We start from the raw sequence: 144179 nt of genomic DNA, 5'->3' as shown, positions 1-144179 counted from the left end.
AACTTGTTTTTGATCCTCTATCATCAAATGGCATGTACTTTAAGTTGCTTTTTTACAAAAAATTTTGGGAGTAGGATGTTCATCTTTCTTTTATAGACTTTTACCTAATTTCTAAAAGTATTCAATAGTGAATTGCATGCAAAGATAAATGGTCATTCAGGTTTCAATGCATTGCTTTGAACTAATGAGATATACATCCTAATATTTGAATTATTCATGACCATATAGCTATATAAATTATATATATATATGTATATCCATTAGTATAGTGGCAGATTCTTTGTGTATGCTTGCTTTGTCATACTTGAATTTTAATGTAAATTATATTTATTAAGCACCTAAAAGTCACACTCATCCCCTGACAAATTTTCAGTCTTATAAATCCATGAGAAAATATTCATGTCCCATGATATCTACTGGTTTTAAAGCACTCAAAGCCTTGCTCAATCATTTTCACTCACCATGGTTAAGATATCTGCCCTTTCTGTTTTCTTCCGTTTACTGCTTTTGCATTTAACAGTTTTTATCTTTAGACCTCAGGTTCTTAAAAAAGACCATGACTTGGTAACTAAACCAAATTTATCCTATTCTAGTTTAATATTCTGTTATAATAAAATTTTTAGTACAGAGGAATTTTCCATACAGTATCTTCTTTTCCTTATTACTAATATAATTATAGAGCCAACATATACAGTCATGCAAGCTGAACGAACATTGCACAATGCTAGGGGGTCATTCTTGACCTACGTGTGGGGTCCTGTATACAGTTGGATTAATTTTGCAATTCTCAGTGAAACGATGCCATGCTTTTACTCATCTGATGGACAAAAATTTCTACTTCGATAATGCTGAATCATGTTTGGTTTTTATTCTCTAAAAATCCTGGAATGTAACATTTTAGAGTTAAGAGGAAATTTAAAGATCTAGTTCTCCTCTTTCATGCTACACAGAAGGAAGATAATTCCAGAGAAATGATGTATCCTGACCACAATTTTATCACCATATCCACCATCAGAGTCAGCGTTAGAGCCAACTCTCTGATTCCTAGCTTCAGGAATATCATTTTGAATACATTCATGGTGATACAGAAAATATTTCTACCACACAAATCCCATAGGTTCAACTTTTTAGATTTTTAGCCTAATTTTACTCCTAGACAATTTTACATTGCAAACTGCTGGAGGACTGAAATAATTTCTGAGTAGTCCTCCTTATGCAGCTTGCTATGTAATCCAGCAACATACTAAAAGGCTTTTTGAGCTGGGATGGTCACCATCTCCATTGACTAACACAGTGAAGAATATTTAGAAAAGAAATTGTTCAATGCTACTGTTACATCTATATTACTACAGTATAATTTTGGAATATTAACATTAAGTAATTGAAATAGAGTTTCTTAGGAATTAAAATGTTTCCCAATAATGTACTGAGAAACTACCAGTTTAATTTTAATCTTCTCTATAGAGATTTTCTCAATTAATATCAGCCCATATTTTTCCTTCTCTTCTTTTTTATTATTCAAAAACAATGTGTGGTTTTTGCTATAGTATTTTAATTTGTTTCTGTTCTCTTGTTGCATCTAAAAAGCTTATCAATTCCATGTATACAAAGTTTGTCTTTTGTTTTCTCTCCTCCATGCTCCTCAGTGTGCATACAGTTGATGTTAAATGTGTGCTACTGAAGTGGACAAGAATTGAACCTGACACTTCATCACCGAAGTTCTGATTAAATGGAAACAAATATCTAAATTTAGTCTACATTGCCAAAAACATTGTCAAAAGTGTACGTAATGAATTTAAATGCCAACGGAACTAATCATTAATGTAACAACTTTAAAATGAAAATTACTATAAAGCAATATATAATAGTGATGCTTAAAATCGTTTCTCCTTCAAGTAGGTTAATGCAAATTGATGGAGAAAACAAGCAGAGAGGAAAAACTGGTGCATACCATCACAAAATCATAATGTTTTTAAAAAATTATTTCATCTTTCCCCCTTTTTTTTAGAACTGAAAGAGGTAAATGATGGGTTTGGTCGGCTCTTCATTTGAGAGAGCAGCAAAAGAAGAGAAAAAGAACATATTAGTGCTCCAAGAAGCCATAGCTTCTGGCAGATGTTGCAAGAATGAATTAGCTCATTGGCCTCTTTTTATTTATTTATTTTTTTGGAGACTTGTGTCAACTTTGAGTGGAGTTTCCAACTGCACAATGAGCATCTGGACAGTTTTGACATCTTTATTACACTCTCTGAGTTCTTAAAATGCTACCATTTTGTTTAAAGATGATTTCTTTCAAGCTTAAAACAATTATTCAACTGCCAAGAATAAATAATTCCATGACTCAATACCAATACAATTATCTTCCCAGATCTGGTTTCCTAACTAATATTCATAATCAAAATACCTGTTGTTTAAGCAAAATTAAGATTTGATTGATTGCTTGACGATATTCTCATTCAAATCCATTTCTTTCCAGGCCTAATTTTGTTTCTTGTATTTGCTTTGCACTGAATTTTTGTGGTTTAAATAGCCCATTTAACATGACCACTTTCAAACAAGATCATAAATTCTCATAAAAGCAGACTATGGAATTCATAATCATAGCTCTTGGCCGCCACCTAAAGGTTTCTTTTTTGTTTTATTTTACATAAGACCTACTGTGCATTCCATTTATAACAAAACCGTTGCCTGCAACATCACATGTTTTCACATAGGTATAGGGTAAAGAGACTTATTTCACAATGTCTTTTCACTTTTGTATACTTGCATCAGCAGCCAATATAATTATATCCACTTCTCAATCTATTTGGTACTCAAAGGCAATTTAAACTAGGTCCTCTGAGTGGTTTGAAATTTTCCATTCATTCAAGAAATAGTTTGTCCTTATTATGTATCACTCCCACTCCTAGGTCCATCTTAGAAATACAAATATTTAAATCATGGTTTCTGGCTTCAAAGAAAAATGCACCAGCTACCGATGTTTTAAGAAACTGGCTTCTCTTTTGTCATAATCTGTATTAGAATTATCGTTAATTGGATGCCATAGAGTAAATCGAGGAGAAGCCTGAACAAAGAGAAATGTTCCTCATTTCCAACTTTCCAAGGTAAATGCAATTAAACTCATGTTTACTGAACAATTGCTGAATGTAATGTATATGCTAAAGTCTTTGAATTCCACAGAAAACATAAATAACAGGTGTAGCCTCTTGATTATATTTAAGGGTAAATAAGATATCAGAATTAATAATTGACCTGTTCCATATCTTATTCTCACTCCCTTTATTCGCCTCCTAAGAAACACCTGATTGAATCAGGCAAAATATCTCCAACTCCCTACTTGGATTCTGACAAAGTCATGTTTGGAGACTGAAATAAATGTCAGACGATATCATAGTGAAAAGTTAGGTGTGAGCTCTACAAACTTCTCATTTCAAAATTCATATGAATAAAGCATCTATGAACTACCCAAGTTGTTCCCAAACTTGTAGACATGTTTTATTAGCATGTATACTTACCACTATGGATTTTATGTATTTATGCCTTGACCTATTTATAGACCACTAATCACTAATTCAACAATTCAAAAAATATTTAGTAGGTGTGTCAGGCACTCACCATTGTCAGTGTTCAATAAAATAGACTGCTCTTTGCCCTCATGGGGTTTGTGAAGGAGAAGATGAAAGAAAGGAAGGAAGGAAGGGAGAAAGAAAGGGAGAGAGGGAGGGAGGGAGGGAGGGAGGAAGGAAGGAAGGAAGGAAGGAAGGAACTATGAAGGAACTTAACACACTGTACTGTGATAGAGAATAATGTTGAGGGGAGACAGACTCTCATCAGGGTAATCAAGAAAAGTTTCTAAGGGGAGGCAATATTTAAAATGAGACCTGAAGAATAACGAGCCAGCTCTGCCAAGAACACAGAGAAAGAGGCAGAGGGAATTGTCTATGAAGAGGCCAAAATACAAAGAGAGGGCCACGGGATACAGAGCTGAATGAGCAAAGGGGAGTTTTGTGAGATGAGAATGGAGAAGTAACAAGGAACCCAATCATGCAGGGCCTTGAGAGCCAGGGTAAGGACGTTGGGTTTTACTTGAAATAGAATGGAAATCTACAGATTAGAGAAGGAAGTAATTTGATCTGATGGCTGCATGAAGAAGGGGTTGGAATGGGCCAAGGGAAGAGAGAGACAGTTAATAGTCTATTACAGAAGTACAAATGGGAGAGATGATGGTGACATGGAGAAGGGTGGTGGCAGTGGAGGCAAGAGAAATGAACACACTGGAGATGAATTTTGGAGCTAAACTCAATAAGATTTGGTGGTATGTTAAATGACCCCTTGCTTCTGCTGTTCCCGCCCAGCTTGTTAACATTTGCTGATATGAATATAACTGAAATGCTGATATAGTTCTCCATGTTAGACTTAGACTTCTAATTTAGATTTTATGTCACGTGTAAGCTTTAAATTTAGTAAAAAAAATTTTAAGAAAATATTTTAATAGAATGACCTATTTGTACATCAATAAACTCTTATTATCTAGCATTTTCTGCATATGAGGCAATCTACAAAAAATAATTTTATGAATAATGGAAGTTTATTTACTAAAAGCACCAAAGCTTATTTAATTTTAACCACTTAGAAGAATTTTTTCTAAAATTGTTAAATATTTCCCTGATCTCTTAAATAGAATATATTTAAAATAAGTTAAGCTTTTCAAAAACTCTGGGTCACCATGATGAAAAATAGCTGCTGTACCTAGTGGTACCCCTAAAAAAAGTGAGATATAAAAGCGGGTCTCCCCTACTCTGAAAAACTGAAAACTATTCTGCTTTGAAATAATTAAATATTGTGTTACTGTTGTCTCAGTTGTCCTAGTCCTCATTGTGCCAAACTGTAGACATCCACTTCTGACCCATTCTAACATGATGTTTTTCTTTGGCTGTAAGCTCGGAAACCTGCTACTAGACTTTCATGCAAGTTAATAGTATGTAGGCTCCAGTAAAGTATGAACATTTGTATTCTATTTTGACTGTACAGAGGCTTTTTTAACATGCTGTTTTCTCAAGTATATTTTAGGTCACTGAAGTTGCTTGATCAGCAAAATTTAGAACAGGAAAATGTCCCTATACTAGCATTTTTTTTCCCACATTTTTCATGATGCTCCTTGAAAATGGTATTCACATTATCACATACATTATCACTTTAAGTATCTACAAAGGATCCTTCCTTATGACACAACTTCAACTACATCATTATAAACATTGGTTTTTTGTTTGATGCCAAAAGTATAGTTTTAAATGTAACATAAAAGCACATAAAATTTGACCGTAACACTAGACTAAAAAAAAATCCCAAATCTCTTGACTTGGACTATAATGTTATCTCTTTCCTTTTTTCATTTTGACATGCATGGAAACTAAAACTAAAACAAATCAAACGTTCACAAAATCCCAATTAGCAACACTAATTTCAAAGTGTCTTTTGACAAATAATATGTGCAGATTACAAACCCAAAGATATGTTTGAAGCAGCTCTTCTAAATAGCTACATTCCTCTCTCTATATCACCACCTTGTTTCATGGAAGAAAATGTGTAAATGTGTATTGGAAATGTGTAAATGACTAAAGGATCTGTATAAACAAAGAACATTCTTAACACGCATGAGAATTATTTTGAGGACTTATTGAAAAACCAGATACCAGATGCCTAAAGCTGACCTGAGAAATGAGAGTCCTTGAGAGAGAGGTCTAGAAATTAGTATTTGAAACAAGAATTCCCCAGCTTATTGATATAGGTGTTCCATAGAACAATCTTTAGTTAGCATTGTCATAGACACCAGGTAAGCAATCCTAAACAATCTGCCTTTGTATTTTCCAAAGATGACTGTACCAATGCATACCATCCTATATGCTCTTCCTCTAAGGTGACATTGGCATCTCTTCACCAAAAGATGGGGTTTATGTTCCTTCTTCTTGAATCTGGGCAGACTTTTGGCTACAGTGGAAATGATGTTATGTGACTTCCAAGACCAATTCATAAAATGCAATACAGCCTCCACCTAATTCTCCTGGGACGCTTGTCCTTGGAATCCAGCCATCATGCTGTGAGAAAGCCAAGCAGCCACATGGAAAGGCCACATGAAGGTTTTTCAGCCATAGCTCTCACTGAAGCCCCCATTGACAGCTAGGCATCGACCACCATACATGTGAGTGAACCTTTAGATGATTCTGGTTCCCTGCTTTTTGGCCACCAGAGTAGAGCAAAATCAAGGTCCCTCACCCAGCCATGGCCAAATTTCAGCTTTGTGAATAAAATTAATGTTGTCACTGTTCTAAGCCACTAAGTTGTACAGCAGTTTTTATACAGCAATAAATAACCAGAACAAATTCAAAATATTATGTGGCTTCCTCAGATGAAACATAAAGCCTCAGATAAATCTTCACACATTCCAGTTTCCATTTAAGGATTTCAAATTCTGTTCAGCCAGGTCTCCCCAGGTCCCAGACCCGCTTGCTAGGTCTTGCTTTAGTTTATTGCCTATACCTCTGGTTCTCAACCGGGAGTGATTTTTGCCCCTCAGGGGACCTTTGGCAGTGTCTGGACACAGTTAATTGTTGTCACGACTGGGGAGGAAATGCAATTGGCATCTAGTGGGTAAAAGCTAAGGATGTCGGTAAACACTGTGCAGTGCACAGCACAGCGCCTCCTCCCCAAAACAAAGAATTATCAAGCCTAAATAGGAGACTGAGAAACTTGCACCTAGACCTGGCCCAGCAGTGAGGTACTCCATACTTACCTGTGATTCTCTTCATTATATAGGTATGGAGTTCTCAACCAGGAGTTGAGGAAAAGGGGTGGGTGGGGGCACTAGAGTTGGAACATCAGGATTATCTGTAAAGATTTTCAACTTACACAAGTGAGCCTATGGTGCTTAAAACTGGCTACAAATTAGAATAATTTATCAGTTTTTTTTGTTTTGAAATACCAGCTGTATTTACATACCAACTCAATCCCCAACTCTAGAGATTCTGATTCAAAAAATGCTGGAAAGGCAGTAGTCTTTAAAAACTACTTAGGTGATTCTAGTGTGTAGAATATTAGCCCCTTCACCTGGAGATTGTGATTCCTAACTTGAGGAGAAGTATTTGCAGAGTCTAAAGAGTAAAACTGTAAAATACTTACAGGTGATCCTGTTGGCACCCCTCTTCCTCTTCCCCTACTGAGAACCTTTGGCCTAAGTGCTCTCCTAAACTTACCTGCCATGTTATGGCAAGAAAAGGACCTGTGCCAGACTCTCACTTCACTCTCCTGCACTTCTTTGGGACTGAAGCAAATCCTAAGGCTCAGTAAATGTTTCTTAGGCCAGTAAGAAGCACCATTTAGTAAATGCTGAACAGCCAATTCAAGTATAATAGGATCACTCTGCTTCACACCTCTCCACCAATAAAATCAGCTCTATTTACTAGATTTTCCATTAGAAGCCTGAGGTAGATATAAAAACATCAGTCAATATTCTTAGAATTTTACCACTTGGATGTCAAGCTACACCAAATAGTTTATACGATTTACAAAGTTCAAGATGAGACTGAAGTTGCTGATAGGATGTTATCATGCTGAGATTCATCTCCTTCTATATGGAACTTGTCTTGCCCCACTCCCCCAAAAAGCCATTAGCTAGGCAAATGCATTGTCATCTGCCTCAGATGCTAAGCAGATGAAAGTCTGCTCATTAAAAAAAATGAGTTGGGTGGAGAAGGGAAAAATGTGAAATAGGCTATTATTATAGTAATTACTTTGGCAAAAATGTGTTATTTCATCATGACAATAATCTTTTCTGAACATGTTATTATTACATTTGTGGTAAAAAGAAAAAAATCAAAACTATGTTTTTCTTTTAAAAATGTATTTGTTGAAGGAAAACACCAATTTAATAAATTAAATTTCTCAATAATGATCAAGTTCTAACTTTTCTGTTTTTAATTCTTTCTCATTAAACCCAAAGCCAGAAAAAATCTTTATGTGTTTTATTACTTAGTAAAATTATTTTTCACCCTCCTCAAAACATAAATGTATGTGTATTTTAATATGTCCTTAAATCTTCTGTCCTTGGGCCTAAAATAGATAAGAGAAAATCAAAACAGAGCAAGGTTTTTGGAATGAGTTTTCAAGCTCTGGAATCCTTCTAAAAGAAGTTTGTATGGCAATTATGCTTTGAGTTGTTACATCTCTCCCTTCTCTAGAGACATATTGTTAGCTATGTGGGTAAAATGAACCTTTAAGTTCTTCAAACTCTTATCTTTTTAGCTTTCTAGTACTCAAAAGAATACTTATAAATAGTTTCTTAAAGGTGCTGGGCCTAATGTCTTACTGAACACTTTATGTAAATAACAAAACCTGTTGTTGCCCAGTTGTATGTACATCTTTGCTTGAGCATGTCCCTAATACTGTCTTCAGTGTCCATGATGGAGGCAATATTGTTATTTAGTTTCAGGACCTAAAACCAACTAGGCAGGATCTAGTTTCATAAAAGTATATCTGTTTTAACAGGAGAGAAGCTGTTATAATTCTAAACCACTTCCTACAGGCTGAGTAAAACACAGAGAGAAGAGGCACAGTGGAAAGTGGTGAGGGCCAGGACACAGAACAGGTAACAGGTAATCACTATTTGGTAAAAGGAACTGTGAAAAGATTGTCAGTAATTTTACTTATGCCAAATTCCATTGGCCATAATGTACTTCCTGCTGCATTGATATTAAATGTTCGGTTGATGCTAAGGAAATAAAGAATTGGAGGTTGGGCACTGCCCCTTTGTCCATAAGCCACTAGTGCAGGGATCACAAAGTTAAATGTCCACAGGACTCAGGCATGTAACAGGTATGAGCAAACCCTGTCTAGGTATGTGAAAAGCAGTAACATGATTGCAGTGAAAAATGGTAATTGACTCTCAGAAAGACAACAGGGAATGGTGAAGACTGTGGCAAACTGGAGAGCCTGGGCTCCTTAGGGGGCAGCTAATATGCAGTTCCAGCTCATTTCCTTGCAGAAATGTAAGCCTAGTCATGCCTAATATTCTCATTGTTCAAGAGAAGCTGAAAGTAGGATTTTATGAAATCTCTTGATTTTAAAACATTTGGCAAAAAATCAATAATTTTTTAAACCACTCTATGGGCAGATAGTATGAGGGCCAAACAAAATGTGTTCATATTTGATTTTGAAACTTATGTTTCACAGTCGAGAAGATCCAGGAAATCCAAGCAAATAATTAGGGGTATATTTGAGAGGAAAGGGACCTCAGCTAGCAGCAATACAAAAGCTCAACGATTAGCAAAGATGTGAAATTCAGACTAAGAAGCAATTCTCATGTTTCTTTTGCTAATCTTGCCAAGATAGATTATGGCTATCTTAATAAAGCCAATCTCCTTTCCCTTGGCCATTTGACCTCCTTTAAAGTTAAATGTGTTAGATATTTTCCATTCACCCATCCAGTTCCCTTCTCTACCCTCTTTGTGTCCCAGGAAGCTGGCCAGTGTAGATTACATTAAAGGGTTGCTTCCTCTCTGGCTTACACTGTGTTTGTTTGGCCCATCTGGGGCACTGGCAGGAGTTTGGAGAGTAGGAAGAGATGGACATCAGGGCATTTATTTGCCCTGCTTTTTCCCTGCTGGTTCACTGATTAGCTCCTTTCTTCCCATCTGGAGGCCCTCTATATACAGATCCTCCATGCCCTTTGTGTGTGTGTGTTTCTTGAAATACTCCCTCTTCTTGACCCTCAAGACAAGGGTCTTAAGGGTTCCCCACTGTTATAAGGCTCAGGGAAATACACCATCACTTGTTCCCTTCCATAAAACCTGCCCTGCAGGCTTCAACTACCCAGCTTAACTCTGCTTTCTATTTCCTTCTGGGAGCCTGCCTTAAGATGCCATTTCCAAGGGCACAATCATTCCCCAGGGCTGGGATCTTAACTGGGCAAAGCTTCTCATCAAGTCCTTTAATTCTTATTTTTCTGGGTCCTTTGAAAAAGCAAAGCTGTTTGGCAAGAAGTATCAGGAGCATTGAGAATGTATCTAACCTTTGACCAAGTAACTTCACCTTGGAAATTAGTTAAGGAAAGAATCTTAAATATTTAAGAATTTGAGTAAAAATTTATGCAAATATGTTTATTTTTATAATGGTCAAAAACAATAAACAGCTCACATCCCATCTTAGGACTATGCCAAGTATCTTTTGCTTGCCCCACCAGCTACACACTCCACTTTGCTCTGCCCTGAAGTGCCAGCCTTTCTGGACTCCACTACCACCTGGCTTAGGGATGAGCTTTGCCAATTGTGTGTCTTGATCAGAAAGCAGAGAAGGGGAAAAGGATGAAGTAGGGGTAGTTATTCTTCCTGTCCCTCCCTGAAGATGACCTCAGGCTGGCTGTGACTCTTCAACAAAGGTGACAGAACTTGTCAGGTGATATCCACACACTAAGTACTTCTGGGGTCCAGCAATGCACCCTTCGTTTGCCCTTTGAAGCCTAAGGAAAGCGATGTATCTCCCCATGGTTTCTAACTCAAGGATACAGCACTATTACAAAACCCTATCCCTATGTTTGCAAATAGTCCCTCTATTGTCAAATTCTCTTCAAATTACCCAGTTTGAGCATACCGTCTATTTCATTGCCAAGAATCTAGTGGAATCAAGGAGCATATTTATGTAAACTGAACTACAAACTCATTTGGGAATAATATATAACTTAGAAAGATATTCCTGAAAAATCTATATTAATAAAACTGGTAAGTCCAGTATGAACAAAGCTGCATAAAAATAAAGCAAATGAAATTCACCATGAAAATGTAATACATCCTTCACAGTTTCTGTTATAAAAACACATTACATTTTTAATAAAAAATTTCCTTTAAAAATTAGTTAAAAGTGAAAGACACTTTAGATTATGCCTACAGGAATCCAGAAAGACATAGAAGTGGCATTAGAAATAATTCTTGAGAATAAAGTAGGACAAAAGAGAAGGAAAAGGAGAAAGAAAAGCCCAGCTGAGGAAAAAGCCTATGGAAAAAACAAGTAAAAGTGCTTGTACGAAAGTCAGGATTCTGTTCTGTACAGCATGTAGGTGAAGTTGGGAAGAGGGGAGAAACATGCCATTGAAAGTGGTACCCAGAATGCGATTTGGGGCCAGAATATTCAGGGTTTCATAGTTGAAGCTAATGGTCTCTTTCATGGCCTGCAGAGAGGTTGGGAATGGCATAAGATGAATCATAGATGGGTTTAAGAAAAGGATAACAAGTTTATTTTTATTTGTTTTAATTTAAAAAATTTTCCCTCTTTGCACAGAGTTTTATTTATTTTTTCATTGAAGTATAGTTGATTTACAATGTTGTGTTAGTTTTGGGTTGTACACCAAAGTGATTCAGATATATATATGTATATTATAAATATATAATACATATACATATTCTTTTTCAGATTCCTTTCCCTTATAGGTTATTACAAAGTACTGAATATAGTTTCCTGTACAGTAGGTCCTTGTTGGTTATCTATTTTACATATAGTAGTGTGCATATGTTGATCCCAAACTCCTAATTTATCCCTCCCCCCACTTTCCCCTTTGGTAACCATAAGTTTGTTTTCTATGTCTATGGGTCTATTTCTGTTTTGTACATAAGTTCATTTGTATCACTTTTTTAGATTCCAAATATTAACAATACCATATAATATTTGTCTTTGTCTGGCTTACTTCACTTAGTATGATAATCTCTAAGGCCATCCATGTTGCTACAAATGCCATTATTTCATTCTTTTTTATGGCTGAGCAATATTCCATTGTATAATATATACCATATCTTCTTTATCCATTCATCTGTTGATGGACATTTAGGTGGTTCCATGTCTTTGCTACTGTAAATAGTGCTGCTATGAACATTAGGGTAAACGTATCCTTTCGAATTATGGTTTTCTCCAGATATATGCCCAGGAGTGGGATCGCAGGATCATATGTTAGCTCTACTTTTAGTTTTTTAAGGAACCTCTATACTGTTCTCCATAGTGGCTGCACTAATTTACATTCCACCAACAGTGTAGGAAAGTTCCTTTTTCTCCACACGCTCTCCACCATTTATTATTTGTAGACTTTTTGATGCTGGCCATTCTCATTGGTGTGAGGTGATACCTCACTGTAGCTTTGAATTGCATTTCTCTAGTAAATGGCTACATTGAGCGTCTTTTCATGTGCCTTTTGGTCATCTGTATGTCTTCTTTGGAGAAATGTCTTTTCAGATCTTCTGCTCGTTTTGATTGGGCTGTTTTTTTTTTGCTTTTGAGCTGCCTGAATTGTTTATATATTTTGGAGATTAATCCTTTGTCAGTTGCATCATTTGCAAATATTTTCTCCCATTCTGTAGGTAGTCTTTTCATTTTATTTATGGTTTCCTCTGTTGTGCAAAAGCTTTTAAGTTTAATTAGGTCCCATTTGTTTACTTTTGTTTTTATTTCCATTACCCTAGGAGGTGGATCCAAAAAGACATTGCTGCGATTTATGTCAAAGAGTGTTCTGCTATGTTTTCCTCTGGGAATTTTATAGTACCCAGTCTTACATTTAGGCCTTTAATCCATTTTGCATCTATTTTTGTATATGGTGTTAGGGAATGTTCTACTTTCATTCTTTTACATGTAGCTGTCCAGTTTTTCCAGCACCACTTATTGAAGATACTGTCTGTTTTCCCTTGTATATTCTTGCCTCCTTTGTCATAGATTAATTGACCACAGGTGTGTGAGTTTATTTCTGGGCTTTCTGTCCTGTTCTATTGATCTATATGTCTGTTTTTGTGCCAGGACTATACTGTTTTGATGACTGTAGTTTTGTAGTATAGTATAAAGTCAGGGAGCCTGATTCCTCCAGCTCCATTTTCCATGCAAATGGAAATCAAAAAAAAGCTGGAGTAGCAATACTTATATCAGACAAGATAGACTTTAAAATAAAGGCTGTTACAAGAGACAAAGAAGGACACTACATCATGATCAAGGGATCAATCCAAGAGGAAGACATAACAATTGTAAATATATATGCATCCAACATAGGAGCAACTCAGTATATAAGGCAAATGTTAACAGGCATAAAAGGAGAAATTGACAGTAGCACAATAAGAGTGGGGGACTTTAATACACCACTTACACCAATGGACAGATCATCTAGACAGAAAATCAATAAGGGAACACAGGCCTTAAATGACACATTAGACCAGATGAACTTAATTGATATTTATAGAGCATTCCACCTGAAAGCAGCAGAATACACATTCTTTTCAAGTGCACACAGAACATTCTCCAGGATAGATCACATGCTGAGCCACAAAGAAAGCCTTAGTAAATTTAAGAAAATTGAAATCATATCAAGCATCTTTTCCGACCACAACGCCTATGAGATTAGAAATCAACTACAAGAAAAAAACTCCAAAATCACAAACATGAGGAGGCTAAACAATATGCTACTAAACAACCAATGGATCACTGATGAAATCAAAGAGTAAATCAAGAAATACCTAGAGACAAATGAAAATGAAAACTTGACCATCCAAAACCTATGGGATGCAGCAAAAGCAGTTCTAAGAGGGAAGTTTATAGTGATACAAGCTTACCTCAGGAATCAAGAAAAATCTCAAATAAACAACCCTACCTTACATCTAAAGAAACCAGAGAAAGAAGAACAACAACAAAAAAACAAAGTTAGTAGAAAGAAAGAAATAAGAAAGCTCAGAGCAGAAATAAATAAAATAGAGACCAAACAAATAAATAAATAAAATAAAAAAGATCAATGAAACTAAAAGCTGGTTCTTCAAAAGATAAATAAAAGTGATAAATCTTTAGCGAGACTCATCAAGGAAAAAAAGGGGAGGGCCCAAATCAATAAAATCAGAAATGAAAAAGAGACATTACAACTGATACCGCAGAAATCCAAAGACCATAAGAGTGTAGTATAAGCAACTATATGCCAATAAGATGAACAAGCTAGAAGTAATGGACAAATTCTTAGAAAGGTACAATCCCCCAAGACTGAACCATGAACCAGGAAGAAAGAGAAAATATGAACAGACCAATTACAAGTACTGAAATTGAACCCGTGATTTTAAAATTCCCAACAAACAAAAGTCCAGGACCAGATGGCTTCACAGGCAAATTATACCAAACATTTAGAGAAGAATTAACACCCATCCTTCCAAAACTATTCCAAAAAATTGCAGAGGAAGAAACACCTCTGAACTCATTCTATGAGGCCACCATCACCCTGATACCAAAACCAGACAAAGATATCACAGAAAAAGAAAATTACAGGCTGATACCACTGATGAACATAGATGCAAAAATCCTCCCCAAAATACTAGCAAACTGAGTCTAAACAATGCATTACAGGGTCATACACCATGATCAAGTGGGATTTATCGCAGGGATGTAAGGATTTTTCAATATCCACAAATCAATCCGTGTGATACACTACATTAACAAGTTGAAGAATAAAAAACATATGATCATCTCAATAGATGCAGAAAAAGCTTTTCATAAAATTCAACATCCATTTATGATAAAAACTCTCCAGAAAGTGGGCACAGAGAAAGCATACCTCAACATAATAAAGGCCATGTATGACAAACCCACAGCTAACATCATTCTCAATGGTGAAAAGCTGAAAGCATTTCCTCTAAGATCAGGAATAAGACAAGGATGCCCACTCTAGCCACTTTTATTCAACATAGTTTTGGAAGTCCTAGCCACAGTAATCAGATAAGAAAAAGAAATAAAAGGAATCCAAATTGGAAAAGAAGAAGTAGAACTGTTACTGTTTGCAGATGACATGATACTAAACATAGAAAACCCTAAAGATGCTTCCAGAAAACTGCTAGAGCTCACCAATGAATTCAGTAAATTTGCAGGATACAAAAGTAACATACAGAAAAAGACTGCATTTCCACACACTAACAACAGAAGATGAGAAAGAGGAATTAAGGAAACAATCCCATTTACCATCACATCGAAAAGAATAAACTACCTAGGAATAAACCTACCTAAGGAGGCAAAAGACCTGTACTCAGAAAACTACAAGATACTGATGAAAGAAACTGAAGATGACACAATCAGCTGGAAAGATATACCGTGTTCTTGGAATGGAAGAATCAATATTGTGAAACTGAGTATACTACCCAAGGCAATCTACAGATTCAACGCAATCCCTATCAAATTACCAATGGCATTTTTACAGAACTAGAACAAAATTTTTTTAATTTGTATGGAAACACAAAGGACCCCAAATAGTCAAAGTAATCTTCAGAAAGGATAACAAGTTTAGATTTGTATTTTGGAAGGAAAACTCTCATAGCACTGTGGCAATGAGGTGGCTGGGAGTTCAAGATAAGGATGAGAAAAGCCTGAACTAAGGCAGCAGTAGAGAAATAAAATGGGAAGGAAAAGACTGCAGACACTTCACTAAGGTGGGATTAATAAAATTTGTTAACTAATGAAAGACAGGGGTTATGCAGTACATATCTTTAAGACAGAACAGTAATACCTAGGGCACACCTAAAATCATGATAATATTCTTTGCTACTTTAGCTTTAAAAAGCATTCTTCTAGTGACCAAAATATCGTTTGCATTTTTGTTGTTGTTGTTGTGATTTCTATCATACTGAAATGTGCATCTTTATAAATAACTTTATTATATTTCTGAATCTTTAGGGGGCTAATTTTCCAGATATAAAATTAGTGTTTCAGATATTTTAAAGATTTATTACATGCTGTCAACGGATTGTAAGAAAGTTTGAGCCAATTTACCATTCTAAGATTAATGAGTTCCTATTTCAGCCTTCTATTGTTAGATTAAGTATTGTCATTTAAAAATTCTTTGAGCATTTAATGGGTAAAAATGGCATCTCAGTTTTTTTTTTTACAAGTCATAAATTTTATTAGAAGTTGAGTATCTGTTAATTAGCAGGCAGCTATATAACTTAACTATAAAGCCACTACAATTCAAACATTGTAGCATTACTACATGAATGAACACATATACAAATTAAACAGAAAAGAATATCCACAAATAGTTCTAAGTATGTCTGGGAAGTTTGTGATAAAGTCAAGTTATAATCTTTAAAACTGATGCTTAGAAAACTACACACCCATTGAAAACTAAAGTCTGTACCTCACACTACATACCAAAAGAAATTACACCAGTTGCACACGTAAGAAGCTTGCAAGTTGCCACTTTACCCTAACAAGATGCATCTCAGTTTTTTAATTAGTATTTTTTGGATAGCTGATGGCACTGAACTGCCATGTTTTTAAGCAATTGTATTTCCTATCCTTGAATCATATGCTGATGCTTTCTGCATATATATATCTATTGTAGACTAAATGTTTTCTTATCCATTTGTATGGGCATATTCTGTGTTAAGTATTTTTACCCTTTTTTGAAATATTTATGAACACCTAAGTTTTAAAGAAATCATATCAAATTTGTTGATTTGTTCTTTTGAAATTGGATACATTATTTTTACATTTAGAAAGAACTTTTATTACCAACACCAGAAAACAATTATATGTATATAGTTTTGAAGTTTTACACTAAGCTCTTTAATTCATCATGAATGCATTTTGGTATAAAGTAAGTTTCTAGTATAAAATAGGTAAGCAACAGGATATATTCTACAGCCCATGGACATATAGCCACTATTTTGTAATAACTTTAAATGGAGTATAATATATAAAAATATTGAATCACTATGGTGTACACATGAAACTAATATAATACTGTAAATCAACTATACTTAAAGAAAAAAAGGCTTAGTTACAGATGGAAAAATAAAAATAAAAAAATAAAATAAATTTCTAAATTCATGTTGGTTGTTTTCCAAATAACTCACATTGTCACATCACTATTTGTTAAATTTTTTATTCTCTCTACATTGATATTCAAAGCATATCTTGTGTTATATTAAATCATCATTGATAGTAGAGCCTACATCTGAGCTATTCTATTTACCAACTCAGTCATCTTTTTTTTTTATTATTATATATTACTTCCAAATCAGATTATAATATCTTTGAGAAAAGGGACTGGGTTTTACTAATGCTTGTATTTTCCATAGGACCTATCACTTTACACATAGTAAACGTTCAATAAATATTGACATATCTATTAAATGAATGTTTAAATTGAATATCCTGTGCCTAATTTACAAAGAATTTCCTCACCATGTTAAAAGGTCACATTCTTCAAGGTGAAACATGAAGTAATTTTGAAATTGGAGAACAGGGCTGAGAATGGAAGCATTCCAAGTATAAAAATGCCATGTGAATTTGATTAGAATAATTTAAATTTTGTAGTGACTTCATTCTCCAGAGGCGATGTGATCATGAGAAAATACTGAGAGAGAGAATTTTAGTTGTGGGCTTACTCTGAATTACTGAAGTTCAGAAAGGCCTTTAGCTGTATAGTGATGTGCAAATCAGTCCACATACCACCATGGCTCAACAGATGAACTATGTCAATGGTGAAATGTTGTCTTTACAATGTCTGCTGATACTTTTATTTGGGAGAACCAGCTGTGGATCCTTAACATTGTTATACATTTAGAGCACTGAGCAATAAAGCAATGATATTTAAAACATATTACATATTCATTTCCCCTCCTGACTACGTATAAGTTTAAACATGTTAAATTTTAAATAAACGGCAGTATTAAGTATGTTGTCCCTGTCATGTACAAATATGTGAAGCTTTCATATAGTTAGTTATCTGTCAAACTATACAGGATGACTTCAGGCTGAAAAGATTGCGGAACAATCTTTTTGATTAAGGAGACATAAAACTAGGCTGTCATAAAGAATGCTAGGATTACAGGCTTCTATATAAAGACATGCTCACTACATCTATTAATGTGGGTAAAGAATTGTATAGTTACCAGAAAAGGAAAGTTATGTATTCAGCAAAACCAAAGATATTTGATGTTATTTTTATGACAATATGCAAGTCTTGAAATAAGTATTTATGCATTTTCAATGTTGTTTACATTGTGAAATTAAAGTAACCTAAATTACCATCCCAAAAACCCTTGGCATGATGTATGGTGAATTCTAACATGTTTCATTCTCCTTTGATTCTCATAATAATCTTACTTAGTAGTGTGTATGTGTGTGTGTGTGTGTGTGTGTGTGTGTGTGTGTGTTTTAATAGACTTTACTTTTTAGAGTAGTTTTACGTTCCTTACGTTCCCAGCAAAATTGAATGGAAAAGTACAGAGTTCCCTTTTGCTCCCTACCCTCCCATATTTTGCTTCCCCCACTATCAAAATCCCATATCACAGCAGTACGCTTATAACAATGGATGAACCTACACTGACATACCATGATCACCCAAAGTCCGTAGTTTACATTAGAGTTCACTCTTGATGTTGTACATTCTATGGGTTTTAACAATTGTACAATGACATATATCTACCACTGCAGTATTATACAGAGTAGTTTCACTGCTCTAAAATTCTCCTGTGCTCCATCGATTTACCCTTCCCTCCCCTCTTAACCTGGCAACCATCTTTTTCCTGTCTCCATACTTTCGCCTTTTCTAGAATATCATATAGTTGGAATCATAGAGTATGTAGCCTTTTCACATTGCCTTCTTTTACTTAGCAACATACGTTTAAGGTTTCCCTGTGTCTTTTCATGGCTTGATAGCTCAGTTCTTTTTAGTGCTGAATAATATTCCATTGTCTGGATGTACCCCCTTGTATTTATCCATTCACCTCCTGAAGGACATCCTGGTTGCTTCCAACTTTTAGCAATTATAAATAAAGCTGCTGTAAATGTCCCAAGTGCAGATTTTTGTGTGGAGATAAGTTTTCAACTCCTTTTGGTAAATACCAAAGAGTGCAAGTGATGGATTATGTGGTAAGAGTGTGTTTAGTTTTGTAAGAAATCACCAAACTCTTCTAAAATGGCTGTACCATTTTGCATTCCCCCCAGTACTGAGTGAGGGTTTCTGTTGCTCCACATCCTCACCAGCATTTGGTAGTGTCAGTGTTTGGGACTTTGGCCATTCTAATAGAAGTGTAGTAGTATCTTGTTTTAATTTGCAATTTTGGTAGCTATTTTAATTTTATCACTGTATAAATGAATAAACTCAATCTCAGGGAGGTTAAATAACTTGCCCATGATTCTACAGCTACTAAGTAGCAAATTAAAAATTAGTGTGTACAGATTCCAAAGCCCTTGTGCTTTTTATTCTGCAGGTTGCCTTATAGCTAGACAAGAATAAAATTCAAATTCACACACGGAGAACACCATAGAGTAGTTTCCAGGCTCATTATTACTCGTTTTAGTTTAGGTTCCTCCAGAAGAGGACCCTGAGACAAGAAAGTATCAGGGAACAGTGGAGAAAGGAAGGAGGGGAAGGCAGTGAATGAAGGATGTTTGAATACAGTTATCCCTGTGGGCAACTGCAGCTTACTCCTACAGGGAACCTAGGGAAATAGTGCTCAGTATTACTCAAAATATTGTGTGTGACAGAACCAGTCCTTGAACTGTTTAAGACGCACCCAGGAAAAAGAATATATAAAAAGTAAAAGTAAGTACTTAGAAACTTCGGTAACAACTTGACATTTTTGTAACATCCATTTTTCTTTTTTTTCTTTTTTAAATTTATTTTATTTTATCATTCATTTTTGGCCGTATTGGGTCTTTGTTGCTACGTGCGGGCTTTCTCTAGTTGCGGCGAGCGGGGGCTGCTCTTCGTTGTGGTGCACAGGCTTCTCATTGTGGTGGCTTCTCTTGTTGCGGAGCATGGGCTCTAGGCACGTGGGCTTCAGTAGGTGTGGGACACAGGCTCAGTAGTTGTGGCGTGCGGGCTTAGTTGCTCCACGGCATGTGGGATCTTCCTGGACCAGGGCTTGAACCTGTGTCCCCTGAATTGGCAGGCAGATTCTTAACCACTGCGCCACCAGGGAAGCCCCAACATCCATTTTTCTAATAATTCGTTTTATTTTTTTCCAGTCCATGATGGATTGAAAAAGAAAAACTGGTCCAAAAATAGTTTGAGAAGCACTAGTATGGAACACAAGGCCCAAAGTGATTCCTTTCAAGGAGCAAGGGAGCTGGGGTATTTATACCTCACTTCCCATCAGGTCAGTCCTTGTTTGAGACAGTGTCCAGAAGTGTTCATTTCCCAGCACTTCTGCCTGGGTGGAATGAAGTGGTATGCCCAGAGGGACACATGAATGTCAACAGTAGTGTCTACTAGAGAGTTTGTCAATGAAAAATTTCACTAAGCTAATTAATCTAAACATCATCACATCTCTATAATCATACTGATAATGAGTTAAAGGCTAAATAAGCATTAATTTCCTACATGCTATATATAGAAGGATAACAGAAAGCTAGAATTTGACTATGCACAGATAAAATGTTTCATTCAAAAGCACCCATGAAAATAACTAATACTGCCAACCAAAGCATTGGTTAGTGGGTAGGGTAGCTAAATTAAAGCTGCATCATTACCTAAAATTCAACTCTAATGCAAAGCAGTAGTCCATGGAATTCAGGATATGTGAGTAATGAGCATCTGTCACTTTACAGGGCTTCCTTCATCAACCTAAGATAATTTTGTGCCATCTTGTTGGAAAATAGTATTTTATTTTCCACTAAGGAAGCCAAAGGCAAGAGCTCCTCCTTCCTTCTCTCCACTCCCAGAAAGCCAGGGGACTGGCATGTGACAAAAGTTCTGAAAATTAGATATTCTCAACCAGGATTCTGAATCTTAAGCAAGTGGTCCAAAGATGAAAGTATGATTAGAGAGCATTCCTATTTTTTGGAGACTTACTGCTACTGCTTATGCCTTCTTTGGTTTCTGGCCTTGTTTAATCCTGGTCTCTCAGCCTCCTGCTAATTCTGTGAGCTCCCAATTTCCTTCCAATAGTTTCCTTTTTTTACTTAAGACAGTTACAGTCTAACTCTTACTTGAAACCAAAAGTCATCACTGATATGAGGTTGTGGTGAAGAACCAGAGCTTTGATTCATGCTTGCTCAGTAATTCTCTTGAAGAAGTGAGGTCAGTCTCTTCATCAACCTGGTTTTTAGTTTCCACATTTCTACCGTAGTGTTAGTTCAGCAGTGTGCTTTATGTAAAATTAGTCTGTGAGATGGTCTCTGAATAAAGGATTCTTCCTTTGGAGAATCCAATTGCATGTTAGCCTATTTAAGTTCCTAAAAAATTCTCCAGCAAAGGATTTAACTTAACTTTAACCCAGCATTTCCTAAACTTAATCATGGAAGTCTTATTTCTGAAAATATTAACATCTCACACAGTTATTCATCCATAGAATACCTTGGAAAGAGGCATTGGCTCCAGCAGTTCATTTTTCTTTGACTTTGCACCTGACACTGGAGTTTATCACTAAGCACACATGACACCTTTGAGGAGTCTCTGCATTAATCCATTATGGCAGGGGTTCTTAAACCGCAGTACATAAAGAAGTATTTCAGAAGTTTGTAATAATGCATATTGCTGGGCATCACACCAGATCTATGAATTCAGAATCTCCTGGAATAGAGTAAGGAATCACTCTACAGGTGACAATGTTGTAGGCAGGCCTCAGTTCACAGTATAAGGAACACTACTTTCTGTAAAGTACCTCCTGAACCTCCTGATGGCTTACATTCTTTATCATTGGAAGAATCTAGAAGTCATAGTCATAATACTATATCCCACTGGCTTGATCATTCAGATCATTCATCTCCTAAAAGCTGTAGATGAAGCAAGGTCATAGACAACTTGTGAACATCAGCTTAAAACCTCTGAATAAAACTTTGAAAATCTCTGATCCAACTTCAGAAAGATACAATATTAAAGTGTGAATATGGTTTCAGCTGTAACTATGGGGTCAATAATTTGGACAAAACCTAGTTAAAGGTTGAACACACACTAAAAGGAGCAGTCAGTCTCTCAGATGTCTCTCTCACTCCTGTTAACTGTCTATAGCTTATTCATTTCTCACCATAAACTATTAGTGAGAAATCAAGGTTAAAGGAGTAGTAGGTCAGAAACTTAATTCATCCAATTTTATGACTTATTAGCAACTAAAAGATTCTGATGATAGGAAGCCTGAAATGAATAGCTAAAATGTTATTTTTAGACTATCTGTGAATTTCATTTGCTCTCATTAACACAAATGATGAAAAATCAGCTGTCAGAAATTTCAAAGCAAGACAGCAGAACACGAAAGAAACAAAAATTACTCAAGTCACCATCTTCTGGAACATTTTTTCTCTGTTAGAATTCTTCAGGTAATATATGAAGAGAATAATAGTACATTTCTTCACAATATCCTGTACATTTTCTTACAGGAAAAAGGACGAGTTGTGGTGACATTTTTGTTATTGTTGTTGGAAACAAGCAAACTTTTTGCTCCTGGGCCACTAGTTATATTTACTGTAAGAAACCCTTACAGATGATTTGCAAGATTCAGGAGAATTCCCTTTTGTCTTTACAGCCCCAAATGTACAGATAATTTGTTAGTAAATAATTTGCAAGGATCATAGTCTCACAGCTGCAATATTCTCTTATTTTATTTTGATAATCAGAATTATAGCCTCTTTGCAACTGGGGAGTGACGATATATGGAGGTGTGCTTATTCCTCAACATCTCCATAAAACTGGTATACTGGGCTTCCCTGGTGGCGCAGTGGTTGGGAATCTGCCTGCCAATGCAGGGGACGCAGGTTCGAGCCCTGGTCTGGGAAGATCTCACATGCCGCGGAGCAACTAGGCCCGTGAGCCACAACTACTGAGCCTGCGCGTCTGGAGCCTGTGCTCCGCAACAAGAGAGGCCGCGATTGTGAGAGGCCCGCGCACCGCGATGAAGAGTGGCCCCCGCTTGCCGCAGCTGGAGAGGGCCCTCGCGCGGAAACGAAGACCCAACACAGCCATAAATAAATAAATAAATAATAAAAATAAAGGCATTCCTTTAAAAAAAAAAAAAACAAAAAAAAAACTGGTATACTGACATATATTTGCCTGGGCTTCATATAACACAACACAGAATTCTTTCTTTCCAAAGGGCTTCAAAATTTACAAGCTTACCGATTTACAAGCTTTGTTTTATTCCTCTTGCTGCACAGTTGTTTTGGCTTAGTATATAGAATATATCAACATCTAACAATATAGAGTTTAAAAAATTTGTACATACCTTATCATATTTCACAGTTACTTTCATTATTTGCATAAATTTATTTTATTTAATATTGTAACTTCCATTTACATTTCCAACACTAAGAATTAGAGTTAAAAATGTCATGGCATGGGGAGATCAGCTCGGTACTTTGTGACCACCTGGAGGGGTGGGATGGGGAGGGTGGGAGGGAGGGAAATGCAAGAGGGAAGAGAAATGGGAACATATTGTATATGTATAGCTGATTCGCTTTGTTGTAGAGCAGAAGCTAACACACCATCATTGTAAGGCAATTATACTTCAATAAAGATTAAAAAAAAAAAATGTCATGAAACCCTGATGTGATAGTCACTCAACAATGCAGAGTGTACTTACACATACATCCTTATAGGGATTATAGATTGACCTTTTTTCTTTATTGTAGCACTGCACTGTCTCAAGGGTGGCTGCATTCCTTAGGGTTGTGAACTAATCTCTGGAGAATACACATGTTGCCTCACTGAAGAGTCACTAATCAGAGCTTGAATATGTTCCTTTTGTGTTCAAATTTCAAATCCTCATCCCCACTCCAGCCATTTTTCAGGATCCTTCCTTTAAGACCACCGAAAGCAAAACTATAGCTGTTCAAACTTGGAACTAAGGAAAGAAAATAAAAAATGAAGCTGGGCTGGATTTAATTCTATGTAGAGCACACTGCCAAGAGTGGAATTACGTTTACAAGCATCAGTTTTTTCAGGTTTGGGTCATTCATTTGGTCTCTCAAAAGGACCTGCTTTGTAGATCCAGGGCACTTGTAATTTTCCAGCTGCGTTCCTGGTTTGCTTAGCTAATCCTGTGGGCCCCAATGTGCAGTCCACACCTGAAAAGGGGGAGTTTTTAATGTCGTGGTTTATTAACCAGGTACTTTCCATTCACGCAGTTAACAATTAGAAAACAGAAAGAAAGAAAAAAAAAAGAGCGAGAAAGCCTCCTACTTGTTTTTTTACTCCAAATATGGAGATGGAAACTATTAAACAAATAAGATGGAGGGAAACTCCCGCATATTTCACCTTGACCTGGCTGGAATGCTCTGATGCCTGTAAGAGGCGGTGCTCTATGAAAGAGATCGGGCAGGCTGCTAGTGGAAAAATGAGAGGTCAGACTTTACCACGGGGAACCTCTCCTGCCCCTAGAGGAAAAAGAGAACCATCAGCCTGTGTCTCAGATTGGAAACAGCGCCTTGTTTTCAATCCGGGGGACTGGGTTCCCTCCCTCGGCCTAACGTCGTAGGAAAGGGACCCAAGAAGGCGCGCGGCTTCCCCGACAGTTGCCGGGCATAACACCCGCTCCAGGCTTTAACCGAAATTTCTGAACTGCCAACAGGCAGAACGGCCCTCCCACCTCCTCTCCTTAGTCTCACTCTTCTGCTCCGCCGCCCTTTGTAACTTCTTTGTTCCGTTTATTTGGAAGGTGACGCTTAAGGTCAAAAGATCCACCGTGACTGGCAAAAGCCCAGAGCCACCACCAGACCCTGGGAAGAGCAGGGCTGTCCAACTCAGGGCTGAGGCTCCGAGTGGAGAAGGAGCCGTGAGAAATTTCAGCTGCAACTCCGGGTACAGCCCCTGCGGACCGGCCCAACTCTCCAAGGGTTGGGGAGACGCCGAACAGTCTTGGGGTGGGGCAAAGGGTGAGCTCCGAACTCTGCCAGCAAAGTGGGCAGTGCGCACCAGCGGAACAGAGGGTGTTGGGGGCGGGGAGAGGTGCCTGGACTCCACGTAGTCTGTGGCAGCTGCCGAGCAGTGAGTATCTCCCAACAAAGGACCGCGCAGCTTCGGGGTCAGAGGCTGGGGTTTGCGCACAGCTGCCACTCTTGCTGAGCTAGTCTCCGCGCCACCTAGGCGAGCGTTGGGATGCAGGGATTCGGAGAGTAGGGGGAAAGAGAACACGGTGTGAGATTCCTGCTGCGCGGCTACGCATCAGGAGTTCTTGTGAACGATGGGAATGGCAACTCTCAGAGCCAAGGGGAAGAAAAAGAGCTGGAGTGAGCAAAACAAAGAGCGAGTGTGGGCCGCGGTGACTTCATGCCTCACCAATGTCCCGCCCACGCTGCTCCGAGCTGTTGCTGCAGCCGGAGCCTCCGCCGCGCCTGCGGGCGGCCGCGGCAAGGAACTCTGTAGCGTGGGGCGGTTTCCTAGCAACTCGCAGCCCGAACGCGCCTAGCTACCCGCACTTTGGGAGCCCCAACCCTCCCTCCCCACCCCAGCTGGGGGCCGGAGCAGGACCATTCCTCCCCCGCCCCTCGCCAGCCTCGCCTCCTTCTCATCCTCTCCGGGGTGCATCCCAGAGCGCGACAGCTGTCCCGGCTCTGGACGTAGGGACGCCTGAGCAGCACACTGGGGCCAAAAGGACGAGGGCACGAAGCACCCGCCCCCGTGAAGCCAGGCTCCTGCACCCCTGGGGAACCTCTCCTCCTGTGCTCGCGGCCGTGCGCTCCACTCCCGGTCAAGCAGGGAGCTGCGATGCCTCACTCGGTGTCCGCGGGCGCCGGCGGGGGCTTCTAGGGCGCTCCGGGGCCGCCTCCCCCGGCTGCTGGCACATCAAGCTTCCTCCCTCGCCAACCAGGACGCTGCCTCTTCGACTTTGCCCGCTGCTCAGCTGACGAGGCTGCAAAGTTGCAATTAAGTGAAGTTGGCTTCCCTGCCCACCTGTGGAAGAAGCTCGACCTCATTGATGCGCCATCGACTTTTTTCCCCTTCGGCCTCGCCAGCGTCCCCTCCCACAGATGCAGCATCACCCACTGAATGTACATTAGGCTGGTTTTTCCCCCCCAGCTTCGGGCTTTGTTTGGGTTTGATTGTGTTTGGCTCTTCGCTAAGCTGATTTATGCAGCAGAAGCCCCATCGGCTGGAGAGAGACAAAAGCTCTTTTCTTTGTCCCAGAGCGGGCTGCGGAGCCTTTGCTCGCGTCGCCGCCCCGGGCCATTGGCCGTCAGAGGAGGTGCTTCTCGCGGAGATCGCGGGACCAGCCGTGCGGAGCTGGGAGGGCCGCGGGGGCCCTGAAATGCCGAGCTGTGCCCAGGCCGCCGTACCTGCATCGTTTGCTCCGAGCCGCGGGGTCCGCCTGCCGGGCCTGCTGGAAACGTCCTAGCAACACTTGGCACTTCGCGCCCGGGAGCGCGAGCGCGCATCCGGTTAGCAGCCAGGCGGCGGGCGCGGTGCAGTGCGGGCTGCTTTGCATTATGTGCCGCTCGGCCCTGGCTTTTTTTACTGCCACATTAGTCTGCCTGCAAAACTGCAGGCCAGGTCCTGCCCCATTCCTCCGGGCGGCCTGGGTGCTTTCAGTTGTTCTTGGACTGGGCCAAAGTGGTAAGTTGTTTTGTTTTCTTTTGTTTTCTTCCCTTCCTCAAAGGTCTTGGGCTGTCACGAAGAGCATCCCGGCCAGGTAAGCGGCCCGGTGACAGCCTCCATCTGCGGAGAACTTCAGAAGGGTGGGTGTGTGGCGCCGTTCTCCATTGCAGGTGGCCCGAGGGAGGCCAGGTGTCAAGCGTTTCCTCCCTAGAGGGACAGCAATAACTGATTACCTGAGGAGACCCTGTGTGTTGCTGAGGGAGGCAGTTAATAGAATGGAAGTTTGGGAGGGTGGTGGGCCGTATTTACAGAAGCCCGTTTAGGGGTTCTGCCCCGTCCTTGAAGGCATCCTCCTTGAAGGCATCCTTGAAGATGCTCCCCATCTTTCTAGTATGTGGGTCCACTAACCCCTAACTTGCATTTGATTCAAGCCTGAGGATAAATTGGTATAATGAGAGTGAGGGTTCTGTTTTTGAGTCCATGAAAGAAAGGATAGCTGCACACAAGTTTCCTCTACCATAGTGCTCAGCCTGAATGACTTAAACATATATGAAGAATATTCTTGCTTTAAGTCACTGTTTTTTCAGCTCAAGAAACAATTCCTAGCTAACTGATCCCTCAGTGAGATCAATCCTTGAGACCGAGACCCTGAGACAGAACCCAAGAGCAGGATTGACAACTATCAGTCCAGGCAAGCCACTTTTGTCAGAACTACCTGATTTGGAGAGGATACTTCTTTATAAAGGATATTGTCCCCTCATTTTACAAATCACAAAGAGAAGCTCAAGTCAAATAGTGTATGATAAGGTGCTTTGGCACTTCTGAACTAGATGCAAATTTAAGGTGGGAGTACTGGATTGTTAGCAAACAGTAAGACATAAAGTAAGTGATAATAATAATCATGAATTTAGGATGAGTTCTTATTGGTATTAAATGTAGGCCAAACATTTATTTTTGCCAATGCAATGATTATTGCCATACTTTTTGGAACATGTTTACTTTATCTGTGTTTGGTCATTGAGACTTAAATTCTATTAGAGCCTTTCTCTGGCCTCTCCTGTTGAAGGAGAATTGTAATTGTTCTCTAGATTAAAATGTTCTCCTATGCTTTGAATTGACGAGCCAAATTTCTGCCTGAAGCTAATTAAAACCATCAAGTCATAGCCTTATAAATAAGGGTTTATAATGGAAACATGCTAGCTTCACTTATTGGTTGCATACACAGCTGTCTAATATTTGTTTCAAAAGAAGATTTATCCAACTGTGTGAAATGAGAGCAGTTAGAGCTAATTTTTATCTTGTGGCTCTTTTTTGGCTTAGAAGTTGATTTTAAAATAAGTGAAACTTAAGGCAAAGGAAAAAGTAACTATCAATTATCGGTTAAGTGAAACCACTGAGCATAACTCCATCCTGTGTTAATAAGTGACAAAGTATTTTTCTGGATTTAGTAAATACATACACACGCACATACACTAGTAAGATGACCAAAACTTGTGTCAACAGGGTATATTTTGTTCCCAATACTTAGGCAAAAGAAAAAGTGCTACTTGCCCCCAGATTTTGCTAGTAATTGTGAGTTTTTAAAAAATATTCATTGCGTTTGTAAAGATTAGTCAAGTTGTCGTGTAATAGCATTGTATTTCCATCCAGTGACTGTAGCTGATTTGAAGCAAATACTATGAATGAGCTCTCTTGCACCTGCAGTTGTGAAAAGGGAATGCTTATCTGAAATCAGAACAAGGCATCCTTTTCCCAGTCTCTGTCAATATACAAAGATTTCTGATGTATACTGGTTTGCACTGCAGTTAAAAACATGCAAAAAATTTAAATTATAGCCAGTACAACTCAGAAAATTAGAGATCAGCACAAACTGTTGTACTTTTGTGATATAGCTACAAGTCTCAAATTATATGTCTTCACAGTACAAATTAGATGCTTAAAGCAGAATAGAAATTTAGGTATCAGTTACAAAGGAAATCTTGTTCCCTTGCTCAGTAGTTTACACCAAGGATATGTTGAGGGCAATAAAGCCATACAAAAGAAACCATAAACGGCACAACTTTGGGTTTAATTTTTGAAGTAGAATTTACAGGTCCCAAATACATAGTGGACTTTTAATAACGAATATATAGTGAGAAAGGGGGATGTTATTAATAAAATCTGAACATTATTCTGATCTAGAAAAAAAATTATTGGAGTTTGTTTTTCAACTTTCCTTGGTGGAAATTACCGACAATCAGAGAAACAATAACACTATAAATTGGTTAGTGAGTAACTGGAAAACACTAGAGAATACCTAATGGTTAATATTTGAAGAGTTAATGTAGTAACACTGCTGTTTCTACATTTGCTAGCTTTGAAAGGCTAAAAATCTTTTTAACCTAAATTTTTATATAGCAATATAAGAGTGACAAATTTCAGAAACTACCATTTCTTTTTGGAAAGTGGTAACTATTGCGCTGAAATATCACCTTCTGTGCATAATCAACTATTTATTCTTTTACATAACAATCAACTGGATTAGCATTGTTTTGTAAGTGTAGTATATTACCTCAGAACATGTTTTATAGAATAAGTTTCAGAATTCTTTATGCTTACCTAAAGTGAGAGGATATTTAAGAGAACCAATGCTTCATTTTTAAAAATCCAGTTTTCTAAATTATTTGCACAATAAGCATCCAAATTAATTCTATCTTAAAGCAACTGAGATACTTTCCGATAAAAAAGCTTGTACTGTATATGAGAAGGCTATGTTTGTGCTGTATATTTTCAAATCATACCAGCAAAGTAGGTGATATGATTTGAAAAATGCCATAAAAATTCCTGTGCCCCCAAACAGTTCTTTCACCTGTTACCAAATTATCAAAATTTTCACCATTTAATGGATTTCTTTGGATTAAGCATGGTATTGACACTATGTTTCTTCTAATTTTTAACTTTATATTACGGACATTTTCAAACACACACAGAAGAAGAAAGAATCGTGTAAGGAATCACCACAGACCCATCACCCAGCTTCATCAACTATCAACTGAAGCCCAGCTTCTTTCATGTCTTCCCCCACGCATTTCATTTCCTTCCCCCAACAAGACTACTTTGAAGCAAATGTCTCATATCATTTTGTCCTAAAATATACCAGTAAATCAAAATACTACTAGAGGAGAAGCATGCTTCATTAATCCCCACAACACAAATTTTTTTAGCTAAAATTTAGGGCCACAAGAACGTCCACTATCTTTAAAGGGAGGAATGCGGAAGTGAGGGAGGCAAGCAAAGGCAAAGACAGTTTCAAGTATTTGCTTCTCAGTGGTTCTATTATATAGCTCCATTAAAAATATTTTTTAAAAAGTATGCATGCATATGAAAAAGAAAAAATACAGACAAATGTAATTACTTTATTTCAGTGGAATCACAGCAGGTATATCTTGTTTGAGTTTCAGTTTTAAGGACTGTTCCCCGTCTCTTGAATCATCATTTTTCTCCTCTCTACTAGATCATTTACAGCATATGCATATCCATACATGCTGTAATAGCTCTCATCTTCTATTTCTGTCTCCTTTGTAGCAAAAATTCTTGAAAGAATTGTCCATACTTGCTGTCTCCAATTCTCCTCACCTTCTCTTTTAATCCATTGCTCAGGCTTCCTTTATCATCCCTGAAGTTACACCGCTCTGTTAAGATCACAGTGACCTTCCTATTGTCAAATCCGATGGTCAGTTCATAGTCTTCATCCTTCTTGACCTACCATCTGTCAGCGAGTTGACACTGTTGATCACTCCCACCTTTGAAACACTTCTTTCCTTGGCTTCCTGGACCCCCATTCTCTTGGTTTAAGCTCCTTCTCCATCCCTGATGTTGGTTCTTTCTCATGTCCCAACCTCCAAATATAGGAGTAGCCCAGGATTCAGCCCTCAGATGTTCTCTTCTAGATATATACTGGGTCTCAGGTGGACTGATCAGGTCTTGGGTATTAAATACCATTTCTATGCTGACAGCTCCAGTCCTGCCCTCTTATCTCATTTCCAGAGGGTCTAGCAAACTGCCTATTCAACATCTCCACTGTATGTCTAAAGGCAAAGTTAACCCTAACATAGTCAAAACCAAACTTCCAATTTTCTCCCTCAGGTTTGCTCCTTTCACACTCTTCTTCATCTCAGTAAGCGATGTCAGTCTTCTAGTAGTTTGGGATAACACTTTGGCAGCACCCTTGATTTCTCTGTTTCTCCCACATTCCATGGTCAGTTCACCACCTCAGTTGCCTAAAAAGCTGATTTTGCTGTGATTTTCTTTTGTCCACTCAGATTTGATAAAAGTTGAATTAATACCATAACTTTTTTTTTTTTTAAGTATAGGATATCTTCAAGTGGTAGAACCATATATAGCACTCTGAAGAATAAGAGGACTGACCAGGTAGAAAAAGTTCTTAGAATAATATTAACCAGCTGATAATTTTTTAAAATGTATGTTTAAGTCTTAAAGATATATTATTTATTCATGAATATATATACCTATTAAGCTAATTAAGCCTTGATTGGACTGAAAACAAAATTAGTTAATAACTTTAATAAAACAAGGGAAGCCAGAGGATATAGTTTAGAAGAGAAAGGTACACTGTTGAATAGGATTTAATATAGACAGTTAACAAGATAATCAGTTTTCATTCCAATTTGATATTTTTATGAGACATAAGAAATAACATGATATAGCAACAATATATTGCCTTTTCAATTTTCCTGTACTCCATTTTGAATGAACCTTCCTTGAAGCAAATAAAGTATTTGAGATAATCTGGTCTGTGTTGTTTAACAGCCTTTTCTGCCCCACCTGTTAAATTAGATTTATCCAGGTATAGTTTATGTTAAATTTTCACTTTGTTCACCACTCCCCTCCCCCAGGGCCATTCTATTGATCACTAGATGGATCTCAGAGGGTACAGTTTTTATCTAAAGTTCTTTAAACTTTAATAAATGGGGCCTGATATGCAGAGACCATCCAGTTTTCTTAAAACGTAATAAACTGTTTGCCTTGTGATATAGTCTTTCTCTTGTTTGTACTTATTAAGCAAAGATGCTCAAAGCATCCTCCTTGAAAGTGCCTGTTGTATAGCATTCTCAGTCATTTAAATGATGTCTTTTCACTGGTTTGATAGGTCTCAGTGAGTAACTTATATAAAAATTAAGTTATTTTTGATATTATTGAATCTTACCTTACCAAACTGACATAAGGAAATAGTCTTTTTATATGTTCATTGAATGACCTGACAACATTCATAACCAACCCTGTATTGTTTATGCTCAGTCCTTCTTGGTCCTCAAAACTCTAGTCCCTGTTGCAGCCCAAGTCTACACATTTAGAGGAGTTTTGCCAGCATGAAGACTGTTAGCCCTAGGTATCTTCTCCAGTTATATATGAAATGTATTCTGTAAGCTATTTATTGATTATAAAAGAAGCCATAGAAAAAAATATTTTATGCTTATGCATATTGCATTTTATTAAATTGAACAATTAAATACTGAGCTTCTTAAGTAGGTGACCTAATTGCTAATCTCTAAAAATGTAACTTTTCCAGTTGTATCCTAAAGATGTCATATAAGTATGGCTTCTATATGTAGTGGAAAGAAAGTGCAATGCTCATGTAATTTCACAAACAACTGGGTAGCTCTCTCTCTGTGCCATGCACTGATATAAATGATTTACCACATTAATTTAACCTTCATACTAACACTATGAGACAGGTAGAATTGTTATTCCTGTTATAGAAATGAGGAAACTGAAGCACAGAGGAGATAAGTAACTCACTGAAAATCACCTAGCTAGTAAGTAGAAAAGATGGGATTTGAACTCAGTTATGCTGCCTCATACTTGATTTAAAAAGTTTCTAGATGTTTAAGTTATACATTCAGTGTGACTGTCAGATAGAGGACCTTCATGAGGACGCCCATGGCATATTTGGAAAAAGGCCTTTCATTCATCCCCTTTCTCAATTGTTGGTGTGCAAAGGTGAATTGTGGTGGAAATCTGGGTGTTTCAGGGTTGTCCAGGAGGCAAGGAAACAATGGCCATAGGTAACATGCATGTGAGAGCATGGAATCCTAGGAACAGAGTTTGGACCTCCTTACCTGGAGATTGCTGGGCTATGCCATGTAATGCTGTTACCCTCACAGAGTAACTGCAGAGAGGAGGATAAAGATTTGTGAATCGGGGCATGGTGAAAACATACCTCCTGTGGAGGCAAATACTCTCAACCTCATATACACCTCACTATGGTTGTTTTTATATGGGAGTAAGAAAGGGCGAGAGGACACGTGGCCTTATGGGCGTAACCTGGAGCGAAACTCTGCCTCCCACAGGATTTCCGATGTGTTACAGATGTGTTTGACTTGTGGTTATGAGAAAGAAAGGAAAAGAGAAAGACATTGACCTACTAAGTAGCTGGTAACCAGTTCAGTCAGAGTGTTCAAAGGGACAAAATCATGGTACAAGGCATCACACCATTGATCAACATAGGGCTCAAAGCATTCCTAGACATTTGGAGCCACTCTATTATATAGCTTGATACTCTATATTGTTTAATATATTCATATTATTTTTTCTCCGTGCATGTTTACAAAGTAAGTGTTTTTTCAGCTGTTAAATATTTACAGTGATTAGCCATAGCCAGTAGTCTACCAATATTGGTCATTTAGAGCATGGCATTTCCAGTATATGCCAGGCTCAAGGCATCTACTGCTGTACTTTCTTCAGGCAGAAGTTTTCGCTCTGTGTGTGTGTGTGTGTGTGTGTGTGTGTTTGTGTGTGAGTGATTTCAGTTTTATAACTATTTGACAGCAGCGGTTAGTTCACATCAATATGGACTGTCTATAGATTTCTGAAAGTGGTGACAGGTTTATAGGTTATCAACATATAGAGCTTGTTTAGTGAATCTTCACCCTTGTTTCCCACATATGGATACGGTATAGGACATTCCTTATTCCTTTGGCTCAGACAGCTTTGTTAAGCTTGGTGTCAATGTATACATCTGGAGTTCCCACCTCCTTCATGGCAAACTTCCAGATCTCTTTGAGTGTCCAAGGGCCATGCTTCTTTTAAAGCCTACTCCATATATGCACAGGTAAATGCTGATGGTTTATTCTCTGGTCATCACCTCATTGATGGAAGAATGGCCCTTTCTTCTCACCACTCTTTTCCGTGGGAGCCATCCAAAGAGTGCAAGAGATTGTGACTCTTCAGGAAGGAGTTTAATGCTGAGACATCAAAGGCTCTACCTAAGCACTAAGAATACAGCAGAGAGCAAAACAAAGTCCCTGCTCTCATGATGCTTACATTCTAATTGAAGAAGACAAATACATGTATATATACATGTGTATATATGCATGATATATATGATATACAATTTATCACATGTGACATATATCATACATACACATGTGTATATATATATGTGTGTGTGTGTATGTGTGAATATATATGGTAAAAAGAAGAAAAAATAAAGCAGACTGAGGGAACTGACCTGAGAGGGACTGGACAGTCTACTATTATATACAGGATAGTCAGAGTAGGTCATTCTAGTAAGAAAACATTAAATTTCTTAAATTTTTTTCTTTCTATGGTACACATCAGACATTTCACAATCTTTCCTATAGTTTAGCTCCTTCTTGAAAATGGGAGGCAAAAAGATACACTAGGATTTCTAAGCTGTTAACAGTAATAGGAGTTTTTTTCCCCTTTGCTATTAAAGGTCATCAAATTCTCACTTATGGCTAGGAAGAAAAGAGTTGAAAGGTAGTGAAGGGATGACAAGATGATAAATAAGTGGGTGATTCTAGGTAAGATGACTAAAGGAAAATGGAGATTTTTGTTTTTTAGCATCAACTCTTTGTCCATAATGGTTTCTCGAATCTATCCGCTCCTTTTAATACAACGCCACTAGAGTAGAGAAAGCCTGAAATAGTCTTCATTCCATGAGGCAAATCTTTAGGCAAAAATCTATGAGTGTCCTAACCAGTCTCCATTATTTCAAACCTTTGTCCACACTTTACCTCCCTACTCAGAATCTTCATGGCTTCCATTGTCTTCAGGCTCCTCTGCGTGGTATGCAAAGCCCTTCCAGAACATCCCATGCCTAACATTCTGGCTCCTCGTTGAAGTCCTGTCTCCACATCAACCTGTGCCCTCCTTGAGAGGAGAAACTGTGCCTGTTGATTCTGCGTTTTCAATGCCTGGCATGCAATAGGCCCTAATAAATTATTTGAAGTAAATGACTCAATGAATGAGGTGAGGATAATAGTGATCAGTTTTAAATTGGGCAGCTAAGCAAATAAGCCCTATTCAGCTCTAATCCTCACTAGAATTTGAACTTTAAGAAATACAGTTTTCTTTTGAATGTGAGTTCTACTATAAAAGGTTTAACACCATGAAAGGACGTTTGTTTCTGCATTCCAAGTCCACTCCAAAAAGCAGTCTCTTGACTTGACAGGCAAATCTTTAGCAAAGATCACAATAGAGACTTAGATTTTTAATCTACTTTTTACAAATTTGTTTTGCTTTCAAATTTCTGTGATAATTATTTTCATTGTTTTTAATTAATATGAAAAGTAATCCTGATCCTTTACCCTCAGTGTGTATTTTAAAATTGATTTCTACTTAGATTATACAACCTGAAATTTGTAGTCATTTTAACCAAATACTAAAAAAAGTAATGAAAAAACAAGATATTCTAATCAATTTAATCATAATGCACTCAGATTTTCTTAAAGCATCTATAGCTTTGTGTCAGGCACTGTTCTGGAGTTAAAAGAATAACAATAGTTAACATTTGTAAGGTATTTTCTGTATGCCAGACACACTCCTGTATATATGATAGGAAAATATATCCTTTAGTGCCCACAACCCTCTGAGGTATGTACTCTGATAATTCACATTTTATAGGTAATCAAACTAGTTAAAGAGTCATTGAATAACTTCTTCAAGATCTCTTAGCTAATAAGTAATAGAACCAGAAGTCAGACCTGCGTGGGTTTGACTCTGCACTCTCAACCTCATAACAGACTATCTTCCAGGGGTAAGAAGAGTCTCTACCCCGGCCTTGGAGGGCCTTGCTCTGGCCCTCTCCACAGGCAAGGAATCCATGGGGCATGCCTGTCCAGAGTCTTCAATTCCCTTCTAGATCATCCTTAGAATTCTCTGCCCAAGCAGCCCCAACCTACTTTTTTTAGACTGTGCCACCTACATGCCAAACCCGAGGAGAGGGGAAATAAATAGAGCTTGGACATGCAGGCTGGAGTATCCATGCAGGTAAGTGACAGGCTATTTGCTTTGCAGAATAAAGCTAGAAGTGAGAGAGAAGAGGGGCAGATTGAGGGCTGGAGGAACAACACACACTGCAAAGTTCCCAACCAGAAATCTTAAGAATCTGAAATTCTAAATTCAGACCTAGCCTTCTAGGGCATTATCAACGCGTGTTTATCAATGTAGGAAAACAGAACTTATTTTACGTAATAGTTTCTTAGCCTGGGTTTTAACTGTTAAATATTTAATCCTGTTATGCCTGCCACCATTTGTACTCTTGCTCCCGCCCTAAAAAAATTTAGGGACAGATTTGTCTAGTACATTAAGTATTACTTGGGGGAGGGTGACAGACAATGAATGCACCATAGATCACTGAATAAAGAGAACTACTTTATGTCAAGGTGCTTTTTGGTAAAGCTCTGAGATGTATACAGATTACACTAAATTCTATTTTCCTGAAAAACAGTGTCATAGAGAGAGTCTAGTGTATACATTTTTAAATTTAGTTTTACTTTTTATTTCCCCTTATTGGTTTAAAACGTGTCACAGAAAAGAACATTTTACTGACATGAATTAGCCAAATCCGGTTGAATTATTCAGCTGGCATATATTTAATATCTATAAGTGAATGAATGTGTGGAAAAAATACTGCCAAACTGCCTTTATGGACTAAAAGGACTATTTTCCAATTTAAATATCAGTCTTAATGTGACCTCCTTTCTGTTTTTACAGCAAGTAAATTAGTCTAATTTACATATGAAAGAAAAATGTAATAAAAGTCAAAATTATTTCCATTGGGATTTTATAATTTAATTAAAACAGTCCTACCTTTCAACAAAAGTACTAGGATCGATTCTTGCTAGGAAACTACTAATATTAAATAGATATATTAAAATTATCTTCTCTAACTTTAGGAAATTAGTTTAGGAAATAAGAATAAGATCATTAAATTAAAATTGCAGTGTTAAATTATAGTGGTCTTATTGGATATATACTCTTAAGATGATTCTAAAAGACGCTTTTATTTTGAATGCTGTTATTCAAAGTACTAGAAGTTCATATTTTAAAACAGCATATAAAGTCTTAAAAAGTGATCTTTCATGCCGACCTTATCAATGAGCCAAACTATCATTACTATAGTTATTTTGAAGAGAGTTGTTACACTCTTTCCCAGCTATTTTTGTTGTTGTTTTGTTTTAATCCGCTGTTAACATTTGTCAAAGATAGAGTCTGTTGCCATTCTAGATCAGTACTGGTACAGTTTGATTATTCTAGAGAATTGCCCCCCAAAAATCACAGCACCCAGGTAGTACAGAGTGAGGAACCAGAGTAGCAACCAAAGGCTAATTCAAGCTAAAGTCCATGAGAGAGACTGAGTTTGGAAAGACTGGAAATGGGAAAGGCTGGTAATGAAGACAGGAGAATAGCAGACTAGAAATATGTCAGCTCTGAAGAAACGTGCCAAATATTTCTCATTAGGTATGTGAGGTGTGCAGTAGCTTTTGGTCAGGGATGTTTTGATATTTTGGACCCAGCCTCCTTCTAGGATTGAAAGAGTTGATATGCCGATGGTAAAATACAGCCACAGTCGAGGTACTGTTGTTCCAAATATACATATGGTAACAGGGTCCTATCCTTGGAATTGAACCACAAACATTTTCCAAGGTACAAGCATTTTTCCTGATTTCAATGGGGGCCATATATTCAGTATAATTCCCTAGTAACTGTTGCAGGTACTACGTAGGGAAAAGATCTTCAATCTTATAGAATGAGGGATGACTACTATGCTCTGCAGGAGCTTTAGAATATTATGAGTTCGAACAAAGAAAATAATTAAAAGAAAAATTCAAAATTCTACAGGACCTTAAGGAAGTACCTTACGGAGTGCCAGACTAGGCATTGTCTTTTTTAATTGCCTACTCAAGTCAGGCTTGGAGGTCAGGCTGGCTACGCCTAATGGTGTAAGGTATTCGTTGATTGCAGCAAAACAAAGAATGCAGGAAAGTTTTGGGGTGTGCAGAAATTGCTGTAGAACTGGCTGTTCTAGTTGGAAACAAAGAACTCATTGTAGCAGAACTGAATTATTGGCAGAAAAATGACCTACCTGGTCTCTTTCTTAGTACAAGGCATACCTCCCAAGGTATCACTCTATTATCTTTTGTGCATTTGATTTGGATTTATATGGTGAATTGAAGACAACTGAACCATAATTTGCAAAAGAAAACCCTCTAAAAATGATACATGAGGCTCAAGTTTCAAGAAAATTTATCTGGAAGATGATAACACTGAAAAACACACTCAAGAAGGGAGTCAGTTTCAGGCATCCTGAATTTTGGTTTAAAATGTCCCTTTTGATGAGTGTTTCAACCACAACCATCTAGAACCAGAGCCCTAAGGTGAAGGACAATGTATATAATCACAGTGCCCAACCCCTGAGGTTGGTAATGGAAACACAAAGATTAAATGTTATTCGTACCAGTCTTTAGTTCAGAGGATATAACTTGTTTGATGCCTCTTGAAGACTTCAAGGCCACACGATGCTTGGTGACATCTGATGGGACTAAGACGGGGTGTTAGAAGGGGTGAGGTGTCCTGAATAGGTACCTGTGCCCCAATGAAGGAAGCATAACACAGCTGGAGAATAAAGCCCAGCACCCACTGTTAGGGAGCACATGTGTGTTAATATATATGTCCAGGGCCGACCCTTGGCTACTTGCAGGTCAGCATAGCATTGATGCCAGAGATCATTACTCTCTGAGAAGAGGACTGCAGGCTAGATTATCTGGCGGTAGACTTACTGGGGTAGAAATCAACTTATGGGCATTATCAAAAGTCAGATATCAGGGCTTTTTGGACAAATCCTGCCTCTCAGAGATGTGTTTGATTTTGAAGTTAAAAAAAGACAGGTGCTGCTTCTGACTGAATTACTTGGCGGTGCAGAAATGTTTGGTCGGTTAGACCTATAACTGGATGTTACACCCCGCTTCCCCACAGGATAGACTTCTCAAATACTGCCCAGATGACATGGGTTTTTTCTCCTACACTGGGCACCTATCAATTCCTCTGGGTTTAATTTTTTTTAAACAGAAAAGCCCATGTACAGAACTTGGGTTTTCTTGGCCCTTTTACTAAATTACATACAGGCATACCTTGGAGATATTTTGGGTTTGATTCCAGAGCACTGCAATAAAGCAAATACTGCAAAAGCAAGTCACATGAAATTTTTCATTTCCCAGTACATATAAAAGTTATGCTTACACTATACTGTAGACCATTAAGTATGCAAAAGCATTATATCTAAAAAAAATAATGTACATACATTAATTAAAAATATTTTATTGCTGAAAAGTGCTGTCATCTGAGCCTTCAGTGAGTCATTATCTTTTTGCTTGTGGAGGGTCTTGCCTGGATGTTGATGGCTGCTGACTGATCAGGGTGGTGGTTGCTGAAGGTTGTGGTGGTTTTGGCAATTTCTTAAAATAAGACAACAATGAAGTTTGCTGCATCGATGGACTCTTCCTTTCACAAAGGATTTCTCTGTAGCATGCAATGCTGTTTGATAGCATCTACCCACAGTAGAACTTCTTTCAAAACTGGAGTCAGTCCTCTCAAACCCTGCTGCTGCTTTATCAACTAAGTTTATGTAATATTCTAAGTCCTTTGTCGTCATTTCAACAATCTTCATAGCATCTTCACCAGGAGTAGATTCCATCTCAAGAAACCACTTTCTTTGCTCATCCATGAGAAGCAACTCTTCATCTGTTAAAGTTTTATCATGAGACTGTAGCAATTCACTCACATCTTCAGGCTCCACTTCTAATTCTAATTTTCTTGTTATTTCCACCACATCTGCAGTTATTCCTCCACTGAAGTCTTGAATCTCTCGAAGTGATTCATGAGGGTTGGAATTAACTTCTTCCACACTCCTGTTAATATTGATATTTTGACCTCTTCCCATGAATCACAACTGTTCTTAATGGCATCTAGAATGGTTAATCCTTTCCAGAAGGTTTTCAATTGACTTTGCCCGGATCTTTCAGAGGAATCACTATCTATGGCAGCAATAGCCTTATGAAATGTACTTCTTAAATAAAACTCAAAAGTCAAACTTACTCCTTTATCCAGGGGCTGCAGAATGATCTTTTGTTAGCAGGCATGAAAATAAATTAATCTTGTCCATCTTCATCAAAGCCCTTAGGTGATGAGGTACATTGTCAGTGAGCAGTAATATTTTGAACAGAATCTTTTTTTCTGAGTAGTTGGTCTCAAAAGTGGGCTTAAAATATTCAGTAAACCATGTCATAAACGGATATGCTGTCATCCAAGCTTTGTTCCATTTATAGAGCACAAGCAGAGTAGATTTAGCATAATTCTTAAAGGCCCTAGGATTTTCCAAATGGTAAATGAACACTGGCTTCAACTTAAAGTCACCAGCTGCATTAGCCCCTAACAAGAGAGTCAGCCTGCCCTTTGAAGCTTTGGAGCCAGGCATTGACTCTTCCTCTCTAGCTATGAAAGTCCTAGATGACATCTTCTTTCAATATAAGGCTATTTTGTCTACACTGAAAATTTGTTGTTTGGTGCAATCACCTTTATTAATTATCTTAGCTAGATCTTCTGGATAATTTGCTGCAGCTTCTACATGAGCACTTGCTGCTTCACCTTGTACTTTTATTTTATGGAGACTGTGTCTTCCCTTAAATCTCATGAACTGACCTCTGCTGGCTTCAAACTTTTCTTCTGCAGCCTCCTCACTTCTCTCAACCTTCAAAGAACTGAAGAGAATTAGGGCCTTGCTCTGGATTGGGCTTAGGCTTAAGGGAATATTGTGGCTGGTTTAATCTTCTATCCAGACCACTAAAACTTTCTTCATATCAGCAGTAAGGCTGTTTTGCTTTCCTATCATTTGTGTGTTCACTGGAGCAGCACATTTGATTTCCTTCAAGAACTTTTCCTTTCCATTCACAACTTGGCTAACTGTTTGGCTCAGGAGGCCTAGCTTTCAGCCTGTCTCAGCTTTCAACCTGCCTTTCTCACTAAGCTTAATCATTTTTAGCTTTTGATTTAAAGTGAGAGACATGGGACTCTTCCTTCACTTGACTGCTTAGAGGCCACCGCGTGGTTATTAACTGGCCTAATTTCAGTACTGTTGTGTCTCAAGGAATAGGGATGCCCGAGGAGAGGGAGAGAGATGGGGGAACAGCATGTCAGTGGAGGAGTCAGAACACACTTAATATTTATTGATTAAGTTTGTTTTCTTATATGGGCATGGTTCGTGGTGCCCCAAAACAATTACAATAATAACATCAAAGATCACAGATCACAGATCATCATAACAAATATAATAATAATGAAAAAGTTTGAAATATTGTAAGAATTACCAAAATGCTGCACAGAGACATGAAGTGAACAAATGCACTTGATGCAGGGTTATCACAAACGTGCAGTCTGCAAAAACACAATATCTACAGAGCGCAATAAAATGAAGCACAATAAAATAAGGTAAGCCTGTAGATGCTTCTAGCTCCATGTTAAAGAATTCAAGCTCCAGAGTACTCCAGATGGGCCTTCGAGTTCTGTGGAGCTGCCATAGTGGCAGATGACCTACTAACTGGTCAATCCACTTTAGGATATTTCCTAGGGATCCTTATTGACAAGCAGAGAAATAAAACACCCAGAAAAATCCCAAGAAATATGGAATTACCTAAAATTTGGAAGCCTGCCTCTACAGCACAGTGGCACTCCTATATATGACTTACCTATGAGGAATTTGGGTTCCCAAGAACTTTACCCTTAATAGCACAAACTCACTTTTCCAAAGCTTTGAGGATGCTATACAGTAAGCGGCCTAGGAGAGTCTGAATTAGTTGGTTATACAAAGAAGGCTGTTGGATATTGTCCAGATATACAGTGGCCCCCTCCATCCAAAAGATCACAGGAGATACCACAGGAACACTGGGAGACTGGCAGGGAATTCTAGAATCTGAGAGGACAGTATCAATAATGTATATAACTTAATTTATATATTAAAAATATATTTTGAAAAAGACCTTTCATTCATCTCCTTTTTCAATTGTTGGTGTGCAAAGGTGAAGTGTGGTGGAAATCTGGGTGTCTCAGGGTTGTTCAGGAGGCAAGTAATCAATGGCCACAGGTGCACATGCATGTGAGAGCACAGAAGCCTAGGAACAGAGTTTGGAGTCAGGCTGTCATTTGTTTGGGAATAGAATAGAATCTTCCAGGGAAGAAGGGGTAGATAAACTGACCTATCTCTGCACACTCAGTGGATCTGCAAAATGGGTCTGACAGGATAGACAGGCACTCAAGAGCCTCAGTCATGGTGAGGAAACAGCTCTTATTTACCATTCAAAAATAATCATACTTGATTATATATTTTAAAAGGCAGCTTGGGAGTCTTTAGCAGAAGCACAGAGGTTGAACTTCAAAGGGGTAGTTAAGTATTGGAAGACAAAAGGGATATAAGGGCCAAGGGGAAGCTGAGTAGAAAACAGAGGGGTTCAGAGATTAGACCTGGGGTGTTGTATGTTGGGGGATGATTTCATTTTTCTGAATGGGTTGCTGCTGTTTTGCCAGCTTTAACTGATCCAGCTGAATGGGCTGACCCCCTGTAACAACTTAACAATACTGTGTGATTTCTAACAGACAGTATATATTTGGGAACCAGACAGAATAGAGATGCAATTATGTAATAAAAGGATCTGGCAAATTCCTCAAGGAAGTTTTTACTGACCCTCCCAGTCTCCCTTTTAGGTGACATCCTCCTATGCTTTGCTGCCATAGCACCTAGCCTGTTCTTTTCACAGCACACTTATTAAGGTTCTGTCATATGTTAGTTTTTGCTATTACTCTATAAGCTTCACAAGGCAGGTACCCTATTCTTAAGACCCTTCACAATGCCATGATTATAGCAGGTATTAAACAATTACCAAATAATTCATGAATGGACGAAGGCCATCCAAATCATTATAACTTCAAATTCCTTAAGAAGTGGAATTTTCTGCTCTGTTCCCAGATGATAATCTTTTCCTCTTTTGACCAAATCTGTGTCCATTCTCTTCCTTCTACTCAAGAAATCTTTTAATAATACTAAGAGTGCTGTCCATGAGAAGGTGAGAAACAGTTATAGTAAAACCCTGGTTACCTACAGTGCATGTGAAATCCATGGTCATTCATAGTTTGATGCTTTCTTTTGAAAATCTTTTAAAGATGTATTTGTAAACTTTCCTATCTTAGTAAGTACATCATTCAGACTTTGAGATTTGAGAAAAGCCTCCCAGTTATCATTCAATCAATAAATCAAAAGGTATTGTTTGAACACCTACTCAGTACATTTGGCATTGTACTAGTTGTTATGGGGACAGAGGAGATGTAAGATATCATGCAGGTGGGATAGCTGAGCTTGGGAACTGTGTGAGTACGTAAAACAAGATAGCAATGTGGGGCCAAGGTGGGTGGTCTGGGTCATTAGTGTTGCAGGGCTTTTGACTTCTCCTGAATTAGACAGGATATAGGTCAAGTGTGTCCTGATGCCGAGACAGAACCTCGAAGTCCCTTCTAAATATTAATACTTAATTTTAAATTTTCTTATGCTTCAGCAGAGAATTAAAGTGCAGAGCCTTGATTAACTGAAGGTTTCAACTACTTGGGTTTTACTATACATATGGTTCACCTTTTTAGGCACAATGTATTCCTAGAAACCATCATAAAATGCATCAACATAAAGCAAATCCAGGTTGTGTATCCCTTACCCTAAAGGTATATGTGATTACTTGCATTGTCTTTAGCTATTAGCAGAAAACTGTTAAATGAGTGTATAAAGACAGGAAGAACAGAAATATAAGGATTAATTTATCGAATGAGTAGACCAGGGATATCAAAGTGGCAAAATTCAGAGACAACATGTTTTCAACATGTTGGAAAAAAAAAAGTGTTACGAGTGCTGGGGATCAGTGCAGAATGGCCAGAGAGAATAAGTGCAGTAACAGGACAAAGCTTTCCCAAGGGGAGGCATCATAAGCTGAGTTCCAGAGTTGACTGAGAGAAGGGGACACAGTTGGGAGAAAGTTAACTGAACAATGCAGAAGTAAACACATCAACTCAGAGAGAGAGGGGGTTGGGGGAGAGGGCACACACGGGACATTTTGGTCAATGCAGAGGAGACATGCATTCATCTTCTCATTAAACAAATATGTAGTGAGTCTCTACAATGTGCCAAATATTGCTCTAAGCCCTGAAAATAGAGCAGTGGACAAAATAGACAGAAATATCTGCCCACATGTAGTTTATATCCTAATGGGAGGAGCCAGACCATTGACAAAATAAATAGAATGTCCAGCGTGCTAGAAGGTGCTATTTGTCTAGCACCTTCTGTAGTGAAAACAAACGCAGCTGGGGGATGAGCAGCAGTGCTCACACCTTCCCCTCTAGCACTCCTCACTCCACATCTGTCTGTTTTTCTCTACAGAAAGTGCTAGACATATAGCACCTTCTAGAATGCTAGACCTTCTATTTATTTTGTCTATGGTCTGCCTCCTCCCATCAGAATGTGATATCTGAGACAAGTCCATAAACCTGGAGGGAAATATGAAAGGACAGCATCTTCCACAATGATATGTCACTTGAAAGGAAGAGACTGGCACTTAAACGTGAATTATAATCTAATAGGTTCTATAATTTAAACTAAAATCTAATAAGTGCTAATCATTTAACAAATAATTTTTCAACAATGACTGTGTGGAAAGCATAGTTCAAGGTGTATAAGAAACATTAGGAAACAAAAGGACAAAAATCCTTGTCCTCATGAGTCTTATATTTTGGGGGAAGAGGAAACAAAATAAAAAGTAAACATGGTTATAAGTAATTATATAGTATGTTAAAAGTGCTAAGTGCTATGGGAAATAGTAGACCAGGATTAGGGGTATACGTGGGAGTTGCCATTTTAAATGGATTAGACGGGCTAGACATCATTAAGAAAGCAGGTGTTTGAGCAAAGTCTTAAGGGCAGTGAGAGTTAGCCTTGTGGATAATTGGTGGAGGGGATCGAAAAAAAGAGAGGCTATCAAGGGATGTAAGAGATGTGACATAGATGGGAAAATGGAAGGAGTGGAGGTGGCAGATTGTTGGTGTCAGGATCCTGGAAGTGAGTGAGATTGAAAGACAGGAGGTAGTGGTCAGAGAGGGTAATATGGGAAATACTGGGATTGTAGAGGGGTTGCAATTACTGGTAATTACAAGGTCTAAAGCTATGACCGTGGCTTAAGCAAGTAGCTAAACCAGAGTGGAGGACAAAATAACTGGAGAAGAGAATGAGGAAGTGGGGCATCTAGGTATTGCAAAGATGTTCTGCATATATACTGAAATTGCCATGAACTGAAATAGTAGTAGTATTGGAGAGTGTGATAAGCAACGAGTCAAAATTCTCTAGAAATGAGAAGGCATCACCCTGGCATCAGTAAATGCCCGTAGTAATTCAGGGTTCTGCGTGATGAAATCTGAGTTAAGAGTGTCAAAACTGGGAGAGGTTAGGGATGAGGGAGAGAGAGTGCCCTGGAAGTGGCAATAAGAACTAAGGAGGGCAGCTATCTGCCTCTAGGCCCAGTGTCATGAGGGTCCTGGGAGAAACAGCCATTACTCATGAGGTCAGCAAAGGAAGCGAACCTCAGGGGTGATTCAGTTTTCATTAGAGCAAGGAGTGGGAAAATTCATTGAAGAGACTGATATACAGGGAATTCTTCTGGAAATGGGCTAACAATTTTGGAGAGCACAATAAGAGGGTTTCTGAAGTTGTAAAAGAGTGCAGATGAGGGGAGAAGAGAGACTGTGTACAGCCTAAGAGGGATTAGAGGGGCATTTGCAAGTCTTAGACTCCTTGAAGCAACTGACATGAACATGGATAAGTGAGATTAGTCTTTGTGAACTCAAGGTAGATAGTGGTGATAAAGCTGTGAGTGGCAAAAGGAAGGTGGAAGTTCTGGGGCTTTTCTTGATTCTATGGAATGAAGAGAAACGATCTGAGGAAGCCTGACTTAGTTCTGGTGTGAGGATGCTCACTCTACTCAATCTCCTATTGAGTGGGAGATGGACATTTGTTTTTGAATGCCCTGGGCTACCCCCTCAGACAATCAGCTGGAGCTGATTGTCTGAGGAGGTATATAATAGCTGAGGATTATACCCGAAGGTAGTACAAACCAACGATGCTTTGGAAGTGAAAGGGTTTAGTGAAGACTTTCCAAACTATCTAACATCATCTTCTCCCTGGAGGAATTTGCTTCTTGCTAAATATATTTACAAATGTAATATGTAATTTATACCCACACTTGCATAATCTGCAACTAACTAAATAAACAAATAACTAAATAAAATACATACAAATAACTATAATTTAATGCAGAATGTAAGAATCACAATGCAAATTCTGTAAGGACTCAAAAGTAGCGAGATAAGCTACACCTGAAAGGAACAGGAAGGAACGGATGGCAGAGATGTAAAAGTAAGATAAGTATCTTAATTGGATGCTGAAGAACTGCAAGGACTGTAACAGAGGGAAATGCCCAGGATGACTCTTCAGGCAGAGAGAAGAGTCATACATACTGGCCATGACTAGGGCATCAGGGGAGAAGTGAAAGAGAGAGCCACTGAGTTAGATACAGATGAATTTGTTTGACCTTGACTACTCAGGTGGTGGAAAATCATTGAAGGCTTTTTGATTGTTTAGTAGGGTAGGCAATAATGTATATAGTCAACCCTCCGTATCCAGGGGTGTCACATCCCTGGATTCAACCAACCACAGATTGAAAACATTCAGAAAAAATATTCCAGAAGCTTCCAAAAACAAAACTTGAATTTGCCACATGCTAGCAACTATTTCCATAATATTTACACTGTATTTACAAATACTTACATAGCATTAACATTGTATTAAGTATCATAAGTAATTTAGAGAAGATTTAAAGTATATGGGAGGATGTGCATAGCTTATATGAAAATACTGTGCCATTTTATATTATATAAGGGACTTGAGCATCCTTGGATTTTGGTATGGGGTGGGGGGTCCTGGAACCAACCCCCTGGAGAAACTGAGGAACATCTGTATAATGAATTTCAGTGGTAGATGCCCAAGGTAAAAGACTGAGAAAATTGTTAACAGTAAAGCAAATGATAAATAATGAGAGTCTAAACTAGGTTGAAGTCCAATAAGGGAAAGATGAACGCTAAAGATACTGAGGTAAAAGCAAGAAGTATTGGTGACTAACAGGTTGCTGGGATTATGGCAGAGGGAGGAGTCAATGTTGACCATAAAGATTTAAAGCAGAATAACTAGGAAAATATTGCAATTAACAGAAATAGGTCAGTCAAGTCAGGAAGAGCTACTGATAGATGGGAAGATGATTTTTATTTGAGACTTGAAGCTTTTGAAGTTCCAGTAGGAACCTACGTGGAATGTCCAGAAGACTGTTGAAAATTCAAGACAGAAACTTGAGTGAGAATTTGGAACTGCAGATACTAATTTGACGGTCATGTGCAAGCAGATGAGACTTAAAGTCATGTTAGTATATGAAGCCATCAAGGTATAGAGTTTAGAGAGATGTAAAAATAGCCAAAGACATAAAAAGAAAATTAGTTGTGGGAATGGGAGAAGTGATAGAGTGTCCACTCACTGTTGAAAGGTAGAGCACATTTAAACATTGCTAAATACTAGTTGCTAGATATAATTAGGAAATTATCATTTGCCTTTGAGTGAGCAATTCACTAGACAGAGAGAGGAAATGATCTTGGCAAGTACGAAACTCTTCTTCCTCTGAAAAGAGAACAAAGACAAATTTGAGTTAAAAAAAAAGTAATTTAGATATTCTAGGTAATATAAAGGTACGGTTGGGTCATATCTTAAGTATGAGGACTTGGTAGAAGCGTTTGGGGATTTGAAGAGAAAGGATTAGAATAGCGAATGTGAGAAACTATGATGGAAAGTCAACAAGAGATGAATCAACAAGGCCTAGGGGTTAGGTGAAATGAGAAAGAAATTTGGAAGAAACAGGGCCCCACAAAGGCAGCTTCAGATGCTAAGGTATAAGTTGTTGCTTAGGATGCATAAACACTACTTCTGTTTATTTTCAACTTCATGTTTAGAATTCTTGGCTCAGGAGCCTGCCTTCTGTCCCATCCTCTGGCTCCTCCTGAATTTGCCCTTTTTCCTACTTTTGGTCTTTGGGTCTAATAACTCTCTCATGGTTTCATGATCCATTGGCCCCAATAGCTCATGAGAATTCCCTGCTGCAGGCCCCAGGGATTCCCAACAACTCTGTCTAAGGTGGAGGTAGTGAGATGTGGGGTGATTTGGGTGATTTTATGGAATTGGGTAAGCTGAAAATCATGAGCAAGATAATACTTTGTAAAATGTAGAAAAATGTCTGGTGATGATAACAAAGATTGGGAGGGGCATATTAAATAAGAGCTGTGAACTTTGAAAGAATAGAAGTTGATACGTTTTAGAGGCAGGGACTGGGGGAATGGGGGGAGAAGCCTACAAACAGCTAGTGAGAGCAAGAAGATTAAAGCATTGGTTGAAGATTTACCCAAAGAATGATAAACTCTAAAAAAGCTGTGTTTTGATAAAGTGGAAGCAATAGCTGGACCATTTTGGGAAATATGGAGACTATGGAACAAGAATTTCATAGGACAATATGGACTATAGATTAGTTTGTTTTATAGTATCAATATAAAATGTCCTGAATTCACCAACTCTTGGTGGTTTTATAAGAGAATATCCTTGTCCTTGAAAAGTACACCTTGAAGATTATGAGGTAAAGTACTGATCATTGATATATATATGTATAAAGAAGTACCTAGTCAAATTCCAGCCAATGGAAGTAAACTGGGCAATTAGTTGAAATAGTTTAGATAATTTAAGTATTATAAAATATTAAATTTCATTCCTATAAGGTAGAGTAAGGTGAAAATTTTTAAATTATAATTCAGAATTTCCTTTGCCTGAGTCCAAAAGTAAAATGAATTTTATAAGAGACACTGAAGTATTTAGAATCATCTTTGGCTTGAAGATTGAAGCGATTTTATTATAGAGAATGGACTATAAAATATATTATTAATGTGTACTTCAAACTATATTAGTATTAGTGCTAATATTAGTACTAATTACTAAGATACTTAATCTTACACTTGGTATTAGTACACACTCCTTTCAATTTTTCATGCTGCTGAAGCCTTGCAAGGAGTTCCAAGTAGAATATAAAAAATAATTTTTTAACCTGAAAAAATTTTTATCATCTCACAGCTGAGCTCAATCCGTTTGAAGAAGCATTACAATAATTTACCCCTCGATCTGAATAGGTTATATAAACCAGGTAAATATAGTGTAGGGATAAATGACTTTAGTTAACCACAAATTGATCTGTAAGTCAAAAGATTTATATAATGTGTCATTGGCATACTTTTTAAAAACCACATAAAGTAATTTAATATTTTTATATATATTCTCAAGAAAGGAATATATTTCCCCACTGTGCTCTGATTGTCCTTTATCTAACAAATAATACTCTATCAGTTAATTTATAATGCTAATCTTAAACTTTACTGATAAATATTACATCAATAAGTCAACCTTACTGATAAAATTTACATCATTTAAAGTGTCAATTGTACAGTTTTTGACAGATGTATAGACCTGCGAAACTAACACTACAAACAACATACAGAACACTTTCATCCCAGCAAAACTTTGTACTTCTTTGCTGACAAGGTTAAAACATAAAACAATGGGGGCTTCCCTGGTGGCGCAGTGGTTGAGAATCTGCCTGCTAATGCAGGGGAAAACGGGTCCGAGCCCTGGTCTGGGAAGATCCCACATGCCGCGGAGCAACTAGGCCCGTGAGCCACAACTACTGAGCCTGTGCGTCTGGAGCCTGTGCTCCGCAACAAGAGAGGCCACGATAGTGAGAGGCCCGTGCACCGTGATGAAGAGTGGCCCCCGCTTGCCGCAACTAGAGAAAGCCCTCGCACAGAAACGAAGACCCAACATGGCCAAAAATAAATAAATAAATAAATAAAAATTTAAAAACATTATTCCTCTTTAAAAACAAAACAAAACATAAAACAACGAATGATTCTGCGTTACAGACAACTGATGAGTAACTGATATATCTAACATATAGGGTTTTGGATGACCTTTAAAAATACATCTTTCATAATATAAATTATATCTTAAAATGTCTGCATAAACTAACAGGACTGTACATGCTATAAAGCAAAAGTTTTCCACCAATCATGTCATTTTAACTCATACTCTACTTTTTAAAGTGTTTTCACAACACAGTAGATGAAAACAGCATATAAAGAGCAGGAGCATTTTCCCTACCTCATCAGCAAGGAAGCAAAACCTCAGCAAAGTTAAATTATGAAGCCAAGGCAGTTAGGACAAGAACAAGTTGCTTGCTTCCCTGTTCCAGATTTGGCTTCCAGGGCAGAACTGGAAATTCACAAATGGAAACTGCAACTGCAAACACCATTTCAAGTGCTTCTGCCTAATTAGCATGCAGCCCAGAACTGTCCCCTGGCAAGATATTGGGGAAACACAGTTGTAAAAGGAGAAGCTCTCTCCGTTGCTGAAAAAGTGCCAACCAATCTGATTCAGGCACTTGGTAAGACATTCAAGTTGGGGCTTTGGTGTTAAAACTCAAAGTTTCCTTGTGCTCAGAAATAAAGTGAATTTTGAAAAGGGCACTGAAGAACTTAGGGAAGTCTTTGGCACTGAGGACAGAAAATAATCCTACTGGGGAGAATCTAACGTCCTCATCTCTAGAGTGGGACTGATGATAGGAAAAGTAATGACATACTACTGGTATGAAAGAATTATCTTCAGCTACATGGGAATTATTATTGAGTCATCACTTAAGAATTAATAACAGTACTAATTAACAAGGGTTTTAGGTTTTAAATCATACTTTGGTATAATTGTCTTTCTTTATGTTTTTCTCTATTCCATATAGGACAATGTTTAAGAGAAGAGGCTCTGTAGTCCGAATTGGGTTCACACTTGGTCTCCGTGCTCACTAGCTCTCTGACTTTGAGATGAGACTTTGCCTGAGTTTTAGTTAGTTCCTCATCTTTAAAATGGGCTTAGTAGTGCTTTCCTCATAGGACTTTTATAAATTTTCAGTGAGATAATACATATAAAGTGCTTGGTACAGGGCCCAAGCGAGAGTAATCACTTAATAAATATTTGGGGTTTTTTCCCTAATTTTATCCTATCATATATATAGGTTTGATTTTCAAGTGGCAGAGTCAACTAGAGATACCTTTTTGGTCTTTGAAGTGTAATTACAGGAAAACCAAATGCTGAATTAACTAAAATTCACTTTGAGTTTTAATTTATTTTTTTACTTAGAATAAAATTCTCTACAATATAGGGTGTTTCTCTGCCGCTCTAATCAAGTGCACGCCTTCAACGTGACTTCAGGATTAAAAGATATAATGAAAAAAATGTATTCCTACTATCCTGGGGCATTTGGGTTTTGACATGAATAGCACTATGATCTTTTTTTTAGGTGGGAGAAAGGAAATTCATACATGCCAAGAGTTGGAGAGGAAAATAGGAAGAGCCCCTAGAACTCTAGTGTGTTAGATTAAAAAACATTATTTAGAGGAACAGAGTGGGAAACCGGTGAATATTTTGGCTTTTATAAAAAGGGAGTGTGCCTCATAAACAGGACAGTTGGAATGTATGGAAAAGTTCCAGTTAAAACAAGACACAAAGCACATGACTAATATTGCTTTTCCAAGTTAGACAAATGCAGCTTTAACCAGAACTTGCCTCAGAGGGGCCTCTGGAGCCCTCCTTGAATCTTGAGATTTTGATCCTTTTTCAAGTTCCAAGTCTGAAGTAGGAAAGCAATATTGAGAGATGCTGTGTTTTTGCCCCTCACCTTTCTTCCTGAGTTTCCCTCGCTTTGTCACAAATTCCCACCAGGTGAGTGAATGTCAGAAGACAAACTGATATGCACAGGTAAAGGAGCAAATGCAAAACTTGATTTGAGCCTCTTCAGGAACTATCTTGTTGAATACCTGCTTGGCCCACCAAAAGAAAATTCACTGTTAGGAAATAATATGAACTGCAAAGTCATTTTCAAATGCAAATGACAAGTACTCATTATACTCTTTCGTCTCCTTCCCATTTCAAAGAAGATATAATCTAAAAAACAATCAAACAAATTTCAGCCAGATTTCTGCATTTTACCTATCTTTCAAACCTGACGGTTTGTCCTTAATGTGAAGAGACTCCTTCATCAATAATAATTCATGGGGGCTTCCCTGGTGGCACAGTGGTTAAGAATCTGCCTGCCAATGCAGGGGACATGGGTTCGATCCCTGGTCCGGGAAGATCCCACATGCCGCAGAGCAACTAAGCGCGTGCGCCATAACAACTGAGTCTGTGCTCTAGAGCCCGGGAGCCGCAACTACTGAGCCCATGTGCCGCAACTGCCACGCCCGAGTGCCACAACTACTGAAGCCTGCACGCCTAGAGCCCCTTCTCTGCAACAAGAGAACCCACTGCAATGAGAAGCCTGTGCACCACAACGAAGAGCAGCCCCCGCTCGCCGCAACTGGAGAGAGCCTGCGCGCAGCAAAGAAGACCCAATGCAGCCAAAAATAAATAAAATAAAAATAAATAAATTTTTTAAAAAAAGAAATAATAACTGGGAACTTCTCAATCTGAAGAGAGAATTGGATATGCAAATACATAAAGCTTATAGATCACACTATAAAAAAATAATAATAACTCATGGTGTTTTATTTCTCCTTGTACATTTTCTATCACCTGAGCATGGATTGCCTTGTGTATTGTTTTTATTTCTTATTCTACACACCAAACTACTGTGCATTTAGGGTGACCTGAGGCCTCAGCTTGCCTGAGGAGTTTCAGTTTACACCTGTTTCACCAGTGTAATTAATAGTTCCCCCTTTCAAGTTAAAATTGTTCTGGTGTAGAGCATAAATTACACAATCACCGAAGATGGCCTGCAATCAGAACTTTTTCAAAGCAAAGTTGGTTAAAATGTGTGTAAATGAGTCACAATAAAAGTTTCTGATATGACCCCTCCAGACTAGCCTTCTTGATGTGGCCCATTTCAACACAAATGAGTGTCATCAGTGGCTTCACAGTGGTTCTTCTTGTAAATTCCATCATGAACTAGAGTTCTGATTTATGCCATCCCAGCGTACTTTAAATACTGACTCATGTTGGGATTGCCCCAAACAGGGCAGGGCAGACTAATGGAATGTGAAGCATTGCCCTGACATTTCTTAACCTGCCCAGTGTTGAAAGTGGCTTTATTTTCCCCGTTTGTGCTCCAAAAATCTTTATGCTAGCATAAAACCCTATTGTACTCACATGATTTTCTGCTATATAACAAGGGAGGTTGAAATTTGTCCCTGAAACGAGGATTACATGTAATAAAAATCTAATAAACCTGGTTAATAAGAAGAAAAGATACTAATGCTATTTCCTAACATTGGCATTAGAAGGAAGTTCCTCTCAGTAAGAAGTTACTCAACCTCATAGGGGCATAAAACATTTGCTGAAATGGAATCTGATTTAGATCTGAACAATAAGAAAAAAAAAAAGTGAATTTGGTAGTTTTGCATCTGATAATGGTACCATTCAAAAGTGCTATTTCAATTCAGTATCATTCCATCACATATTCAGAGTTCTTTAGAAAGAAACTAACCTTGCTTTAAAATAAATCAGCAGAACTGTACAATATCAGAAGACCAAGTGTAAGGAAAAGAAATTTGTCACTATAGGTATATTTGGTTTTTTCCACATTTGGAAACATCAAGATGAGGTCATCCAGATGTGAAACATTAAGTAAACATAGTTATATTGCCTTTTGCAATGAATAGGTTTTGGAAAGAAAGATTATTTAAAAATGCATATTCAGGAGCTAGAAAGACCTGAGAAATTAAATTGACAAATCAAACTCAACTTAGAATATCAATTATTCATCCCACATTAATTGAGTGTGTACCAGGTGCTAGGCTCAGACACTGAGGAAAGAAAGAAAATATATGTAAGCACCTGTTTTCTAGGAACTGACAGTCTAGTAGTCTTACTTTTCCAAAGAATAGCAAAACATGAAAAAACACAATCTCTTTAGGGTGGATGATCTGTTTCATATAAAGTAATGTTATGCTTAACATTTCTAAAAAAGCAGTTATATTAATTCTGCTCAAGTCTTTCTCTTATTAATTTTTTTCATTTTTTCATTGAGATATAGTTGACATACAATATTGTAAGTTACTGGTATACAACACAGTGATTTACAATTTTTAAAGGTTATATTCCTTTTATAGTTATTGTAAAATATTGGTATATTCCCTGTGTTGTACAATATATCTTTCTAGCTTTTTTTTTTATACATAATAGTTTGTAACTCTTAATCCTCTACCTGTATCTTGCCCCTCACCCCTTCTCTCTCCCCACTGGTAACTAATAGCTTGTCCTCTATATCTGTGAGTCTGTTTCCTTTTTGTTATATTCACTAGTTCGTTTTATTTTATATATTCCACATATAAGTGATATCATACAGTATTTGTCTTTCTCTGACTTATTTCACTTAGTATAATACCCTCCAAGTCCATCCATGTTGTTGCAAATGGCAAAATTTCATTCTTTTTCATGGATGAGTAATATTCCATTGTGTGTGTGTGTGTGTGTGTGTGTGTGTGTGTGTGTGTGTGTATACTACATCTTCTATATCCATTCATCTGTTGACGGACACTTATGTTCCTTCCATATCTTGGCAACTGTAAATAATGCTGCTATGAACATCTCATTAATTTATCTTTTGAATATCAGATGAAAAACTGTCTGAGGCATTGTGTTCATCGGCTAGTAAGAGGGCCCTTAAAAACAGTGGCTTAAGTAAGATTGGGGTGAATTTTCCTCCTAATGTCAGAAACAGTTCTAAGAGACCACCCAGAAAGGGGGCAGCAACTCCACAGTGATGAGCGGCCTGGGCTTCTTTACTTTTGCCACCTTTACTATTGGCTTCCATGAAAAAGGTTACCTCAAGTATGAAGATTGCTGCTGCTGTTTGAGACATCACATCCATGTTCCAGGCAGGAAGAAGCAGGACAAGCATAAGACAAAAGGGGCCTTCCAGCTGAATCAGCCCTCTTTTTGAAGAACTTTGACAGAAGTCCCATTCAGCAATTTCTGCCTCCTCATCCCAGTCATCAGAACTAGTCATATGACCATGTAAGTGAGGCTGGAAAGTGTGATGTTCCAGTTCTTCTCAATGCCATCTTCAGCAAAACTAGGATACTCTTAGTAAAGAACAGGCAGGCAAATAGCAATCTCTGCCTGCTACTCTAATTATTTATCACTCTCTGGGGTACATCATTTTAGTAGATGTTGCTGGCACCCCATCTGGAATCCTTTTATAGGCTGGCACACCATCCCCAGCTACTGTGAATTCTGGCTGTTAATGGCTCACAAACGCCACCTTCTCAGAATTGGCTTCCACCAAAGCAAACTACATGGCTCAAAGATATCTGGGACTTTAACCTACCCTGCCCCCCACCCTATGCCCTCCAGGCTACCTGCAGCCAATGACTGACTGGTATGAGGGTATAAATGTTAGACCACCCTTGCCTCAAGGTGGGACAACTCCATGGTGTCAATTGGGTATGACTTCTGGGTTGGATCAGGCTGAGATCAGACTTGGACTGCACCAACATCTTTGCTGAGCACCTTGTCCTGACCTTCTCATCTCACTTCCCTTCTCAAAAATCACTTGCCAAGAATCTCTCTCAGGTTCTTCCTCTGAGGATCTAAGACAATTGGTTTTTCTTAGAATCCCCTCACCCGTTTTCCTGAGCCACTATATAAGAATTGAACATTATCATACCACCACCTTTTCCTCCAAATACATCTTTAGACTATCAAACCTAATCACTGGAAATACTAACAGGGAGACAAGAAAGAAAGGAAGCCAAGCTGTTTTTCACTAAACATAAATGTAGGTGTATGTTTCTTCAAGTGCAAGTAGAGGCAAAATTATTTAGACAAAATGGTTTTCCCCATAAAGGTACTCATTTTCATTTACATGGGCCGAATGCTTATTTGCTACAAGTTCAAAAGAAATTAAGCAGTATGTTAGAGGTAGAGGAGAAAAAGTTGCCAATCTAGGCTGGATGCCACTGCTGGAGAATAGTATTTTCTGAATTATAGTTTAGTAACAAACTACAAATATTAAAGTGAATTTTTTCAACTAATTCTATATGAGCATACTTGAAATATGCATTTGTTGCATAAAAATTATTTTAGTAGTTGAAGTTTTGCCACATATGTATTATTATAATTATTTTAATTATATCTGCTTCTTTGTCTATTTCAAAAGTAAAATTATGTTTCATGTATTCTGAATGCTAATTAAAAGAGGAAATGAAGAACACATAAAGGAACAATTCAATTTTGTATTATTTATGTGAACTCCAAGGAAAAAACTAGAAGAAAAAAGAGAAATACCAATAGTTGTATTATTTACTTGCTCTCCCTGTTCTGAGATACTGCCTCAGGCACTAACTTCCTTGTGATACATTTCTAAGCTCTTCCAAGCTTCCCTACTCAGATCCATCTTTTCCAAAGAGCTTCCCACGCTTCCACCTTTTCTCCCTTGCCCCTTTACTTAATCCCTATTGAAATTTAACTGTGACTTTGGTTCTGTTTCCTGTGCCTGATTTTCAAAGAAGGAGCCCTAAACCACCTCCTCCCTCCCTATATTTTTGTAGGGGCCTTTACGAAACAGTTCCTCAGTCAAAACTTGGAATAACTAGATAATTACAAGTGATTAAAACACGAATCTATTTCTTTGTTTTAACTTTTATATCAAATGATAACACATTAAGTGTCATGTACACAAGAACTTTCAGTAATCAGGTAATGTATTTTGAAGATACCTGTAACATTTACATGACTATGATATACACCTAGAACAAGGAAACCCTGAAGTTATACTCCAAACTTTATTCTACATGTGCTCAATTTGCCTGGTTTTGACTGTTATCAAAGTAGAATACATATCCATTATAACAGTGTTTATTTTGTTGTTTTTTTTTAAAGGAAGCAGTTTTATATAATTATCCAAGTTTAATTTAATTTGTATAGTAAATGCAATTAGGAAGAGGATGCTGTCTGGAAAAAATGCATTTCTGCATTTTTTACAAATCATTCTGTCTAGGAGTAACAGGAGGATCTAGAATGATTGATTCTAAATACCACGGACGATAATCTTCATCAGTTTTCAGTTCATTCTTCCAGATAACTATGGACATCCTTTAAATATTGTTGAAATTTTGTGGTGTAGACTTTAGACCAGAAAAACATTAGAAATGTTTCCTAGAAATTTCACTTGATCTGATCACGTGACTTATGGAAAGATCCCAAGCTAAACGTTGAAATTTCTACTGTCTTTAGGTTATTTTTTTCCTGGTCCATTTTCTTCTTCCTTTCACTTCTGTAGATTAAACATCCTCAAAATAATATTAATAAACATATCATCTAAACAGGATCATTTTTCCTGTAGTTAAATAGACTCTGAGAAATGTCAGCCTTGGAACCTGGGAAGTATTAACAGAACCAAAGTCTCTGTGTCCCTTGGTCATCATCCTTGGGTGTCTGAAGTTTGAGAACAGAGGTTGGCACTAGAACTTTTAAAAGAAAACAGAAAGCAAAATTCAGAGAGAACAGGGCTTCCCTGGTGGCGCAGTGGTTAAGAATCCGCCTTGCAATGCAGGGGACACGGGTTCGAGCCCTGGTCGGGGAAGTTCCCACATGCCGCGGAGCAACTAAGCCCGTGCACCACAACTACTGAGCCTGCGCTCTAGAGCCCACGTGCCACAACTACTGAGCCCACGTGCCACAACTACTGAAGCCCATGTGCTTAGAGCCCGTGCTCCGCAGCAAGAGAAACAGCTGCAATAAGAAGCCCGCGCACTGCAACGAAGAGTAGCCCCCGCTCGGCGCAACTAAAGAAAGGCCACGCGCAGCAACGAAGACCTAACACAGCTGAAAATTAATTAATTAATTAATTAATTAAAAAAGATTCAGAGAGAACAGATGTTTGCTTATAAATTCATTATTTACTACATGTGCTATAGAAGTAGGAGCCTGACTTGAACTTGAACCAGGTTAACTTAAGACAGAGTCAGACAACCATTAGAAACAAAGACCAAAGTAATAGAATCTGCAGCTTCCCTTCTAGGAGGCAGTCTTAACTGCCAGAGCAAAAGTCCTACCTATTCAGTGAAAGGCTTGGTCAACTCTGATCTGAAATAGACTTAATTCCATCTTCCAGCTGGGTCAAGCTTAAGAGTTGGTAAAGGTCAAGTTAGGTCTGCAAATGTGCTTGACTTCTAGACCTAAACTGATTTGCTTTCTGAGAACAAAACTAAAAAGGTCACTCCTCTTCTGAATACTTTAGGAATAAGCAGGTTTTACAGTTTTGGAGGATAAGTCAGAAGGAAGATTTTTAGGTTATGGAGTCTTCATAGTTGGTGACCACACTGTAGTAAAGAGAGCCCAAACATGAGTTATTTTTTTAGTCCTTGGAATTCTAGGCCAGTGAAGAAAATTCTAGGCCAGTGCAGTGCATCTAGATCAGGGAAGATGTTTTGGATAGTGTATTTTAAAAGCTGATGTAAAGCCAAGGACAAAGGATGAAGGGGACAGAAGAGAAGGATAATAGAACAATGAGATGTTAGGGAAAAATGCTTTTAGCTTAACTCATTGGTGTCTGGGGAAATACAGGGAAGAGTGCTCACTACCACCCCAGTTATTTCAGTTTTCAAAATACCTTTTGGTCTAGAATTGCACATACTTCCCAATATCCCAATGCACCTCTCTGCTATGTTTACTCCTCTGTATTCCTCTCTCTCTCTTCACTGCCAACGCCCATCCCATGCCACCTCCAGGTCAGAACCGTTTTAACCCTGTCTTCAAGAATGTTGGGACAAGTTGAGAGAGAAGAAAAAGAGAAACCAATTAGATGGGGATAGCTAGAGATTTTGTAGACTCTATCCCCTTTCAAACTTCGATATGCATGTGTGACTGGGCACAGACACAGTCTTCTTTCTTGCCTATTACATTTTTTAAAAGGAGATGAACCCAAATGAGAATAAACAAAATGAGAGGGCAAAGAGACATACTAGGTTATCACTGCCTCTGGGGAGCCGTCCATAAACATGCCCTCTTCTCTGACCCCTGCCCTTCCCTCTAAGTAGAGTGAGAAGATCCTCACCATATTCCCATAGTGCATTGGTGATATTTTGTTATGCTTATCACCCTGTATTTTATTGTTTGCTTATACAGTTTTCGCCTCACCTGGACTGTGAACTACTTAAAGCCAGGATGTCTATGTTATTTACTGTGTGCGTGTAAGTGAGATGGGTGAAATGCTGTGATTTCCCAGGTCCTTGGGACATTTCATTGTAAAGGATGGAGTACGGGAAGCATGTGATTGTTCCACTAAAACCTCATGATAAAATAAATTATGACTCACTCTTTATTATATTTTATGTGTTTAAGTCTGTAATATGAGCCTCTTTTTAATGATCTAAGTAGATAGTGGCTAGAAGGATAAAGGTAAATAGTATCCAGGCACAACTATGTTATTAACACATAATAGACAAGTGTGGGTAGCTATGGAAAAGTGAATTGGTCATAATCTTAAAGTGGTCCAGTCAGAGAAATTAAATTAGGTTAACTAAAACAACTCATTCATTTTAACCACTTTACTTCTAAAATACTGAATCAATGCCATTTTGTCTGGTTCTGATATCCTTCATGCCAAAATAATCAATATTAATGCAGTCAGAATTACCAAGTGAACTACTGTGCATGTCCATCAAGAATGTTTCTCAGAAACTTCATTCACTATGACTTAATATGGATTTACATGTTGAGATTGAGGTCTGTATATGATTATTTTTACAGAAAAATTCTAGATCCAAAAACACCTCATTGGTTCAGATAATATGAACTACAGTGAAACTTTAGCACACTAAAAAATTTGGAGGATCCTCTGCCATTGCAACAGAATTTCAAACCAAACCCCAAAACCTAATTAAAATCATATTTTTATCACCTTCTTTTCCCTAATTTTATAAAACCAGATGATAGCTATGCAGAAAATACGGTACATATTAATTGCAGTGATCAGGTTAACAATTCCCAAAGAAATTATATATTTTTTGATGTCATGTACTTAAAACTATGGGTCAGCTTATTTCAGTTTTCAAAATACATTTTGGTCTAGAATTGCACATACTTCCCAATATCAGAGTAAACCGTAATGCCTCATTTTATCCTCCATTACAGAAGACAATAGATGTGCATCTTCGAATGCAGTGTCCTGCACCAAGTGCCTTGCGCTGGGTCCGGAATGTGGATGGTGTGCTCAAGAGGTGTGCCTTTTTCTTTCTTTCCTTTTTTGCTCTTTTCTCTTTTCCTTAAAGTTGACCTTCTTTCTAGCATGATTTCACTGACCTAATATTCTGTGCCTTGAAGATGCATCAGGAAAAAGAAAGATACTGCTGAGCATCAGGAAAATTTTCTTTGGTTTCATGCTTGGAAACAGCATATCTGGCTGAATATAAGTATAACCTTTTTATTAGGAAAATTATGGTAATTTTGAAATGAAGTGCAAACCATTTTATGTTTTCCATCTGTTCTATAGAGAGAATTGGCAAACACGGATAGTAACTTTTGATAGGTCAGTAGGCTTTGTGTGAAATTCTTGCTGCAGCTTGGGGCATTAGGTTATATATCCAAGTTGGATCGTTGTCTTGTGCTTGCTTATTAAAGAAAAGCAAGCTAATTTATTGTTCCATCTCATTTGTTTTTATTTGAAATACTTGGAGATAAGTGATTTGCTCCATTTCATAACACTGTACATCAGTTCACTGGCTACTTATGCAAAATGGGATGCTTTTCTTTGACATGTGACCCTATTCATGCAATATTGTGTACATTGAATTCTGTTACATGGAGAATAACCAGAAAATGTTTATTCTTCAAAATTTGTGTCTTTATAGTCAAATAAAGAGAAACATATCCCAATAACAAACTTTTTAGTAAAACGATTATAATGTGTTCCTTCCTTCTTGGCTCTAAACTTGTATTGAGTTTTTCCTTCCTTGGTAATCTTCAATCAAAACTACCTCATATAATAAGTTTCAATGAGGAAGCCAACTGCTAATTTGGGGTTTCTTTTATGAGATTGCCTAGGTAACTTTATGATTATTTATGTAGTTCCTGAGAATTGAAACAAACAGACCTTTAATGGCCTTTTGCTTGACATGAAGAGAAATCTCTAGCTTTTGCAGGCTCTGATTTAGCTGAAAAAACTGTACCTACCATTATCTTTCCAATCTCTCCTGTTATTACTTGCCCTTTTATACACCCCCAAGAGCAAACAGAAATATGAAAAGTAGCAAAGGATGATGGACATTACTTTCTTCTATGCAACAAGTCAGGAAAAAGGCAGGGAAGGGGATCATGAAACAGTAGCCACGTCTTCTGAAAGTAAGCAGCCCTCCTACTGACAGCCCAGAGGCTTCCTGGATGTACTCTGGGCTTTATCGGTCAGAAAATCAGATGCTTTGCCAGAACCCATGGAGCCAGGCAATGTCATAGAGAGGACAATTCCAGAGTTTCCAGGACCAATCTCATTCCCTCCTATAATCCAAATGACCAGACAGAATTCACTCTTTTCTCTGAGCCTCCCTTTCCTCATCTCTATAACCTTGAGTTTGAAGTTTACTTCCAGTTTTTCCTCGTCAGGTATGTTTTACATTTGTTGATATGTTGATATTTCCTGACCCTCACCCAACGCTCCGTTTTAGATCTTTACTGCATGACCAAGGAAGATCATTAGAGTTGTGAAGATTGTGCCAACTTAACTTCAGCTCCTGAGAACTTTAGTGACTATAGTTTAGAGGAATTTTCAAAAGATGGTTCAGAAACCCAGTTACCAGCTAAATGCAACATGCCAGCCATATAGAATGTCAGTTTCCAGAGAGCACCCTTCTCCATCTCACACCTCTACTGGCATGAAAAGTCTGGAGGGTCACAGTTATGGGAGTAGCAATGTCAGTCCTGCCACGGAGGAGGGATTTTGTGTATTCAGAGGAATGGGTGGTCCAGTGGAAGGAGGTAAGCCAAGGAGGAAATGTAGGGTGGCTTCCAGAGGTGTCTGCTGTTGGTCCAATCCTCAGAAGGGGATCTCAGAAAACATCCAGAAATGACTTGGCTGTTCATATCCCGAAATATTCTTCTATGTGGTGCCAGGGTAGTCTAATTTATGTGTTGACAAAGCAGGCTCTGAAATGAGATCAACTTGGATTCAAATCCCAGTGCCATCAATTTCCAACTATGTAAACTTGGCCATGTTAACCTACCCACTCTGAACCTCAGTTTTCCCTAGCTCTGAAATGGAAATAATAACTGTAACTATGATACACTGTTGTGAAGTTTAAATGAAACTGTATGTGGGAGGCATTTGGCACACAGGCATTGCTTAAGTTACTATGAGAACTATGGTGAGACTCTAGAGCAATTCATTCAGACTTAGGAAACTAAGAAAATTGCCTGTGTTAAGAATACAACGTCAGGGGAAGCAACCCATGTTAGGACTCAGTCACTGGCCATATCATTAGCAGAAGGAGCTGTCCACTCCCTACATGCTGACCTGACACCACTGAAAGGAAAAATGCAATGGTTAATTTTGAAAGATTGCCCACCATTTAGTCACATATGCAACTGACGGTTTTATTTCTCAGCCAGCAAGAGTACAGGGACAAGAAAGAAAGATGCATTTTTTTCTCTGTTCATGATTAGAAAAGATAAACATGAACAACTTAAGCCTGGTTTGTATAATTCTCAAAGCTGGTCAAAAGTAAAAGTTCACTAGAAAATTTACACAGAGTATAATCAATTTGTCTGCATTCTTGTGTAGCATGTCAATCTGCCATTCTATATATTTTGACTTCTCTTTCTCTCCATGCTACATAAAAGGAACTGGAAAATATTTAGGATAGACAAAATTGTATCAATATTACCTAGTTCAATGCCTCATATTCCTTTTAACATATGTGAAAGACTTGACATAACATATGTGAAAAAAAAAGACGACTTAACATATGTGAAAGTTTTGAAGACTTCTCTTCCTCTTCTGCCTGATATGTCAGATACAGGTTGTAATTACATAGCCAGAAGTTTACAGGGCAGCCTTGGAGCATAATTAAACTAAAATATAATACAAAGGGCATTCACTGTCAAAAAGGAAGATGATAGAATTCTTTCATTTCTGTGCAGATTGCCATGCCTGGAGGTTAGAAAGACTCAGAAATGAGTAGGAGAAAAACCTCTTCCTATTTATATCTCCAGATTATTACATTAAATGGATGAAAGTAACAACTGATGAGAAGCCAACCAGGGTAACTTTCTAACCTGGGCTTTTCATTCTCAAATGGGTTTTAGACAGCTGGAGTATAAGTTTGCTTGAGTATTTCTTGTAGAAAAAGTAAAGTATAAGAATTAGAAGACATTAAAATGACACAAAACACCAAAAGTTAAAAGGGTGTGGTTTCAAATTCTTTTCTTTTATACAGAGTGGAAAGTAGGCCACAGTGGGTAGGGGCAGCATTCCATTCTTTATTTTGATGCCACGATCTTTTCTTCCCTTTTCAAACCTAATTGTCAAATTGGCAATGTTTTTCTAACTTAGTTTTTACAGTAGAGTAAAAACAGCCATGCTGATTCAGACACTGCAAAACAAATGATATTTTTTTGCCTATTTCAGCAAAATGATTTGACATTTAAAGGTCAAATGGCATAGCTTGATGTATAGTTGCACTGAATTAACCACTCTCCCCTCTTTTTCATTCTGTATATACAAATCACAAAATTTCCGGCTGCAAAGAAAAATCAGAGTTATTTGTACTTTATTTCCTTTCCTGATTTGAAGGCTTGCAGTTTTTACTTAAATTAATTAAATTAAAACGCATGTGGCCCTTGGTCTGTGGCCTTCATGGGAGGCATGAATGAGCATACATGTACCAAGCCTTATGCGCCCTCAGTATTCCCCAGGCTCTGGGACACCTGAGATCCCCCATCCAGCCCCTTATATCTAGCAGTATATGCCACCTTTCTCTGAGGAGCTCCAAGTTGTTTCAAAACTAAATCTCACATTCAGAACCTCTAAGTTTTAACAACAGATAGGATAAACTTGGAAATGAGAAATTAAGGCTTTAAACATTTTAAACTTCAGGCTAAAATCTAGGTGTATGGTCAATAGCAAGGCAAATGGAATTCTTCTATTCCCATGACGTCATTCACCAATGACACCTGGAGATCTTGATTGAAAAGAACATATTCTCTTTTGTCTTTTTTTAAAACAAATTTATTTATTTATTTATTTATTTATTTATTTATTTATTTTTGGCTGCGTTGGGTCTTTGTTGCTGCGTGTGGGCTTTTCTCTAGCTGCGGCGAGCGGGGGCTACTCTTTGTTGCGGTGCGCTGGCTTCTCATTGCGGTGACTTCTCTTGTTGTGGAGCACGGGCTCTAGGCGCACGGGCTTCAGTAGTTGTGGCACGTGGGCTCAGTAGTTGTGGCATGTGGGCTCTAGAGTGCAGGCTCAGTAGTCGTGGCACACGGGCTCAGTTGCTCCACAGCATGTGGGGTCTTCCCCGACCAGGGCTCGAATCCGTGTTCTCTGCATTGGCAGGAGGATTCTCAACCACCGTGCCACCAGGGAAGCCCTCTCTTTTGTCTTTTAATTATATTTATATTACAACTGTGCACCACACTCTAATTCAGGATCAGTACTGTAAAGGGTCACATAGTAAAATTTTTTGTGCCACATACTATGTCTGCTGTACATTCTTCTTCTCCTTTTTTATTGTTTTACAGCATTTAAAAAATGTAACAAGTATATTTTAGCACTCAAGCCATACAAAAACAAGCCATGAGCTGTGTTTGTCCCACTGTCTCTAGTTTTCCAACCCTTTTTCTAAATTGAGAGAAGAATTAAATTAAAATCTTTGTATGAATGTTTTTATATTGCCTACCACCATCCCATCTAATTCCTCACCAGTGCCAAGGATCTCCTTATTCATAATTAGTGATCTCATATTCAAGTAATATTAAACTTGAATATAATCTCTTTTCTCCATAACCCTATGACATTCTGTGCTTCCCCTAAATTTAATGCCTATGATAATTGCATTTACTTGCTTAATGGCTGAATTCACTGATGGTCTGTTGACTCTGATAACAGGGACTCTATCTGTCGTGTTCCAGTCTGTATCCTCAGCACCTAACAAACTACTGTCCCTGAGTATGTATTCAGTCAACATTCTCTGATTGAATGAGTAACTGATCAGAAACCCAATTCTATGAATCGGTTGAACTAGACGAGGAATGACTGAATGCCAGATCAAAATAGCCACATCCAGGAAGATCACTAAGCAAATATCCAGGCAATATGTAAGCAAATATCCCAAATAATTCAGGCCAACACTATATATAATAAACTATATTTCTATACTTTTCAATACATTTCCTGTTCTTAGGAAAAAACCTAAATGGTTACATTCAAAAATAAAAACATCAAATCTTTCTCAGTCAAGATAAATTATATTTTAAGCTTGCTCCATTAATTCCAAGTTTACTGGATGGCTATTGGATTACCATCAACTAACCAGTGCTGAATGGTAATGAAAGTTCAAGATCCTGTTCAAAATCAGGAGAATTTGAGCTGCACTTTTATATCTCCCAGCCTCATTATGAGCATCTTCCTTGGTTTACTGAATTACAGGCTGTTACGTGTATAAGAAGTTGGAGAATTTTTAGTCTAAGAAATATAGATTTCCAATTCATTCTTTTACGAATTTTCAGTACCTAATGAGGCATGTGATTTCTAAGGACTTGCTCTGACATTCCAAACATAATAGTATATAGTAAACATACCAGTTGGGTTCTTTGAGAACTGAAGCTTACATGTGGAACCACACTGAATGGTCTATTTTGGCGAAATTTTCTTTTGGAGTAGTATTTCCAAAGTACAATATTTAGGAAGAATTAAGTTGGTATAATTTTACAGTGATCAGTTAACAGTATTTAAAGTACTTAGTTTAAATCTCCTTTTTAATATTCATTTTCTTCTTTCAAAATAAGATTTAGAAATTAAAGCTTTATTTAAGACAAATTTGCCAGTATTCTTATTGGAAACATTCAGCTATTCTTAATAGTTGTATAATTTGTACAATATCGGAAGATGGCTTCTTTGCAGTGTTTGTTATGTGGTTTTCTTTGGTTATAACTGAGATGATATGCACTGAAAACATCAGTGATTTTCCTTCTTTTAAACAGGATTTCACTTCAGGTGGATCAAAGAATGAACGTTGTGATATTGTTTCCAATTTAATAAACAAAGGCTGCTCAATTGATTTGATAGAATACCCATCTGTGCATGTAACACCAAGTGAAAATGAAATCAATACCCAGGTGACACCAGGAGAAGTGCTGATTCAGCTACGTCAAGGTATGGTTATTTTCAAATAAATCAATGATGATTCTTAATTTGAAATTATATCTAGCTTTATTTGCTCATATTTAACATTTTATGGCAGGCAGTATTGCTGCAGTAGAAATAAGAGTGGGCTCAGAATCAAGAAATCAGAATTCTAGTCTTTCTTATGACTATAGCTAGCTGTGTGGCCTCGGACACTCTCTGCAAACCTGACCACACTATATTATAATTATGTGTTTCCAAACTTGATCACATTGTACTATAATTGTGTTCCTATGCCACTGCCAGCTCTGGAAGAAAGAGAACATGTTTTATTCCACTCTGTTTCTCCAATGCCTAACAGAGTGCTGGCATGTAGTAAGCACTCCATAAGTGTTTGCTGAATTTGTTAGTTGATTAATTAGTAAGAGATGTGAATTAAGCTAAGTCTTAGAGCCTTTGTGATAAGCTTTTAAACAGAAAACTATAATTCATAATTATCATAATTAACTTGAGATGCTTTGGCCCCTAAGAGTAACATACACTTTTCCTCCAATACTTCTCTTATACTTATCCTTCCACACCACTGTATTGCACACGTAGCAGGCCACTGGAAATTATTCATTTTCTCCAGTGCCAGAGAATCCCAATGAACTAACTACATATGGCAAGATAAGTTCAGGTACAAAGATATGCATCACTCAACTAGATACATTTAGTTTTAAGTGGTATGCAATTGCCTTCAAGCCATCATTATTTCATTTTGGGTGGTCTTGTCCTATCATTAAACTTTTGAATATCCATTATCGACATATGACTTCCCAATTCCAAAGCTGAGCTATTTTTCCCAGACTCTTGGATTACCAAAATAACGAAATCCATTTCTTTCTTGGCCCTAGGCATCTTCCCAGCTTCCAATTAAAACTGTGCACTTCACCATATCCAACAATTATACAGCCCAGTATGGACATAAATGAGTGACAGCTGGAAAGGGATACACAAAAATTAAAGTAACTAGGTTGGTAAGATTATGACACTTGCCACCTTCTATTGCTGCCATAGCAAAATACCATACACTAAGTGGCTTAAACAACAGAAATTTATTTTCTCAAAGTTCTAGGAGCTAGGAAATCTAAGATCAAGGTGCTGGCAGATTTGGTTTCTGGAGAGGGAGAGAGAATGACAGACAGACAGAAAAGGAGCTCTCTGTTGTCTCTACATATAAGGGCACTGAATCCACCATGAGGACCCCACCCTCAGGACCTCATCTATATTTAGTCATCTCCCAAAGGCTCCATCTCCAAACACCATCACATTGTGAGTTAGGGCTTCAACATAGAAATTTGGCTGGGGGGTGGGGGGCAGGGAGGGGACAAAATTCAATCCATAATCCTTGATATATAAAATAATGTTTTCAAAGGCCATGAAATATTTTTAGAAATTAATTACATTTTAAAGAAGAAAACTGAACTCCAAAAAGTGAAACTTTTTATAGGCCAACATCTCTGAACACCGTGCAATAAAATTTAAAATCAATACAAGAGGATAAACAAATATTAAATAATAGAGAAACAAAGAAAAGCTTTTCCTAAATAAATTCTATCTCCAAGAATAAATCAAAACTCTAGTCATAGACTATTTAATAATAACAATAATAACAACACACATCATAACATAATGGGATGTGTCCAAAGTTGCTCTCAGGATAATTCAAAACTTTAAATGCTTTTATTATTAAAGAAGAATGAAGCATCCAGATAAAGGTATAGGAACAACAAAAACAAAATAACCATAAGGAAAACAAGAGGAAGAAATTCATAAGTTAAGAAAAAAAACAAAATGAAATGCAAAATAGAAATAAAAAAGTAAAATGAACGTATAAATCCAAGATCTGGTTATTTGTAAAGCCCAATGAAATAGACAAATTGTTGGCAAAGCTAATTAAGAAAAAAGGACAAAAAGCAAATGACCTGATTATACAGACCATAACCAGAGAAACAAATATTGGGTAAAAAAAAACTTTAAGAAAATATTAAAAATGGTTAAATGTATTAAATGTGGTAATATATATAAATTGTGATAATAAAGATAATTTTCTAGGAAAATATACATGACTAAAATTGACTCAAGAAGAGAGAAACCCCTAAGAAACCTAATAAAGATATAAGAAGTTAAGAAAATTATAAAAGAAACTCCCCCTAAAAACATTAGGTCTGGGGGCTTCCCTGGTGGCGCAGTGGTTGAGAATCTGCCTGCCAATGCAGGGGACACGGGTTCGAGCCCTGGTCTGGGAGGATCCCACATGCCGCGGAGCAACTAGGCCCGTGAGCCACAACTACTGAGCCTGCGCATCTGGAGCCTGTGCTCCGCAACAAGAAAAAGGCCGCGATAGTGAGAGAGGCCCGCGCACCGCGATGAAGAGTGGCTCCCACTTGCCGCAACTAGAGAAAGCCCTCGCACAGAAACGAAGACCCAACACAGCCAAAAATAAATAAATAAATAAAAATTTAAAAAAAAAGAAAAAAACATTAGGTCTAGATGTTTTCATGGGAAGAAATGATTTCATGTTCCCCTAAACATTTAAGGAACACATTATCCCTATGCTACATAAACTCTTCCATGGTTTTAGAGAAGGCATAGAAGCTACTCAATTTTTACAAGCTTATAACTCTAGTATCAAATCCCTAATAACATTTTAAGAAATCAAATTAAACTGCATGTGATAATAAAAGCAATGTCACCATACAAGTAGATTTAACCTAGGGTAGTTGATGGTCTTAAAATTAATGTATTTTTATCATCTTAGTTTGCCAAAAGAAGAAAAATATATATTGTTATCTCAATAGATGCCCCAAATCATACAATAAAAATTTAGTATCCATTCCTGCCCAAACCAAAATTGAAGACTACTTCTTTAATATGTATTAAAATCCTTTTGAAAGTTTTACATAAAAGCAATCAGACAAGAAAACCGAATACGAGTTATCAACATTTTGAAAAGATAAAGCAAAATTATCATTATATGCCTACCTGGAAATCCAGGCAAATCAACGAAAACTAACTATTAAAATTAAAAATAAAAGGCCATGGCAGGAAATTTTTTAAATATTCAAAAATCAATGAATTTCCTATATAGTATTAAATATGACTTAAAAAGGGATCATTTCAAAGCAGCAACCTAAAATGTAAACTGCTTAGTGATTAACTTTCTAAAAAATATGTAGTCTATTGTGCTACGTAAAACACAGTATGAATAGATGCAGAAGAATTTTATGTTCCTGAATAGGAAAACAATATTATAAAAATAACAGTTTTCTATAAATATATTCTAGTAATGTAACAAAATCTAAGTGAATCAATAAATGTAAGACAGTCCCAATCAAATTTAAATGCAGTTTGTTTAAACAAATCTTCAGTGATACTCATTATACATGTATCTATCTATATCTATCTATCTATCTCTCCGTATATATAACAACATATATATTTAGGATACATTCCTAGGAATAGATTTACTAGGTCATGTATATTACCAGATTATTCACAAGAAAAATTCATGTCCAGTTAGGCTTTCAAGAGTCAACCTCGCCCATTCTCATTCTTTTTAATCTCTTCAATTTGTTAAGTGTAACTAGTCCATTAGCTGTTTTCTTTTGTCTCTTTCCTATTACTAGAAAGCTTGAACATTTTTCTTAAGCTTATCAACTATCTTTATCTCTCCATTTTGTGTGTGATTTGCCCCTCCATACAAATTTGCTTATTTTTCTCATTGAATATTAATTTTCAACAGCTAACAGATGAGGCTTATCATATATTATTTACCTCTAAAAAATATGACTAATAGCCTTTAAAAATGTCTTGCTCTTTTTTAAATACTTGAGATTTGAAAATTACAAGGAGCATTTTTTTATACTGGTATGTTACTTTTAAATTTATACACTTAAATGAATTTAGTCCGTTCTCTCCTGTAGACATAATGGTGGCTGAATCCTCCTGAGACTATAAATTAACAGTTCAAAAGTTGGGAAGTTATTTCAGTGCTGTAGATAAGCAATGGCAGTAATGGTAACAAGGCAGGAGAAAAATGGCCAGACTTGAGAGATAATCCGGAGGTTTCATCCCCAGGAATTGGTGATTGATGAGTATGGGAACACCTGGGCTCTGGCTCGAGCATCTAGGTGAGGTGGAAAGGCTGCTCTTTGTGGAGGGGGTGAGTCTGAGTTCAAACAGACATCTTGAGTTAACGTAGTAACTTATCCGTTAGAGGCTGGAGTTCTGAGGAGAGATAGGGTTGGAGATAGAGAAGCTGGAGATGTCAACATGAGGTAGTAAGTGAAGGTAGTATGAATGAGATCATGGGAGTAGGAGAATCAAAAGACAAATGCTTAATGTCTATGTCAATCATTACAGGGTTTGATTTTAGTCAATTCCCCAATCCTCATGAATTTCTGTGTGAAAATAGTGTAACTGTCTAATGTGTATGTTATCTTTCCAATATAGCTATGACAGAACTATATTTTTATAATCTGCATATATAGCAAATAATTATTAAAATAGATTTAATAAGATCATCTAAAAGTGCATCGTGGCATCAAAGACATGCCAGCTTTGGCATATAATATATAAAGCTGTATTTTACCAACTCCAGATATATAGGAACCTCATTCCTTACAATGTAAAAGTCCTTTGCACCCTAACACATATATAAGAGTTGAGGGTCTGGTATAATGAATACCTAAGTGTAAAATACATTTATTCCCTAATTTTAATTTTGATTTATTAGATTTATTTATAGATAATCACTTTATTCTTACCTGATGAAAATTCATGACCTTCAATGTAGCATTTATTAAGGATTTTAAGAAGTTTTTATTTTTAAAAATACAAATATTTCTATTACATCATATACTAAGTTTTTAAAGGAATGTTAAGGCTATATAAAATATGTATATAATTGAATATTTTAAATGAGATTTTAAAAAGATATTTTCTTTTACTTTTCACTTCTTAAACTATACTTTTTAAAATTTTTACCTATCAATTTTATGGCAAAATAATAACAGAAATAGGCTACTAATCCTAGTTTATGTCCCCTAAGAACAGTGAAATGAAATGAAATCTTTAGGAAGATAGGTGAGAGAAGATAATTCTCGATTTCTGTCTCAGAAGTAATATAATGTATATGACAAGGATTAGCATAATTTGTACTTCACTAATTGAAGAAAAGGTTTCAAACTTGATTCATTTTAATACTGTAAAGAAAAAAAGTTCTTTAGTGTAGCTTAATTTAAAATGTAAGATTTTTCAGGTATTCTTCTTGAATTCAAAACTTTTTTCAAAAAACCTAAAAATATATAGTCATGCATTTTTCCTCCACAGCACCTGGCACATATCCCCCATTTTATCCCACACAGAAATCCAGAAATGTGCTGGAGTCTGTACCTTGCTGTTTCAAACTAGTCTTATTCTTGGGCCTTCTCCTTCCCCTGCTCAAGGATAATGAATAGAAATTGGCAGCTCTTTCTTCCTGCTACAGTTCTCCATATTTTCTTACGGTTTTTCAGTTTCATCTTATGCAGAATATTTCTTAGTTATCTTTTCTTAATATCCAGTCATGTTTGTTGTAGCCAGCTCTTCAGAGATGCTCACGCCATTATTTGAGTGATTTAAAACTCATTCGAACAACTTTAGTTTTTTGGTCTATTCAAACCAATATTGGCAATAGCTCTAAGTAGGTCTCAACTTTCCTCCAAGTCCTCTTTCTTATTCTATGTCAGACTCTTTTCTTGCCTTTAAAGTTAATCAAAGGAATAGGGTTTGAGCCTTTAGAATCTCAAATTATGAGAATGAAGCTTTCCTGGAGATAATGTAAGTGGTGGCATAAATATTTTGGGGCCAGATGATACTCCCTTTCCTCTTATAGAGAGAAACTATTTAAGATCTCCCTAAACTATGGGAAAGAAGTTATAAATATTAGCTTCTTACTGTGGTATATATATGGGCCTTTTGAAATGCTGTATCAAAATATTCTTCATATATAGTTTAAAGAACACTTATGAGTGGCTATGCATGTACCAAACCCAGAGGCTTCAGAGATGAATAAACAGTTCTTATCCTAATGTTGTTCTATCTAATGTTAGAATAGTTCTATCTAATGTTGGATAGAACAGTTCTATCTATCATCTGTTCTAACATTAGAACAGATCTAATGTTAGAATCTAGTAATACTAATGGTAATAATTACTAAAGTCTATATATTTACTGTGTACCAAATACTGTGGTAAATATTTTATGTGGATCACTGCACTTAGTAGCTCTTACCCACTAAAAGAATCCACCCCCACATAGCTCCTCTCTCAGAGTAGCATTTAAGACATTGCTGCTGGAATTTATATCACAGTGGTGATGGCCGCAGATATTGTCTTATTTTTAGATGTGTTTCTTTCTCATTTGATATATTCAAAACCTCTTTAATGTCATCTTCCCTTTGAGCCCAGTGTTGGTGGCACCCCAGTAGGAACTGAATGGCGATTTTATCCAGGGACATGGTATTCATGTTCCCATGAAAAGGTATTTCTACTGCCTCCAAGAGAAGGTTTCTCCATCATATATAATTATCCAATCCAAAGCCAACTTGAGAGCATAATGTGGGGAATGTCTCAGGCTCATGGGCAAAATGTGGTAATCTAAGCTTGGCCCCTTCAGCTTCCTCCTTAACAAGCAGAGTGGGGTTTGGGGTCAGCCTATGTAGGGCTGCCCACCTTAAGCTTACTACTTAAAGCTAGAACCTTTTAGGAAACTCAAGGGCCTTGCAGTTTAAAAGTAGCGATTATCATTCTCTCCAGTGATGAGTAAAAGGCCTGTGTACACAAAGATTCTCCTTTCTCCTTTAGTGAAAACTTGTCTTACTGAGGTGTCAGCCCACGCTGAGGTCTTCAGCTGACCCGGGTACATGTGCTAACGCCAGCACCTATGTAATCAAAATCAAGCTACAGCAGCCTGCATCCTCTAACCATGGCCATTTGGCAAGGCTTCCTAAAAGCCCTCTTCTTTGCTGAGGCCAGTGAGACTAGGATTCGCTTGCTAGGCTATGAGCAGCTGACATGTGCTGAAGGCCCCTGTGTGGCTAGCATTTTACTGGAGCTCCCTGAATAGCTCAGGCCTCCAAGGCCTGTGCTTTTGTTGATGCTATGTAGACTCTGCCTGTTGGCTGAGATAACCAACCAATAATATAACAACTCACACAATACGCTGAATATCTGGTACATTTTTCGATGACTCTATAAAAATAGGCAGCCATTCATCTTTAGACAGAGCCACCGTAAACTATAATGATCCATCAAGATGAAAATACCATGTGGCCAGTTCCTAATGCCTTCAGCCATATGTCCAAGTCAACAGTTAAAAAACAACTACACAACTTTAAAAAAATTAAAAATTAAATGCTGACCCACACATTAAAATTCAAGCTCCTCCACATGAACCACACTCCCCAATATGCTCCATTTCTATTTCTCATCGATCCAGCCCTGTCTACCAGATTCTATCATTCTTCTGAATTAAACTTCTCTACCCAAATTGCAGGACACTTCCACATGGGCAGGATTTTTCACCAGATACTTGGAAAGCAGAGCCAAATATATGTTCACTGGAGGCAGCCCAGCTCCTAAAAAAAAGGAGTGAAAGAGTTGACTGGGCTGGGCTATGCAAGCCCAATTTCTCCTCCCAAACTCTTGGGCTGAAAATCCAAGAATGTTATAATAAAGAAGTTTCCTGCATTTAAAGGCAAATTAGGAATAAGTAAATAGCCCCTTTTTCCCATAATTAATATTACAAACCAAAAAACCTTACTATTTTTAATACATTCCATAATCTGGCTGAAGAACATTTGATTTGTGAAGTAAGTTTTAAAATATTGCTATTTTTAATCATATTAAGACTGGAAATATGATTTGATAAATTGTAAGATTCCTTTAATAAGTAGATCAGGCTACCAATTATGTATACAAATTGGTATTTATTAAAAAAATTTTTCCACTCAAAATATTCCCCATGTACAAATAATTAATGACTTACAAGCATTTGCTTTATTATTTAAAAAAGTAAAATTCACAAACTTCCTGTATTTAAATTGATAACTTTTCATCATGTACTTTAAAAAGTTAAATACAGAAGTACTAATTCTGTAGGGTACCAGATCATTGTATCACTTGATAATGGACAGAAAACTAAATAAAACTGTACTGCAAAGACAGTTTGTCTTTTGGAGGCTCCAGCAATTCTCCTTATGGTGACCCTCTCTACTCATCCAGTTTCTTTGCCCCTGTGATCCCTCTTCAACATATGTTTATCATGCACCCATTATGCATTGGACAAATGCTGTCCCCTACATTGTCTAGGTCCTCAATGTGGCACTGCTGCTTATCATTCTTCAGACCACTGTCTCATTTCTTCTTACAACTAACCGTTGGGGAGAATCTAATCGAGTAACTCATGATGAGGTAGGAATTATTTTGAATAGCTTAATGTACTTCTCAGTACCAGAGTTTTCACATCTCATATGTAAATATGCCTTAACCCAAAAGAATGAATCTACACCTGCATCCAATAAGGGGTAAATTTTCTGAGAATACCTTTCTGGCTGTCTTCATATCTAAAAGCAACCTGAAAACAAACACAGACACCTACTCTCTCTTATGATAGAATGCTGCTTGCCATTTGTGCTGTGCTTTACTAGACACTAGAAATACAGGTTCATATGGTGATAAATATATTCCCTATTACATTTATGTTGAGCTGATCTATTTGCTATTATCTCTATCTGCCCTATAGAATTATGAGAAATGCATTGTAGAAGTTGGAGACTAAGACATTGGTATGTCTGGGATGGTACGGTTTCCAAACTGCCTTGAAATTATTCTGGAATATTCCCAATTTCATTCATTATGCACAAATTTGTGATAATTGTTCTACACCTAAAATGTGACTGACGTATTGATAGCTTAACCTGAGATGTTTAAAATGAATACTATACTATGTTTGCCTTTCTTTGAACTAGGAGCTGAAGCTAATTTTATGCTGAAAATTCATCCTCTGAAGAAATATCCTGTGGATCTTTATTATCTGGTTGATGTCTCAGCATCAATGCACAATAATATTGAAAAATTAAATTCAGTTGGAAATGATTTATCTAGAAAAATGGCATTTTTCTCCCATGACTTCCGCCTTGGATTTGGCTCATACGTTGATAAAACAGTTTCACCATACATTAGTATCCATCCAGAAAGAATTCATAATCAATGCAGGTATCTAATATTTGACGTGGACTTCCTAATGCTAAACAAATTTAAGATCTTATAAAACCTCATTTTGTTTTTAAACCAAAGACTTACTAAATTTTATATTTTTGTTTTAATTAAATGATAAATGAAAATATGTATAGAAGAAGTATGTTCCTATCTGAAAACTTCTGAGACTGAAGGGTGGCTTTTTACTTTATATTTCTTCAAATATCATTCACTTAGTTCCTATTACAAAAAACACAAATAATATTAGTAATTTTGGATAAACCTCCAATAATCAGGCTACCACATATATATACATAAAATACCTCTTTGAAATTTCTGTATTCCTTTTTTTTTTTTTTTTTAATTAATTTTGTAAGTGAAATAGGGAGCATTTTCTTTTTTTTTTTTTTTAATTTTATTTATTTTTATTTATGGCTGTGTTGGGTCTTCGTTTCTGTGCAAGGGCTTTCTCTAGTTGCGGCAAGTGGGGGCCACTCTTCATCCCGGTGCGCGGGCCTCTCACTATCGCGGCCTCTCTCGTTGCGGAGCACAGGCTCCAGATGCGCAGGCTCAGTAATTGTGGCTCACGGGCCCAGTTGCTCCGCGGCATGTGGGATCTTCCCAGACCAGGGCTCGAACCCGTGTCCCCTGCATTGGCAGGCAGATTCTCAACCACTGCGCCACCAGGGAAGCCCCTGTATTCCTTTTTTGATTGCTCCAAATTTGCCGAATTAAGGTTTATCAAATTTAAAGTACTTATTTTGCCAGTATTGCATCTATATTTCCATTACTGTATTGTGACTGTTTATAATTACATTGCTTATGATGTGATTTCAAAGAAAACTCAGCTAGCACATGGAGGGTAGGTAGGTCAAAAGATGAGAATTTTTTTGCTAGAAAGAGCCCTTTTTCTTATCATTTTGGAACAGCATATTCCCTACTATGAAAGGAAAACAGACCTTTAAAACATGAATTTTTCACACGATACTTAGCCTGTTGAATTTTCAGAGAGAAATATAAATGTGTTCAGTTCTTCCTTAACAAAACATTTCATTTTATCATCTTCTTTCCTACTTCCATGAATTGCCCAGATCATTTACAGTATATACTCTAATTTACCAAAACAACTCTGCTTTCTGCTGTAGAGGAACAAGACTGATGCCTCTCCACATGGAGCTTCACACACCTTCTCCCCGAATACAAATGCACCTGAGGAATGATCCTCACCTTTGGGGACATTATGGGATTCTCAAAACAATTTTAATGAATTTTGACCATTCATCAATAATTCTACACCAAGCATCACTTTCAAATTAGCAAAATATTTTAAAATATCGAACAGTAGTATAATATTTTAACTGAATTCCTAAAAACATTTCCCAGAAAGTGTTTTTCAGCTGTTCCATGGGCAAATGTGATGCGAAATCACTGTAATTCTCATCTCCTCTTAAAAATTAACAGTGCATATTAGCATAATAAAAGCCCTTAGGTGTCCTATATTAAAGAAACGTTTAATCTTCTTTATGTTTTGACAACCAAGGCATTATATTCCTACATGCAAAGAAATATTCACCAATATTGAGCTTTTCTCTGATTTTATAAAATACAGATTTTCTCTAATAAAATTTTCTTGGCAAAAAAAAAAAAAGGTATTCCCTTCTCACATCAACCACACACTTTTACTATGACTATGAGTAGTATTTTGGATCTTTGAAGGACGCATAGTAAAACAGAATTTGCATTTCTTCTATACCCATATAGTGACTACAACTTAGACTGTATGCCTCCCCATGGGTATATCCATGTGCTGTCTTTGACGGAGAACATCACTGAGTTTGAAAAAGCAGTTCACAGACAGAAGATCTCTGGAAATATAGATACACCTGAAGGAGGTTTTGATGCTATGCTTCAGGCAGCTGTCTGTGAGGTAAGAAGTTTCACATTATTGAATATTTGCTCAGATGAAAAATTCTCCAAGAATTTAGGGTTTTTCTCTTTGATTTATGGAGTGAAAACATAGCATAGAAGAATACATTCTTCTCCTATCTGTTATTCGTCACCAGTATTATTCATTTTGGTATGTGTTCAGGACAGAGGGGCTAAATTAGGAGAGGGTTATAAATAGGAAAAGATAAAAGGGAAAGAATAACTTCTGCACTTGGAAAATCATTTCCAAAGGGGCTGCTCTTTTCACTCACTACTCTCCAAGGAAAAAACAGAAGTAGCTTGTTGTCCTACTCACATCACAGTGGGCAGTCTGCACTTCATAAACCTGGCTTGTTCTTCCTCTGTGGAACACCAGAAGTCTCTAGCCAGGAGACAGTGTGGTCAAACGGCTGTGGACGAGGATATACAAATAAAAGTTAATGCTATTTATGAAACAGCACTGAATTTATGCACATCATTCTAGCCTGACTTAATGTTTTAAATTTAATGTTTACTTGAAATGAAGACCATAGTAAAGATCTATGTTATTGTACAAGATCTAATTACATGTTTATTTTAAGAGTCACATTGGATGGCGAAAAGAAGCTAAAAGATTGCTGCTGGTGATGACAGATCAGACATCTCATCTTGCTCTAGATAGCAAATTGGCAGGCATAGTGGTGCCAAATGACGGAAACTGCCATCTGAAAAACAACGTCTACGTCAGATCAACGAGCATGGTAATACAGCAATAGCCTATTAGTAGTTATGACTCTTCTGGTTACAGTATAAGTTTAAATTGGCAATTCAGCTGTCCTTGTACCAAGAAATTACCTAAAGGATCATGATGCAGAGTCAGGATAAGTCATGAAAGACAAGTTACAGAACAATGCAGTCTATAAATTCTGCTCAATAAAATATAAGGCTGAAATACTTTGATCATATCTAGTAGCTGACTCTCTAATGTCCTACAAAGACATTGTAGCTGTATAATTGTAGCTGTATAATTTATGAAAATAAGAGTGATAGAAGAGCTTACTTTTTACTCAACTGAAGGACCTTAAAAGGAAGAGAGCATATACATATACGTTTGCCTTACTAGTTTACTTATAACTACTTCTACAGGGTTAGTATTGAAAAACCTATTAGAGATTAAGAAGAATGTATTTGGCTTGAGGAATCCTCGCAGTAAAATAGACAGAATCAAAGTAGAGACTAGGGGAAAAAAGGACTAAAACAAAACCGGCTTTCAATTTTATACCTCACTCCTTCCTTCTGAAGTTTATCTATATTTAAGGGCTCTTTTGTTTAAACAGTGCATATCTGGATTGCTTTCTGAGGGTTAGTTTCGGCTCTGAATCATATATTTAAATACAATCTCTTAGAACAACATCTTTCCCAGCATTAGCTATTCTGCATGTACAAAATAACTGCATAAAGCATCATTTACTTGTGACGTGACACCTACTTATACAGGCATGCAAATATTAGAACAAAAGCTTCCAAACTTTCTTATACTGCGGTACCTAGTGTCTTAGTAATCTTTTCCCTCGTACACGTAGGCAAAACAAGCAAAGAAACAGCCTGACAGTTCTGTTTATTAAGTAGTTAGGTCCAAATAACATAACTATTTAGTCCTAAAAACTTAGTAGCCAGTTAAAAAAATAATACACATGAACATCAAAAAATATATATGTGTGTATATATATATATGTATAGTTTGTCATTCTTAGTAAATAAGTTACAATGGGAACTTCCCAAGCCTTGGAATCGGACTAGATATAACCATCCTCACTTCCTGTTCCACACTGATTTTCACGTTGCCCAGTTTTGCAAAGATATGCCATCATCTAAAAGAACAGAGCCAAATGTAATGGTAAAGCTGTGAACCACCTCCAGCTAGTAGTTCATGGGTACCTGACAGATGCCACATATTACTGTGCTTCCCTTAAAAATTCAAGATATTTTGAGGTACCCTGGTGAGTGTACTGCAGTGCTCTAAGGCACCTCATGCACAGTTTGGGAAATGCAATATTAGAAGCATATAAATTATGCTGAAATGTGTGTGGTTCCCATGAGTGAAATTTAAATAGTTTAAATTTTGTTAATCTGAAACATTCTACCAGACTTTTTGAAAGTCTAGAGCAGCAACTGTTATTACCGCATAAAACAAGTTCAACCCTTGGTTGGTTTAGATTCTTGAAAGCAGCCTCAATATTTAAAGATTTTAAAAAATAACTAGAATTTGAATTTTAAATTTTAGGATTTGGAGTTATTCCCTTAGTGTCTTTCTCTTTGCTAATTCTCTTCTACTCAGCCACATTTCACTTTGGTAGACCCATCCACTTTAATTTAGTCATTTATTATCTTTTCTTCCATTCAACCTCTTTTAATCTGAGATAGAGTTCTAATTCATTTACTGGGAGTGGAGGAGAAGACAAGAGGAACTATTCTATTGTGAGACAAGTAGAAGCTTTTTTTTTTTAAAGGGAAAGTAATAATCACATTATTCTCAAATTGCATTGCATTATCGTTTTGAAGTTTTGCCATGTCACTGAAGTCATCACTCCATAACTGTATTTTAGAGGGTGCTGTTGCTCATATAGGAAGGATTCCTTAAGGCAAAGAAATGTTCTCATACTTTTAGACATATGCCATGCCATATAACTTTATGGACACAAATTATAATTCTGATGGAATTTTACACAGTGTTTGGGCTCTTATGATATCAGGAATTTGGACAAACTATCATGAACTTTATTTGCTTTCTTGAAAATTGTTTTACCTACTTAAAACAATGAACCTTCCACATGTCACTGATATGTATTGAATAAACCAAGGAGTAGTGTGTTTATTAATACCTTAGAAGAATATTTTTATCTCATTTATCCCAGGTCTGTGTTTTAAGGGATCCTCTTCCTAAGAAGTTCATTCCCTTCATTTCCAGGGACACTGCCCTAAAACAAAAGAAGCTGAAGCATTTTGATTGATCCCTTGACTATGTGTTTATATACACAAGGTGTACTACTGCTCTGAAACCTCCTACATCCAAAGCTACCCTGAGCCTAATAAGCATATGTACCTGCTTATTTTAAAATGGCCTCCATTCTCTCCTATTCAGCCATTATAGAGGAATTTTAAAAAGGTATAATTTAGACAAGCAATCAAACACTTTGCTTCTTGGCTTTATCTCTAGCAGCCAATACCAGTAATGTTGAATAGTACCTGAGCTTCTTGGGCCAAGACTCTGGTTCTTTCATTTTTAAAAGGAAATGATAAAAGACCTTTTACATGTCTAAATTACATGGTCCAGAGTTCTACTGCTTATTCACCTAGCTATTTCATGAGGGTCAATGTGAATTCCAGAATAATAACATCTACCCTGTTTTCAGTTTTTATTAACTGAAACCACATATGTACATACAGTATCAGTATACTGCATACAGTACAGTGTATACAGTATGAAATTTATCTTTACAACAACTTGGTAAGGTAGTCATAATTATCTTTCTTTTATAAACAGAAAAACTGAGGGGAGAAGAAACTAAGAATGTTGACTGAGGACAGACAGCTAAGAAGTTAATAAGTGGCAGAGCTAGGGCTCAATCCAGTTCAATCTTTTATTAAAATCTATATTCTTAACCACTTTGCCACAGTGTCTCAAGGGAAAACTAGAATAAATAGAGCAGTGAAGTTCTTGCTGTAGTTTCTGCTCTAACTTTCTAGTTACAGTCTTACTTATAGAAGAAATAAAGCAGATAATTTGGCTTACTTAAATTACATAACATGATAAAATTTTAAACAGTTTAAGCATTGTTACATTTTATATATGGCCATTGGCAAATAATATTATAGTATTAAATAAATTACCTTTTCCACTGCTTTTTCTCCAATTGCCAATATGAAAAGCTTGATTAGTAATGTAGTTTTATAATTTACCAGTAATAATGCCAGCTTAAAATAAGGAATTGTTTCTAAAATGGTAGAGGTTAGTATAAAAATTGTTAATGGTGTAGAAGACAGGTTAATACTGAGGTCCTAGAATTTCACCCTGTCTCCCTACCCAGCTCCTCCAGGGTGATTCCCAACTTCATTCAAAGCCCTCCTCACAACCATTCACCCCATCCTTGGCCAAGAATAACACCAGAGTCTCCAGTAACAATGAAAGGGGCCCAAAGAGCAAATATGTGGAAGAGGCACACAGGTCATGCAATGAACCATTATTAATGGGACTTTCAAATATTGCTGTGACTCTCAGTCCTGATGGAGAGATGCAAATAGGCAAGATCCTACCACACTTCTAATTATATTTAGTAGCTCAGGTATGGTTTTCTCTCTCTGAGCATTTTTCTTGTGCCCCATCATATTATGGTCAGTGATTCTTCACCCCTCCTATCATTTAACTCCTCAGAATTCCTTTACTTATTTAGTCTCATGGAAATTACTGATATATAATTATAAGAATAATAACATTAAAATTCTAATATGTCAAAACTAAAGCATATAATAAAAATTTTCACCTTATTTCCTGATTCTTACTTTGTTTTTCTCTGCCTACCACTGCATAAAAAAACTTTTTAAATTAATTAAAGAGATGAGATCAGTTTAGAGTGTTAGCACCTTTGGGTTTTATGAACATGCACCATCAGGAAAGTAAAGGGAATATCACTCAGGCTAAATGCACCCAGAAAGTTTTAAGTCCATATGCAGCTGGTTTTTTAAAAAATATTGTTACAACTTTTAGTCAAAGGTAGAGAGAGAACTTCAGCAAGAGAAAAATAAAGAGTCACATACAAGGGAACACCCATAAGGCTATCAGCTGGTTTTACAGCAGACTTTGCAGGCCAGAAGGGAGTGACATGATATACTTAAAGTGTTGAAAGGAAAAAAAACCCTACAACCTAGGATACTCTATACAGCAAGTCATCATTCAGAATTGAAGGAGAGATAAAGAGCGTCTCAGACAAGCAAAAACTAACAGAGTTAATCAACACTAAACCAAACTTCAAAGAAACATTAAAGGGCGTTCTTTAAGTGAAAAAGAAAAGGCTGTAACAAAGAAATAAATTATAGGAAGGGGAAAATGCCACTGGTAAAGGCAGATATATAGTAAAGACAGGGGTTCAACTACCTAAATAAGCTACTACAAAGGTTAAAAGACAAAAATTGTAGAATCAACTAAAACTACAATAAATAGTTAAGGGATTGATATGAAGATATAAAATATGATATCAAAAACACAAAAGGTGGAGGGGGTAGTAAAAAATGTAGCTCTTTTAGAATGTTCTTGAACTTAAATGACTATCAATTTAAAACAAGTAGATATAGTTAAAGGTCAACATATATGAACTTCATGATAACCACAAATCAAAAACCCTCAATAGGCATACAAAAACTAAAAAGAAAAGAGATGAGCTAAAGCATACCACTAAACTAAAAAGAGACTAAAACTAAAAAGACATGAACACAAGCATACAACTAAAGAAAATCATCAAACCACAAGGGTTTAGTCTATCGACTAAAACAAGAAGACAAAACAGAGAAACAACCAGAAAAAAGTAACAAAATGGCAATAAGCACATACCTACCAATAATCACTTTAAATGTCAATGGACTAAATGCTCCAATCAAAGGACACAGAGTGGCTGATTGGATAAAAAATAACCCATCTATATGCTGTTTATAAGACACTCACTTGAGAGCTAAAGATACACGGACTGAAAGTAAGGGGTTGAAAAATGATATTCTATGCAAATGGAAACAAAAGAAAGCTGAAGCAGCAGACCCTTATCAGACAAAATAGACTTTAAAACAAAGTCTATAACAAAAGACAAAGAGGGAATTATATATTATATAATGATAAAGGGATCAATACAAGAAGAGATTACACTCATTAACATATATGTGTCCAAAACAGGAATACATATATAAAATATTAACAAAAATAAAGGGAGAAATGGACAGTAATACAATAATAGTAGGGCACTTTAACATCCCAATGACATCAATGGGGAGATCACCCAGACAGAAAATCAATAAGGGAACAGTGGCCTTAAATGAATCATTAGGCCAGTTGGACTTAATAGATATCTACAGGACATTCCATCCAGAACAGCAGAATGCACATTCTTTTCAAGTGTACATGGAGCATTCTCCAGGATAGATCACATGCTTGTCAATACAAGTCTCAACAAATTTAAGAAAATAGACATTATATCAAGCATCTTTTCTGACCACAATGGCATGAAACTATAGATCATTTACAGAAAGAAAAATGGGAAAGGAACAAACACATGGAGACTAAACAACATGCTACTAAAAAAACAGTGGTCAATGAAGAAACCAATGAGGAAATCAGAAAATATCTTGAGACAAGGCAAATGAAAATGGGAACACAACACTCAAAAATATACGGGGTGCACCAAAAGCAGTTCTAAGAGGGAAGTTAATAGTGATACAGGTCTAACTCAAGAAATAAGAAAAATCTCAAATAAACAGCCTAACTTACCAACTAAAGGAATTAGAAAAAGAAGAGCAAAGTCCAAAGTCAGCAGAAAGAAGGATATAATAAAGATCAAAGCAGAAATAAATAAATTAAAGACACCCCCCCAAAAAAAACAATAGAAAAGATCAATGAAACCAAGAACTTATTTTTTGAAAAGATAAACAAAATTGATAAGTCTTTAACCAGGTTCATTCAGAAAAAAAAAAGAGAGAGTACCCAAATACACAAGATAAGAAATAAAAGAGGAGAACCTACTGCTGTTATCACAGAAATACAATCATAATAGAATACTATGAACAGTTAATGCCAACAAATTGGACAACCTAGAAGAAATGGATAAATTCCCAGAAACATACAATATTCCAAGAGTGAATCAGGAAGAAATAGATAATTTGAATAGACTGATAACTAGTGTTGAAATTGAATCAGTAATCAAAACCTCCCAAACAAAAGTCTAGGACCAAAGGGCTTCACAGGGGAATGCTACCAAACATATAAAGAAGAGTTAATATCTATCTTTCTTAAACTGTTTCAAGAAATTGAAGAGGAGGAAACACTTTCAAACTCATTCTATGAAGCCATCATTACCCTGACACCAAAACCAGAGAAAGACAGTACAAAAAAAGGAAAATTACAGGCCAATATCTCTGATGAATATAGATGATTCTATCACTATATGCAGATGACATGATACTGTATATAGAAAACCCTAAAGTCTTCATCAAAAAGCTATTAGCACTAATAAATTAATTCAGTAAAGTTGCAGGATAGAAGATTAATATACAAAAATCTATTGCTTTTCTATACACTAATAATGTATTAGTATTATATATTTTCTCAGGAAGAGAAGGTAAGAAAACAATTCCATTTAAAATCACATCAAAAAGAATAAAATACCTAGGAATAAACTTAACCAAGGAGGTGAAAGACCTATACTCCAAAAACTATAAAGCACTGATGAAGGAAACTAAAAATGATAAAAAGAAATGGAAAGATATCCCATGCTCTTGGATTGGAAGAATTAATATTGTTTAAGTGGCCATTCTACCCAAAGCAATCTATAGATTTAATGCAATCCCTATCAAATTACCAATAACATTTTTCACAGAAGTAGAACAAATTATCCTAAAATTTATATGTAATCATGGGAGACCCCAAATTGCCAAAGAAATCTTGAGAAAAAAGAAGAAAGCTGGAGGTATCATGCTTCCTGACTTCAGACTATACTACAAAGCTACAATAATCAAAACAGTATGGTATTGGCACAATAAGAGACATACAGATCAGCTGAACAGAATAGAGAGCCCAGAAATAAGCCCATGCACATATGGTCAATTAATCTATGACAAAGGAGGCAAGAATATACAGTGGGGAAAAGACAGTCTCTTCAACAAGTGGTGCTGGGAAAACTGGACAGCTACATCCAAAGGAATAAAATTAGAACATTTTTTTCCACACCATATACAAAAATAAACTCAAAATGGATTAAAGACCTAAATGTAAGACCAGAAACCACAAAAATCCTAGAAGAAAACATAGGGAGTATGGTCTTTGACAAAGATCTTAGCACTATGTTTTTGGACCTGTCTCTTCAGGCAAGGGAAACAAAAGCAAAAATAAACAAATGGGGCCTAATCAAACTTAAAAGTTTTTACACAGCAAAGGAAACCATCAACAAAATGAAAATGCAACCTACCGAACATGAGAAGATATTTGCAAATGATATGTCCAATAAGGGGGCAATATCCAAAATATATCAACAGCTAATACAACTCAATATCAAAAAACAAACACCCTGATTAAAAAAATGGGCAGAAGACCTGAATAGGCATTCTTCCAAATAAGACATACAGATGGCCAACAGGCATGTGAAAAGATGTTCAACATCACTAATCATCAGGGAAATGCAAATCAAAACCACAATGAGATATCACCTCACACCGGTCAGAATGACCATCAAAAAGACCACAAACGATAAATGTCAGTGAGGAATGTAAAGAAAAGGGAACCCTCCAACTTGGAAAACAGTATGGAGGCTACTCAAAAAATTAAAAATAGAACTAACATACGATCCAGCAATTCCACTCCTGGGTATATATATATATCTGAAGAAAATGAAAACATTAATTCAAAAAGATCTATGTACACCAATGTTCACAGGAGCAATACGTACAATAGCCAAGATATGGAAGCAACGTAAGTGTCCATCAACAACTGAATAGATAAAGAAGTTTGTGGTATATATATATACAATGGAATATTACTCAGCCATAATAAAGAATGAAATTTTGCCATATGCAACAACATGGATGGATATAGAGGGTATTATGCTTAGTAAAATGACTCAGACAGAGAAATACAAATACTGCATATTTTCACTTATATGTGGAATCTAAAAAATAAAAGAAATGAATGGATATAACAAAACAGAAACAGACTCACAGATACAGAGAACAAGCTAGTGGTTACCAGTGGGGAGAGGGATGGGGGAGGGGCATGTGAACAATAATGACTTTAATAATAACTTTAGAATAGACCTAATTTTAATGCTTCTCATGCTTGGAGAAAATTACCCAGGAAATTATTTCTGCAAACAATATTTATTTTTTCTTCTTTAAAATTGAAAGCAAAAGTTGCACACAGAATCACTTGAGCTAGGCTCGGAGTAGTCTCATGTTGCTTTTATAGTGCCCCTGAAAATGAGAAAAAATATTGATTTTCTAAAGTGACTCAATAAAAACAAAAATTGATGAAATTACTTATGAAATAGAATGTTCCAAATAAATTATATGTTTGGTTAAGTCATATATAAGCAGAAAAGTTACTACCATTCTCATTGAAAAGCTTACAAAAATGGTTATTCCATGCCCCTCATTCAGTAACAAGGATATCAAGAATGCAACTGATACCATGTTTGGCAAGAGCCACAAATTCAAACACTTCAGGAGCCAGGTGCAAAAGGTAAATAAATGAAGCAAGTTAAAGCATATCCAAGTGCCCAGCATTTAGCCTTTAGTAATGGCCTCCAAATGTCTTTTATTGAAAGCTGTCTTTTATTAAGCAGCCCTGTGGTATTTGTCCCTTTACACTTAGGGAGCACCACCCAGCCTCCCAGTGAAGTGTAGATATTGCTATTACCTCCATTTTATAAATGAGAAAATGGAAGCACTAAAAGGATCAGGAACTTGTCTGTGGTCAAGTTCTGTGCCCTGCATAGTAGTGCCTAGGTAAATGACAAGCAGTGTGACATCAGGACATGAGCCTCTACTTACCATTAATATGGGCTTAATAATTAGAAAATGGTAAATGAAAGTCTTTACACATGTTAACCCATTTAATTCCCACCATAACCCTGAGAGGTAGATACTAGTATTTATACGTTTTACATATATAGAAACTGTATCACAGAAGGTTAAGACAGATGCCACTGTTACATGGCTAGTAATTGCAGAGCCAAGAGTTGAAGCCCCAGGTGGTCTGCTTCCAAGCCCCTGCTCTTGGTGTGGCTCTCAACCAGAACGATTTTGCCCTCCAGAGAACATTTCAAGGTCCAGAGACATTTTGGTTGTTACAACTGGGGGAGGAGGGAGATACTGGCCTCTAATAGGTAGAGGCCAGGGATGTAGCCAAGTACCCTACAATGCACAGGACAGCCTCACACCCACAACACAAACTGTCCATAGTGCCACTAATGGGAAACATGGGTCTATGCGATTATGACTATGCAGCCATATAGATAGAAAAACAGGCCATTGGGAGAGATGGGGACTGACAACACATAATTTAAAGTCTTCATCTCTAAATAAATCTGTGCTATCACATTGTTTTCATGCTGTCTCTGTCCTCTAAAAAGTGAACTATAAAAAGTAATCCAGATAACTGAGTACTTTTATTTAACCAAGACATTGTTTTTTTCTTTTTTTGTATCTTATTATGATATTCAATGCTTCAAATTCTATACTATAAGAACTTTTTATAATGAAACTCACTTTTATGGAGAATCTTAAACACTTATTTTCTTGTCACTACACAGGCACATTATTAAAATTCATACATCTCTACATAGTTATTATCTCTTTAACCGAAACTGTCTCCATTGAATCTTTCTTACCTCCTCTTCCCTTCTGACATTTATAAGTTATTTCCCACAAATCACAGTGAAGGTGTTGGTGAAGAAGAAAAATGTGAACGGAATCCTTTTTCCCTTAATTACTTAGCAGCTGCCTTGGCACATTGCTTTCCCTTCTCCCTTCTGCCCCAGAAATGCTTGTTATCTCCATTAATTGTTTTCATAGTTCAGAGAAACAATATGTAATGGGTTAGACAGAGGGGGAGTTAAAGCTGAGGAGCAGTGACGTCACCAGCACAGGACAGCTGGCCGAGAGGGAGTGTTCCTGCTAGTGAAATACAAGACATAAAAGATAAAATACTTAAAAGATACTATGCTTCATGGAGGAAAGGGGAAGGGGCTTCAACAATGGCCATTAATCCACAATTCTCCCATCAACAATGGTTTGTTTAAACATCTATTAAACATTTGCAGTTTTAACAATCTGCCTCGAGGTACTTGGAATTTTCTTTTAAAACATTTCTTTCTAGGGTTAAAAAATGTGTTCTTTTAAGCTTAAAAATCCAACTGAACTTCTTAATGGTCTTCGGAGCAAACGAGAACTTTCTAGATTTAAATTTTGTGTACTTTTGGTCAATGTGACTTCCTGTTTTTGAAAAGGGGAAAGAGATTAAGAAGCCTCCAAAAGCTGCTTACATTTTGGACTGTTCTTTAATATTGATTTTATGTGAGTTAAGTGTAAGCTGGTTAAAAACATATGGATTAAATTTTCCTGAAAATATGAATGGTTTTAAAAATTAAGAAGGGGGAATGCTTGGCAAACTGTGATTATTTTTTGTCAAAGCAAAAATATTTGAAAAGTAGTTGTTGCCATTAAAAAAATATTCCCAATAGTTAGACTTACCTTCTTTTACTTGTTCTCTTTTTTGTTGTTGTTCTCTTTAATTTACTAGCATTATGCAAACTGTCATAAGTCTGTTTTAAGAGTATGCATATTATTAGGAACAAGGAATAAAAATTTATCTGATAGAACTTATATTTTGGGGATTGTTCTTCTATTACTTTAAAATTATATTCTTAAGAATTGCTGTGGGTAGAATTTTTCTTATGCAAATCCATGTGGTAATACTTTTTATACCCCTTCGTAAATTGGAGTCATATCACATTTAACTGTAATTCAAGAAAATTTTGTTTCTACACAGCAATTATAGATTATATAGAAATAAAAGGATATTTGTTATGATTATTATCTTAGTCCATTCGGGCTCCTATACCAAAACATCATAAATTAGGTGGCTTATAAACAACAGAAATTTATTCCTCACAGTTTTTTTTTTTTTTTTTTTTACCTTTTGAGATGTGTTTTATTGGGTTTTTTTTTTTTTTTTAAACATCTTTATTGAAGTATAATTGCCTTACAATGGTGTGTTAGCTTCTGCTTTATAACAAAGTGAATCAGTTATACATATACAATATGTTCCCATTTCTCTTCCCTCTTGCATCTCCCTCCCTCCCACCCTCCCCATCCCACCCCTCTAGGTGGTCACAAAGCACCGAGCTGGTCTCCCTGTGCTATGCGGCTGCTTCCCACTAGTTATCTATTTTACATTTGGTAGTGTATATATGTCCATGACACTCTCTTACCCTGTCACTTCTCACCCCACCCCCTCCCCATATCCTCAAGTCCATTCTCTAGTAGGTCTGTGTCTTTATTCCCGTCTTGCCACTAGGTTCTTCATGGCCTTTTTTTTTTTTTTTTTTCCTTAGATTCCGTATATATGTGTTAGCATACTGTATTTGTTTTTCTCTTTCTGACTTACTTCACTCTGTATGACAGACTCTAACTCCATCCACCTCATTACAAATACCTCCATTTCATTTCTTTTTATGGCTGAGTAATATTCCATTGTATATATGTGCCACATCTTCTTCATCCATTCATCTGTCGATGGACATTTAGGTTGCTTCCATGTCCTGGCTATTGTAAATAGAGCTGCAATGAACATTTTGGTACATGACTCTTTTTGACCTATGGTTTTCTCAGGGTATATGCCCAGTATTGGGATTGCTGGGTCGTATGGTAGTTCTCTTTGTAGTTTTTTCAGGAACCTCCATACTGTTCTCCATAGTGGCTGTATCAATTGACATTCCCACCAACAGTGCAAGAGTGTTCCCTTTCCTCCACACCCTCTCCAGCATTTATTGTTTCTAGATTTTTTGATGATGGCCATTCTGACCGGTGCCTCACAGTTTTTGAGGTTGGTAAGTCCAAGATCAAGGCACTAGAGGATTTGGGGTCTGGTGAGAGCCTACTTTTTGGTTCAAAGGCAACACCTCCTAGTTATAACCTCACATGGCAGAAGGCACAAGGGAACTTTCTCCACTGGCTCTCTTTTCAAAGGGCACTAATCCCATTCAAGAGGGCTCTACCTTCAAGACCTAATCACATCCCAAAGGCCCACCTCCTAATATTACATCACCTTGGAGGTTAGGATTTCAATGTATGAATCTGGAAAGCGGTACATAGATATTCAAATCACACCAGTTACTCATGTTAGTGATGATAGTTTTAAGCACAAGGCTGTGTCTTATATCTTATCAAACTTATATATATAAGTTTAATAAGCGGGTCAAAGAACTTAGGCTATAAGTGAAACTAGTAAAATTAGCTCTTTCACTAAGTTCATATAGTTGCCAAAATCCAGAAATATTAACCAAGATGGTTTAAACAAAATTTTCCCTTAACAAAAGCACAGTTAGCATTGGAGGGTGAAAGGGGAAACAAAAACTACAGAGTAATTTGAACTTGAATCAGATGATACTAATTAGGCTCAGTCACATGATCCTTGGCTTACAGTACTAGGCACCAACAACAGGTGGGCACCACTGCAGGTGAAGTTTGACATCATTTCTCTAAAGGTATCTAGAGTTGTTATTTGAGATTGCTTTAATATCTAAAAGAGCATTTATAGAAAGAAAAATATCAAGTACTATGTCTTACTACATAACTTTATATAGCAAATTCCATAGTTGTCAGATTTCTCATATTTACTAAATTTTATTCCCTTTCTACTCATTCCCTGCTTTCTTTCTCACTACTGCAAAGAATGTCACAGTTAGAGCTACGTAAGTTTTATATATCAATGTAAGACAGATTTGTAATATAAATATATGTATACATAAATGACAAAAAAGTTAAGTATAATGATAATAAGTTGAAAGATCTGTAACCTACACCTTGTATAAGCTGTTGGAAAAAAAATTATAATAATTGCTATTAGTTTTGAGTATATGCAAGAAACTGCTCTAAATAATTCACATACTATTGTTATCTTTCTACCTTTGCCAGCAATCATGGAAGGCAGATACCATTCACATGTTGTAGAGGATAGACCTGAAATACAATTTTTATCATAAATTGACAATCCGGGATTTGAATACAGGGTTTTCTTCTTTTAAACAAACTTTGTTCTACACCATGTTATATATCAAATTTTTATATGTATGTAAATATGTATATATATACATGCATATATTTGCATTTTAACACTTGTTACTGAATTTCATCTCAGAATGTGATTGTCACTAATATGTCTCTGTTTCTGAATATTAAATAATCTTTCAATTATATTACTTGGAGTCCAGTTAACCTAAAGAAGCGCTAAACACTCTTTGTACATTGAATGCAACCCTCTTCATTTTTCTGCGTTTCTGAGGTTTTTATGGAGCCTTTGTCTTTAAAATATCCTTAATAATGTTGACGTTGACCTTATTTTTTAAAAGAATTTAAATGCCTCTGGTAAAATGATAATCCTTCCCAACACAATACATTTTTATGTTAATCATACAGTTTTCCTCATAACAGATGTTTGGAAGTGTGTGGAATTGAACTACTAAATTTCACTCCCTTCTTTATTTCATTTTCTGTTACAGGAACATCCCTCACTAGGCCAACTTTCAGAAAAGTTAATAGACAACAACATTAATGTCATATTTGCAGTTCAAGGAAAACAGTTTCACTGGTATAAGGTATGTTAACTCCCAAAATATAAAAATTAAAATGTTTGCATCTATAGTTAAAATTAGAATACTTCTTAGAACCCCAGGTAAGGATTCTGGAGTTATTATACTTTGTACAATCTAAATTTAATACTGTATTAACTAACATAGCCCAGGTGTCCGTTCCTCTGGTGAGATGGGGCAGGAGATGCTCTCCTCAGCTCCTCGCCTGGGTGGGCAAGTCAGGCTCCAGGGCTGGCAGAAATCCTCGTGTGAGGGTCCCACTGAGTTCCCCGGTCAGAGTACTGCAGCTGAGCGGAGCGGCTGCTTGGGACTACTGCTCAGGTGCTGCAGAAAGCCTTCTTGGAATCTGACATGTTATCACTCTGGGACCATTGGCCAGCTGCTCCTGACTTGGTCACGTGAAGGCTCAGACTGTCCCAGTCTCTGAACTGAAGAGAACCAACACTATTAGCGTATCTCTCACCACCATGAATGCAAGGTATTTCAATTAAGAGTATCAGGAGGACATCTATAAATCCCAGACTGGCATGTGCAAGTTCTGAGTAATGGTGGAATAACCCAGTGTACCTGGGTGACCTTTGGAGACAGCTGAGACAGAGCTAAAACAGGGCAGTGGCTGACACCCAACTCATAGCCCATCTTCTCCAGCCGTGTGGCTGCCAGGGTCTTGGGGCTCCGGCCAGCTGTAAGGCCTGAGCCTCTGAGGTGGGAGCACTGAATTTAGGACATTGGTCTACCAGAGACCTCCCTGCCCCACGTAATATCAATCAGCGAGAGCTCTCCAAGAGATCTCCATCTCAAAGCTAAGACCCAGCTCCACTCAATGACCTGCAAGCTCCAGTGCTGGACACCCCATGCCAAACAACTAGCAAGGCAGGAACACAAACCTAGCCATCAGCAGAGAGGCTGCCTAAAATCATAATAAGTTCACAAACACCCCAAAACACACCACCAGACGCGGTCCTGCCAGAAAGACAAGATCCAGCCTCATCCACCAGAACACAGGCGCTAGTCGCCTCCAGCAGGAAACCTACACAACCCACTGAACCAACCTTACCCACTGTGGGCAGACGCCAAAAACAACAGGAACTACGAACCTGCAGCCTGTGAAAATGAGACCCAAAACACAGTAAGTTAAGCAAAATAAGACAGAGAAATACACAGCATATGAAGGAGCAAGGTAAAAACCCACCAGACCAAACAAATGGAGAGGAAATAGGCAGTCTACCTGAAAAACAATTCAGAGTAATGATAGTAAAGATGATCCAAGATCTTGGAAATAGAATGGAGAAAATACAAGAAACGTTTAGCAAGGACCTAGAAGAACTAAAGAGCAAACAAACAAGGATGAACAACACAATAAATGAAATTAAAAATTCTCCAGAAGGAAACAATAGCAGAAAAACTGAGGCAGAAGAACGGATAACTGACCTGGAAGATAAAATAGTGGAAATAACTGCCACAGAGCAGAATAAAGAAAAAAGAATGAAAACAATTCAGGACAGTCTCAGAGACCTCTGGGACAACATTAAATGCACCAACATTCAAATTATAGGGGCCCCAGAAGAAGAAGAGAAAAAAGAAAGGGACTGAGAAAATATTTGAAGAGATTATAGTTGAAAACTTCTCTAAAATGGGAAAGGAAATAGCCAATCAAGTCCAGGAAGCACAGAGAGCCCCAAACAGGATAAATCCAAGGAAAAACATGCCAAGACACATATTAATCAAACTATCAAAAACTAAATAAAAGGAAAAAATATTAAGAGCAGCAAGGGAAAAACAACAAATAACATACAAGGGAATCCCCATAAGGTTAACAGCTGATCTTTCAGCAGAAACTCTGCAAGCCAAAAGGAAGTGGCAGGACATATTTAAAGTGATGAAAGGGAAAAACCTACAACTAAGATTACTCTAACCACCAAGGATCTCATTCAGATTCGACAGAGAAATTAAAACCTTTACAGACAAGCAAAAGCTAAGAGAAACCACCAAACCAGCTTTACAACAAATGCTAAAGGAACTTCTCTAGGCAGGAAACACTAGAGAAGGAAAAGACCTACAATAACAAACCCAAAACAATTAAGAAAATAGTGATAGGAACATACATATCGATAATTACCTTAAATGTAAATGGGTTAAATGCTCCAACCAAAAGACACAGACTGGTTGAATGGATACAAAAACAAGACTCGTATATATACTGTCTACAAGAGACCCACTTCAGACCTAGGGACACATACAGACTGAAAGTGAGGGGATAGAAAAAGATATTCCATGCAAATGGAAATCAAAAGAAAGATGCAGTAGCAATTCTCATATCAGACAAAATAGACTTGAAAATAAAGACTACTACAAGAGACAAAGAAGGACAGTACATAATGACCAAGAGATCAATCCAAGAAGAAGATATAACAATTGAAAATATTTATGCACCCAACAAAGGAGCACCTCAAAACATAAGGCAAATGCTAACAGCCATAAAAGGGGAAATCGACAGTAACACAATCATAGTAGTGGACTTTAACACCCCAGTTTCACCAATGGACAGATCATCCAAAATGAAAATAAATAAGGAAACACAAGCTTTAAATGATACATTAAACAAGATGGACTTAATTGATATTTATAGGACATTCCATCCAAAAACAACAGGATACACTTTCTTCTCAAGTGCTCATGGAACATTCTCCAGGATAGATCATACTTGGGTCACAAATCAAGCCTTGGCAAATTTAAGAAAATTGAAATTCTATCAAGTATCTTTTGAAACCACAACGCTATGAGACTAGATATAAATTACAGGAAAAAATCTGTAAAAAATACAAACACATGGAGGCTAAACAATACACTACTAAATAATCAAGAGATCACTGAAGGAATCAAAGAGGAAATCAAAAAATACCTAGAAACAAATGACAATGAAAACACGACGACCCAAAACCTTTGGGATGCAGCAAAAGCAGTTCTAAGAGGGAAGTTTATAGCAATACAATCCTACCTCAAGAAACAAGAAACATTTCAAATAAACAACCTAACCTTACACCTAAAGCAAATAGAGAAAGAAGAAGAACAACAACAACAACAAAAAACCCAAAGTAAGCAGAAGGAAAGAAATCATAAAGATCAGATCAGAAATAAATGAAAAAGATATGAAGGAAATGATAGCAAAGATCAATAAAAATAAAAGCTGGTTCTTTGAGAAGATAAACAAAATTGATAAACCATTAGCCAGACTCATCAAGAAAAAAAGGGAGAAGACTCAAATCAATAGAATTAGAAATGAAAAAGGAGAAGTAACAACTGACACTGCAGAAATACAAAGGATCATGAGAGATTACTACAAGCAACTCTATGCCAATAAAATGGACAACCTGGAAGAAATGGACAAATTCTTAGAAAAGCACAATCTTCCGAGACTGAACCAGGAAGAAATAGAAAATATAAACAGACCAATCACAAGCACTGAAATTGAGACTGTGATTAAAAATCTTCCAACAAACAAAAGCCCAGGACCAGATGGCTTCACAGGCGAATTCCATCAAACATTTAGAGAAGAGCTAACAGCTATCCTTCTCAAACTCTTCCAAAACATAGCAGAGGGAGGAACACTCCCAAACTCATTCTACAAGGTCACCATCACCCTGATACCAAAACCAGACAAAGATGTCACAAAAAAAGAAAAGTACAGGTGAATATCACTGATGAACATAGATGCAAAAATCCTCAACAAAATATTAGCAAACAGAAGCCAACAGCACTTTAAAAGGATCATACACCCTGATCAAGTAAGGTTTATCCCAGGAATGCAAGGATTCTTCAATATATGCTAATCAATCACTGTGATAAACCATATTAAGAAATTGAAGGAGAAAAACCATATGATCATCTCAATAGATGCAGAAAAATCTTTCGACAAAATTCAAGCCTGATTTATGATAAAAACCCTCCAGATAGTAGGCATAGAGGGAACTTACCTCATCATAATAAAGGGCATGTATGACAAACCTGCAGCCAACATCGTTCTCAATGGTGAAAAACTGAAACTATTTCCTCTAAGATCAGGAACAAGACAAGGTTGTCCACTCTCATCACTATTATTCAACATAGTTTTGGAAGTTTTAGCCACAGCAATCAGAGAAGAAAAAGAAATAAAAGGAATCCAAATTGGAAAAGAAGAAGTAAAACTGTCACTGTTTGCAGATGACATGATACTATACATAGAGAATCCTAAAGATGCTACCAGAAAACCACTAGAGTTAAACAATGAATTTGGTAAAGTAGCAGGATACAAAATTAATGCACAGAAATCTCCTGCATTCTTATACACTAATGATGAAAAATCTGAAAGTGAAATTAAGAAAACACTCCCATTTACCGTTGCAACAAAAAAAATAAGATATTTAGGATTAAACCTACCTAAGGAGACAAAACACCTGTATGCAGAAAACTATAAGACACTGATGAAAGAAATTAAAGATGATACAAACAGATGGAGAGATATACCATGTTCTTGGATTCGAAGAATCAACATTGTGAAAACAACTATACTACCCAAAGCAATCTACAGATTCAACGCAATCCCTATCAAAGTACCAATGGCATTTTTCACAGAACTAGAACAAAAAATTTCACAATTTGTATGGAAACACAAAAGACCCCGAATAGACGAATAGCCAAAGCAATCTTGAGAAAGAAAAACGGAGCTCGAGGAATCAGGCTCCCTGACTTCAGACTATACTACAAAGCTACAGTAATCAGGACAGTATGGTACTGGCACAAAAACAGAAATATAGATCAATGGAACAGGATAGAAAGCCCAGAGATAAACCCACGCACATATGGTCATCTTATCTTTGATAAAGGAGGCAAGGATATACAATGGAGAAAAGACAGCCTCTTCAATAAGTGGTGCTGGGAAAACTGGACAGCTACATGTAAAAGAATGAAATTAGAACACTGCCTAACACCATACACAAAAATAAACTCAAAGTGGATTAAAGACCTAAATGTAAGGCCAGACACTATCAAACTCTTAGAGGAAAACATAGGCAGAGCACTCTGTCACATAAATCACAGCAAGATCCTTTTTGACCCACCTCCTAGAGAAAGGGAAATAAAAACAAAAATAAACAAATGGGACCTAATGAAACTTAAAAGCTTTTGCATAGCAAAGGAAACCAGAAAGAAGAGGAAAAGACAACCCTCAGAATAGGCAAAAATATTTGCAAATGAAGCAACTGACAAAGGATTAATCTCCAAAATATACAAGCAGCTCATGCAGCTCAATATCAAAAGAACAAAACAAGCCAATCCAAAAATGGGCCGAAAGCCTAAATAGACATTTCTCCAAAGAAGATATACAGATTGCCAACAAACACATGAAAGGATGCTCAACATTACTAATCATTAGAGAAATGCAAGTCAAAACTACAATGAGGTATCACCTCATACTGGTCTGAATGGCCATTATCAAAAAGTCTACAAACAATAAATGCTGGAGAGGGTTTGGAGAAAAGGGAACCCTCTTGCACTGTTGGTGGGAATGTAAATTGATACAGTTACTATGGAGAACAGTATGGAGGTTCCTTAAAAAGCTAAAAATAGAACTACCATACGACCCAGCAATTCCACTACTGGGCATATACCCTGAGAAAACCATAATTCAAAAAGAGTCATGTACCACAATATTCATTGCAGCTCTATTTACAGTAGCCAGGACATGGAAGCAACCTAAGTGTCCATTGACAGTTGAATGGATAAAGAAGAAGTGGCACATATATTCAATGGAATATTACTCTGCCATAAAAAGAAATGAAATTTAGTTACTTGTAGTGAGGTGGATGGACCTAGAGTCTTTCATACAAAGTGAAGTAAGTCAGAAAGAGAAAAATAAATACCGTATGCTAACACATATGTATGGAATCTAAAGAAAAAAAAATGGTTCTGAAGAACCTAGGGGCAGGACAGGAATAAAGACACAGACGTGGAAAGTGGACTTGAGGACACAGGGAGAGGGAGGGGTGGGCTGGGATGAGGTGAGAGAGTGGCATGGACATATATACACTACCAAATGTAGAATGGATGGCTGGTGGGAAGCAGCTGTATAGCACAGGGAGATCAGCTCGGTGCTTTGTGACCACCTAGAGGGGTGGGATATGGAGGCTGGGAAGGGGACGCAAGAGGGAGAGGATATGGGGATATATGTATACATACGGCTGGTTCACTTTGTTATACAGCAGAAGGTAACACACCATTGTAGAGCAATTATACTCCAATAAAGATGTTGAAAAAAAAAAAAAGTAATGTATACTACACAGGGTCTTAAGTTAGCATTTAAGTATAAATAAGTATAAATTCTATGTTTGTAACACCTAGAACCAAGTGTGGGCACTGATACTTGGTGTTGTACTGACTGTGACAATAATGGAGGAGACTTTTATCAGGTGAAAAGTAGTTCACACTCCAAGTATACCACTCAGGTCCAGAGTTCTGCGTTTTCTAGCCCATGGGCATACCTTTATAATAGATTAGGTTGGGGAATATCAGCATATTTTACAATAGCACCAACGTACCTAGATTTGGTCTAGGTCATCTAGTAAAGGAACAAGAGGAGCCATGGAAGTGGCTGACCCAGTCAAAGCCTTCCTACATAAGAATAATGTTGATTTTGTCCAGAATCTTTTGGGCCACGTAAGTCCTACAAGCCCAAAAGACATGTGGCACCGATGTCACTCTGGCAGCACCCCATGGGATTCCCCGTCACCCCCAAACCTATAACTTCTGTGATCCTGCTATAGCTTTCTTTTCACAGTCTTTTAGGTTATTTTTTCCAGAAAACTCTTTTTTTCATTTCTACAGTATTGTGATACCCTAATTGTCATTACACATATCTGTTCACTGGGTCTTCTTCATCTCCTTTGTTGTCTTTGCTTCTTCCTTCTACTCCCAATGCCCTTTACTTACTTTTTAATACTTCAGAGAAACTACATTTTCTTTTGGCTTCAACAAATACTTGAACCCATTTTCATTTGCCACAAAGCTGGTGTTCCCTTCAACAATTTCCCTAATACCTGACTACCATGTTTATCATCTGAAAGTGCTACTTAAATTATACTATTTCTTCTCTTAGAAATCTATAGTGAAAATATAAATCCCTGTTTTCCCAAACTTATATACCATGGAACCCCCTTTTAAAGCAAACAACCATTAATATCCGCAGAAGTAGGGCTCTGACCCAAATTAAATGCCCGAATCACTTTATTAACAGTAGTTAACTGCTTCCACTTATTGAGCACTTACTATTGTCAGGCACTGAGTTTATTAACATTAACTCATTTAATACTCTTAAAACTCATAACAATGAGGGCAATATTACTAGTATGCCCATTTTAAAGATGAAGGAAATGCATTTAGGGAGGTTATATACTTCCCCAAACTTTCCTAACAGCCTAAATCCTGTGTTCTTAACCTCTAAGCTTAAATTTCAAATTGAATTTCAACTTACTGTGCAGCTCTTTATTGCTTTTACCTCTTTTTTCTTTGCTATTTATTACTTCTTGATGGTGATATTAGCTCTAGTAGTTTCTCCCTACTCCTTTAAGAAAATTTCCACTGACTGTTAAACCATAAAACCAGGTTTATTATTAATTGAATTGTGTGCAAAGTAAGAGTCAGCAGGTTCTAAGAGTCAGCTAAGAGTCAGCTCTGCTAAGAGTCCTGTGTATGCCGTTGCAGTCACCTAATTTGGCTGCTCAGAGATATTTTTATTAATCATCTTCGTCTGGATTGTAACAGCTTCCTAACCCATCTCCCAAATCCACCTTCCACCCGGCTGCAGGATGAGCTATTTGAATCACAAGTGTGACCACAGTACTCCCTAGAGTAAAATGTTCCAGTGGTTCCCTCGGATCTAGAGGATCAAGTCTTTAATATTGTCTGCGTTAAACTTGTCCCTCCAGTCGTGCTTCTAATCCTCCTGTGTACACACACTCACCAGGCTCTTTCTTTCCTTTGTGACTTTGTTCTTGCTACCTATCTCCCATGCCTGGAAGCCCTTCTCCATCATTACTTGACTAACTTACTCATCCTTTAAGACCCAGCTCATGAATCACCTCCTCCAGGAAAGAGTCCCTGACAGCTTTCCCCAGCTCTCAAATGCTTGCTCAGTATCCCTCTCATTAGGGTCTGTACATATGTCTATTGCTTCAGGTGTATGTTGTTTTTTGAAACTGTCATTTATATTCCTGTGAGATCCTTAAGGATGGAAACTATGTGGCCTAGCAATTTAGCATTTCCAAAGTGGTATATGGTGGTTAGTTAATAAAGGTTGTATAAATGAATTTTAAAAATATTTAACTGATACATTTTCCCTATTACCTGAGATACCAAATTGTTAGTAACCAAGTAGTAGCTGGCATACAGCAGGAACTTAATGATACTTGTGAATGGTAAAATGAGTGTATAAATGTATTTCAAGACTTTTCATAATCTGATTCCATATAAATATGCACCATTCACTCTAGTCAGACTAGTTTCTTCTCTATTCTTACTTCATCTACAACTTGGGTAAACCTTTAAGCCTTTGCTAATTCTCATTTCTCACTAGGAATACTAGTCGATTCCATAATTATTATGTACCATCCATCAAGAACACCTGCTCCGTGAAGCTTCCATTTGTGACTTTGATTTTTTTCTCCTGTCTGGGCAAATATGTCCTAAAGACCATTCCATGGAAAAGTAGTTCTGCAAAATATTTGTATATGTTACATGAGAAAAGAGTTTTGTAATTAAGGAAATGTTAGGGAATGCTGCATTTAATAATGCTAAATTATTTCTGAATTGCAGTGGTGTACATTTTGAGTCTCTATGTGGAATAAACCATACGCAGAACTTATCAAACTTATTTGCCCTCAGAACCCTTTTCATTTTAAAATCTCTTGGGACCATGTTCTATGGGAGATAGTTTGGGAAATGCCTGTCTGTGCTTTGAGTTTTAGGTCAGCATGTAACTTGTGCACGCACACACACTCATGCACATACAAATACATACTATTTCAGGTACATATGTTTTGGCTGCTCTGCTTAGTTGCTTATATTTTTCTTGTGTCTCATATTTTTTGATTCATGTAATGAATCACCTTCCACTGATAACTACAAGATTTTTTAATATTTGTCGATTGCTAAACCATTGTATACTATTGTCATTAAGTGCAGGTTATTGGTATGTTTTCTAGGATCTTCTACCCCTCTTGCCTGGCACCATTGCTGGTGAAATAGAATCAAAGGCTGCAAACCTCAATAATCTGGTTGTAGAAGCCTATCAGGTATGTATATACTGTACACATTTTTTCAAATAAACTTTTAACCCCAATTTCTATGGCAAGGTACAAACTAATGCCCTATCATCTTGAGAGGAGTGGTGGAAAAAACAGATTAGGAATTAGGAAACTGAGGTTAGCCCTGGCTCTACCACTAACTAGTTATAGAACCTTGGGAAAGTCATTTCAGCTTTCTGTGCTTCACTATGTCTCATTGACACAGTTTACTAAACTCAGGTTGAGCTAGAGACTATCTAAATTTCCTTCCTCATCAAATGTTCAGTGAGTCACCAAATCACAGCTATAGAATATACTTTATTACCAAGAAATTTCACAATTTCCAGTGCCATAAAGATAAGTAATCAATCCACAGTGTTATTTAAACAGCAACTTTCCAGGGAAAATGAACTATATGAGATATAGAGATTACTAAGAGAACTTTGTTGGGGTCTCCTAGATCAATCACTTGGTTGTTCGATCATTTACTTCAGCAGTTTTACCAAACTAGTTTGATTAAAAGAATCACCCTAAGAGATACACTACTTTATTGAGATGACAGTTTTATGCTGTCCCCAGTTTGTGTAGAGTGGGTACCAAATGCAAAGATTTAAGAAACATCTGCTCTCTCAATCTAGGTCATTTCTGGATAGAATAATCTCTTTTAAGAAGTTGTAATAATAGTAGCTGTCATTTTAATACCACTAAGAACCAGTTATTTTCCATACATGACCTCATTTAATCCACACAACCGACCTATAAGGCAGGTATTAGTACTCCCACTGTGTATTTGTAGAACTTCAAAGAAGCTAAGCAAATCAATCAAAGGCCAAACAGCTAACAAGCAGAAGCAGCAGCACCAGAACCTAGGTCTTCCTTAATTCTAGCTTCCAGGTGCTTCCTCCTGTGTTACACAATCTGTTTTTCTGTTGTTGTTTTTTCTTTTTTACATAGTGTCTAAAGATATGCTTTATTCTACCTTGAATTTATGCACCATTGATAAACTCTCACTTCCCAAAATTCTCTTTTTCCCTTCCTGACACAGTAGAGTTGAACAGTGTTAACAGTAGCCCAAGCATTTTGAGAAATCTCAGGCTTCTCTACTCATTTTCTTCATGGAACATCTGCCTTCAACTCAGGTACAAAAGAGAAAGGCAGGAAGTAGACACGGGATAGAAAATGAAGGACTTGTTTAAACTTTCCTTTTTTAAAAGGAAAATAAACCTTGCGACATTTTTTTGTTTTTGTGTTTTTTGCCAAGGAATTTTTCTATGTCTGAAGACTATGTTGGATGAAATAAGAAAAGCATCTTTAATTATATTTCTTCTTCACTGTTACGAAACAAAAACAAAAACAAAAACAAAAAACATTAGGACTGGTGGAGCTTCTTATCAAGGAAAACCAAACCTGTGTACAATTCATTCCCATCCGAAGTTTGTTCCCAAGTATAATCAAAATAAGAAAGGAGCTTACAGTGTTAGAAGTCACCCTAGTTTTCATAGTATGAACCCATTTATTACCCCAAAGAAAAAATGTAAGTTGACAAACTTTCCTGTATCTCAAACTGCACCCATGGAAAGGGAAACAGCAGGGTTTTTTTCATGTTCTTTATTTGCTAGGATAGGTGTGTGATGCATTATCTAATTGCGGTTCTGATTAACCTTAAACAATTTGAAAATACTAACAAAACCAACAAAAACTCTGGCTAAACAATCTCCTTAAGTTGGGATTCTGTTATTATTTTACATATGTCTATACTTTCAAAATTCTTCTGAAATTTCATTTTGTCTTCACAGTTCAACAGAAACTCTTCACAGTTCATTGAAGAAAAAAATAATAAAAATATTTTATTCTAACTTTTAATACTTTGCATTTCCTTTTTAAGACTTTTATAAAATTATATACAAATTTAGTACATGGTGAATGTGATTGCATTTTGTTTTTTATCCTTTACATCTGCATTGCCATTAGAATTAAAACTATATAAAAATCATGACTATAATAACTTAATAGTAATTTAGCTGAAATTAAGACATAAAAAAATAAATTATGTTGAATAAAAAAGAATTATACATTAGAAAACATAAATTCTGCCTCTGTACCTGTTAGATATTAAAAGACAAGCTTAAGACTGTGTCTGAAACTTAATTTCTTAATCTCAAAACTGGGCAGAATTTTAGATATTTGTCTTCATACCCTGTTTGAAAAACATTGGTGAAACTAGCTTAAGGTTTTAAGGGAAGCAGAATTTCAAAAGGGCAAAAAGAACAGTCATGGTATTAGGAACTTCCTTCTGATTTGTCAAACCATCACCATATCGATACCATTAGAAGCTTCTATGTTTTGCTGAAATTGTTTAATTAAGTGATTACAATGTATGAATTCTCTGGTAGATAAAAAATGTGACTAACATAGTCTTACCTTTATTCAAATAAAATTTGCTAATTTGAGGAAGTATCTTACTCTAAAGATTTACTACCATAATTCCATGATCAACTATTAATCAGTAAGCACACATCTCTTTACTGATTATACAGTTGAACAAGAAAAATTACTCAAGTAAAGAATTAGAAACCATGGGGATTTCTTTTTCCTTCACACCCTGCTACTCACTCTCTTTCCTTAGGTACATACTTCGTCTTTTCCCTTTCCTTTTGTTTACAAAAATAAGTTAAGGATTTTTACATGTGGTAGACTTTTAGTTTTATGAGATGAAATTCACACAGATCTACAGAATATATTTAATGTAGCTAGAACTTTTGGAACTCAGAGATTGGATGAAATTAGGATGTGCTTGATACATAATAGGCAATACATACATGTTTTTTGAATGATTATATAAATGAGTGAATAAATGACCAAATGATTTTCTGCCCAGTAAGGGGCCCTATTTCAGTATTAAGAATTGGAACAAATTTGATTGACATAAGCAAGCCCCAGGGATTTGGCAAAAATCCTAGGCCATTCTTGGAGAATTTATAGAGCCATAACTGGCAGGTATTTCTTATACTTACAGTATAGAAATGCCCTCCCAAAAATTTACCTTTCAATTCTGTATCAATAAGGCAGTTTAGCTTTCATGATAGTCTAAAGTGTTTGAAACTGAAATGCTTCTTTAACAGCTGTAAATGTCAGAAGCATGTTCCAGATTTTAAGCTGTCAAGATTTAGCCTCTGTGATGATATATGTATTCTCAATGCTTTATTTAAATTTTATCAAAAAATATAAATATTATTGGATTAAAATGATTATTTTCCTAACAGGCTGAGTGAGAAATATCTCTGAAGTGATCAAAATGCAGTCATGGAAATATGTGAAAAAATAGAGCCATTTAAATGCAGATAATCCTTCAGTATTTTTTATGTATTTCAAATGTAATTGGGTCATTATGTGGAAACACTGTTTTTAATCGACCTTTTACAGAGACAAACTCTTTGATTTAGTTAAAAGTTAAATCTAGAACGACATGATAAACTTGACTCTGTTTTGTTGCTTACATTAGAAACTGCTATAGTATACAACTAAAAAATGTCATCTCTGCAGAAACTCATTTCAGAAGTGAAAGTTCAGGTGGAAAACCAGATAAAAGGCATCTATTTTAACATTACTGCCATCTGTCCAGATGGGAGCAGAAAGCCAGGCACAGATGGATGCGGAAATGTGACAAGCAATGACGAAGTATGTGGGTGTGCGTTTTTCCCATTTAAAGTAAACTAAGTTGTTTGGCATGCTTTCTTACAGAAAAATCAAACCATTCAGAAAAATTTTGTTTACTACTGACCTCAAGCATCTCATTTACACTTCAAAGTAACTTTTATTATCTACTCCCTAAGTTCCTACTTGTTGTAACTCCATTGACTGTTTTCTCAAACTCTCTAGTTAAAATAAATAAATATATATCATATTAAATAATTATTTAATAACTTTAAACTTAGATAACACAGCCAGTGATTGTTAGGAAATCATATCTCCTCAAACAAGAAGTGCCTATACTTAGGATGATGATAATACCTTTTTGTTTCAAATCTGAAAATTCTCAGAGTAAATGTGAAAGTTGAAAGTAAAAACGAAAGAGAAGAATGCTGTTGATAAATATTAAGAGTTACAAAATCTTTCACTTTGTGATTGTCCCAGTACACTTGTATTATCTCAATACGATGACCTACGAGGTAGGGAAATTTGTTAAGAACAACAACAACAAAAAAGTGTCATCATTTAACTAAAAAGGAATGAAATATGGAAAAGAGAGATCCGGATTATAGCAGCATCAGGAAATAGGACCAGGGGAGATAGGGATTCTCCCAGGACTGGCACAATAGAAAGTAAATACACAGAAATATGCTTTTAAAAGAAATTCTTGCAGAATGAAGTGATTTTCAGTGAGTTATTTACCTCTTGAGGCATCAGTTGCCTCATTTTTAAATAAATAGCTAGAACTAGAAGATTTCTAATCCCGCCTCCATCCATCTCTAAGGTTCTATGATGTTATTATTTTAATATCATGCTACAGAGAAAAAGAAAAAGTTATTGAAAGAGATTAAAAATCCTAGTATTCTAACGTTGAATAAAGGAGAATCTTCCTTCTCTTTAATTAGAATATAATTTTCCCTCTTGGGAAGTTTAGAATCTGCAGGTAGTATAGTTGTTCCAACAAGCTGTATATTTGAAATTAATTATTTCAAATTCAAATTCTGTAGGCTCCTCCATAATCACTCCTTGAATTTTGTTCAAAAGACATTTTATGCCAGTTTACAAAATACATATATAATTTCCACTAAATATAGAGAAATTTTGTGCTAGCAAAAGATAGTGCTAAGTTAGTTTCTGAGAAAGGGTTACCTTTTTAGAAGTAGCTCCTTCTTTCAAAATCGATTTTGGCAGAATGGTTTTCCTTACTCCTTACATTTTTTTTTCTTTTTCTTTGTCTACATCCCTTTTTTCCCTCACTTTCAACCAAGTAGTATAAACAGTTTGACTAAGGAAGAGTCATTTGACCACTTAATTATATAAACCCCAAGTTTTGCTCTATTAATACTGGCAGTTGATCACATTATCCTACAGTCTGTTAATCCTTATATTTTTAAAGAGAAAAAACATTTCAAGTCTGACACCAACAGTATTGATTTTAATATTATGAGACTAATTCTAATTCCGAATGGATATATATATATAACGTATAAACCTAAATTTAGACCTTTCATGTCATTGTGTATATTTGTGCTAGGCTTTTTGGTTGGGATGGATATCTATCTATCTATATCTATATACACATACATACAGAGAGAGTGTGCGAATCCTTATATATTCATATGTATATCCATCCATATATATTCATCCATATCTATCATCTATCTATCTAATCTAACTCCATCCCAATCAAAAAGCCTAGCACAAAGTATTTTTAAATTGTAACATATCTCAGTCTAACATGGAAAAAAAACATGTAACTTTATTTGCCAAAGTACCTGAAGATCATAAGGTGAGTTAACAAATATAAATAGACACACTAAGCCAATCGTGTTGTACAGGAAGGCAAAATAGAGAAAAAGGAAAAATTTGGCAGGAGAAAGACATTCTGTAGTTTGCATGGGGGAAACCAATTCCTGCCAGGCCAGATCCTTAGTTGTGGACTAACATCTTCCACTGAGACAAATGTATGACCTTGTACTGAGATCTTAAGATCTAAAAGTGAGAATCCTAAATCTTTTTCCCTTGAGTAACATCAGGGAAAGCCCCATGTTTTCTTCTTAACACCATGTATAAACTAAAATTTAACTCTAAAACTTACTTGGGCCCCTGGAAAACAGAAACAAAATAAAAATTGTTCATTTGAACAATTGTTCATCTCAGGGTTTTAAACCAGTAGAGCAGAAGCTCTTGACTTTAGTTTATCTGATCTATCTTTAGTGCCAGATATATTCAGTAACTCCACATGTTAAGGACCAAATCCAGAAAATGGTCTATTCTCTCTCAAGTTTACTAAGAAGTCAGTTGAGGATATAAATTCATGATCAGAAGTAGAGTACACATTTCAAATAGGCTTGAACCCATGTCCATTTAATGCTGCAATACAGGCAAGTCTCAGTCATTGCATCATTTAACTCTCCAGTTCATTAATTAGGAAATAAATGAAATTAAAAAGGAATGTTATGTCTACATATGAGAGTGCATGTGTAATTTATAAATATTAATTTCTATAAGATGGTATATTATTGACTTAAATATTATTAACAGATATAATATTGGTAATAAAAATTATCAAGACATATAAATATATTTTCTTCCTCCCCACCCACAAATTTAGGTTCTTTTCAATGTAACAGTTACAATGGAAAAATGTGATGTCATGGAAGGAAAGAGCTATGCAATAATCAAACCTATTGGTTTCAATGAAACCACTAAAATTCATATACATAGAAACTGCAGCTGTCAGTGTGATGACAGCAGAGGACCTAAAAGAAAGTGTGTAGAAGAAACTTTTCTAGATGCCAAGTGCTTCCAGTGTGATGAGAATAAATGTCATTTTGATGAAGATCAATTTCCTTCTGAAAGTTGCAAGTCACACAAGGATCAACCTGCCTGCAGCGGTAGAGGAGTTTGTATTTGTGGGAAATGTTTATGTCACAAAATTAAGCTTGGAAAAGTGTATGGACAATACTGTGAAAAAGATGACTTTTCTTGTCCATATCACCATGGAAATCTGTGTGCTGGTGAGTATAAGTATGTACATGCAGTTATTTATATAGTTATATATTAAACCAGCATATATGTTAAAGTATCTTTAAATCACATCTTTATAATTACCAACTTTGAATCTGAATTTAACATTCAAACTTTCAAAGTCTGTGAAATTAGGACATAGCCACAGATTTACAGTACATGATTCTGATATTTACAGTTTAAATTATTTTGTACAGGAAATATTTAAAAATTAAAACCAAAAGTTAATTGTTATTTTCAAGTATGCCTTGATCTTGTAAAGACATATACCAGAAAAGGAAATTACTGATAATGTCTGACAGATTTTCTATAATCTGGGTATTCTTCTAGAAGGATCTGATTCATTCTCATAAGTGGTTACTCCCTCCATCTTGCTCAGAGGATAGTTAGCTATAAAAATATACTTTTCATTCATTGTAAAATTCTTAATGCATTATCATAGATGGCATTGTAAATCTGTAGTAATTTAAATTTCTCTAGTTTATTTTTGGAAGAACGCCAGCAACAAAACCGTCAAATGACAGAATTCTTCAAGAAAATGCTGGTTTCATAAGAAATCTAGATTAGTCCCAGAGGCCACAAACAGACCAGATTTGAAAATGAGATAATTTAAAACGAAAATATCAAAAGTACTTTTTGGCTAATTCAGTTTACTGCCACCTAGAGGTTACATTCTAGAAAATATATGCAACATTTGAAAATTAATACAAAATATTATTTTTAAATGAATTAATTTTTTTGTGACAGTGTGCTAAATCCACTTATTGTTAAAGCACCTTTTTAAAGTTTGCATTTTGGTAAGCAGATATTAATTGAATTATTGATGAAATGAAATATTTCATTGTAATAAGCATATGGAAAGTAACAAACCTATACAAAATAAATTTTTATTCTTGTGTAAATTAAAAATGTGCCCTATATCACATAAATATGTGATGGCAAATTTCCTTTATATTCTATCTTATACACATAATATTTTATATTCTAAACATTTATTCAGCTGTACCTGGTATCTAGGTAGAATGGATTATAGATGACTTTAGAACAAACTGCAACTGTCATCTAATTTTTTAGTGTTAATCCTGTTTGGGACAGGGCAGAAAAAGAATTCTGAGATCATCATTTCCCACAGCTGTCAAGCTCTCAATGAACTTTGAATACACTGAGAATCCCAGTCTCTGTTAATAGTAGAATATTAAAAATCAATGTACTGGTCCTTCTATATGACTATGATACTACTGACCTACAGGCAGTTGAGAATCTGCTTTGAATTATTTGTATATAAGTTATAAATGCAAACTGTAGGCTGACAAGCATTTTCTTCACTAGTGTCCTTTGAGAATAAAAACACATGATCACAGATCTGCTGGCTAGGATTAGGCATGCAGCCCATATACAGGGAACCGGGTCTGGCAGGCATTTGTTTGGCCTGGATATCATTAGTTTTACATTTAACAAATTGAGCTGATCCAACAGTAGATGCTATGGAACAGTTACCCTGTGAGGTGCTCCACAATAAAAGGAAGGAGGGAGGAAGCCAGCAATCGAGGGAAGGAAGGAAAGGAGGAAGAGAAGGAGGGAGGGAGGAAAAGAGAGAGGGAAAGAGGAGAAAGGAAGGAAAGAAGAAAGGAAGGGAAAGTCTTTGGCCAGATAAACTTGAAAAACATTTTACAGCCCTGAAAATTTACCCTCTCTTGATGATTTCTAGTTCACATTAGCATATTAAATCTTGGATACTTCCTGCAGGCTAAAATCCACTTAACTGAGTATAATCAGTGTTCTTCCTCAACTACAACGTGCACACACATACCACCTTGCTTTCTTTCTTGCTTTCTCTCATTTACCACCTAATAACACCTCACAGCATACTTTAAGACATGCCCCACAAACCTGCTAAATAATGTGTTGAAGATGTGAAAGGATTACTTCAACTTCCCCAGAGATCTTATCTTTAAACAAGGCACTAGCAGAACTGAAGCACTTAAAAGGGTTTGCCAAATAGACCTTCAAAGTTATCCCAGGCCCTGAGCAATAATGAGTGACTAAGAGAAAAAATTATGGAAGCTATTCATAAAATACCCCTGTTTTTCAAATTTCAAATCAGACAACATTACGTCAGCCTCTGTAGCTTTTTTATATTTGTGTCTTTTTAATTTAAAACTGAATGTACAGCGACCTTCATTCAGGTAGTTGGGCAGCCACTGCGGCAGGGCAGAATTCACAATTGTCAGCACAATAGATTAGCATGGGGAGATTATCTACAATAGAACAGCTTTGAAAATAGACACTCCTAAGTCCTGGCATTGTTTATGTCAGACAAATAGAAAGTGATGCTGTTTCTATTCACTTGACTGTCAGTGTGTCTCCATGGAGATGGAAGGGGAATTCATGTTTGGAAATGCTTCACAAAGTCAGTGACCTCAATAACTTAGGTCTTGGAGTGTCTCTGTTGCAGGGCATGGAGAGTGTGAGGCAGGCAAATGCCAGTGCTTCAGGGGCTGGGAAGGGGATCGGTGCCAGTGCCCATCAGCATCTGCCCAGCACTGTGTCAATCCAAAAGGCCAAGTGTGTAGTGGAAGAGGCACATGTGTATGTGGCAGGTGTGAGTGCACCGATCCCAGGAGCATCGGCCGCTTCTGTGAACATTGTCCCACATGTCACACAGCCTGCAATGAAAACTGGTATGTGTTTCCTGATTCCAAACATACATAAAGCAGTCCTTCATTATATTCATGTTCGACCTTTTCTATTTTGCCTACCTTAACCTAAAAGTTGCCGGATCTTCTCCAGATAAATTGTTATCATCACGCTAAAAAAGAACTGAATGAGGAATTTAGGAATTAGAAGACTTAGATTCCAATCTTTGGCCATGCATGAGACTTTATCTAGGTATTCACTGTCTTTTTTGAAATAGGTTTGTTTTTTTTTTTAAAGAATAATATTCAGTGTTCATAAAGGTTCATTGGGGTTTTTTTCCCCAGCTTTTTTGAGATATAATTGACATATAACCTCGTGTAAGTTTAAGATGTACGATGTGATGATTTAGGGGCTGCCTGCTTCCCAACTTACTATTAATTAGCTGTTTGATCTAGGGCAAGATTTTTTAAATTCTTTGTGCCTCAGTTTCGTGATATTAAAAGTGAGGATAATAATAATACCGTGGTATAATTCTGTGAAATAATTAAATTAGATGTTCATGCAAAAAATACCTAAACCTTTGTACTTGGTGCATAGTAATCATAGAATAAATGTTAGCTGTTATTATTGTTTTATTTTTATTCTTTTAAAGATAAAGAGTGGTGGCTATGAAGCACTCTAGAAAGAAGTGATGGATAAGTGAAAGGTGATGTTAAATAATGGTGGCATTGTTGTTTTGTGCCAATAATTAATTTTCCAATAACAATTTGAGTCCTGTTCAAAGACCACTACTCAGAATATCACTGTGCCTTACAATTTGTTTTATTCAATTTTTAAAAAGACATTCTCAAGTAAAATTTTTTAAATTATGCATTGTAGGTTATGTAACTCACTAGGAAGATAATGATGGTGTGATGGAGGTATTTCTAATGAACCCAACCAAAATTTGAACTGTATGTTCATTGATAAATTTTTCTAGTAGTATCATAATATTCATCTGCTAAAACATCTGTGCTAGTTGGTTTTGTTTTTGATTTTGCAGTGAGAGTATCTTATTCATTTCCTAGAGATTTTCTTCTCAGTACAGAAAAATCATTATGTTGATTTTATACATTAAAATATTTTAAGTGGTTAGAATGTAACTTTGCCATGGTATTAAATTCAGCCAAGATTACAAATAAACGTCATAGTTTTCTTTCCCAGTTTTACAATTCTGCCGTCCTAAAGCAGTACCCTATTTTATTTTATTTTTTACAGAAAATACTACAGGCTACAACCTTTTAAAAATTAAATGTTTTTACTTCTGTTTCCCCTTACAGGAATTGTGTGCAATGCCTTCACCCTCACAATCTGTCTCAAGCTATACTTGATCGGTGTAAAACCTCATGTACTCTCAAGGAACAGCATTATGTGGACCAAACATCAGGTAAACAAAAGGTTAATAATCAAAGTACTGAAGAGTATCTGTAGAGAATCATATTCCCCAATAAGGCTCATAATCTACCATCCTAAAGAAAGAACTAACTGCTTCAATGTTTTCAACCTCCAAGAAATAGTGCTCTATAAAACCAGCTGAGGATATTTGCCATGGTATGGCTGAATTGTTAGATCTCCCTCCTAACAATTAAACTACCATCTCAACTACCCAGCTAAATTTGCATGCTGTGCACCTCCATGGAAGTATACCAAACAGATTTTCTAGAGAGACCTCAGTGAGCCAAGAATAGGATTCTCCTAGGTAGAGTCCATTTCACCCTTAGAGACAAGGTCTATGGAGCCATCATTACCCTTCACAATCCAAACTTGCTTCCATTTATAACCTTGCTCATGTCAAACGAACATTTACTTTCATGTTTCAGGTGACGCCAAAAAATTCTAAGTAGCAATGATCTGCTTTTGCAAAGTACATAATTTCAAAAGGGCCATTCCTCCCTGATAATTTTCATTCTGATATCAATACAATTTAGGGGTGAATGAATATAAAGATGGCACAATGGAAAGGGTATGGAAATTTTAATCTGAAGACCTTAGCTTAAGGCATGTCTCCTGACACTAGTAGCTAAGAAATATCAGCCCTCTTACAAAATTTCACTGAGCCTCAGTTTCCTCATCTGTAAAATGGAGATAATAATACCAATCTCAAAGAGTTGCGTGGATTAAATGAGCCAGTGAACATGAAAAAATTTTTCAGTTAAAAGATGATATATGAATGGAAGAAACATGTGAAAGCTGTGTTCAAAGATCATTTTGGACAAAAGTTCATTAGAACCCAAAAGCCAGCACCCCATTTTGTTCAGGTTTAAGGTGTTAAACTATATAAGAATTAGAAATGAAGCTGGAAATCATGTATTCATTGAAAATGTTCCTACTGCTACTCCTATTTCTAGTCTTTCCTCTAACCTGTAAGAATAATTCCAGGTCTTAGAGAGATTGCACAGGAGAATAAACTTTCTCCATAGTTTTGTTTCCCTCTCCCCTCACATCCACACTAACCTTAGCCCATAATAAATTTGGCTTTGAAAAGAGCCCATGTGCTGCCAGCTGGGGCTGCAGCAATCACACCCCAAAGCCAAGTGCCTTTTCTAATAAATAGAGCCCTTATTGTCAACATGTAATTTATTATGTTAAGGAAACAAACCTATTCTGACCTAAGTGTGGTTACAAAAACTATTCCCTTAAAGCTCCTTAGGAAAAGTCCTTGCTTGACCTAAACTAAGAAAAGAGGCATGGCCAGGGCTAAATTTTTGGCTCTCCAAATTTAAAAATGCATGCAGATTTGAGCCCCAAAAATGTCCTCCATCCTAACCCATTAGAAATATTTGTAAAATGTATTAGTAGCTAGGGGGCTACCCTCTCCTTCACAACTATTGTGCAAGGAGAGGGAAAGGGCATTTGTTAGCCACCTCTATTATCTATCCACTTGATCACACTTAAAGGGTGTTCTTTTGGTCTTTCTGGCTAAGCTCCTACTAGGCAAGAAGCCATTAAGTGAGATCAAGCCATGTGCCACCTTAGCTGATTAAGTATTCTAAGTCAGCCAAGGGAAATGAAAGGCCTGCATGTCACAAACCTGGGCACCACCAAGGGTACCACTTTTGAATAGAGCATCTTGGATTCTCTCTGCGTGTGAGACCATAACAAAGGGAGACTTGCACTTGCATTTGGTGCTTCTATTCCAGTTAGTAGTCCTCCAGCCTCCTTTTAGCATTCCTTTCAAGGAACCTTATCATTATGACCAAGAGAAAACTGGCTCTAAGTCTTCCCACTTAGAGAAGAGCCCTTGTTACTGAATTCTTGGCGTATTCAGAGCAATGCTTGGTCATCCCTGGGATTTCAGACACAAATCACTCATGACTGACTGTTCTTCTAAGCCTTGGCAGGTCCCCTCCCAAAAGGCATTCTCAAGGAGACCTTCAGACAGTTAGGTGAAGTCCCCAAAGTCTGGAGGATGCACGGAAAACACATGCTTCTTTAGGCCAGGAGGTAATTTTGTGAGTGTGGGGCAGCTGGTGAGTTCTGTGGAGTACTTGTGTATTATGCAACCATGTTCCTCTTAGATTAGGGTAATACCTCTGGCAGCCACAGAGCCTGCAGACTTTGCAACTAGACTTTGCCAAAGGTCTAGGGCTAAAACAGAGACCTAGAATGCCCCTCCTCTTAATGCAGCATTTCCTTTTCCAGCTAGTAATTATCTGTTCTTGAAAAAACAAAAAGCGGAATTTTTAGAAGCAAAATAGGATAGATTTGGTTAACAGACAAGTAAAAAATAAATTAATAACAATTGAGGAAAGAGATTTGGGTATTGTCCCAAATTACACACTCCCATTTCCTGGAGAAGCTATGCGTAATAATAACGAAAACTTACACTGCAGTTTCAAAGGAAATATTTATTCATCTATTAGAGTAGTACTGATTTTAGCTTCTGCAGATGTTTACTTTATTTTCCATTACTGATGTGTAACAAATGAGGAGTAAGCATAACAAGAAAAACATACGTTAATGCACGGAGCTGTTAAATAATTTTTTAAATCCTATTTTCCACTTAGTGATCCACACCACACCAAAAAAACTGTCCCTCTCTCTGTCATGGATAAAATTATATTTGGTTAAGGGATTTGGACATATTCCAGTTAGTACAAATAAAGAATCAAGCTGCAAAGAAATAATCTTATTGAATACCTTAATTGTGGCTATTCTCCAAAGGAGAGTTTTCTGTTGAAAAGATTTTAATAATAAATGTGTAATAATAATTAGTTTACTTCTTGAATCAACAATGGCAGTCCTCTATTTTGAAAATGTAGATTTGCAAATATCTCTGATCCTACTGAGATGATGAACATTATTTACTTCTAACATTATTGTTAGAATCCTTTGATTTACTCATTCCAGTTTTTTAAACCATTTATTTGTTTGTTTCTTTACAGAATGTTTCTCTAGCCCAAGCTATTTGAGGATATTTTTCATCATCTTCATAGTTACATTCTTGATTGGGTTGCTTAAAGTCCTTATTATTAGACAGGTGATACTACAATGGAATAGTAATAAAATTAAGTCCTCGGCAGATTACAGGGTGTCAGCCTCAAAAAAGGTCAGTGAATTCTAAAAAAGAAATACTTTCAGTATGTTATTGTCTACTTTCAATATTTAGGCACTTAATTAATGATAATATTTCCTCTCCATCAAGGACAAGTTGATTCTGCAAGGCGTTTGCACAAGAGCAGTAACCTACCGACGTGAGAAACCTGAAGAAATAAAAATGGACATTAGCAAACTAAACGCTCATGAAACTTTCAGGTGCAACTTCTAAAAAGATTAAAAAGTACTTTATGGGAAACTGGATTTTTAATGATCGCTCCTAAAAATTATTATTATAAAATAATAATTTTATAAGTCACAGGAGGAGATAAATTTTCTAGATCATGCCAGTTGCTGGTTGTCCACTCAAATGAAGACTGACAAGCATCCTCATCATCATGTGACTCACACTGCTGCTGAATTCTTCAGAGAAAAATGTGTCTTACTACTGTTTGATACTAGTGTCATTGTAGCACTTTACTGTAATATATAACTTATTTAGATCAGCATAGAATGTAGATCATCTGAAGAGCACTGATTACACTTTACAGGTACCCGCCATTTCTACACTTCCCAGAGAGACAATGCTGTGAGATAGTTTTGGCATTGTGTCACTACAAGGGTACAGTAATCCCTGCACCAAACATGCAGATGAAAAAGTAATAAGGCAATTATACTAATGTTGCCAAAAACTTCAACAATTGGCAGTGAATAGACAAGAACAGATAGATGAGTAAATGATTAGTGTTTCACTCATTCAAGAGATGAACAGATAAAACCTTAACCTTGAGGGATATTGCTTTCGAAACTAGTTTTATGCATGTGTGTTTGTTTTCTTCTTTTACAAGATGGATACTAATTCTAACATTCTTTCCTCTTTGCCTTTATATTTTGGTTTTCTTTCTTACAGGATAAGTTTATATAATGTCACAGATGACTGGATTAAATAAGTGCTAAGTTACTACTGCCATAAAACCTAATAATAATACAACGTCACTTTATTAGAATACTTTTAAAAGCTGAACATTTACTAAGGGACACTTCAAGTAACATCAAAATTTGAACAGCTTCGTTGTGTGCAGATGTGGAGTTTTATATCTTCTTACCTGGTAAACTGGATGGATTATTTCACCATTTCATTTGTCTAATCATCAGGTTGAAATTCACGAGATATTTAGAAACTCTGCAAAGTTTCTAAGCAAAGCACCACACTTTTGAGTCTTCTCCAATATTTATTCCAAGTAGATAATAGCATTTTTCAAATTAAAAGCTAAATTAAGCTATATTCTTTTTGCCCTTCAATGCAGTCTAAGGACATTCTTTCTTTGAATCACCTCAACCCTACTCACCAGAATTCTAAAAGTACACAACTGGAGGAGGATAGACAGTATCTTAGAAATAAGCTCATTCACTCTTGTAGTTAGTCAGAGAACTGAGGCTCAGCAAGTTTAAATGACTTCTCAAAAACCCCTAAGTGACCAAGTAGCAACATTCAAAGAGAACTTTTTTCTTATTGCCAGGCCAGTGTTCATTGAACAGTGTCATACTACCTCTTGAATCTTTAAAATAATCAATTGGCAAGTATTTTTAGATGTGATTTACTGAAGTCTTAAGTATAAGAAAATTTCAAAACAAAGCAGAAAAAAGTAATTCAAACAGAATTGTCCATGGTTGGCTTCCAGTCTATCTGCTAATCAGCTTCTAAGAGACTGCAAAATAGCCTAACTAGAGGGAAGTCCATTCACACCATAGCCTGTGTGAACGGCGCCCCCTGGAGTTGTGCAGTGCTCAGTGCTCAGCCAGAGAGCTTGATACAGAGGCCATGAACTTTTATCCTCCCCAACAGGAACTTCATCACAATTACCATATCCTTACAGACTTATTCAGTCTGATTTTATTGGCTAAAAGTCCAACAGTCCTGTATGCAGTACAGAGCTTTGCCTATGACAACTAAGGAATTTATTTTAAATTCCTTTAAAATGTCTTCTTATAATCAGCTTCCCAGACTTTCTGTCTTCCAGCACTTGAGTTAAAGTGCCAGATATTTGCATTTCGATGAAGACTAAATCCCACTCCATATTCTACCCTAAAGAGGATTTAAAAACATATAATAAGTTGTTCTGCAGCCAACAAACACAGTAACTCCATCAGCCGTCCCCTGCAGCCAAGCAATTATGATGCTAGGTTGAACTGTATTTCTTTCCCCAAATGAGAAATCAGCGGCATTGACATAATTCAGTACTGTGACTCACTTATGTAAAATACCTTTGATCACCAAGGATAATGCAAAACTTCTTTTTGCAGCATGCCTGTCACAGCATCCTTTTTAAAAAAGAAAATAAATGGATACTTGACAGCCCTCAAAAAGGAGAAAGTGGAAAATATCCATTCATTGAAATGCTGAAAATTTTAAAATTTTAAAACATTATGATGTTCATAAGCTAATTTCTATGAGGGCTGAGTTATCCAAAATAGCATAATAAAATGAAATTCTTAAAATAAAGGGATATATATTTTGACACTCTCACTAGTTTGCATTAATTTATAGTGGAACAAGGCTCTTCTCATAGGAAGGGACAAACTTTCTGATAGGCAGTTCAATGCTAGATGATGACTGCAGTTATGCTTGTGATGTCTTGTGCTTTCCTTTTTTACTTAAAGGTCTAATTCTTAAAAGATTTTAGAGCTTATATTTACTTGAATAATTGACATTTTCCTTGTGAGAAAAGAATTAATATTTGACTAGCTAGAATTAATTAAAAGTTAAGGGAAAACAGGGTATTTTTAGATTAAATAATTTATGTAAATAAAGCCTATTTTCAACTAATATGAACACAGGAGCCTTTTGAGATTCACTGATATTAAATACGAGTTATGAAACTTTAAATGATTAACAAAGTTAAGAACTTCAACAACACTTTTGGTACGACAGCATTTCTGTGCCCTAAAGTATTTCATGATTTAGAAATGTGCCATATATGCACTACAATATAACTGTATGCATTTTACTTCTCTGGGGATATCTTTACACTGCAGTGTACATGCATTTATAAGCATCTGATATCTTTTTTTTTTTTTGAAATTTATTAATATTTATGAAGTCTCAGACATTCTCTGAAAGACTCAGAAATTCACTAAAACTCTGATTATGTCCTAAATGTTTAATTTAGCTTTGGTTTATAAAGATAAAAAAAAAAAATCTAAGGTTAAACAGAATAGATTTCTCTGGAGGCAAATTTTTCAAAATTCAAAATTAAAATTAGTGGATGCATCAGATGCAACACTTCACTAAAGAATAAACTTCAAATGTTTTTAATATACACTTAATCTCTATTGAAGATATTCTTATGTATGACAATGGGCATCTATAAGATGTTGAAATATGATTATGATGGACTATGAAAACGTTTCTCCTTAGAATTATGTTCCTCCTGGTACCTGATATAGTAAGTTAAACGCAATGGCTTTTCCTTCCTTTCCTTACTCCTGTTCTTTTCTACTCATTTTTCCTAAGAGAGTGCCCTAAAACTTCAAGCTCAATAAGCCTAATTGTGAAAAATAACTGACTGTAATGGTATAATGAAGTTCTTCATTTCCATACATCTCTTAATGATTTTAAAACTTATTTGAATCTATGCACCTGAACAAAGACTCATTAAAAACTAAGAATTTTAAATTTTTACAACTGTTCGACTTCTTTCAATTTTAAAGGATTTGAGGTCTATATATTTTAATAAAAGTATCAAGTGAAATACAACCACTTGGGAGTTCAATCATGTGCATATTATATTGTTTTATTTACTCTTAACATTTAATTTACAACTATCCTTATTTATATCGACCTTAAGAACTCCACTTCATGCAATGCAAACTGAGATATATTTTGAAAGAAATATAAAACTAGCATTCTTTCAGATCACTTCCCTTTTCTCTTATAATTCCTCAATGGTAAATTTATTATGGGTAACTAATTATACGTGTTCATATTTCATTAATTCTAAGACATCCACTTTTTAATTTAACATCTCTAAATGTATCTTGCAGTTGTTGACCTCTTAGATGCAGTGTTTGAAGTTTTGCTTAAATAAACATTATACTAATTTATCTTTAACCAAATGTTCATGGGTATAAGGACATTCATTTTTGTATAAATATTTAATAACACATTTATGATAACATGTGAAGTCAGTTTTCAGTACATCTGGATCACATACAACTCAACATGGAGCCTAACCATCTGATTATGAGTTCAGATCCTGTAGACCTTTAGGTTATAAAAGCTCTTTCAGCCTCCTACTTATGCTTTATGCTAGTGGCTACAATTTCAGCGAACCCTAACCTAACTGACAAGAATGAGTGAGTTTCTCCAAGGTTTGTTAACAAATTTTTATTCTTTCTATTACTTCCTAAATAATACTTGCATATGATCATCTCACTTTTAGACAGAATTAACTGGAAAAATATTACATAAAACCATCATATTTAGATTTAGATTTTGCATATTTAGGTTTTGCAGCATCTTGTATGTCATATGTCAATGACAGGAGAAAAATATGGTATAACCAATCAGTGTTGTAGGAAAACTTTCCCTTCAAGTTCTCCTACATTTTTATTCTTTATCATTTCTGTTCTTTTGTTTGACTTTTTTCTTTGGCTCTGATAAATTCACCTTAAGCCCATGTAATGACTGTCATAAAACTGCATATTTAAATTATTTGACTTATATGAAACAATTGTTCAGCTATCTGGGCAGCTGTTAATGAAATATCTGAGAGTAATAACACTACTCTTTTATTTACCTGGATTACTTTCCCACAAAAATTTACCTTTGTAAGCTAACTCTATTAATCAGGTTTCTAACCTCCATAACCTATTTCAGTTAAAATCATCTAATCCAACAATAAAAAAAACCCAAAACACTGCAGTCATCAAGGGTGGAAAATGTATGACTTGTGTAAAAAATCTTTACTAACTTTACACTGTACAACAGATAAATGTGATTTTGATAACAATTCCACACAATAAGTATGGCACATAGATTTTATTAATATTGAATATAAAATATTTTAAATCTAAATTAAAATATAAATTTGCACATATTAATATAGAAATTCATTTGGTGTATATTTAACATAACTTTAAAACCACTTTACATTTACCAGCTACTTCATTAAAGTTTTTTAAATGTCTGCAAAAAAATTAGAAATGTTTTTAAATTTCAGTAATATAACCTATGTGTTTCATTTAAGTCCTGCCTTTGTAGAAAAAATTTTTTTAATATAGAGTGTATTTTTAAATTAAAATATTTGAATATAAAATAGTTCTAAGAAAGAAACTATTTCTCATTAAGCAAGTTTCTTATTGTTTCTGGCTTTGAATTATACATAAATTTAAATTGCCTTAAATGACATAGAAGATTGGGGAATACGATAATTTCACATTGTATACTATGAGCCTGTTCATATAATTCTGATTGACTACTAACTTTGGTTTATGTATTTATTAAAGAGCTGACACTGTAGTTTGTTGTGAGATGTTTATTTTTATAACAGAGCTTATAACAGTTATGACAAGGCATTTAATTAATGCATCATTCTGTTTAAAAGTAGGTGTTAACCAATATGCAATTCTATGTTTTAAAATAAAAATGTAAAGATCTAAGTATGCACAGAATGCTTCTTTATTTCTTATTGTGTGCTACATGAGTCTCAGCACTGCCAGACAATAGTATATTGTCACACAAGGAAATGTAATAACATTCATACATGGTCATTGGTAGAGGACATTACATAATTCCAAAAAGCTACTACTTCTGGAAAACTGTAGAGCCAATGATAAAGATGTGAGGCCATCCTAATTCCTCTATTTCCCTTCAATAGCCACCCAATGGTGAAAGCAGAAGGAATATCCTAATTACAAAAACTGAAAAATTAGCTAAAAGAGAAATTAGGCTTTTTCTAGCAGACAAAGGCTTCTACCATCACCTTGATACAAACATAACATGTTCATAATCTTCAACTGCACATTCTCCAGAACCATATTTAAACAAGTGAAATTTATGGAGTACCCTTGTGTTGTGATTTTCCTTTATTTAATCTAGTGGAAAAACTAAAGCAGATGAGGGAGCACACTGAAAGTTAAATAAGATATGCAGACAGATTTCCTGTCCTTAAGGAGTTTTAATAGTTTGAAGGAAAGGATATGTGTAGCATACTATAGATAAAAGGGTTTCACTGGAGAGATCAGATGGAAGCTATCAGGAGGTTTAACAAGGCCTTTGTTTTTGAGGATTCATCCCAGTTGGGTTTGGGCTACAGTCTTTCAGGCTCAGAATACTGATTTTGTTATGAGTGTTGTTTGGCCCCATTCTTCCCTTCCCTCTTTAGCAACAGGACTCATACCCTGAGTCTGAATAGAGCACACAGCTGAGACTTAACTACTCAGACTCCTTTGCAGCTAAATGTGGTTACAGGACTAAATGTTGGCCAGTGGGGCAGATGCGAGAGGAACCCAGGATCTAACTTCCCCTTTCCATGTTTTTGCTATCTCGACAATTAGAGGTGTCTTGGCAAAGGAAACCCTGTGCTGAAATATTAAGAGCTTCCGCTTCAGCCAAGAACTGCTCTCCTCAACTGAACCCTGGTAGGGAAACAATCTTTTTAGCTAAACCATTGCATTTGATGGTATAGCAGATATTTTGTACTCTAATGATGTGTTATTTATATAATGGTCTTACTCCTCAGCGATACTAAATACCACTTCTGTCAATTTTTCAAATAAGGAAAACAAGGCACATAGAGGTTAAGCACCGTGTATAAATGAACACAGCCAGTAGGTGGCCAAGGCTGGATTCATAGGCAGATCTGTTTTTCATTCCATAAATGACTGATCATATGTTTTATGAGGATAGATTTTTACTAAGTTAATTAGTTTTACTAGTTTAACTATGTCCTTATGAACCAAAAAAACGTGCAATAAATAAAGTTGAGGAGCTAATATATGTGCAGAAACACTACACAGGAAGAAGTGAACGGAACTTAAAAATGAAAAACAAATGCAAGAAACATTTAACAAGGACGTAGAAGAACTAAAGAGGAACCAAGCAATGATGAAAAACACAATAAATGAAATTAAAAATACTCTAGATGGGATCAATAGCAGAATAACTGAGGCAGAAGAAAGGATAAGTGACCTGGAAGATAAAATGGTGGAAATAACTACTGCAGAGCAGGATAAAGAAAAAAGAATGAAAAGAACTGAGGACAGTCTCAGAGACCTCTGGGACAACATTAAACGCACCAACATTCGAATTATAGGGGTCCCAGAAGAAGAAGAGAAAAAGAAAGGGACTGAGAAAATATTTGAAGAGATTATAGTTGAAAACTTCCCTAATATGGGAAAGGAAATAGTTAATCAAGTCCTGGAAGCACAGAGAGTCCCATACAGGATAAATCCAAGGAGAAACACGCCAAGACAACATATTAATCAAACTGTCAAAAATTAAATATAAGGAAAACATATTAAAGGCAGCAAGGGAAAAAACAGCAAATAACACACAAGGGAATCCCCATAAGGTTAACATCTGATCTTTCACCAGAAACTCTGCAAGCCAGAAGGGAGTGGCAGGATATACTTAAAGTGATGAAGGAGAAAAACCTACAACCAAGATTACTCTACCCAGCAAGGATCTCATTCAGATCTGATGGAGAAATTAAAAACTTTACAGACAAGCAAAAGCTGAGAGAGTTCAGCACCACCAAACCAGCTTTACAACAAATGCTAAGGGAACTTCTCTAGGCAAGAAACACAAGAGAAGGAAAACACCTACAATAACAAACCCAAAATATTTAAGAAAATGGGAATAGGACCATACATATCGATAATTACCTTGAATGTAAATGGATTAAATGCTCCCACCAAAAGACACAGGCTGGCTGAATGGATACAAAAACAAGACCCATATATATGCTGTCTACAAGAGACCCACTTCAGACCTAGAGACACATACAGACTGAAAGTGAGGGGATGGAAAAAGATATTACATGCAAATGGAAATCAAAAGAAAGCTGGAGTAGCAATTCTCATGTCAGACAAAATAGACTTTAAAATAAAGACTATTACAAAAGACAAAGAAGGACACTATATAATGATCAAGGGATCGATCCAAGAGGAAGGTATAACAATTGTAAATATTTATGCACCCAACATAGGAGCACCTCAATACATAAGGCAAATACTAACAGCCATAAAAGGGGAAATCGACAGCAACACAATCATAGTAAGGGACTTTAACACCCCACTTTCACCAATGGACAGATCATCCAAAATGAAAATAAATAAGGAAACACAAGCTTTAAATGATACATTAAACAAGATGGACTTAATTGATATTTATAGGACATTCCACCCAAAAACAACAGAATACACATTTTTCTCAAGTGCTCATGGAACATTCTCCAGGATAGATCATATCTTGGGTCACAAATCAAGCCTTGGTAAATTTAAGAAAATTGAAATCGTATCAAGTATCTTTTCCGACCACAACGCTATGAGACTAGATATCAATTACAGGAAAAGATCTGTAAAAAATACAAACACATGGAGGCTACACAGTACACTGCTTAATAACGAAGTGATCACTGAAGAAATCAAAGGGGAAATCAAAAAATACCTAGAAACAAATGACAATGGAGATACGACAACCCAAAACCTATGGGACGCAGCAAAAGCAGTGCTAAGAGGGAAGTTTATAGCAATACAAGCCTACCTCAAGAAACAGGAAACATCTCGAATAAACAACCTAACCTTGCACCTAAAGCAATTAGAGAAAGAAGAACAAAAAAACCCCAAAGCCAGCAGAAGGAAAGAAATTATAAAGATCAGGTCAGTAATAAATGAAAAAGAAATGAAGGAAACAATAGCAAAAATCAATGAAACTAAAAGCTGGTTCTTTGAGAAGATAAACAAAATTGATAAACCGTTAGCCAGGCTCATCAAGAGAAAAAGGGAGAAGACTCAAATCAATAGAATTAGAAATGAAAAAGGAGAAGTAACCACTGACACTGCAGAAATACAAAAGATCATGAGAGATTACTACAAGCAACTCTATGCCAATAAAATGGACAACCTGGAAGAAATGGACAGATTCTTAGAAATGCTCAAACTGCCAAGACTGAACCAGGAAGAAATAGAAAATATGAACAGACCAATCACAAGCACTGAAATTGAAACTGTGATTAAAAACCTTCCAACAAACAAAAGCCCAGGACCAGATGGCTTCACAGGTGAATTCTATCAAACATTTAGAGACGAGCTAACACCTATCTTTCTCAAACTCTTCCAAAATATTGCAGAGGGAGGAACACTCCCAAACTCATTCTACGAGGCCACCATCACCCTGATACCAAAACCAGACAAAGATGTCACAAAGAAAGAAAACTACAGGCCAATATCACTGATGAACATAGATGCAAAAATCCTCAACAGAATACTAGCAAACAGAATGCAACAGCACATTAAAAGGATCATACACCATGATCAAGTGGGGTTTATCCCAGGAATGCAAGGATTCTTCAATATACGCAAATCAATCAATGTGATACACCATATTAACAAATTGAAGGAGAAAAACCATATGATCATCTCAATAGATGCAGAGAAAGCTTTCGACAAAATTCAACACCCATTTATGATAAAAGCCCTGCAGAAAGTAGGCATAGAGGGAACTTTCCCCAACATAATAAAGGCCATATATGACAAACCCACAGCCAACATTGTCCTCAATGGTGAAAAACTGAAACCATTTCCACTAAGATCAGGAACAAGACAAGGTTGCCCACTCTCACCACTATTATTCAACATAGTTTTGGAAGTGTTAGCCACAGCAATCAGAGAAGACAAAGAAATAAAAGGAATCCAAATCGGAAAAGAAGAAGTAAAGCTGTCACTATATGCAGATGACATGATACTATACATAGAGAATCCTAAAGATGCTACCAGAAAACTCCTAGAGCTAATCAATGAATTTGGTAAAGTAGCAGGATACAAAATTAATGCACAGAAATCTCTTGCATTTCTATACACTAATGACGAAAAATCTGAAAGTGAAATTAAGAAAACACCCCCATTTACCAGTGCAACAAAAAGAATAAAATATCTAGGAATAAACCTACCTGAGGAGACAAAAGACCTGTATGCAGAAAATTATAAGACACTGATGAAAGAAATTAAAGATGATACAAATAGATGGAGAGATATACCATGTTCCTGGATTGGAAGAATCAACATTGTGAAAATGACTCTACTACCCAAAGCAATCTACAGATTCAATGCAATCCCTATCAAACTACCACTGGCATTTTTCACAGAACTAGAACAAAAAATTTCACAATTTGTATGGAAACACAAAAGACCCCGAAGAGCCAAAGCAATCTTGAGAACGAAAAATGGAGCTGGGGGAATCAGGCTCCCTGACTTCAGACTATATTACAAAGCTACAGTAATCAAGACAGTTTGGTACTGGCACAAAAACAGAAATATAGGTCAATGGAACAGGATAGAAAGCCCAGAGATAAACCCACACACATATGGTCACCTTATCTTTGATAAAGGAGGCAAGAATATACAGTGGAGAAAAGACAGCCTCTTCAATAAGTGGTGCTGGGAAAATTGGACAGATACATGTAAAAGTATGAAATTAGAACACTCCCTGACACCATGCACAAAAATAAACTCAAAATGGATTAAAGACCTAAGTGTAAGGCCAGACACTATCAAACTCTTAGAGGAAAACATAGGCAGAACCCTCTATGACATACATCACAGCAAGATTCTTTTTGACCCAGCTCCCAGAGAAATGGAAATAAGAACACAAATAAACAAATGGGACCTAATGAAACTTAAAAGCTTTTGCACAGCAAAGGAAACCATAAACAAGACCAAAAGACAACCCTCAGAATGGGAGAAAATATTTGCAAATGAAGCAACTGACAAAGGATTAATCTCCAAGATTTACAAGCAGCTCATGCAGCTCAATAACAAAAAAACGAACAACCCAATCCAAAAATGGGCAGAAGACCTAAATAGACATTTCTCCAAAGAAGATATACAGATGGCCAACAGACACATGAAAGAATGCTCAACATCATTAATCATTAGAGAAATGCAAATCAAAACTACAATGAGATATCATCTCACACCGATCAGAATGGCCATCATCAAAAAATCTAGAAACAATAAATGCTGGAGAGGGTGTGGAGGAAAGGGAACACTCTTGCACTGTTGGTGGGAATGTCAATTGATACAGCCACTATGGAGAACAGTATGGAGGTTCCTGAAAAAACTACAAAGAGAACTACCATACGACCCAGCAATCCCAATACTGGGCATATACCCTGAGAAAACCATAGGTCAAAAAGAGTCATGTACCAAAATGTTCATTGCAGCTCTATTTACAATAGCCAGGACATGGAAGCAACCTAAATGTCCATCGACAGATGAATGGATAAAGAAGATGTGGCACATATATACAATGGAATATTACTCAGCCATAAAAAGAAATGAAATGGAGGTATTTGTAATGAGGTGGATGGAGTTAGAGTCTGTCATACAGAGTGAAGTAAGTCAGAAAGAGAAAAACAAATACAGTATGCTAACACATATATACGGAATCTAAGGAAAAAAAAAAAAAAAAAGCCATGAAGAACCTAGTGGCAAGACGGGAATAAAGACACAGACCTACTAGAGAATGGACTTGAGGATATGGGGAGGGGGTGGGGTGAGAAGTGACAGGGTAAGAGAGTGTCATGGACATATATACACTACCAAATGTCAAATAGATAGCTAGTGGGAAGCAGCCACATAGCACAGGGAGATCAGCTCGGTGCTTTGTGACCACCTAGAGGGGTGGGATGGGGAGGGTGGGAGGGAGGGAGATGCAAGAGGGAAGAGATATGGGAACATATTGTATGTGTATAACTGATTCACTTTGTTATAAAGCAGAAGCTAACACACCATTGTAAGGCAATTACACTTCAATAAAGATGTTTAAAAAAAAAAAAAATGAAAAACAAAATGTTAAGTGCACTCAGATGCTGTAACTAGACTGGAGCAGTCCATGGAGGATAGCATTTGGCCTAGGCCTTGCAGGAAAGGTAAGTGTAGACATGCAGAAAAGCAAGATCATGGAGAGGTAAGGGAAGAGTAAAAGGAGAAAAGGGTGGGGATTCCATCCAAGAACTTTGAAATCTTGTTGAGATGCAGCATTGTATAATGAAAAAAAGTAACCTACAGGTCCTAGTCTATGGAAAGTCTGCTTTCCTGACTAAGAAGTTTGAACTTTGGTTACTAGGAAAAAGCAAGCCCTGAAGTTTTTGCACAGAAAAGTGGTATTACTGGAACTATACATGGTTTGGAATATACTAACATAAACTAAATATAATTTTTAATTAAACATTAATTTTATCCCCTCTAATACTACATATAAATACCACTTAATAATGTTAAATATTTAATTCTATTAAATGCCATTTAACAATAAATTTAAATACTATTTAGTGCTAATGTAAAAGAAACTGAAGTATACAAAAGCAGAAAAATTTGAAAATCCAACTTCCTAATGGCAATCACTTTCATATGTAGGCATATTTTCACTTTATTTTTCTATGCACTTTATAGCTTATTATGCAGATAACACATATTTGTTGTAAAACACCCAAAAATACCTTGACATTAAAATTAAAATAAATATTACTCCAATCCAACCACTCAGAGTTGACCGTTGCCATATATTATGTGTGCGTGTGTTTGTAACTAAGAAAGAAATATGCTATTAATAGTATGGTATAAAGATATTTTTTCTTCGAAAACATTTCAAACATTTTTCCACGTCAAGATTTAAACTATAGTTTTACTAGGTGGATATAATCCCATCCAAGAATGTGCCACAATCATAGCTCTATGATCAATGAGAAAAAGAATGAGCCAGAAATGATACCAAATATAAAACAATGGTCAACAACTTTAGTATTCAATAGGAGGAGATTGGTTAAATAAACTGTTGTTGAATGGGAGAGATTTGCACATTTATAATGGCAGAGGAGAGGGAGCCAGTGTAGAGAGAAATGTTTATATTGGGATGGTTTGTATTGGTCTAAGGTACAATAGGGGAGCATTTCAAATTATGACAAAGAGGAATCAGTGAAATGAGCTTAGAGAATTTTCGTGAGGAAATAAAGATTTACACAAAAGTACAAAGGGAGGGAATAAGAGTTACTGCTACAAGGAAAATTAGAGAGAACTTGGAGATTGGCTAGATACAGGTGATAAGGAAAGAATTTAGTTGAATAGAATTCTAATGCCAACTCTGAAAGTCACTACAGACTTCTACCCAAATTGGATAAAACTCCCAATCTGGTCTCACAAACCACATTGTTCTTGCCAGTCCATGACTTTTAGACTAAATTCTAACTTCATCAAAATATTTGGCCAGACAAAACTAAAGCTGCAAATCTTTAAACCATGTCAATGGTCATGCTTTCAGTATTATCAAAATAAGCCTAAGTGCAAGATAAGCAGTATCTCCTTTTAATCTAGTTATTTATATATGAATATTTTGATCATAATTAGAAGTAGTGGTGGGCTGCGTAAGAAAAACAAATGGCACCTTGGCTTCCAACTTGGCAATCCTTTAGCACTTATTTGGACTGGTGCATTATTTCGTATTTAGGGCCCAGTGTTGTTTAGACTTCTTCCAATGAATTGCTTAAAGGTCATAAAAAACTATCTGTCTATAGTGGTGAGAGGAAAACTCTTTCTTTATTGGGCTTTGTCATACTTTGTGCTGTTTTTCCATTATTATGAGAACAAAATACATTCTAACCATCATTAAAGTCATGAGAGATAATTATCCATTTAAGAAAATCTTAATTTGCGATTAACAACATTTTTAAAATATTTTCCCCTATTAAATTAAGGATAATCTATAGGTCCGTGATTTTCAAAGAGTAGTTCCCAGACCAGCAGCAACAGTGTCACATGAAAACTTGTTAGAAATGCAGATTTTTAGTCTCTACCCCAACTCTTCTGAATCTGAAACTCTGGGAATGGGGCCCAGAGATCTGTGTTTTAACAAGCTCTCTAAGTAATTCTGATGCCTGCCAAAGTTTAAGAACCATTTCCATAAAGAGTAAAAGTTAGCATCAGGAAACCAAAAGCTATAGATTATGCTTACTGGTGCACATAGACGAGTACCTGATACTCAATACTCAGTGCAAGTACTTATTTATTAAGTGTTGAATGAGTCAGTGAAGTTCTATTTTCTCTGAGCCCCTCAGACATGTCCCTTTGAAAAGACTGTGCTCAAAATTTGTCTGTCATTTATTACAGCTAAAATCAAAGTAATAAAATGACTGTCTGGCATGTTGTTTAAGAAAATAAAATTGACTTCAATTACTTTTTAAAACAACCTAACATATCCAGTGTATGTAGAGGCCCACATTAAATATTTTTATTATCTACAGGCAGTTCTCTTTTTTCTGTCACTTAAACACTCTCTGTTCTTCCCAAAAGCTAAATGCATACAGATAGTGGAGGATCTCTACCACTGCCTTAATTAATAGGGAAATTCCTAACACGGTCTGTGGAGTTCCATCTTGGTCAGAGGGCTAAATCTTCTCTTCATATTCTCATGTCCACCAAAGTATACAACTTCTCTCCCTCCTCTCTGTTCAGAGACACTTGCAAGTGTCAAGGTCTTTTGGCTGTCTATAGGGAATACAAGTGGGACAGCGATACCAAGGACAGTTGGGTACAGCATCCCTTCCATTGCACCCCCTGGTCACTGGAGTAGAAAATCCTTCTGCTCCCTCTTACTTTGAGGAATCACATTTGTTTACTCTTCTCTAAGAAAAATATCTAAGTCACTCCTCTCTCCCTTACCCTAGATCCAGTTTTATCTCATCCTGAAAAAAAAAAGTAGCTCTACAGGCATGTATTCAAATTTGTCTCTGGTCCTCTAAATTTTGAACTTATTTTGGTAGTATTTCTGCTTTAGTGTGGACTTGGACAAGCGAAAATAACCTGTACAGTATCAGTGAATAGAAAATAGGAAAGGAAACATATGCATATGTGTATATAGGGGCAGACAGACCCAAAGAATAAGAAATGGTACTGAGAACTTATTCTGGGACTCTGGATCCCTCAGGCCAAGGAGGATATAAAGAGAGGGCAGAGACAGGAAGGAATGGATATTGTTAAAAATAATTTTTGAGAGACCCTTGCCTTGAGTCTCCACTTCAGCTTTCTTTGGGGATAGGAGGGGATATTCTCTCTAACTTCCAGCCTAGTGTGGCTTCAAGGGAACTCTTAGGACCTTTAAAATGTATTCCCTACACCTGCGAGACAGAAGTCTGATGCCTAGCTCATGCCAGAAAAAGAGGCTTCATCATAGATTAGTGCTCATAACACATAAGGCTGTGGCCTGGGTCCTATCTCCCCCCATGAAAACTAGAGGGGAAGAATGGCAAGTACTAGGTAGGTCTGTCCTAACTCTAACCAAGTGTCATTCTTACGCTACAGGTATATAATCGTTATATATATATACATATATATATAATTATATATTTAATGGCACTTATATATATAATTATATATAATTTGAAACAATAAATGTCATTTTCTTTCCTTTCAAATACCGAAACAATACTATCAGACTCTTCCCAAGAATGATTTTAGGTGTAATTTAAATGCCCTCACCCTGACCAGAGAATTTGAGAACAATGAAAAATATGTATTGAAAACATTTGGAATAATACTGTTTATTATGTTTTTAAAATTACTTAGAGTTTATTTTTAGTGCATTTAATATGCAGATTACTTTGTATAAAAAATATTCACCTTAATCTACAGATTGATTTTGCAAATATTGGTTACTTTTCACTTGGCAATTTCCTTGCTTCCTTTGGTTTGACTAAGGTTTTTATTTTTAAAAAAATAGAAATACAGACTATTATTCAACATTTAAAATGACTACGGTTCTCTCTTTTGCCCTTGGATAAATTTTGAAAAGGCCAATTACTAAGCTTCAAGATTTCATTACTTTGTCCTCTGATGACATTGAGTCTATCTGGGTAGAAAAAAATATGTAGAACTCTTCAAGTCAAAATTGTATGACTAAAATGGTAACTATATATGTCAGCTTTTAAATTTCCTTTATTAATAAAAGAAATATATGCAATTTAAGTTTCTTCCTAGCTCCTCAGTCATTTAGTAAGAATAAGCATACATCTTAACTCTCTATTCTGGTAATGAGTAGATAATGGCCTAATTAGTCAGTAATCATTTGAAAACAAGAGCAGATAGAAGAAGAAACCCACACACTTCCAAAGATATGGAGAGAAGGTAAATGCATTCTTTAAAATGATGGTGAGTGAAGGCATCAGTGAGTCTTTATGATGGGTGTAGGTGGTTCAAGAATAAAAGAGAGACAAATGGTGAAGAAAAAGTCACAGCAGGAAAAATCTCCATCACTTATCTACCAGCCCTTACACACACACACACACACACACACACACACACACACACATACTCCTTCTCATACACACATACACACACTCACATATACTACTCTGTATGATATATGACATGTCATGACATAGCTGCCCAGCATCCCTTTTGGATTTTCTTTCTTTTCGTTTAATTTACATGCAATACAATGCACAAATCTTAAGTTTATAACTTGATGAGTTTTGATAAATGTATACACCTGTATAACCACCGTAGAACATTTTTATCACTTCAAAAGGTTCTTTATGCCCCTTTCCGGTCAATCAATCCCCTTCTTATGATAGTTAATTTTATGTCAACTGGATTGGGACACAGTGCCTAGATATTTAGTCAAGTAGTATTCTGGATATTACTGTAAGAGTGTTCTAGGGTGAGATTTACATTTAAATCAGTGGACTTCGAGTTGTCCATAATGTAGGTGGGCCTCAGCCAATCAATTGAAATTGAAGTTGAATCAGTTCTGTCACTGAAGCGAGCAAAAGGCTGATCTCCCTCAAGCAAGAGGGAATTCTCTAGCAGTCTGCCTTTGGAGCAACATCAGCTCTTCCTGGTTCTCCAGCAGACTGCCTTTGGACTTGAACTGCAACTCTCCTGAGTCTGTCGCCTGCTGGCCTCCCCAGACAGCTTTTGGACTTACCAAGCCTCCACAATTACATAGGTAAATTCCTTTAGGTCGGTCTGTCTGTCTGTCTGTCTATCTATCTATCTATCTGTCTATCTGTCTGTCTGTCTGTCTGTCTGTCTGTCTATCTATCTATCTATCTATCTATCTATCTGTCTATCTATCTGTCTGTCTATCTATCTATCTATCTATCTATCTATCTATCTATCTATCTATCTATCTATCTATCTATCTATCTATCTATCTATCTATCTTGTTGGTTCTGTACCACTGGAGAAACTCACACACCTCCCCTTCCATGCAATCACTGATTTCTCTTACCATAACCAAACAGCTTTCTCACTTGTAATTTCCCTCAGAATTAACAGACCTTCCCCTGACATTTATCCAAACCCAATCTTCTCATAGCAACTAAGTATGGAAACTAGTATAATACTTAAATAAATTACCTTTGTTTTTTTTAAAAAGTCAGGTTTATTGTAGTATGATTTATCCTATAGAAAAATTCATTCTTTTCAGATGGATCTCAACAAATGCATGTATATCACTGTACAACCACTATCATAATCAAGATACAGAATCATTCCCAAAAGTTTCCAATGCCCCTTTTGTAGTCAGTCAATTCTTTCTTATTATCCCCAGCCCCTGGCAACCACTAATCTGATTTCCGTCCCTATAGTCTCCTTTTATCAGAATGTCGTACAAATGGAATTATACCGTATATAGCCTTTTGTGTATGGCTCCTTTCACGTAGCATAGTGATTTTCAGATTCAACCATAATGGCATGTATAAGTAATACATATTGCTGAACTGTAAGATTCTACTGTATGAATGTACCACAATTTGATGATCCAATCACTGGTTAATGGGAATTTGGACTATTTCCAGTTTTTAATGATTTTTGAGTGAAACTGCTATAAGCATTCTCATAAAGCCCTTAATGCAGACATATGTTTTGTTTCTCTTGTTTAAAGACCTAGGAGTAGAACTGTTAGGTCAAACGGTTAGTGTATGGTTAACATGATCAGAAACTACCAATCTGTTTTGCAAAGTGGCTGTGCCGTTTTACATTCCCAGCTGCAACAGATGAGTATTCCCGTTGCTCTGCTTCCATGTTAGGACTCTGTAGTGTCAGGTTTTTAAAAGCCATTCTAGTAGCTGTGTACTGCTCTGTCTTGGTGGTTTTAATTTGCACTTGCCTAATGACTGAAGACCTGTAACTTCTTTTCATGTGCTTCTTTACTATCTGTAGTGGCCAGCATCCAAGTCTCCTCCCACCTCCCCTGCCCCCCCCACAAATGATCCTGAGATACTGGTATTCGCACCTCTATGTACTTCTCCTAAATTTAATAGGGCTTTGTAACAAATAACAAATAGGATACCATGAAGATGATATAGTGTAACTTCTGAGGCTAAGTCATAAAAGCCACTGTTGCTTCCTCCTTGATGGCTCTTGGCTCACTCACTTTGACGTAAGCCAGCTGCCATATAATGACGACATTCAGAAAACCCTATGGAGGGGACTTCCCTGGCGGTCCAGTGGTTAAGACTCTGCACTTCCACTGCAGGGGCCGTGGGTTTGTTCCCTGTTCCGGGAACTAAGATCCCACATGCCGCCTGGTAAGCACAGTGGCCAAAAAAAAAAGCCTAAAGAGAAAACCCTATGGAGAGATCCACATGACAAGGAAGTCAGGCCTCCTGACATTAACCAGCACCAACTTGCCAGCCATGTGAGCCATTGTGAAGGCAGATCCTCAAGCCCCAGTTAAGGCTTCAGATGACTGCAGCCCCCACCAACATCTTGGCTACAAAACAGAACACCACCAATTAAAATGCTCCTGATTTCTTGAACTACAAAAACTGAGAAAACTTTTTATCATTATTTTAAGCAACTAGGTTATTTAGTAAATTGTTATGTGATAATAGATAATAAACACACCATTCATATCTTTTCTTTGGTAAAATGTATGTTCAAGCCTTCTATTTTTTTTTTAATGGGTTGCCTTCTTGTTCTTGAGATAAAAGATTTCTTTATATACTTTGGGTATAAATCCTTTATAAGATAGGTGTTCTTCAAATGTTTTCTCCCAGATTTTTGGCTTGTTTTCTTTCATCTTCTTAACAGACTCTTTCAAGGAAAGAAATTTCATATTTTGATGAAATCCAATTTGTCTACTTTTTCTTTTGTGGTTCATACTTTTGGTGTCATATCTAAGAAATCTTAGCCTAATGAAAGGTCAAAATATTTTTTTCTCATATTTCCTTCTGGAAGTTTTATAAATTTAGGCTTTACTTTTAGATATGCAATCCATTTTTAAGTTTTTTAAAAATAGAGTGGAGTTCATTTTTTCAAAGTCTAATTATTCCAGCAACGTTTCTTAGAAAGACTATTCTTTATCCATTAAATAAACTTGGTACATCTGTACAAAAAAAAAAAAAAAAATCAATTGAGTACAGTTGACTCTCAAACAATGCAGGGGTTAGGGGAACTGATCCTTTGCACAGTCCAAAATTTGGGCATAATTTATAGTCAGCCCTCAGTGTGCATGGTTCCTCCTTGCCTGTGATTCAGTACCTGCAGATTCAACCAACTATGGATCATGTAGTACTGTAGTATTTACTACTGAAAAAATCCATCTATAGGTGGACCTGAGCAGTTCAAACCCAAATGTTGTTCAAGGGTCAACCATATATGTGTGTGGTTCTATTTCTAGACTATTCCATTGGTCTATTTGGATATCCTTTACCAGTATTTCATTGGCTTTATTACTCTAGCTTTAGAGTATAAATCCTGAAATCAGTATGAACTCCCCAACATTGTTTTTTCTTTGTCAAAAGTTCTTTGGCTATTCTTGGTACTCTGCTTTCCACACACATTTTAAAATATATATTTTTCAGTTTCTGTAAAAAGGCCTGATGAGGTTTTAATCAGGACTCTATTAACTACATAGATCAATGTAGGGAGAATTGAAATCTTTTTTTTTTCCTAGTTATGAAGATAAGCCTTCCTTCTTTTTTTTTTGAATTTTATTTTATTTATATTTTATAAAGCAGGTTCTTATTAGTTATCCATTTTATACATATTAGTGTATATATGTCAGTCCCAATCTCCCAATTCATCCCACCACCAACCTCCCCCCCCGCCACTTTCCCCACTTAGTGTCTATACATTTGTGTTCTACATCTGTGTCTCTATTTCTGCCCTGCAAACCAGTTTATCTGTACCATTTTTCTAGGTTCCACATATATGTGTTAACATACGATATTTCTTTTTCTCTGACTTACTTTACTCTGTATGACAGCCTCTAGATCCATCCACCTCTCTACAAAAGACCCAATTTTGTTCCTTTTTATGGCTGAGTAATATTCCATTGTGTACATGTACCACATCTTCTTTATCCATTCATCTGTCGATGGGCATTTAGGTTGCTTCCATGACCTGGCTATTGTAAATAGTGCTGCAATGAACACTGGGGTGCATGTGTCTTTTGGAATTATGGTTTTCTCTGGGTATATGCCCAGTAGTGGGATTGCTGGGTCATATGGTAATTCTATTTTTAGCTTTTTAAGGAACCTCCATACTGTTCTCCATAGTGGCTGTATCAATTTACATTCCCACCAAGAGTGCAACAGGGTTCCCTTTTCTCCACAGCCTCTCCAGCATTTGTTGTTTGTAGATTTTCTGATGATGCCCATTCTAACTGGTGTGAGGTGATACCTCACTGTAGTTTTGATTTGCATTTCTCTAATAATTAGTGATGTTGAGCAGCTTTTCATGTGCTTCTTGGACATCTGTGTGTCTTCTTTGGAGAAATGTCTATTTAGGTGTCCTGCCCATTTTTTGATTGGGTTGTTGGTTTTTTTAATATTGAGCTGCATGAGCTATTTATATATTTTGGAGATTAATACTTTGTCCATTGATTCGTTTGTAAATATTTTCTCCCATTCTGAGGGTTGTCTTTTCGTCTTCTTTGTAGTTCCCTTTGCTTTGCAAAAGCTTTTAAGTTTCATTAGGACCCATTTGTTTATTTTTGCTTTTATTTCCATTACTCCAGGAGGTGAATCAAAAAAGATCTTGCTATGATTTATGTGAAACAGTGTTCTTCCTATGTTTTCCTCTAAGAGTTTTATAGTGTCCAGTCTTACATTAAGGTCTCTCATCCTTTTTGAGTTTATTTTTGTGTATGGTGTTAGGGAGTGTCCTCATTTCATTCTTTTCCATGTAGCTGTCCAGTTATCCCAGCACCACTTATTGAAGAGGCTGTCTTTTCTCCATTTTATTCTTGCCTCTTTTATCAAAGATAAGGTGACCATAAGTGCATGAGTTTATCTCTGGGCTTTCTATCCTGTTCCATTGATCTATACGTCTGTTTTTGTGCCAGCACCATACTGTCTTGATTACTGTAGCTTTGTAGTATAGTCTGAAGTCAGGGAGTCTGATTCCTCCAGCTCTGTTTATTTCCGTCAAGAATGCTTTGGCTATTCGGGATCCTTTGTGTCTCCATACAAATATTAAGATTTTTTTGTTCTAGTTCTGTAAAAATTGCCATTGGTAATTTGATAGGGATTGCATTGAATCTGTAGATTGCTTTGGGTAGTATAGTCATTTTCACAATATTGATTCTTCCAATCCAATAACATGGTATATCTCTCCATCTGTTTGTATCATCTTTAATTTCTTTCATCAGTGTCTTATAGTTTTCTGCATACAGGTCTTTTGTCTGCCTAGGTAGGTTTATTCCTAGGTATTTTATTCTTTTTGTTGCAATGGTAAATGGGAGTGTTTCCTTAATTTCTCTTTCAGATTTTTCATCATTAGTGTACAGGAATGCAAGAGATTTCTGTGCATTAATTTTGTATCCTGCAACTTTACCACATTCATTGGTCGGCTCTAGTAGTTTTCTGGTGGCATCTTTACGATTCTCTATGTATAGTATCATGTCATCTGCAAACAGTGACAGTTTTACTTCTTCTTTTCCAATTTGTATTCCTTTTATTTCTTTTGCTTCTCTGATTGTCGTGGCTAGGACTTCCAAAACTATGTTGAGTAATACTGGCGAGGGTGGACATCCTTGTCTCGTTCCTGATCTTAGAGGAAATGCTTTCAGGTTTTCACCATTGAGAATGATGTTTGCTGTGGGTTTTTCGTCTATTGCCTTTATTATATTGAGGTAGGTTCCCTCTATGCCCACTTTCTGGAGAGTTTTTATCAAAAATGGGTGATGAATTTTGTCATAAGCTTTTTCTGCATCTATTGAGATGATCATATGGGTTTTATTCTTCAATTTGTTAATATGGTGTATCACATTGATTGATTTGTGTATATTGAAGAATCCTTGCATCCCTGGGATAAATCCCACTTGATCATGGTGTATCATCCTTTTAATGTGTTGCTGGATTCTGTTTGCTAGTATTTTGTTGAGGATTTTTACATCTATATTCATCAGTGATATTGTCTGAAATTTTCTTCTTTTGTAGTATCTTTGTCTGGTTTTGGTATCAGGGTGATGGTGGCCTCATAGAATGAGTTTGGGAGTGTTCCTTCCTCTGCAATTTTTGGGAAGAGTTTGAGAAGGATAGGTGTTAGTTCTTCTCTAAATGTTTGATAGAATTCACCTGTGAAGCCATCTGGTCCTGGACTTTTGTTTGTTGGAAGGTTTTTAATCACAGTTTCAATTTCATTACTTGTGATTGGTCTGTTCATATTTTCTATTCCTGGTTCAGTCTTGGAAGGTTATACCTTTTTAAGAATTTGTCCATTTCTTCCAGGTTGTCCCTTTTATTGGCATAGAGTTGCTCGCAGTAGTCTCTTATGATGCTTTGTATTTCTGCGGTGTCCATTGTAACTTCTCCTTTTTCATTTCTAATTTTATTGATTTGAGTCCTCTCCCTCTTTTTCTTGATGAGTCTGGCTAAAGGTTTATCAATTTTGTTTATCTTCTCAGAGAACCAGCTTTTATTTTTATTGATCTTTGCTATTGTTTCCTCTGTTTCTATTTCATTTATTTCTGCTCTGATCTTTATGATTTCTTTCCTTCTACTAACTTTGGGTTTTGTTTGTTGTTCTTTCTCTAGTTCCTTTAGGTATATGGTTAGATTGTTTATTTGAGATGTTTCTTGTTTCTTGAGGTAGGCTTGTATTGCTATAAACTTCCCTCTTAGAACTGCTTTTGCTGCATCCCATAGGTTTTGGATTGTCGTGTTTTCATTGTAAATTGTCTCTAGGTATTTTTTGATTTCCTCTTTGATTTCTTCAGTGATCTCTTGGTTATTCAGTAACATATTGTTTAGCCTCCATGTGTTTGTGTTTTTTTCCGTGTAATTATTTCTAATCTCATAGCATTGTGGTCAGAAAAGATGCTTGATATGATTTCAATTTTCTTAAATTTACTGAGGCTTGATTTGTGACCCAAAATTGATCTATCCTGGAGAATGTTCGATGTGCACTTAAGAAGAAAGTGAAGTCTGCTGTTTTGGGGTGGAATTTCCTATAAATATCAATTAAATCTATCTGGTCTATTGTGTCATTTAAAGCTTGTGTTTCCTTATTAATTTTCTGTTTGTATGACCTGTCCATTGGTGTCAGTGAGGTGTTAAAGTCCCCCACTATTATTGTGTTACTGTCGATTTCCTATTTTATAGCTGTTAGCAGTTGCCTTATGTATTATGGTGCTCCTATGTTGGGTGCATAAATATTTATAATTATTATATCTCCTTCTTGGATTGATCCCTTCATCATTATGTAGTGTCCTTCCTTGTCTCTTGTAACATTCTTTATTTTAAAGTCTATTTTATCTGAGTACTGCTACTCCAGCTTTCTTTTGATTTCCATTTGCATGGAATATCTTTTTCCAACCCCTCACTTTCAGTCTGTATGTGTCCCTAGGTCTGAACTGGGTCTTCTGTAGACAGCATATATATGGGTCTTGTTTTTGTATCCATTCAGCGAGCCTGTGTCTTTTGGTTGGAGCATTTAATCCATTCACGTTTAAGGTAATCATTGATATGTATGTTCCTATTACCAATTTCTTAACTGTTATGGGTTTGTTTTTGTAGGTCCTTTTCTTCTCTTGTGTTTCCTACTTAGAAAAGTTCCTTTAGCATTTGTTGTAGAGCTGGTTTGGTGGTGCTGAATTCTCTTAGCTTTTGCTTGTCTGTAAAGCTTTTGATTTCTCCGTTGAATCTGAATGCAATTCTTGCCAGGTAGAGTAATCTTGGTTGTAGGTTCTTCCTTTTCATCACTTTAAATATATCATGCCACTCCCTTCTGCCTTGTAGAGCTTCTGCTGAGAATTCAGCTGTTAACCTTATGGGAGTTCCCTTGTATGTAATTTGTCGTTTTTCCCTTGTTGCTTTCAATAATTTTCCTTTGTCCTTAATTTTTGTCAATTTCATTACTATGTGTCTCAGCATGTTTCTCCTTGAGTTTATCCTGCCTGGGACTCTCTGCGCTTCCTGGACTTGGGTGGCTATTTCCTTTCCCATGTTAGGGAAGTTTTCGACTATAATCTCTTCAAATATTTTCTCGGGTCCTTTCTCTCTCTCTTCTCCTTCTGGGACCCCTATAATGTGAATATTGTTGTGTTTAATGTTGTCCCAGAGGTCTCTTAGGCTGTCTTCATTTCGTTTCATTCTTTTTTCTTTATTCTGTTCCGTGGCAGTGAATTCTACCATTCTATCTTTCAGGTCACTTATCCGTTTTCCTGCCTCAGTTATCCTGCTATTGATTCCGTCTAGTGTATTTTTCATTTCAGTTATTGTACTGTTCATCTCTGTTTGTTTTTTCTTTAATTCTTCTAGGTCCTTGTTAAACATTTCTTGCATCTTCTCGATCTTTGCCTCCATTGTTTTTCCGAGGTCCTGGATCATCTTCACTATCATTATTCTGAATTCTTTTTCTGGAAGGTTGCCTATCTCCACTTCATTTAGTTGTTTTTCTGGGGTTTTATATTGTTCCTTCATCTGGCACATAGCTCTCAGCCTTTTCATCTTGTCTATCTTTCTGTGAATGTGGTTTATGTTCCACAGGCAGGACTGTAGTTCTCCTTGCTTCTGCTGTCTGCCTCTGGTGGATGAGGCTATCCAACAGGTTTGTGCAAGTTTCCTGATGGGAGCGACTGGTGGTGGATGGAGCTGGCTGTTTTACTGGGCAGAGCTCAGTAAAACTTTAATCAGCTTGTCTGCTGATGGGTGGGGCTGGATTCCCTCCCTGTTGGTTTTTGGCCTGAGGCGACCCAACACTGGAGCCTACCTGGGCTCTTTGGTGGGGTTAATGGCAGACTCTGGGAGGGCTGACACCAAGGAGTACTTCCCAGAACTTCTGCTGCCAGTTTCCTTGTCCTCACGGTGAGACACAGCCACCCCCCCGCCTCTGCAGGAGATCCTCCAACACTAGCAGGTAGGTCTGGTTCAGTCTTCTATGGGGTCACTGCTCCTTCCCCTGGGTCCCGATGTGCACACTACTTTGTGTGTTCCCTCCAAGAGTGGAGACTCTGTTTCCCCCAGTCCTGTTGAAGTCCTGCAATCAAATCCCGCTAGCCTTCAAAGTCTGATTCTCTAGGAATTCCTCCTCCCGTTGCCAGACCCCCAGGTTGGGAAGCCTGCTGTGGGGCTCAGAACCTTCATTCCAGTGGGTGGACTTCTGTGGTATAAGTGTTCTCCAGTTTGTGAGTCACCCACACAGCAGTTATGGGACTTGATTTTATTGTGATTGTGCCCCTCCTACCATCTCATTGTGGCTTCTCCTTTGTCTTTGGATGTGGGGTATCTTTTTTGGTGAGTTCCAGTGTCTTCCCGTCGATGATTGTTCAGCAGTTAGTGGTGATTCCAGTGCTCTCGCAAGAGGGAGTGAGCGCACGTCCTTCTACTCCACCATCTTGAATGAATCCGAGAACTGAAATCTTAACAATCTTGATTCCTCTGGTCCATGAACAAGATACAGCTCCAATTAATTAGATGTTCTTTGATTTTTCTCAGTGATTTATAGCTTTCAACATACAAGTCTTACACATATTTTGTTAGATTTATCCCTATGTATTTTATATTTTAATTCAATTTTAATACTTTTTATTAATTTCAATTTTAATTTTCCATTATCAGTATAGAAAAATGCAATTGATTTTTGTGTCTTGACCTTTTATCCTATGACCTTTCTAAACTCACATCTTAGTGAGTGCAATGTTGAACAGGAGTAATTAAAGCATACACTTTGCACTGTCTCCAACTCTTGGGTGAAGGCATTTGGTCTTTCACCATTAAGTTAGTTATGAGCTGTAGGCTTTTATAGTTATGCTCTTTATCAACTTGAGGAAATTCCCTTCTGTTCCACATTTGCTAAGAGTTCCTTCATGATGGTTGTTGACTTTTTCAAATGTCTTTACTACATCTATTGACATGATCATATTTTTTTCCTTTTTAGCTTGTTGATATGGTGATTTACATTAATTGATTTTTTTGAATGTTCAACTAACCTAGCTGTTTGTAAAGACCCCCCACAATATAAACGTACTCTATATATGTTCAGCCAAATTTTGCACAAGGTGCAATCACAAACCGTAAGCTGTGGGACCTCACTATCCTGACTGACTGACACTCATCCTTTGACCCATAATCCTCTTTTCCCTTCACCTATCTGGATCCCTGTCTCCCTTCAAGGTCCAGTTCAATTCCACCTCCTCCATGAGCCTTTCTCCAGTTATCTAAGTTCTCTCTCCATGGGCCAATCATTTGAAGATGAGCACTCTTCCAAATTTTTATTATCAAGAAGCAATATCAAGAAGAGGGAGAAATTGCTGGGGGTCAGCAAATGGAGATAAGAGTCAGTGGAGGAGAGTAGGGTAGCATAATATTTGAGTATCACAACCGGTATTTTTCTCCTAGCACAATAACACAGGGAATTTCTAGGTCTAGTTCTGGGGAGATTCCAGTCATGTTATGCTCATAGATAATCCTCCTCCCACCCTTACTGTTCTTGGAGCAATTCTGAAAGACTGTGCTCATTTTTTTTTTTTTTTTTTTTTTTTGGTGGAACGGCAAAGATAAAGAGAACCTCCTGTTTCTCTGAAAATACTTTGTAAAAATATGGATAAAATAAAGATAAAATGTTGCATAAATTTATACAGTAAATGCTCAGCAGTACCTTGTATGAAACGTTGTGTTAAGCTTTGTAGGGGATACAAAGACAAGATCTGTTTGACACTCTGAATTTAAATTACACATAATGCAATTTATGTATACTTATGTTTACTTATTATTTCTTGTGTTGAAATCTCTATTCCTTTGTAGTCCCCCACCCCAGAAACACACACTCAGCTTCCTTCTACACATGGAGAAGTGCTATTCAATATACAAATACTAAAATATATGATCACATAAAAACATTATTAACATCAATTTAGCACTATTTTGTATAGGTTTACACAACCAGTTTCATTATCAAACAATTGTGAAATATAATCCTTAATTTTTAAAAATAATTTTGAATATTTTGTCATAATCTTTGACTAGAAAACCCATTTAAAACATAGCAAACTGGCTTTAATAAAAATTAAAAATGAAAAGCACCTTGTTTAAAGCCAGCTTTTAGAATTAAAACCATATGGGAGCTCTGAACTGTGCAACTTTTGGCTCTGTCAGGATTTCTGTGATGAAACTGGCACCTGTTTTCATGCAAGTATTTTGCCACCTATGCTGTTGGACATTTGCAGCTTTGGCCTTAATAACAGTCTCCAGCTGATTATTAAATTACCTGGGTAAGGAACTGCAAACTATTAAATATTTCTTTGAAATTTATTTGTCTTAGTGTGGCAGACATAGTACAGAGTAACTGCAGAAATTGCCAAATGTTGGATTAGCACTACCCCCCTCAGATCAGAATCTTAAGACACAACAGTAAAACTTTGGTGATTTCCATGATCCAAGATGAAAAACAAAGAAGAAAGTCTGATACTGTAAATGATAGTGGGGATTTTTCTCCTTTATATTAAAACTCAGCTAATTAAAGTCCAGCTGGAATTTACAGTACTCAGTGGTCAAAATCAAATGTATGACTTGAACTACAAGTCAACTGCATTAAGAGTAATAGACCAGGATACTTGATGAATCCTAGTTTTACATGTTACCCATTATCAAATTCTGTGTGCAAGTCTGAATTCGCCCTTGAATAATTTAGGAACCATCTGCATGAGAAAGTCTGTGTGAATAGACTTTCTTCTATCCTCTGAAATTCTGATTTTCTGCTATGTTTTTCTAGCTAAGCCTTGTCAACCTAAAGTAAATAATTTATTAGTTCTAGTAAAGATATGATGGTAAAAGAAGAAACAATATAGAACCGTTTATAAAAGGAATGCTTCAAAAGTCTGCAGCTCTGTAGAGTCTTCTTCAGTGCCTATTTATAAGTCATCAGTGAAAACCAGTATAGACAGTTCAGAGTATTTGAGCTGAGAGGTAATATAGGAATTACCCAAGGGAAGAGGAATACCTTGTTCACCCTTTGCCAGCTCCTGCAGAGCCATGCCACACTGA

The 144179-nt window shown here is 36.6% G+C and overlaps 1 protein-coding gene across 2 annotated transcripts; it reads left to right on the top strand.

Annotated features, from left to right (window-relative positions):
* Positions 1–25292: 25292 nt before the first annotated feature.
* On the top strand, positions 25293–120498 carry ITGB8 (integrin subunit beta 8). Of its 2 annotated transcripts, none has more exons than XM_068550522.1 (14): positions 25293–26536; positions 60219–60304; positions 66276–66447; positions 75473–75719; positions 77463–77628; positions 78209–78367; positions 92135–92230; positions 101458–101547; positions 105082–105216; positions 107843–108248; positions 110714–110939; positions 112215–112321; positions 115320–115483; positions 115580–120498. In XM_068550522.1, exons 1-14 carry the CDS (start codon positions 26410–26412, stop codon positions 115700–115702), a joined length of 2304 nt encoding a protein of 767 aa, XP_068406623.1. In that variant the 5' UTR covers positions 25293–26409; the 3' UTR covers positions 115703–120498. The 2 variants fall into 2 exon arrangements, with proteins under 2 accessions (XP_068406623.1, XP_068406624.1); XM_068550523.1 differs by lacking the exon at positions 25293–26536 and adding an exon at positions 35806–35812.
* The last annotated feature ends 23681 nt before the right edge of the window (positions 120499–144179 follow it).

The sequence above is a fragment of the Eschrichtius robustus genome, chromosome 8, assembly GCF_028021215.1.
Source record: "Eschrichtius robustus isolate mEscRob2 chromosome 8, mEscRob2.pri, whole genome shotgun sequence".
Taxonomy (NCBI): domain Eukaryota; kingdom Metazoa; phylum Chordata; class Mammalia; order Artiodactyla; family Eschrichtiidae; genus Eschrichtius; species Eschrichtius robustus.
This window is presented reverse-complemented; position numbering and strand designations above follow the sequence as displayed.

What these genes read in the sequence shown, in the direction of transcription:
- ITGB8 (XM_068550522.1), top strand. Translation starts at nt 26,410, where the DNA reads ATGTGCCGCTCGGCCCTGGCTTTTTTTACTGCCACATTAGTCTGCCTG. An exon ending in GTGGATGGTGTGCTCAAGAG is followed by an intron (nt 60,305 to 66,275) that starts GTGTGCCTTTTT and finishes TCTTTTAAACAG; the next exon opens with GATTTCACTTCAGGTGGATC. An exon ending in ACAGCCTGCAATGAAAACTG is followed by an intron (nt 110,940 to 112,214) that starts GTATGTGTTTCC and finishes TTCCCCTTACAG; the next exon opens with GAATTGTGTGCAATGCCTTC.